The 119,200-nt window shown below is 59.8% G+C and overlaps 4 protein-coding genes across 10 annotated transcripts; all 4 read right to left on the bottom strand.

Annotated features, from left to right (window-relative positions):
• Nucleotides 1-611: 611 nt before the first annotated feature.
• PARVG (parvin gamma) lies at nucleotides 612-11,501 on the bottom strand. 2 transcript variants are annotated; one of them, XM_040987330.1, is made up of 13 exons: nucleotides 11,386-11,501; nucleotides 10,250-10,345; nucleotides 9,799-9,863; nucleotides 8,862-8,964; nucleotides 8,306-8,446; nucleotides 7,324-7,439; nucleotides 6,509-6,564; nucleotides 5,005-5,027; nucleotides 4,434-4,492; nucleotides 4,247-4,315; nucleotides 2,524-2,625; nucleotides 1,654-1,726; nucleotides 612-1,364 (listed from the first exon to the last, which is right to left on the bottom strand). In XM_040987330.1, exons 2-13 carry the CDS (start codon nucleotides 10,326-10,328, stop codon nucleotides 1,261-1,263), a joined length of 990 nt encoding a protein of 329 aa, XP_040843264.1. In that variant the 5' UTR covers nucleotides 10,329-10,345; nucleotides 11,386-11,501; the 3' UTR covers nucleotides 612-1,260. The 2 variants fall into 2 exon arrangements, with proteins under 2 accessions (XP_040843264.1, XP_040843253.1); XM_040987319.1 differs by lacking the exons at nucleotides 10,250-10,345; nucleotides 11,386-11,501 and adding an exon at nucleotides 10,027-10,203.
• A 4,576-nt stretch (nucleotides 11,502-16,077) lies between these two features.
• On the bottom strand, nucleotides 16,078-64,419 carry PARVB (parvin beta). Of its 4 annotated transcripts, none has more exons than XM_040987296.1 (13): nucleotides 64,289-64,419; nucleotides 41,836-41,922; nucleotides 39,278-39,348; nucleotides 34,176-34,278; nucleotides 32,590-32,730; nucleotides 31,617-31,732; nucleotides 29,523-29,581; nucleotides 28,109-28,128; nucleotides 24,009-24,070; nucleotides 22,458-22,526; nucleotides 20,557-20,658; nucleotides 17,129-17,201; nucleotides 16,078-16,479 (listed from the first exon to the last, which is right to left on the bottom strand). In XM_040987296.1, exons 2-13 carry the CDS (start codon nucleotides 41,876-41,878, stop codon nucleotides 16,403-16,405), a joined length of 936 nt encoding a protein of 311 aa, XP_040843230.1. In that variant the 5' UTR covers nucleotides 41,879-41,922; nucleotides 64,289-64,419; the 3' UTR covers nucleotides 16,078-16,402. The 4 variants fall into 4 exon arrangements, with proteins under 4 accessions (XP_040843230.1, XP_040843238.1, XP_040843221.1 ...); XM_040987304.1 differs by having other exon boundaries at nucleotides 64,279-64,391; XM_040987287.1 differs by lacking the exon at nucleotides 64,289-64,419 and adding an exon at nucleotides 56,958-57,020.
• Nucleotides 64,420-80,158: 15,739 nt separating this feature from the next.
• On the bottom strand, nucleotides 80,159-101,266 carry SAMM50 (SAMM50 sorting and assembly machinery component). 2 transcript variants are annotated; one of them, XM_040987255.1, is made up of 15 exons: nucleotides 101,148-101,266; nucleotides 98,265-98,375; nucleotides 97,399-97,500; nucleotides 95,555-95,642; nucleotides 93,618-93,724; nucleotides 93,126-93,256; nucleotides 92,950-93,037; nucleotides 91,074-91,202; nucleotides 90,628-90,699; nucleotides 89,976-90,062; nucleotides 89,005-89,075; nucleotides 85,587-85,693; nucleotides 83,896-84,042; nucleotides 83,038-83,179; nucleotides 80,159-80,338 (listed from the first exon to the last, which is right to left on the bottom strand). In XM_040987255.1, exons 1-15 carry the CDS (start codon nucleotides 101,166-101,168, stop codon nucleotides 80,293-80,295), a joined length of 1,449 nt encoding a protein of 482 aa, XP_040843189.1. In that variant the 5' UTR covers nucleotides 101,169-101,266; the 3' UTR covers nucleotides 80,159-80,292. The 2 variants fall into 2 exon arrangements, with proteins under 2 accessions (XP_040843189.1, XP_040843199.1); XM_040987265.1 differs by having other exon boundaries at nucleotides 85,626-85,693.
• A 3,760-nt stretch (nucleotides 101,267-105,026) lies between these two features.
• On the bottom strand, nucleotides 105,027-118,568 carry PNPLA3 (patatin like phospholipase domain containing 3). 2 transcript variants are annotated; one of them, XM_040991519.1, is made up of 9 exons: nucleotides 118,274-118,568; nucleotides 115,453-115,685; nucleotides 114,084-114,149; nucleotides 111,981-112,190; nucleotides 111,606-111,666; nucleotides 109,668-109,868; nucleotides 108,199-108,331; nucleotides 106,845-106,949; nucleotides 105,027-106,343 (listed from the first exon to the last, which is right to left on the bottom strand). In XM_040991519.1, the coding sequence occupies exons 1-9, from the start codon at nucleotides 118,458-118,460 to the stop codon at nucleotides 106,196-106,198; spliced, it is 1,344 nt and encodes a 447-aa protein (XP_040847453.1). In that variant the 5' UTR covers nucleotides 118,461-118,568; the 3' UTR covers nucleotides 105,027-106,195. The 2 variants fall into 2 exon arrangements, with proteins under 2 accessions (XP_040847453.1, XP_040847463.1); XM_040991529.1 differs by lacking the exon at nucleotides 105,027-106,343 and having other exon boundaries at nucleotides 106,841-106,949.
• Nucleotides 118,569-119,200: the final 632 nt, after the last annotated feature.

Genomic DNA, 119,200 nt, shown 5'->3' with positions numbered 1-119,200 from the left:
AGCTCTGGCCATTGCAGCCATTTGGGGAGTGAACCAGAGGATGGAAGATCTGTCTCTCTCTCTCTCTGTAGCTGCCTTTCAAATAATAATAAAGTAAATAAATCTTTTAAAAAATCAGTAAACCTGAAAATGCAGCAAGAAGCCATCAATGAAATGGAGAGAAGACACTGAAAATCGAGTGTGTGTCTGTGACAGGGACAACCTCGAAGCCACCTAACACATCGTACCTGGAGTCGGACGAGGATAGGAGATGAGGTGGGGGGAGAGTTGACCAATGAATAAGGAGACAGCCTCCACCTGCAGTGCTGTGCTCAGTATTATAGTGATCCCTGTGGTACTGTGCTCAGTGATACAGCGTCCACCTGCGGTGCTGTGCTCAGTATTATAGTGATCCCCTGTGGTGCTGTGCTCAGTGATACAGCGTCCACTCTTGCAGCTTGCTGATCAGCTCCCTGCAGTGTGATTATAGTGATCCCCTGAGGTGCTGTGCTCAGTGATACAGCGTCCACCTGCCTTGCTCTGCTTGGTGATACAAAGGGATGGTTTGGATGCAAGAAACCATGCATGCAAACAGTGTTGTGCTAAGTGAAAGAAACCAGACCAGAAGCTGCTTCCTGGGAAAAGGTTTATAGGAAATGCCCATGCAGGCACAAGGCAGACAGCAGGCAGCCTGGGGTGCCCGGGCAGGGCTGCAGCAGGGTGGCTGGGCAGCACAGGGCATGCAGGCCTTGGGGCTGGAGGACTGCTCTGTGGTGGTGACAAGGCTGTACCTGTGTCAGACCCCATAGTTGAATCACAGAAAGCCTTCTTTGTGGAAGATGCCAGGTGACCCCAGGAAGGGTGTGGCTGCTCCCTGGGAACAGATCACCTGAACCCCTCCTCCAGGCCCCAGAGACTGCTTCTTCCGAGTTTTGTCCAAATGCCCAATGACTGGGCTGCCTAGGCCCTGGGTCCTGGTCCCCACGAGGGACATCAGCCACCACAGGGTCCATGCCTTCCAGGATCCCTCATGTACACCAGTGTGGGCAAGGTACAGCATCAGGGCTCAGCTCCCCTCTGCACCCAGCTGGGACCCTCCCAGGACACTAACCCAAGCCCAGTGTCCTCCCACAATGCCTGTGCTAAGATAAACAGAGCAAGGCAGTGGCTGCCTGGAAGCAGACCCCTTGCCGAGTAGGCCCAAATCTGTGCGGACAGCGTGGGATGCCTGCGGCCCTGCAGCTGGGTCCTAGGGTTGGGGAGAGGGGCCAGCAGTGACAGTTAATTCGGGGTTCCATGGGGCACCTGGTCCACGTCCAGCTTGTGCTTGCGAAATAGGTAGTAGAGCAGGCGCAGTGTGCTCTTGGCGTCCTTGTTGACGATGGCTGTGGACCGGTGGGGCAGGTGAGCACCCATCCCCTTGTGGGAGAACCAGGGGTTCTCCGGGAGGCGGGACTCACAACCAGCCAGAGCACTGGGTCCCAGCGGGCCTGCAGCCACTGCCCATCACTTGATGCTGCCTCCCTGTACCCTCAGGAGTGCACCCAGCACAAAGGAGTCTGCAAGGTCTGGCTTCTCTGGATGGCCAGCCTCCTCCATTCCCCACGGTCTCCACCACTCACAGAACAGGCCACCTGGGGACCCATGGCACCCACCTGCCCACCGAGCTCTCACCTTCTGGGTTAATAGGGTGGTGGAGGAGGCCGTGGTCCTTCAGCAGCTCCAGGGCCAGTGTGACATTATGTAGCTGGAATGACAAGGCCACACACAGGCCAGTGAGCGGTGCCCAGTCCATGGCCCAGACCTCAATCCTTGCTCCACAGAAGTGGCTATCCAGGTCTCTTTACAGTCCCCAGAGATGGGGAGCTCACTCCCTGAGCAGGTGCCACACAGCAGGTAAATGGATGGATGTGTGGATGGACAGATGGATGGCTAGATGGCTGGCTGGATGGATGGATGAATGATGGGTGGGTGGATGGATGGATGGGTGGGTAGATGGATGGATGGGTGGGTGGATGGAAGGATGGGTGGGTGGATGGATGAGTGGATGGGTGAATGGAAGGATGGGTGGATAGAAGGATGATGGGTGGATGAATGGGAGGATGGATGGACGGATGGATGGATGGGTGGATGGATGGGTGGATGGATGGGTGGATGAATGGGAGGATGGATGGACGGATGGATGGATGGGTGGATGGGTGGATGGATGGGTGGATGGATGGATGGATGAATGATGGGTGGATGGATGAGTGGATGGGTGGATGGATGGATGGATGAATGATGGGTGGATGGGTGGAGGGATGGATGGGTGGATAGGTGTGTGGATAGGTGGCTGTGTGGAAGGAGAGATTGTGCATAGGTGAATAGGTTGATGAATAAATGGATGCATGTATGCACAGGCAAATAAGTAGACGGATGGATGGACAGGCATTTAGACCAGGAGACTTCCCCTCCCTGACACCCTTGACCTGGAAGTGACTGAACAAAGGCTGTGCCAACCACTCAGCTCTGTGAAGCCACCCAAGAAAGCTTCGAGAAACTGACCATTTCCGCAGGAGAGCTGGGGGTGAGGTAGAATTCCTTCAAGTGCAGGAAGAAGCCTTCCAGTTGTCCAATTAATAAGAGTAAGATGACTCCATCTGCAAACTGGGAGGGCAAGGAGCTGCAGGCTCTGGTTGGGGACGGGGACAAGCAGCTCAGTGACAAGCAGCTCCAGCTTTGCCCTCTGCTGGCTGTGGGGCCTGAGGAAGCCACCCGACCTCTGAGCTGGGGTCCTTCCTGGGCAGCGGAGACAGCATCCTTGCCCTTACAGGGCTGTTGCAAACAGCAAGTGCCCACCAGTTAGGGCTGTCTGGCTCATAGTGCTCAATATAGAGCTCCTCACAGCACTTTCTGAACGACGCAAGACCCAGCACAAGCAGCTCCATGTATGGTTGTTCCACCAGGGAAGGGCCGAGAACGGCGGTCTGGGCTGCTTCAGCTGCATTAATATTTCTGTCTGTTCTTTCTGCACTCATAGATAAAGGTGCCATCCCTGTCCGCCCGCCACCAGCATGTCCTATGCTAATATAATCCCTTAAAATCTCTTCAAAGATGCAAAACCCAAGACGGGATCCTGGAGGGGACCCACCCCTTAGTCCCCTAACGGAATTTCCTGCTAGTAAGTCCGTTTCAATGTGATTAATTTGGACTAATCCTTTCTGCTGAAACGTCCCGGTAAGAGGATGAGAATCCAGGGACGCTCGCTCCTCCTGAATGCCAGCGCTGTGTGCAACCAGCCCCTCCCCCAGGAGCCCCGCTGACCGGGGTGCAGGAAAAAAATGAGGCATTCAAAACCCCGCTTCAGCCACAGCACAGATATGAAAGCCACGTATCTGTCACCCCCCTGCGTCCCTCGGCGAGCTGGGTCATGTCCCGGCCACCCTGTATGCACCCTGCATCCCACGAGGCCGGGGTCCTTATACCATTTTTACAGGACAAGGAACCGGAAGCACAGGAGCCCAGGAACTGGCCCAGGTCACACAGCCAACACAAGTGCAGTGGCCTTGGAGCCCTGGGGAGGCAGCACAGACACCTAAGAGCCCAGCTGGCTTCCGGGGCCGCTGCTCCCCATCCCACCATGTAGCCAGAATATGCCACACACAAGCTTCCATGTGATCACTCCCCTGGGACATGGGGCTTTGAGCACAAATCCTGGCCCCAGCTGCCTGGGTTCAAACCCCAGGCACAGCATTTAACCACTGCACAACCTTGTGTACATTAATTAGTCTCTCTCAGGGCCTCAGTGTTGGCATTTGGAAAATGGGTGGTAGCAGGCCCCCAGCAGGCAGTCATGGTAAGGCAACTCGGGCATGGTGCTTTGTCTCAGCCACGGAGCGCAGAGGGTGTCAGGAGAGTGCAAGCCCTGGCTAATACCCTCATAAGCCATCAATCCCGGGCTTGGGGGAGACCTCCACCCATCCATCACACAGCAGAGTCCTGGTGGCCTGAGGACCACTGTCATTCACTCGGAGTGAGCTATGTCGGTGCCGACCACAGCACGCGGTGCAAACCTCAGGCAGCCCACGGCACAGGCCAACAAGCACGCCCACGCTGCCACATGGGCTCCAGTCACTAGCCCCTGGGACTCCCATTGGGTGAGGAGAGATGCCAAGTGTCCAAGAGTTGGCGCTCCTCCCACCACACAGGGCACCCTCCTTCCTTGCTGCCCCTGAGGTCCTTCCCTCCCTGGGACTCCCTGGGGAGACCCCCTCTGCTGGGTTCCTACCTGGGAGTCCAGGTTCTGCACAGACAGGCCCAGTTTCTCCAGCTTCTGGTTGACGAAGGTCAGGATGGCCTGCCCCCAAGGGAGAATAAGGACCCCGCATGTGGCACACAGCAAGCACAGGGCCAGCACCCAGGGACCCAGGGAGGGAACAGGTGGGCGGAGCCCAGGCTGGGAGCTTTGATCTCACCTCGCTCACAGCCTTCACTTTCTCAGGCGCCAGCTTGAATAATTCATGAAAGGCGTCCCCTGCAGACCCACAGCCGCCAGCAGCTCATTACTAGGCTATTACCCGGGTGCCAACCAGGGCATTTTTGCCCACAAAAAGTTCTCAGAACAACTGGCCCAGAGGGAGTTTCCTGCTCCCCTAGCTGTGTGGCCTGGGATGGCGGCACCTCCCGGGGGCCCAGGCTGGATCTGCTGAGATGCACCTGTTGGATAGCAGGCGACACAGCCGTGCACTGCAGCTGGCCACCCCGGAGGGCCTCGGGGTGGCCATCCCTTTACAGTGGACATCCTCTTCAGGTCTGCCCTATGCCCGCTCAGACCCCTGCTCCACCCAAGGGCTCGTGGGAGCTAGTGCAGGTGCGAGGGCCTGCCTTGAGAGGAAGTGTCCCACCCCGCAGCCAGAGACAGAGGATGGACAAGGGTGCAAAGGAGGCTGGGGCCGGGGGCCCACAGTGCAGTGCAACAGGGGACACCGCATGCGCCTCCGTTGCCACGCCAGAGCTGGGCCCAGTCCTCCGTGGGGCTGTACTCACCAGTGGGCTCATTCCCGTCTGCTCTGCAGGGAAAGCAGAGACGACATGGTTAAAGCAGCCTGTCCCCCTGCCGCCGCTGGACCTCGCGCTGCCACAAGACAGGACACTGGTGATGTCACCAGAAACCCGAGCAGCTCTGCTGACAGACACTGGCGGGGACCCCGAGGACACCAAGCCGAGGCCGGGGCCAGGTCCCCGAGATCTCCTGGCCTGGCATGTTGGTGAGGGGCTGGTGGGCAGGGGGAGGCATGCACCATGCTGGGACACAATGCCCCCTTCCCTGCAAGGGGGACACCCAGGGGTCTCTGTGTTGGTCCCAGACACTCAGCTGAGACACTGCCCACTGCTTCTCTCTCTCTCTCTCTCTCTCTCTCTCTCTCTCTCTCTCTGGTCTCGCTGCCTTCACTCAGTTTTCGCTTTGGGATGTTTTTCTCTTTGCTTTTGCGCCTACACTTTCAACCTGCCTAGCCCAAGAGAAGTGACATCTTGGAGTCCCAGAACAGGCCCTGTGCCCATGACCTTGGCCCTCCAGGGTGGAATGGCGGACAGCTAGGCTACCTGGGCACCGCTTCCAGGACCCCTGTGCACAATGGCTCTTGCTCTGCTTGCTCTGGGAAACACCAGGCCCCAGCCTTGGACGCCTGTACGAAACCCCAAAACCTTCCACAGGATGTAGTACTTGGCCTGTCAGCAGAGGCAGACATGGAGGCTTGAAGACGCGCACGCGCACGCGCGTGTGTGTGTGTGTGTGTGTGTGTGTGTGTGTGTACACGTGCATGACTGGTCCGCTGCAGGACACAGGATGGCCGGGACCTGGGGCCAAGGAGCAGAGATGCCGCCTGACTCTGCAGGCAGGGCCAGGGAGGGAACGTGAAGGAGCAGCCGGAGAGGGGCGCTGGGGCTGGCCAGTGCAGACCTGCTCGGAGGGGGCAGAAACAAGCTGGGACCTTGATGATGGTATGCAATGGGTGTGGTGGGAGCAAGGGGTGGCTCCTTCACAGTCTAAGGCCTGTGTCCCCTCCAGGTGACCCCTGCCTAGCTCCAGGTCAGGGCCCTGCTTGTGCCCACCCAGCTCTGTGGCCCTGGGCACGCTGCTGCCCTCTCTGTACCTGGATCAGGGCGGAAGCCTGCAGCCCACTGCCCTGTGGGTACTAGGCCTTCAGTAATGTCAGACTGCAAGAGAACCGCATGTCTCAAGCAAGTCACCTCCTCGACCTAGGACCAACCCGGGCAGCTATGGGCACAAGCAGGGGCAGCTGCTCTAGGCGAAAGCCGTGGCCGTCAGCAGGTGTGGCTGTGCCCGGCCAGGCAGGCCCCTGCAAGACCTCATAGACCAAGCACCATTCTGACTCACTGGGCAGACTCCGCTTCAGAAACTCGGGGTCTTACCCCAGGATGGGGGGGGGGCAGGCAAGAGGGAACAGTGAGTGAGCTGTGGCTGGACTGAGGGGTCAGAGCTGCCCCGTGGGTGACCCCAGGCATCCCGGCCCTGTTGCTGCCTTACCGGGGTTCCGTGAGCTGTTCCACCACCTTCTCCGACTTCAGGCCACTCTTGGTGCTCTGAGAGGGAAGCCAGGAGGAGGCTGAGCAACCCCTGTGGCCTCAGGGCCTGAACCCCACCCCTCCAGTTAACCCAGCCCAACCCCCTCTTGGGCAGCGTGCAGTTCCAGGGGTCAGGACTGTGGGTGGGTGGGTGGGTGGGACTTAAGGAAGATACATAAACAAAATCAGAAAGCCTCCCAGCCCAGAATGGTAAACCAGGGGGCTGGGAACCTGTGGGAGTGACTGTCAGGGCTGGGTTTATCATTACGGCAGGACAAAGGTTAACCTCTGCGCCACAGGGAGCTGGGGGTTGGTGTCCTGGGAATGGGCATATGAGGTCCCCTGTTTATGGTGTGCAGTCGGCCTGGGGACAGAGCCCTCAGACTACCACAGCATGCCCCATGGTGGGAGAAATTTGAGCAGGCTTCCTGGAGGAAGGGACCCAGGTGGTACCATGGCTGTGGACTAAGCTGATGAGGGACAATACCCCCGGACAGGGAAGGCTCCCAGCGGCCAGTGAGACCTCCCAGCCATCGCCTCAGAGTTCACCCGGCAGCTATCACTTGCTTAGCCGGATGGAAATGGCCAGCCAATGACCTTCTTGGGTCTCTGCTGGGCCAGTGCCCCATGCCATCTCGGGACAGGGGAGGAGGATGGGTGTATCTCTCAGGTCCCTGGAGCCCACCCCTCCTGGGTCAGCCTCTGCTGCAGGCAGCTCCCCCAGGGCAGGGTGTGGAAGTCTGGAGCCAACAGGAATTCCTCGGAGTGGACAGTCACCTCAATGATGATGACTTCCACCTGCACGTCGGCCGGGAGAGGCAGGTCAGGCTGGAAGCGCTTGGCCAGGGCCACGAGCAGGTGCAAGGTGGCCAGCAGGTCCTTGTTGAAGATGGCTGGGAGGGCAGAGGGGCACAGATCAGAGCCGAGAGCTCCCCCTCCTCATCAGCACGACCTCCCTTGAAAACCCAGGGGCTCCTCCAGGGGCCTGGAGACCCCAAGAATCCTGAACCCAAAGACAGTGGCACCTGGCCTGGGGCTCCCAGTCCCAGACACAGCAGGTGGGACTTTGGACAGCGGAGGTTCAGCGCCCCTCACACTCCCGGAAGCAGAGGCATGTCACAGAGCCATCACTAAGCTGCCCACAATTGAACACAGGGTCAACCCTACGCACCGTCAGCCACCGACCGACTGGCTGCATTGTAAAATGCAGTGGCAAGGGTCTGGAGTGCAACACACCTGGGTCACCCTGGGAAACCGTCCCTTCCCTCTGACTGGCTGGAAGGAAGCTCCTCTACGTCCCGCAACCTCGGCTCTCTCATCTTCAGTTTTGGGAGATACAGGAGCCAGGGATGGGAAACCTGCCTCCGCCTGTTAGCAAGTGGGCGGGGCACCCAGGAGCCCTGCAAACGCATCACTTCACAAGCAGGTGCTGCAGACACGATCCTGAGCCCGGTGGGCAGGGGATGCCGGACCTTGGTGTTGGGAACCCAGAGGGGGTCCTGCTCTCAGTGCCAGACCGTCAGGGAGGAGGCAGGGGCTGTGGGGGCCACAGCAGCCCCATCCCCCACAGAGCACAGAGGAGCACTGGGCTGGCTGCTCCCTGGCCATGCTCCTGGCTTCATGGCTGCTCTTGGCAGCACGGAAATCGGCTGACTCGAGAGGGAGTCGCTTGCATCAAGCCCCAGTGAGACGGAGCAAGTGGGCAGGTGGAGGAGGCAAGGTGCACGTACATATATGTGTGTGCGTGTGCGAGACGTACCCTCCACGCTCCACGGCACCTGCTGCTCCTCCACCTGCAGGCTGCGGTTCACGGCGTCCAGCACCACTGCCAGCTTGCGCCGCTGGCTCGTGGAGGTCAAAGCCATCTCCTCCACCTCCAGCCTGAGTGCTGCCAGCTTCTCTGTGGGCAGGAGGGGCAGCTGAGGGGGCCTGGAGAAGACAGCTGTGAGGGGATCCTGGCGGGGGAGTGCCCTAGCAGGGACTGTTGCTGGCCAGCTCCTCAGCCCTAGTGCCCCGAGCCCCCAACCCGCCACGATATGAGCAAGTGGCCACCCTCGGAGCTGCCTCCCAGCCCCTGTGCCCTTGACCTGCCCTGCCCCCTTGGATCCCCATACAGCCATGGTCACTTGGTGGGTAAGGCCTAGGACGCAAGTCCCCCGCCTCTGTGTTCTCAACTCAGAGCAGAGACAGGAGATTCTGTGCTCTCCAGTGCCTGTAAACAGCAGGCACTCGATAAATGCTCGCCAGCTGTGGGGGCTGGAGGGGCAGAGACCTACAGCCGTGTCTCCGCCCCCACCGGGAGCAATGTGGCTTACGGAAGAGGTGGTGTAAGATGAGGCCATCGAACAAGTCCTCCTCCAGGCTGCGGGCCACGACGTGCTCGTGCAGGAGCGTGCCGTTGATCCACTCCATCAGCACCTGTGAGCCCGAGACAGCCAGCAGAGGTCACCTGGCTCCATCCCGCTCCACTCTGTCCCACCTGTCCCCCGACCCATCCATAGAGGCCTGGTCAGATGCCACCACCTCCGGAAAGGCCTCCCTGATCCTCCAGGCTCCCTTAGGGGCCTTCTCTGACACCCTATGGGGCCATCATTGCTGTGCACAGGGTGTACCACCATGGACATCCAAGCAGGGACCCCAGGAATGAGGCAGGGCAGGCCCAATGCTGCCCACATCGGGCTCAGGACCTGCCCCGTCCCGGTTCGTGACACATTCCCGCAGGTTCAGGGCACCCAGCTGGCCATGTGGCTGTGATGGCCCCGGAGGCTGACACACAAGCTGCTGGGGTCCTGCCCCAGCCCCTCACTTGACCACCTGCAGCTCTGCTGGGGGCTACCCTGGAAGGTGATGGCACCCCCCTGTGTCCTGCCCCTAAAGGGGCAGCCTGACTTGGAGGGGACGTCCGAGCCCTTCTGAGGTCCCTGAGCTCCCATGGCCATAATGAACTCCAACACTCACTGCACGTTGCCCCTCCCCTCTGCTGCCTGAGACCCACCCAGCTCAGTTCCTGGCGCCCGAGTGCCCAGGGTCGACTTGCGGAAGGCAGTTCAGATTCCTGTCAGATGTGTCAAGAGGGACCCCAGACCTGGGGCACAGCAGTGCCAGGTGTGCTAGCTCCAATGGGAAAGGTGGGTGGAGGGAGTGAGAGAGCAGGGATGGGATGGGAAATAAGCCGCCAGACCTCTGGGGCTGGACAGCAGTGTCAGCCAGGAGGCCTCCCTGGAGGAGTCCTGGCTCCTGGCCCTGTCGTACCTTCTGCAGCTCTTCAAACCGGGGCTCCTTCCGTGCTGTGGGGGACAGGTATTTCTTCTTTTCCCCTGGAAGCAAAGTTTGCATGGAATCGTGGGGGACTCCCCCAGCAACCCCAGGAAGCCTCAGCCTCGACCCACGCTGTGCCCCACGTGTCTGTGCACCAGGCCCCTTGGGACACCAGTGCATACTTGAGCACACCTTGAAACTTGAAAATGACACCCCGTTTACCTAAACTTCAACTCCGTCTGGGCAGCCTGTGCTTAATCTGCCACCCCTGTCCACTGTTGTCACCGGGGAGGTGAAGGGCAAACGTTATGTCCAGGCTCTCAGGACCTGGGCTGGTTGGTTTCACCTGACCCTCGGGGCCGACAGCTCTGCACACAGGTGTACACACACACACACACACACACACACACACGCCTGCCCAGCCCCCGGCTGTCGAGGCACCCACCTTGTGGAAGCTTCCCCTCCACGAGGGGCCGCACCTCCTGGGGGAGCTGCTGCAGGCCCTGGCAGAACTCTGACTCCATCCTCTGGCTCACCCGCCCTGGAGGGTCCAAGGACAAAACATGTCACGTTGGAGAAGCCATTCCGTGCTCAGCAGGCCCAAGAGCGGCAGGAGGCATTGGGAGTGGGAGGGCCCAGGACACCCCCCAGGCTGGGCCCTGGGGCACCCCAGGCTGGCTCAGGGCAGCCTGAATGGGGCTGACCGAGAAGAGCCCTTTAGTGTGAGCTCATGGGACAGAACCCAGCCGGCCCCAAGCCTGATTCAGGCTGGCCCAAGGCCCGCATGGCTAAGCCCGCCCAGCCTCACCCCACCCCAACCCCGTGCAGGCATGGCACTGAGTGGGCTCTCTGCAAGGAACCTGGGGGGGGGCGGTCTCTGACCCATGGGCAGCACTTCAGAGGCCCCAGGACCCTCCATCGCCTTCATCATGCTCTCTAAGGAAGCAGATTCAGAAGGCGACCTCCTTCCTGTCCCCTGAGGCCACTTCCTCCCCAGGCAAGGGCCCTCTACCCTCCCCCTTCCTCCCTCTCCTGCCCTGGCCACACCCCTGCATTTCCAAATAGACAGACCCCTGGGTTGCAGGGCTCATACAGAGAAGCTGGGGTGGTCCAAGCAGGGGGCCTTCAGAGCCACTGCCATCAGACAAGCCTCCTGGAGGATTCTGGGAGCCCCCCCCCCGACACCCTGAAGCGCGCAGCCCCTGGTCACTCCTGCCAAGCCTCCCAGGGGACATGGAGAACCAGCTTGACAGCTGAGGCCAGGGCAGAGCGCAGAGCCACGCCTGGACCTCAGGACTTGGGTTCAGGCAGCAACTCCGCACGCTGGCCACGAGGCTTAGGCCAGTCCCGTCCCTTTGTGGATCTCCCCAAGGTCCCTAAAGATCCACAAGCCCCTCTGAGTGGTGGAGGGAGGGACCCCGGGGTCTCCAGGTCTTCCACCCCCTCCCTGTGCACCAGCAGCTAAGCTCTCACGGTGTCCTCTCCATGTGCCATCTGGGTCCTCGCTGTGGCCTTCGGCACCCAGCACACGGCCAGGCAGCAGGTTCCGGCAGCCCAGGGCCCCGGGCCCGGGGGACTCACCTGGCTGCTTCCCCACACAGGGAGATGGAGGTCTTGGTGGCTGACAGGCGGCCTGGGCTCCTGACACAGACAGGCAGGTTCCGGGTTCCCTGGTGGCGGGGCTGGGAGGCGGCGGCCGCTGCTCACTTCCTCCAGGTCGCCTCCGAGACTGCCACTTCCTCCTCCCTGCCTGCACCCATACGCCCGTGGGAGGCCAGGGGCCGGGCTCCTGCACAGGACTCGGGGCGGCTACATGTACTGCTTGTCTCTCCCTGCTGACCTCCCAGGCAGGCAGTCCGCGGCACCTTGGTCATTCCCCACAGCAGCAGCTCTTATGCCGGAGCGGTGCGGTCCACCCGGCCCAGGCCAGGGTCAGCTCACAGGGACGTTCTGCCCCTCCCGGCCTCTCTGCGTCACTCTTTCAAATAAATAATTAAAAAAATTTTTTTCAATTCAGGAAAGAAAACACATGTACATTTCAACAAATGTGTGTATTAAATTATTATCACTGCACATGTACTGAGCGAGACCAAGCGTAGGGAGAAATGCAAGCACAGTAAGGCAAGGTGAGCAGGAACTCTGTCCTTGCAAACCTTCTCTATTTGGAATTATGTCAAAGAAAATGCCAGAAGATAGCGCCGGGGCCTCATGCTTAACTTTTCAGCAGCAAAAATGCAGATTGTACCTTCAAGGGTCCTGCCCCACGCGTCCCTCTACCGCTCAAACTACCCAGACTGTGGACACCCTGCGTCTCAGACCCTCAGGTCCCCATCATCCTTCGAGCACCTGCTGGTCTGCATGATGTCTCACGCTCACCTCATGAACACATCTGCAGAACTCAACGCAGGACCATGTCCACAGCTACCTTCCCCACCAGCCTAAGCAGAGCCTCCGGTGGCGGCCTCATTGTCCAGGAGCTTGCTGACACATGCTTAGCCCAGGTGGCTCTGTCTCAGCTGCCAGACCCAGGCCCACAGCCCCCTGCTTGCCCCACCCACACTCCCTCCAGGTCCTCATGGCCTCTGGCATCTTCTGGGCACTGGGCACCCAGCAGGTGCTCAACCAGTCCTCACCACATGAGTGTGTGGCCTCCTCGTGTTGGGGTCATGCTCCGGGGAAAGCCATCTCTAGTGAGGCTGATAGTTTGTGGAGGCAACAGGGAATAGAGGTGCTGCTCCCCTGCCAATCCAGCTTCCGGTTAACCCCCAGGCGGCAACAGATGCCAGCCCAAGTATTTAGGTCCCTGTTACTCCCATGGAGAATCAACTAGAGCCCCCACCCCAGGGTTTGGTCCAGCCAGCCTTGGCTGATGTGAGCATGTGGGATGAATGGTCTCTCTCTGTGCCCTCTGCTGCCCCACCCTGACACCCTGCCTTTCAAACAAATGGACCTATGAACAACCTAGTGGCTGAGGCTGTATGTGAATAAGATGACATCTGGGCCAGGTCATGTCCTGGTTTCCCAGAAATTGGGATGGGACCTAGTCCCCCGAGAGGTGACAGATGCAGGCACACTCCCTGAGAGCACCTCGCTCACAGCAGCTGTCAACTGAATAGGACACAAGCCATCTCCTCAAGGGCCAGACGATCCAGAAGCCAGTCCTCACCAACCTGCAGCACCTGTATCCTGCACTTCTTCCCAGGGATTCCACCTCCTGGGGATGGGACAACCTCCTGGGGATGAGACTCCCATAGCATGACCTCCTAGGGGTGGGACTCTCGTGGCACCACCTCCTAGGGGTGGGACTCCCATGGCACCACCTCCTGGGGGTAGGACTCCCATGGCACAACCTCCTGGGCTATGTCTTCCTTGTTACCACCTCCTGAGGGTGGGACTTGCTCATCTGCATGTCTCAGTATCTCCTGTCCCATCCATGCACCACAGCCACTCTCTGCCCCACCCTGGACACTCTGGTCCCAGGAGTTCCTCCACCTCACTCCTAGCCACTTGCCCAAGGCCTGAACTAACCAGAGCCTGGGCAAGCACATGCTGAACAGGCCCCAAGAGGAGATGGGTCCCTGGACCCCCTCACTGCTTCGAGTAGGGGCATCTAAGGTAACATCCTCTCAACAAGCCCTGCTCATGAAGGCTCTGGCCGAGACAGGAGGCCCCAGGTCAGTCCCCTGAGCACAGCACACTGGAGGTTTGGGGATGCAGGGGTCTCTGCTGAGGTAGGGGAGCTGTGCTGGGCTCACCAGGATGCTGCCCAGCACCTGTCACGTGCCTGAGCTCACCTGTTCCCCAAGCTGTGACAACCCAGTCTCCAACCACCCACTGTCCAACAGCCAGCAAGGGCAGCACCACCCACAATGGAGGGCAGCTACCAGCAGGACCATCACAGGTCACCCAGGTCACCCCTGCCCCAGACGGGTCACTTTCTGACTCCATACCCTGAGTTGGAGACGCCCTCCAGCCTGAGTACCACTCCAACACAGCCCATGCCCCCAGCCGCCAGCAGCGTTCTGTTCTTGTTTGAAGTTACCCTGGTCTGTTCTTTATTAGTCGCCATCTGCAGCCGCACATCCCCGTAGTCTCCCCTCCCCCAGGCCCATTCCCATCTGGAAGCAACTGGGCACATCAGACCAACGGGGCTGTGTGGCACGCAGACGCAGCACCGACCACTAGGCCAGCTCAAGAACGACCGCTCCGTGCAAGAGACAAACAGCAGCCGAGAGACAGCTGCCCTGTGCTCGCAAGTACTTTGTTGGCATAAAGGATGCCAACAACGTGCTGGGTTTACACGTGCTCTCGGAACACGCCCGCTTCCCATTGTCAGCCAGGCGGCCTCATCAAAGCCCGGCCGGGGTTTCAGAGGCTTTTATTTAATATCCAGAAATCCAGAGTGAGCGGGGCTTTGGGCAATTAAAAAGACAATAAAACACTGGCGCACCAGGGGAAAAAAGGATTCGGTTGCTTAAAAATAAAACAGCTCTTTGTTGCATCCAATGAGGGCACAGAGCGCCCTGGGCATGGTGCTTGCATAACACGGGGCAGCAGGGCTGCAGGCAGACACACCAGCAGTGGGGCTTGGGACACACGGCCCGGGCCCTGGGCTCACACCACCCACAGGCCCGTGGCTTTCCCTCAGTTCCTAAGCACCAGGCCCCCTTCTGAAACAACAGCCTGGAAACGTGTCAGACCTGTGACACTGGTATTCCATACGGCCCTGGTTCAGGTCCCAGCTACTCCACTCCCACTTCCTGTGAATGGCCTAAGAAGGTAGTAGTTGATCAGGGCCTGTTTGAGCCCTGCCTCCACTAGGGAGACCCAGGTGGAGCTTCTGGCTCTGCCCTGGCTGTGACAGCCTTCTGGGGAATGAACCAGTACATGGAAGATTCTGCGTGTGTATCTCTGCTTTTCAGGTAGATGAAAAGAACTGAAAACATTAGCAAGAAGAGAATGAATGGAGACGCCTTTGCCTTCCCAAGGCTGCCGCCAGCAAGGGGCAATCCTGGCCTGAACTGCCCTCCGGCCACACTGGGGCCCAAGGAACGTTTAAAAGGGTGGCAAGCAACATATCAGTTCCAGCCACCAGGTCAGTCCTCGTCACCCCATGAAACGGGAAGGTGTGTGGGGTGAGCACAGGTGGCTGGGGCTTCCCAGAAGATGGATGCCTTGGCAGAGCAGTCGTCACCTCCCTTCCACATCTGCGAGAGGCTGTGCCCCACGCCCCCGTGCCCACCCACCCTGGGCAAGGGAGAGCCCCCGGGCTGGACTGGCTCCAGCTTGCCGCGTCTGTGTGCGCCATACAGGCTGTCAGAGCCCTGGACATTTTGTCACTGCTGCTCTTTAATGTCACAGCCTCCCACAGGAGCCGCTGTAATACCATTTTAATTATTTCTCGCCCCTGCTGGCAAAGCCACCTTCATCAAAAAGGCTATTCTGAACCCATCCCCGGCCTGGCAACGCAGGACCAAAGGAGCAAATTAAACTGTTTTCTGAAACTTCCAAGCGGGCAAGCAAGTTCATACCAACCAGTGCTCCGCATGGTGCTGGGCTGCAGCAGGACAGGGAAGGCCCCGGGGACCCAGCAGGAGCTGGAGCAGGGACTGTGACTGTACAAGACCCTGGAGACCAGCGGCCGCCCCGCAGCACGCAGCCCATCCGAGGGGCAAGCAGCAGGGACCGGCATCCCTCAGGAACCGAGCGCCCCATATCCTGCCGTGACACCCCCACTGTGGCCTGAACTGGGTAACCTCCCTGGTCAATCCCCTTGCCACAGTCATGACCCTCAGGACCCCAACCCAAGACTGCATAAGGTTAGAATGACGTCATTCAGGTGGAGGGCACTGAGCATGGCCATGTCTTAGGGGAAGGGAGCAGGACGCAGCCAGCCGGCAGATGTTGGAGGGGATCCGGCAAGAGGACCCAAGCCCACCCACTGGCTCCGGGACCTGCCGGCTTCCTCCACGGTGTCTATGGCCTGTGACCCCACATAACCACAGTGCCCTCACTTTCAGAGGGCAGCTGGGAGGGCTCTGGCTGGAACCTCCTGCAGCCGCATCTCTGGAGCCAAGTCTGGATCCAGCCCCGTGGCTGCACTGAGAAACGAAGCAAACCGTCCAAAGGGCGGGAGTTGGACACGGACCCAGGTGTGTGTGTGTGTGTGTGTGTGTGTGTGTGTGTGTGTACGTGTGCGCAGCAACACCACAGGCCCAGGAGGCAATAGGGCCGTGAAGGATAGGCATCACACGCAGAACTGCACAGTGCAAATTCTGAAACCATAAAACATTTATTACGGAAAAGCCTCGCTCACTCACGAAGGGGGCCCCGTCCAGGAGACTCCCAGGGAGCTGTGTGGGCCCAGGGTCCTGGGTCCACACTCCACTCCTGGAGCTCACCTCCAGGCCAAGTGGACGCACGGTGGCCAAGGTGGAGGTGGGCTTCGGTTCTTCTCTGATCTCAGCAGGGACAGGGGAAGCGGAGCATGGCAGGTCTGCAGCCTGCACGGGCAAAGGCTCCGCCCACCGCAGAGTCCCTGGAAGGGAGGGGAGGAGCCAACAGAAGGGGCGGGGCCGGGGCTGCCACCTGCCGCCCCTCACTGGGCGGTCTTGTACTTGCTGTAGAGGTTGTACAGCACCCTCAGGGTGGACTTGAGGTCCAAGTTGACCACATCTGCAGAGGAAACAGAAGTCAGCAGGACAAGAAGTGGGGTGGGAGCCCCCGACCCCAGGGAGCACCCGACTCCAGTCTCCAGCTACCACGCCCACAGTAGAGCTGGGGACTGCTGGCCACCACGTCCAGGCCACCCTGAGCAGCACCACGCTCAGACATACAATCTACAGCGAGAAGCCCCAGGCAGGGCAGAGCAGTCACACCGGCCCTTACGACTTGCTTCAGGATGGGTCTCGGGGCTCTACAGTGAGTGCTGGGAGAGGGGGAGGGGGAAGGGCAGGCGCCAGGGGCAACCGCAGGACAGGTGCCGGGCTTGCCCTTCCAGAGTCAGGCGCCTGTAGTGCAACCCCAGGGTCCAGGAGGCAGGTCAGCCCTCGAGAGCCCCAGCCTGGACCCACTCTGCTGACATTGCCCCGCAGTTTCTGCACCAGGCACCGCTCCTAATACCAGACATACGGGGGACAGAGCCCTGCTCCCCATCCAGTTTCTGGTCTGGGGTGGAGCATGGCAGTGGGGTGGACACATAAGCAGACAGCACTGGAGGACATGGACCTCACAGGAACCTTGGGAGGAAGGTGGCTGGGGTGGCCAGGGTCCAGCTAGGAGTGCAGCCGGGGGCTACCTAGGAGGTCAGGATCAGGGGATTTACCTTCGGGGCGAGCCTTGGGTTCCGCGAGCCCCCCTTCCAGCATCAGCTCAAAGGCAAATGACACATTGTGCACCTGCCAAGGGAGAGGAGTGCAGAGTCCGGCCCCGCCCCAGGCCCACCCGCCCGTCCCTTGGGAAAATCCGGGATAAGGACAGGTTTGGAAAGGATGGTGCCTTCCAGACCTGGACCTGCCCAGCAGGGTGTCAGGGCCCCAGAATTGAGCCCTGGAAATGTGGCAAAGGCAAGACAAGGATGGAAGATGAGCAGCCTCCCTGTGGCTGTTGGAGGCCCCGTGGGATAGTGCACTCAGCCCAAAGCCTCGTGTCCCCTCCCAGCCCTGCATGGCACAGGTACTGTGAGGAGCGACTTGAACGTCGGCCCCAAAACTCCCACCCCTTTGGACTCAGTACTGTTTTAGATCCCGGCTTCCTTAAGATCCATGCGCCCTTCAGGTTCAAATTTTGTTGTCTGCCAGTCCACTGTAACTTCACAACCCTGTTCCCATGGATCGCTATAACGTCATGGCACCGTACCCGACAGCCCCCTCCACCAACTCCTTGTTCTTTAACCTGAGAAGAGCTTAGTTGCATGAAAGGACTAACATGTTCCGTGCCCCACAGCAGGGCACTGGGCTGAGCAGGGCCAGGGCGCTAGTGTTGAGAAAGGCAGAAGTGGGGCGCCAGGCCTGGGGCACAGCGGGCCAAGATGCCACCCGAGATGGCCACATCCCATACTAGAGCACCCAGAACTGAGCTCCTCTCCCCTTCCACCCAGCTTCCTGCTGATGCCCCAGGACAGCAGCAGAGCGTGGCGCAGGGGTGTGGGTCCCTGCAGCCACATGGGGCCTCCGATGGAGCTCTGGGCTCCTGGCTTTGCCCTTGTCCAGCCCTCACTGTTTAAGGTCACTTGGGAAGCAAACCAGCAGGTGGAATCTCTCTCTCTGTCTCACTCCCTCTCTCTTTCTCTCTTCTTGTTCCTCCTCTCCCTGTTACTCTTTCAAAGAAATACATACTCTTTAAAAAAAAAAAAAAGAAAAAAGGACAAATACAAGGTCGGAGTAACAGGCTATTGCCTGCAGCATTAAGGACTAATGACAAGAACAGACACAATTTTCCCCCAGACATTTTTGATCCACAAAAACCAGAGAGATGGAAGACTGGCTAGTCTTTTCACACGCGGCAGACCCTCCACCAAGAGGGAGGCTGCCAGCATGGCCAGGAGGCGTGATAAGATGCTTTCCTGCCGTAAAGCTCAGGAGGGGCTGGCACCATGGTGCAGCACAGAGACCCATGCGTGCAACGCCAGCATGCCACAAGTCCTGGCTGCTTCATTTCCAGCCCAGCAACCTGCTAGTGCACCTGGGAAAGCAGCAGAGGATGGCCCAGCTGCCTGGGCCCTGCCCCTATGGGAGGAGACCCAGAAGCAGCTCTTGGCTTCTGACTTCAGCCTGGCCCAGCCTTAGCCATTGAGGGTTCTAGGGGAGAGAAGCAGCGGATAGAATATCTGCCTCTCCTGCTCCCTGTAAAATCTGCCTTTTTAATAAAAATAAGTAATCTTTAAAAACTGAAATCATTGATTGCTACGCTCAGAGGTGGAGGGGAGGGGGAACAGCTTATACTGCCCCCTGGGGCTTTGCTCCCCAGTTTGGGCCTCTTCTGCCTGCTGCCCACACCCCAGGGCCAGAGCGGAGTCCCCATGCTTTGTCGGCCACACATGCCTGTTGTCCCCTAGGCAAGCGGTATCCAGGATGCACAAAAGCTACAGGCAGCCTGCTGGGGCTCAGCCCCAGGCAGCAGGAGACCAGGTACCTGCCCGGGAGATGCGTTACCAAGTCCTTAGGCTTACAGAGAACATGCTAGTACCCAACACTGTGGCTGTCACCCCTTGGGGAGTAAAGAGGGGCATGCAGGGGCTGGGGGCAGAGGGGCCCAGCCAGGATCCCAAGGTGAGCACCCCAGCCAGCCCCCAGGGCCAAGCCACTCCTGGGTGGAATCCCCAGAAATGGGCTGGCTCGGTGAAGACAAGGACAGCCACCCTGTGTGGAAGAGATGCCAGCCAGCCATTGGCGGGCCCGTACGGGAGTCCCCCGCCAGCCTCAGGTCAGAGGGGGCTCCTGCAGACAGGCACACCGAGCCTGGGCACATGAGCCGTCTCCTCCCAGACCCTGCTCAGGCTCCCACACGGCCACAGGCTCCCGCTTGGCACACCCCCTGCCTTCTGCTTGCATCGCCTCTCCCTGTCTCAGTATGGGCTGCTGTGTGCTAAGACCTCTCTAATCTGTCCCGTTGCATCTTGGCAGGTGAGATGGGTGCACCATTTGGCTGCAACAGACTGCCTAGTGCCAGGAGCCAGCAGGCAGATTAAAGACTTGCAGGTGAGGGTGGCTGTTCCTGGCTCAGTGGCCGCCAGCCTGCATTGTCTGCCTGCCTGACTTGTGGGTCTGGGGCTTTGGGAAGACCAAGCACAGAAACCCGCGAGGCCCGAGCAGTGCAGGCCACAGGAGCTGAGCTTTTCCGCCCTCACAGGGGCAACGACAGTGACGTGGAGGCATGGACCACCCCAGACCTAAACGCCGGATCCATGAAATCCTATTTTCCTTATGAGTGAATGCACTCATGACGTGTGTATTATCTGGTGGTGTGACAGTGCGAGGGTGTGGGTGTGAGTGTGTGTGGGGAGGAGTGTATGCGTGTGGAGCGTGCACGTGGGCTTGTAGTATAGGTGCCGACGTGGGGCAAGTACGTGGGTGTGGATTCAAAGTCTCAAGGACAGGAAGCGTTTAGAAAAACAGCAGCATCTGCACTGCACGCGGGCGGACAACTGTGTCATTCCCTCGGGCCGGGCATAGCGCGTCGCCCCAGGCCAATGGGGGGCACACGGTATGACATGCGTGGCACACACACCCACAAACACCTAACACTGCTGCAGGTTGATTTAACACAAGACGGTGATAAAGATTCCTTCACGAAACAGTTAAAACAGATGGGAGGGGGGCACACTTCCTCCCTCCTCTGGCAGAAGGACTTGGGGACCTACACAGATCTCAAAATTAGCTCCCGGGACCTTGGCACAATCATATGCAGCCTCCGAGGACGCTGGGACAACTGTATACAATCACAAATGTACTCCGTTCCTCCTGTTAGAGAGGGGAACAGAGACCTCAGCACCAGGGCCATGGCAGGAAGCTGCCGACGCTGCAGGGACAGCAGAGGGGAGGGACACGGGGCCGGCAGGGCACACCTGACCATGCTCACGCAAAAGCACACGGGCCCCGAGGAGGGCGCAGCATCAACCCTGTGCTTCACATGCTTCACCTGCCACAGCCGCCAATGTCGCACTTCCTGGCGGCCATGCCAGGGTGTGAAGGCAGCTGGCAGGGGGCCCTTGCACGCTGCGGGGCCCCAGTGAGTCTGGGCTCCTGTACATACCTTCTGGTCAAAGCTGTCCGGCGTCAGGTAAAAGTTGTGCAGGGGAACGAAGTAGCCCTCCAGGAGGCCCATGAGCAGCACCAGGTACACGCCATCTGCAAACTGCACAGACACAGTACTGTTTCCAGGGGTCCCATCTGGGTGTCCAGCCAGCTCTGCCTGGGGCTCTCGGACTCAGGATAGAACTCAGCCCCCCTCCCGCACACAGAGCAGGGCCCAGCCCTTCCCGAGTAGGCCAGGACAGGGTGCAGGTGCTGGAGGCATGGACCCAGAGGAGCTGAAGGCAGGAGGGTGGCAAGTTTGGAACAGGAGAGCTGCCCCCTCCATGGGCCCAGACAGCCATCCGAGGCACACAGCCTCCCATCCAACTGCCCGGGGTGCAGAGGGGAGGCTGCCAACAGCAGAGCGACACACGAGCCTATGGGCACGAGGTGGCAGCCCTGCCAGGTAGCCTTCCCAGTGCTGTGACATAGGGCAGTGGGCATGGCTCACACAGTGTGACCACCAAAAAAGAAAATGAAGCTACTGGTCACAGACAGAGGAAGGTTCCAGCATGGACCCCTCTGAGTGGCTCTGGCCGGAAAGGCTGACACACGGGCCCTCTAGGAGGTGACCGGCGGCCGCCGGCAGGAGCAGGTGGCACCTGGGCAGTCCTGGAGGACACGGCCTTCATGCTCACAGGATTCACTTCCACACATTCACCCCCAGGAGACAGGCGTGGACAGGAGCCTCCTCGCCATGGAGAAGTGCGATTATAAATTTATAAATAATCCGAAGGTTCGTGTGTGCTGCTGGCTTATGGCAACAGAGAACAGGAGAGAGGCCTGGAACACCACGCCCCACGGGAGGTGGACAGTGCGGCCCGTGAGCACCAGCAGGGTCTGGGAGCCGTGGCTCCAGCTGCTGGCAGCACTCAGCTTCCTCTTTCAACCTGCCCCGAGCCGCCTCCTGCGTCTCTCACTTGCCAAACAGCAGAATCGGCATTCCGTCAATGGCTACGTACCATTCATGCCTGGCATGACACGGTGTGGATGGCTGCATTAGACACACGGCGTCCGGCCCCAAGACGGACCCCACCCACACCGCTGCCCACAACGGGCCCGCGCATCCCACCCCCACACCACATCCCACCCCCACACCGCCGCCTCCTGGGACAGGATTTCCGACTTGGTTTTATGGGCCTTGCTTATCTGCCTTTTCAGACGTGTCTATGATGAGCCTGAATTACTTTTTTAATTAGAAAAGCAAATGAGGGAGAGCTAAAGGAAAGAATGGAAGTCCCAGGCAATCACCCAGAGGTTTAGGATGAATCCACAGGGCATGAGGGCGGCTGAACATTCCAGCACCCAGCTAATCCCAGGAAAATTATCTTTTGTCCTTAAAGCTCACAGAGGACTTGAAAACATATTTCTGTGACACTCTCTGAGCTTTGGATGGGAGTATTTTACAGACTTCTAGCACATATTCCCTGGAGGGATGTCCGTTGAGTATTTTCTAGGATGCCAGCTAAGATAGAACATTCCGGAACAAAGGTCCGTGAGCCTTCACCCCCATGGGCATGATTTGTAAAAAGGCAGACAGCACTGGTGAGGCAGCAGACCAGTTTGTTCCTCCATGGCTGTGTTCACACAATGGGTGAAGGCCAAAGAAGAAGGTGGCAAAGACACAGGTGGGTGTCTGCACAGGGACGCTCAAGACGGCTGCTGGGCCCCAGGCCAGGCTGGCCTCCCAGCCCGAGGCGCCTAACTGGCCCAGCCAGGAGCTCCGCCTTGCGGCCTCCACGCCAACAGACACTCCACAATCGTGGTGCCCGGAGTCGGGTGTTCCTGTGGCAGGGACTGGGAAGCAGCTGAACCAGTGTGGGGCTGAGCCCGGCTACTCCCGCCCGCCACGCCGCCTACCTGGGTCTCCAGCTCCGTCACCTCCAAGTTGAGCTTGTTGAGGTGCTTGTTCACAAAGTCGATGAGAGACTGTTGGGGTACAGACGGGATGCATCAGTGGCCACGCCCATACCTCCTGTATCCACAGAAACAGAGGTGCAGGGCCCAACCCCAACACGCTGTGTTCACAGGACAGTGCTTGGTGCCCAGGCACACACCTGTGCTCCCCACCCCTGCCCGCAGCCCTTCCAGCAGAGAAAACAGCTCCTGGAAGGAGCCCAGATCCACCGAACAGCTCAGGCTGCACGAGACAGGAAGGCAGGAAGGCTGCCCCAGCCTGGACAGCCACACAACCTACATGTGCACATACCCAGGAAACCTGCACGTGGAGGTGTGTGCAAGCACAGAGGGCTCCGTGGAGGGGCCGCCAGCAAGCGCCAGATAGCCTGTGTGTGGGCTGGCCACGGCTTGCCGGGAGGCGGCAGCTGGCACCCAGCCACGGGTGCATTTATGAACCCTATAGGGTCTGCAGGGCTGGAGGTGAGTGGACTAGGAGAGCCTGGCCTTCCACAAGCACAGCATGGCAGCTCTACAGGGCTGACTGGGAGCAAGAAGCTGTCAGGCCACTGCCAGCGGCCCAGCTGCCCACAACGCAGACGCCAGCTCTGCTGCTAAACGGAAAGCAAAGTGCACAGCCCTGCCACACCCCGCCACGGCACCCCGGGGACAGGGAAGCAGAGGCTGGGGCAGGGTTATGATGAGTTGCAGGTTATTAAGTTGGGGGACCTGGACTGGACACATCTACTAGACTGATTCTGTCTCAGTTCTGAGGCCAGGTGTGGCCAAAGGGAGGGGAGAGGACGGGGCCCAGGGATGCCAAGAGGGCCTGGCTCCAGCAGCTTCCATGAGGGCCTCCCGGGAGCCAGTGCCAGCTGAGCCTGGACCAAGGGTGGGGTACCCAGGACCAGCAGCAAGGAAACCTCATCAGGAACAAACAGAACTGCCCCTCAGGTCAGCCCAGGAAAGCTCTGACAAGTCCTACACTGACCACCAATCTGGAGACACTGCCTGGACAGCAAGGGCGATGCCTCTGTGGATGTCACAAGGAGGAAGGAGGCACAGCTGTCCCACACTTGTCGCAGAAGCAGCCATCTAAGCAGATGCCAGCAGCTGACCCTTCCCTGGGCCCAGATGCATGGTGGAGTTTTACATCCAACTGACTGGCTGGCAGCCTGGTGATGCTTGCTGGCCCCTGGGACTCCAAATTCACCCAGCCCTTGGGCAGCCCGTTAACCGGGCAGGCCCTGAATGATGCTGGAGACGGGCAGTAGGTGGATGGACCACTAAGGAAAAGAGGCCCGGACACAGTGGCCCACCCGTGCAGCTGGCTCAGGAGAGCAGGCGGGTTGGAAGATAGCTGGAGTTTAGAAGTTGGGTTAAAGGTGCTCATTGCATGCACTGTAGTTACATCTGACTGTAATTAGATGTCAATCTGTGTGGCAAACATCTCCCCACCCTCCTCCCAACAGGCACTGGCATTGTAGTAAATGCTGGAAGCAGAGGGGACCTCACCTTTTTCACAAAGCTGAGCTTATCAGGGGCATGGTCGAAGAGTGTGTCAAAGGCGTCGCGTTCTGCCAGGACATGCAAGGACAGGGGTTGAAGCAGGCACCCAGCGTGGCCCTAATCCCCAGGCGAGTGCCCGATGCTGCCTGCCAGACCTGATCCCGGTGGGGATGTTCAGCCTCAGTACCCACGCCTGCCCAGGATCCTCCCAACTCCTGCCAGCGCTGAAGCTGTCACTACCTCCTGGCAAAGCCGGGCAGATGGATCCACAGCCAATAAAGTCTGCACAGCAAACCGCCTGCTCCAAAGCAAGCCAGGAGCCGCCCTTGGGCCCTGGGACTCAAAGGGGCCCCAGTTCTCCCTTCCTCCACATGCCACCCAGGGGAGCCAGGAGCCGCCCTTGGACCCTGGGGTTCGAAGAGGCCCCAGCTCTTCCTCCACACTTGTCTCTAGCAGGTGTCTCATCTGTGATCGACTACCGTGGCCTCCCCTGGCTGCAGCCCATGGCTTCTGCCCACCTCTGCCCCTCCACCCACTCTCCCCAGCAGTCCTTGAAAGTGCAAACTGGGTTGCTTCTCTTGATGCCATCCCCACAGCCCCAGGTCTCCTCTCCTGGGAGCCCGTGGAGGTGGCAGATTCACGGCACTCGCCCCCAGGACTCCATCCCACTCACTGGCCTCACAGCTGCTGCTCCATCACTCCCGGGGTGGGCCCTGCCCACCTCAGGGCTCTGCACCTGCTGTTCTCCATGGCTCCCCCTCTGCCCCTTCCTGCTCACTGTGCCCCTCCCCAGCCACACCTCCTCATGGCGCGTTAGCTCCCTGCCCCCGCCATCTCCAACTGCCAGGGCAGTGAGGACCGAGGGGCGCGGCAGCTGGAGCCCAGCAGGGACTGGGGACTCCACTCCAGAACTGCCCTCCAGTGTGCTATGGGACTTCACCAGCAACAGACAGCTGACGTCTCTCCACGTTTCTTCTCCCACGTGAGCCTATCCCATTCAGCCATCACTCAAGCCCAACCAGACCCTCCAAATTCACCGAGCTTTCTCCCTCTCCCCTCTGCAGCCACGGAGGGGCTGGCTAGGGACAGGTGCCTGGCAGGGGGGCCACCTGAAGGCTATGGCGCGAGATGGCTGCAGCCTGGCTGGACTCAACAGCAGCAGGCGAGGTTCCTGGGGAGGCGGGGGACATCCAGAAAGGACTCGGGCACCCTGACATCTGCCTCAAGATTTAAGGAGCCAGGAGGACAAGGCCTCAGGGGACAAGCCTGAGCTGCCAGAGGGAGCTGGGGGCCTGGGTGGAGATGAGGCTGGCACCTGCCTCTGGGACCTAGGTTGCCCAAGGGCAGGGATGGAGAAGAGCAGGTGTGGGGTGGTTGCAGAAGCCCCAACAGGGAAGCCAGCCAGCCAGGCCTCGGCGAGGAAGTATGCACCCCAGCACCCCCTAAGGCCCTCAAAGAATGGTGCATTGAAGGAGGTAGCCCACACCCTCAGCCCAGCCGGGGGTCTATGGGATGGAGGTGGGAGTGGGGGAGGCACAGCGGAAGGAGGCCCCAAGAGCATAGGCATGTGTGACTCCTCAATGCACACGCACGTGCAAGGGGGAGCGGAACTTCCTCGGGGTACCGCCTTCCAGCCACCGCCACCACCAGCGGCTTTTCTGTCCCAGCAGCTGCGCGGTATTTTTATAACTATCTCAGCCTGATCACAGTCAGGAAGATGGTTGGCTCCGGGGCCAGGAAGCCAAGCTCGATCTTGACAAAGCGAGATGCAAACTTTGAACGCACCCGAGGCAGGCCCCAGGAGCAGTGCGGGGCCTGACGTCAGTGGGGTATATTTAGCTGGGCCACCGCTGGGCTGGCAGAGTCAGCCACAGGGGAGGCGGCAGACACAACTCCCTCACCAGCCCCTGCTCACCTGTGCCCAGACCCTGGAGCTATGTCACACACCACGTGGCTGGGAGGGGTGCGGGCTAGCTTTGACGCACCCCTGGGGTGCACCAGGCCTCGGGAACAAATACACATCAGGGTTCAAATCTCGACTGCAAGACCGGAGGCTCTTTCTTTCCCCTCCTCATTGTTGGGCTGAGAAGTAAAACCCAGGCCAAGCTCACTGGTTGTACATCCTGGGCCCTGACTGCCCTGCCCCCACACCTCTCCCTCCTAGGCTCTGGGACAAGCAAGACACAGCCCTGCACTTGAGAGCAGGAATGCCTCAGAGGAGCCAAGCCCAGCCCAGTTAGGTCACGGGCCTGAGCTGGGTCCGTGCGCAGCCACCTTGGCTTCTGGCATTAGAAGCTTTTGTCCAAAAGTTCTGGGACTGTATCTCTTCTCCAGGGGGTGGTGACGGAGAGCTACCTGTACTCTCTCTGGGCTCAGCTGGCAGTGGAAATGGGACTGCTCACCCCCCTCGTGTTGTGCCCAGCCCACTTGAACTTGGTGCCCGGGGTGAGGATGGGGTGCCTGGAGACGTACACAGGGTAGTGACGGGGTTGCGGGGAGACTGGGAGACGTGTGGAGAGAGGGGGATCCATCCCCATCCTCACCACCTCATCCTAGGAAGGGGCTCCCGGAAGCCTGCCAGCAGGCGGAAACAAGATACAGCAGCCGCTGGTCCGTTGCCATGGAGACCAGACTGCTCCCGGCTCCCAGCCTGGTAACAGCAGTGCTCCCAGCTCCACCAGGCCAGCCAGGAGGGTCAGTGGAGCCCCCTCCTTGCAGGTTCAGAGCACTCAGGGGTTACAGTGGGCAGTGTAGGCCAGGCCCTGCCTGGCCAGCCTTCGGGAAGCCCCTGGAACGTTTGGGAGCTGCAGCTGTGGCTACAGCCCCCAGGACACCTCCAGTTCAGGGTAAGAGTGAGGGGTGTGAGGACAGGGTTACAGGGTTACACCACAGTCTGCCAGCACACAGGGCTCTGATGCCAGTGATGCCAGGCAGGGCCCAACAAGCACTGTGTGTGACAAATTAGAGATGAGCCAGTCAGGTGGGCGGCAAGGCCAGACCAAGCAGTGTCCCCAAGAAGGGCCGAGGGAGTGAGCCCTGGGCTACTCCAGGGGACAGCATCTCAGGCAGAGGGGACTGGGAGTGGGGGCACCCTGAGGAGCACACTGTCACCAGGGCTTTCACAATTCTATCCCAGCAGTAGAACCTTCTAGAATAGGTGGCTGCACCCTAGGGGGCTCTGCAGGGCAGAGGGGCTGTGGAGCACGCCGGAGCTGAGCACTGTGACAGGCAGCCAGGCTAGGTGTGTGGCTGCCCCCCAGGGGGAACCAGGAGCTGGCATCAGCAGAAGCTGCAGGGCTTCACAGCTAACAGCCGCCCGCAGGGAGGGCTCCAGGGTGCCGGCAGCAACACCGCCACAAGGGCACCTGGCTCTGACCCAGGGACTCCCACCCTGCGCACCTGGGTCTCTAATCGCTCAGCCTCCTCCAACAAGCCTGTCCACTGACGTGTGGCACGCGTGACAACACATGACCTTCATGGCAACATTACAGACACCTGCAGGTCCCTCTCCCACCACACCTGCTCAGGGTCCCCAGCTGCCACCTGGGAAACAACAGGCAGCCCTTTCCCCACCTGGGATGATAAGGGCTTCGGACAGAAACCCCGACAGGTGTGGAGACGCCCCCACCCCCGACAGGCGGGAGTGTGGCACTGGAGAGCCAAGGTTTGGAAGCAGCATGCTGATAAGGTGGGCTATAGGAACTGGGTTGGGGGGGTTGTCCTCAACAGCCCCCCAACTTTGGTGGTAGCCGCCAAATGCGAAGCGACGGCAGGCCGAGCACACCCCTGGGGATTCCCTGCACACACTGCCAGGGACAGCTGCGTCAGGGCAGAGCGATGGAGCAGTGAGGCAGCAGGGTCCCCCAGGGCCAGAGCCCCTCCTGCCTCCACCTGCATCCTGGCAGACAGGCCCCCCTGCCTTTCTCTGAGCCCCCATCTGGCCCCTCACGCAGGATGGGAAGGGAAGTGGTTCTGGGCATGTCCTCCAGGATTCCAGTGAGCCCCTCCTGGAGGCCCCTGCCCCCACATTGACCACCTGGAGCAGCCTGGGGATCCCGGGGCAGCCCAGGGTGCCACGACTCGGGACTCCCCTCCGCATTACTCACCAAAACGGCCCATCATCATCCTGCAAACAAGAACACAGGGCATCAGGTGGGCGGCTGAGACAGGGTGCCAGGGAAGGGGCACTGGTGGAGGACCACACCCCGCTGCTTCCCGACCCCGGACCACCAGCACGAGGGGCCTGAGGGCCGTGGCTTCCTCCACGCAGCTGCACTATGCCTGGGTGGGCCTGTGTTTGGGAGTGGGGTGTCTCTGGTCCTGTACCTGCAGTTGTCTGCCCCCTCGCTTGGATGCTGAGGGGGAAGGACTGACTCCAGAGCCTGGGGAACCCCTAGGGGAGCCCACACCTGGGGGAGGCCCCCACAGCCCTGGTACAGCCCTCACGTGCTTACAGTCACACGGCCACCAGAGGTAAGAACCACGTGGCTGAGCCCAGCCCAAAGCACTGACCCCAAACTGTGCAAACACAACGGCTCCAGCTGCCGCCTGACTGGGGTCCACTGGGCCAACGACATGCAGGCCCTCGCAAGCTGCACCCCATCCCCAGCTGGCAAACAGGCAGCAGCCACCCAATGTCACCCTGCTGGGCAGCCTCGCCTTCCTCATCCTCTGGTGCCATCCGGAACTAACTGGGGCCCGCTCTCCCTCTGCCCCAACTCCGTATTCTTCCCATTTTATCTTACGTTTATTGACTTTGAAAGACAGAAATACACGGGACAAGACAGAGAATATTCTATTCACTGGCCCACCCCTAAGGGACCCCCAACAGCTAGCATGGGGCCAGGTCACCCGCATGGATGGCAAGGGACCAGGCATTTTGGGCCGTCCTCCACTGCTTTCCCAGGCCACGAGCAGGGAGCTGGATCAGACATGGAGCAGCTGGGACTCCACCTAAATGGGATGCTGGCATCTCTGGCAGTGGCAGCACGGGGACACACACACACTCCTCATTGCTAAGGCTCACCCTCCAGGGTCAGTGTTGAGGTTTAGAAAGTTAAGACTCCACCTGCTGTTCCAACATCCCAGATGAGTGTCGGTTCCGGGACCAGATCCTCAGCTTCTGGCCCAGCTCCCCCTTAACGCTCCTGGAAAAGCAGCGGAAAATGGCCCAAGTGCTTGGACCCCTGCCACTTGGGTAGGAGACCCGGATGGAGCTCCAGGCTCCTGGCTTCAGCCTGGCCCAGCCCTGGCCACTGTAGCCATCTGAGGAGTAAACCAGTGGATGCAAGAGCGTCCTCCTTCCCTACCTTCTCTCTGATTTTCTTTCAAATAAATAAAAACATTTTAAAAAAAGCTAACCTTCCAAAATAAGAAACAAACACCCCAAAGGCTGGGAGAATGTGTTCGTTCTGATGTTAAAGACGCCACAGGGTGCGTGCAGAGGAGGGGAACAGCGTGCAGCTCCCACGCTGCTGAGGGGAGCTGCGGCGTGACCCGAGCCGGGCTCCACTTACTTACTCTGTGGTTGTGGTCAGCTCCTCTGTGACGTGGCTGGAATGCAGCAGTCCTTCGCGCTTCTGAAAACGCCAAAACAAACACATAGACACACAAGCAACCGACCGCGGGAAGGAACACAGCAAGGGGGCCCCAAAGCCGCGTGCTGACAGCTCCAGGCACATCCCAGCTGACCGCAGGTGACCCTCGCACAGCTGCAGCCTGTCCCAGCCCACACGCCGGCGCCTATGTGCATCTAGAGAAGACTCCGGCTCAGATTCCCAGATGGCAGCCGGGGCAGGGGGGAGGCAGCAAGCAGCACAACAGACCCTGGCAGGGTGGGCCGGGCAGGACAGGCCACCCCCAGCTCACGTCCACCGGAACCTCGGCACACTCCTAGCTCAGAAACGGCCTGGGCAGGTATCAAGAGCTCGTAGATCACAAGGAGCTTTGGTCCCGAGAGGACCAGTGTGCTCGTAAGAGTGGGGAAAGAGACACAGTGAGGCACCTGGGATGGCAGCAGCCAAGGCTGGCGGGCTGGAGACACAGCAGAGAGGAGAGACAGGGCCCTGGCTGGCAGAACACGGAAGGGTTAAGCCCTGGGGTTCACTGCACCTGCTAGGGCAGCCGTGGGACATACCTCCCCCAGGTGAGATGAGACCTCGGTGGTGGGGGGATGGTGGGGGTCACGTGAGGTCCAGGTCGAGCCCAGCTGCGGCTAAGCCACTGGTCGAATCCCTCGTGGGGCCCTCGCCTGCAGCCAGAGCTACTCTCCTCCCCGATCATGGCCTCCAGGGAAGTGTGGGGGGAAGTACACACTGAGCGTCCACTAGGGAACGTGGGGGCATGCAGGGCAGCTTTGAGCGGCAGCAGCCAGCTACAGCCCCCGGCTCCCCTGCTTCCCTTCCGCTTTCTGAGAATCCTGTGCCCTTGGCCAAGGCAGGCGGTGCCAGTAAGCACTTGCCCGGGTCAGCTGAGCTCGCCGCAGTCCCACAGTCTGCCTTGGACCCGAGTGCAAGCAGTGAAATGTGTGCGTCCCTGCGGCTGACGTGGGTGGGCTGCGAGCCACCTTCTCATGTGTCCCTGGCACGCCCCTCCTGGCCGCTGCTGGATTACAAACATCCAAGACAAGGGGGGCGATGCTGGCCCCTTGAGAAGGACACGGGGATGTGGCAGGCGACCTCCACAGACAGGGTCAGAACAGCTCTGGGAACCCCAGTTCAGCCAGCCGGTGTTCCCATTCCCAAATCCCAGGGGCTTTCAGGTTGACAGATTTAAAACCAAAGAGAGCAGAACAGGGGTCTCAAGTCAAACCGACACGGACACAGCTCCAGCTCTTGCAGAAAAAGCAGGAGCCCCTGTGAGTCCCGAGACGTGTTTTCCTGTCTGGGCATCCACAGGACCCGTGCCAGGGCTTGCTGCACAGTAGGTGCTAACGCCCATTTACCGGGTAGAACTGCAATGGGAAAACCGGGCCGTGGCAGTCACTGAGACATAAGGGATTGGCCAGGGAGGGGCAACTCTGGCTCCACCCGTGTTGCCAGGGCCCTGCGTTTCTATCCCTTCACTCCAGTGAATCAGGGGAAGTGAAGTTTCGGGAACGAGCTGATGGGGACTGCCGCCAGCCTGCCGAGCCAGGGCACACAAGCCTTGATTTGAACATCAGCTTCATCCGGTTGGCCCTGACCTCCCGCAGGGAGTAATGAGCATCGGGAGGGACCACATTTTGACTAGCCAGCTTCGGAGAGAGACAAATGGTCTTTTCGAAAATGCGGAAAATTAAACCTCCACGCCCTCCCGCCTCGGCGTCCGCCTCTTCCAATCAGCGCCATTGTGCCAGCACCAATCACCTCTCTGAAAGCCAGGGCACAACGTGCATCTTGTCAAGAGGCGAGGAAGGAAAGCAAGAAGGAAAGGGCAATGCAGCCGGTCTGTCCAGCGGCGGGCAGGTGGGCAGGCCAGTGGCTGGCAGTCCAGTGGCAGGCAGGCGGGCAGGCCAGTGGCTGGCAGTCCAGTGGCGGGCAGGCAGGCAGGCCAGTGGCTGGCAGGCGGGCAGTTGGTCTGTCCAGCTGTCTGGCCAGGCGGGCAGGCTAGCAGTGGCAGCAGGACTATACTCACCCGCACCACCACCACTTGCACAGAGACGTGCTCCGGAAGGCGGATCGGGGCCCGGAAGTGAATGGCCAGAGCCACGAGCAGGTGCAGGATGGCCACCAGGTTCTTCCCATGGATTGCTTGCGGGCAGAAGGAAGGGGAGAGACACCTCAGAATAGATCCTAGGGGGACTCAGAGCCCATGTCTAAAGGGTGGCATCTCAGGGAAACCACAGAGAGGACAGGACGGACAGGGCATGGGGGTGGGGTAGGGACCTGCTTCTGAGTGCCCTGGGCCACCAAGTTTAAAAGTGTTCTGGTTTTAAAAGCAGTAAATTGCCGAGCAATAAGGACAAGGACACAGCAGAATGACCACGTTAGCGAGACAGAGGTCACAGCCGGGGGAATGTCCACGATTGTCTTGGCACTGGGTAAGTTCTCCACCAATAGCAGGGGTAGCAGTTGAGGTTGAGGGCTGCTTCAGGCAAATGCCAATCCCTGCCCTGCCCATGTGAGTACCAGGCTGCACCCCCAGCAGGTGGACTGGGCGCCAGTCACAGGCACCACTTCTGGGTAGGGACCTGCAGCTCACCATCCCGGTGTTCAGTGAGGCAGCCTGGCTCTGTCCCCGGAAGCCAGCAGGTGGGTCCCAGCACCCAGGTCTCCTCTTCCCAGTTTTAGGCTGAGCTCGCCAAGCCCACAAGGGCTGACCCCACCTGCACCTGCCCCACTCCGGGAGGGAGGGGACGGTCAGGACAGCGGACACCTTTCCTGTAACTGAGCTGGGAATATTGCATGGTCCCAATGCCAGCCCACCCTGCTACATGGACACCAGTACTGCCTTGGTCATTGGCACAGTGGCCTTCGCGGGAAGCCCTGCTTAAAACCCAAGGGGACTCCCACCCTCTGCTAGTCACAGCCCTTCGGCCCCGGCCTGAACTGTGATGAGGGAGCCTGTCTTAGAGGAAGACCCCAAGGCCACCCCCATGGCCACTCACAGTCCACCGTCCAGCGCAGCGCCCAGCCGTGGGGCTGCAGCAGGCCCTGCACAGCTTCCAGAACTGTCTGCAGCTTCTGCTTCTGGCCCGTCTCGGACTGGGTCACCTCAGCCACGTTTAGCTTGTGGTCAGCCAGTTTCTCTGCAAGAGTGTCAGGAGAGTGAGCAGAGCACGGGACCCCCAAAAAAGAAACAAGGAGGGGGCCTTCCCACACACGGTTCTTGGAAGATGGTGAGAAGGGACAGGATAAATCTGTAGTGGCCGGCCATCCATGCACACGGGATGGGGTTGACCACTCGGGGGCTTCCCACGTGGCTTAGGGGCCGTCCAGGGGGATACCCAAGCACAGTGGTCTTGGGAGAGGTTCCAAAGGGTCCTGCAGCTGCCTCCCCCTGCCCACCGAGACCCCATGCTTGTCTCCAATATCTGGAGACCCCGAGAGGAGATGAATCTATAATTCTCCCCCATTCTGTGCAGGTCGAGCAGGAAGTGACGTAGGAAATGTTACATTCTCTCAGGACTCAACTGCAAACGCAGAGACCCAGCATGGCCGGTGTGCTGGCCAGTCTCCCCGGGGGCAGGACTATGGGGTAGGACAGGCTACTCCTGCCTCGTGGCCATCTCGCTTCCAACTGCCACGATGTGTTATGGGGGGGGGGGGAGTGGGTGAGAGGACCCTGCTCCCCCGTGCTCCCCCGTGCTCCCCCTGCACGCACTCCTGCACCTGGATCAGAGCAAGCATGCAATGAACGAATGAATGAAATGCTTCCCTCCAAATGCACTTTCTGAGGACCTATCAATGCGTAATGTGGCGATTGCTCAGGCCTGCAGACTGGGTCCCGTGACCCGGCCCCTAGATCCTGCCCAGGATGGGTGGGTGTGGTGAAGGCAGGTATAGGGAGGAAGGAGGGTGCTGGGGAGGGGCCACGGCCATGCAGCTGCAGAAGCTGCCCCCAGTGCTTCCTTGCAGGGACTCCAGCCAAGGCCCCTGGGACACCCCCTCCAGGCAGTGCACCCTGGCTCTGACTCCTGTGCAGCCTCCACTCAGCTCATCCGTGGCCTCTGCTGGGGAGATCCTTTCTCCGCCTCTTGCTTGGGGTGTGGGGGAATGGGGTGTCTTTGGTGAGAAAGGCAGCCCAGACACATCAGCTCAATCCCCTGCACTGGGGCAGAGGGCCAGGGTTGGGGGACGGTCCTCCTGCTGAGCTGTAAGAGGTGCGCTATCCCATGCACGGGGACTCCGTGTGGGATCAAGGACTCTGGAGCTCCTCAGGGTCGAGCCCCACCCTGTGCGGTCACAGAGGACCGGCAGCCAGCAGAATAGCAGGTGTGACATACAGCCCCACGTGGGACAAGGAATCAAGGACATGCGGCCGTGTGTCTGGACAGGGATGCAGCTCAAGGGCAGGACATGCCATGCAGGGACAGAGGAAGTGTGCTTCAGCCCAGGAAGGAAGGCAAGCATGTATGCGCTGACAGGACCGAGGCCCAGCTGGGGTGACCTGAGCCGGCACCTGCTGGTCCCCCCCACACACACTGCAGGGGTCTTGGGGCTGACTACACCTGGCCAGGGCTGGGGCACTCACCCAGGAGCTTCTGCAGCACCTGCCCGTCATACAGGTCCTCCTCCAGCTGCTTCACAATGATGCGTTCCTCCACCAGCACATCATTGACCCAGTCCAGGAGGACCTGTGGGGAGAGGGACATCAGGACCTCACAAGATCCCCGAGAGGGCCCTGGCAGGGGCAGTCACAGGGCACCAGCTCACCTTGGTAGGCGGTGACCATGAATGTGCACTGATGGCGCCCGCCCTCATGGCTCTGGGACAGCCAGGCGGGTGGCGGGGGATCCCCCACCCTGCCCCATTACAGCCTGGAGTCGGGGAGGGGGGTGCCATGGGGGTCACGGGCAAGCTGGGAGCTCCTACTCTCTGTAAAGATCAATTTATTAATTTGAGAGTTACCGAGAGAGCTTCCATTACTGGTTGACTTCCTAGCCGGCCACGAAAGCCAGGAGTCAGGCCCTTCTGGGCCTCCCACGTGTGTGCAGCGCCCACATGGGCCGTCGCCTTCTGCCTGCCCAGGCCATACACAGGCCTGCCCACACCACCAAAGCCTTTCCCAACAGACTTCTCACTCACTTCACAGAGGGTCCGCCTCGGGGGATGGCGGTGCTGGTGGCAAAAACAGGATCCTCAGGGGGCAAGATTTTCCACAAAGTAAAATGGACACCCGGCCAGATCCAGGCAGCAAGGTGACACCTATGGCTCTCCCATGCAGGCAGAGCCAGTGAGATGCCCTCCTGGGTCACCCCAGGAACAGCAGTGCAAGGCCCCTGGCCCAGAACTGTCTGCAGTTGGGACGAGGCCAAGGTTGGGCCAGAGCACTCCGCTCCTAGATGCTCGGCGGGACAGCTGCAGGCAGCTGGGAGCGGGTTTCCTGCAGGCAGATTTTGTTTCCCCACTAACTCAAAAACATGACACAAGAACTAGGCTGTGACAGCCAGAAGGGAATCCCGCCAAGGACAGCTGGGCAGGAGAGGGCAGCGTGTGCCCATGCTGTCTCCACACAGGGAGGATGGGGCCGGCCATCCAGCCCAGCTCTCCTCACCCTTCCTTGTAGAATGCCCTGGCGTGCCAGTCCTGAGGTTCCCGCCCACTGCGCTGACTACTGGGCACCGACCCCTGCCGGGCCCAAGCTCCCAGCTGAGCACCTGTCTGTTCCCCGATATATCACACTGCGGCTCGCCCTCCTCTGGCCACCCAAGTCCCCCAGCCTCAGCCTCTCGTCCTCACTCTCCTCCAGTTACCCCTCCAACCCAGAACCTCAGCAGACACCCTGTGCCCTGCACCCCTGCCACTGGCACAGTCCCCCATGGGCATCTCCAACCAAACCCTTCTCTTGCAGACCAGCTCCTGCTCTGGGAAGCCAGTAGGACCACTGCCAACCACCACCCTGACTCCCCTTCTCTGCCTACTCTGCTTCCTGACCTGGCCTACGGCACAACGCCTACCTCTTGTGCCCTGGGCCTGCCCTCCCCGCATAGCCAGGACACGCTCAGCCCACCCTGTGGCTCTCAACTTCCTTCTCGTCTTCACCCACCCCTCCCAGGCCAGGCCCCTCCCCCACCCAGCCCCACAGCTCACACTGCAGCCTGCTGACGAGAGCAGACCGGATGGTTGCAATGAGCCCCAAGTTCCCCCGAGGACAGGAACCTTGTGGCTCTGTCCCTGGCACTTGGGGCTTGGTGCATGGCACTGCCGAGCTTGGGGACCAAGCAGACGGATCGGGCCTATCCCAGGAGGACGGAAGTCGAATCAGACATCCCCCTCCCTGGGAATGTCATCACTTTATAAAGAAAACTCCAGCAGTAGACAAGGGTCCCCTGCCAGGGGACGGGGTCAACCACAAGGACCAAGGTGGCCTCTCGCCTCTGCCAGCTCCGCCCCCTCGAAGCCCAGGGCCGACGGCACCACAGGTGTCTGACAAGAGTCACAGATGGACGTGCCACAAAACCCCTGGCCGTACTCGTACTGCCCGGGTGGGTAAAGACAAGGGAAGCCTGAGACACGTGGGCTGGACATCACGCGGGGCCCAGGGACATCACGCAGGGCCCAGGGACATCAGCTAAAACCCAGGCAGCGGGGCCAGCAGGAGCCCCAGGGATGACCACGTGTCGGGTCAGTGTGACACTCTGTCCATGTGGATTTGTTGGGGCGGCAGGGTCCGGGACAAGATACAGGGTGGGGGGTGGGATAGCGGGAATTCTATGATCTCCCTGTACATCAAAAATTAGTCTTAGGGCCTGGCATGGTAGCCTAGTGGCTAAGGTCCTCTCCTTGCACACACTGGGATCCCATATGAGCACCAGTTCATGTCCCAGCGGCCCCACTTCCCATCCAGCTCTCTGCTTGTGGCCTGGGAAAGCAGTCAAGGACGGCCCAAAGACTTGGGACCCTGCACCTGCATGGGAGACCCGCAAGAGGCTCCTGGCCCCAGGCTTCTGATCAGCTCAGCTCCGGATCGTTGCAGCCACTTGGGGAGTGAATCAACAAACAGAAGATCTTCCTCTCTGTCTCTTCTCCTCTCTGTATATCTGAGTTTCTAATAAGATAAATAAAATAAATCTTTTAAAAATTAGTTTAAAAAAAATACTGACTTCCTTGAGGCTGGGTCTTTTAGAGGGAATTTGGGAGAAGGAGATGAGAGACGGGAAGGAGGGGAGAGCTGGACCAGGAGGTGCCTGCTGGCGAGGGGCACATGGGGAGTGACAAGGACAGCAGGGGGACGGACAAAGCTGAACTGAGCTCTCCCCCCACCAGGGAGGGGCGGCAGTCGGGAAACACAGTGACCTCGGGCACTGGCGGGAGCGGCGGCTGGACACCGAGACTCCAGGTGAGGCAACGACCCAGGAAGAGGGGAGCGCGGGGAGGACAGGAAGTGGAAGAGAGGGGCGGAGGAAGAGCAGCCTAAAGGTGAACCCAAGAAGATGCTGAGGAAGTGGTTCCCCATCTGGGCTGAGCAGAGCAGAGGGGGGTCGGGGAGATCTGGGAGAAGCAGGTAGAACTGGGAGGATGGTGAGCTTCTGCCTGTGGTGCCGGCATCCCATAAGGGCACAGGTTCAAGTCCCGGCTGCTCCACTTCTGGTCCAGCTCCCTGCTACTGAGCCCAGGAAAGCAGCAGATGATGGCCCAAGTGCTTGGGCCCGTGCACCCACGTGGGAGACCTGGGTGAAGCTCCTGGCTTCCAGCCCGGCTGCAAACAGCCGTTTGAGGAATTACCCAATGGATGAAAAATTCTCTCTCTGAAACTCTGCCTTTCAAATAGATAAATAAATCTTCAAAGAGGAATTTTAAGCTAACATTGGACAGGAGACTAGAATCTTGGCCACAGCCCAAGCCCAGCAGAGAGAGGTGGAGGTGCACTGCCACACAACTTCACCCCCACTGCCCCAGAGCACCATCAGCCCAGGGACCACCCCACCTGCTCCCTCCCAGGCGGCCCACCTTCCTCAGCCGCTACACAGGTTTCAAAGACAGCGCCGGGCGCTATTCCCAGCTCAGCCACAGGCCCAGCCCCGCGGGTGGGCAGCATCCAGGCCGGGATTAATGGTGCCCTCGCAGCCCATCCATTACGTCCTTTTATGAGCCGGCTGCAGTGGATGGAACCTGGCTCCTCTGCCAGCTCCCTCGGGTCACACCAGGACCCACAGCTCTAGCCTCATCACTCCCCAATGGGCAGGCCGGCGGGCCGGGGCAGCATGAGGCGGCTCCCACGGCACCAATGCCCACACGCCCACGGGAGCCTTCTCTCCTCGTGGGGAAGGAGGGAAGCGGAACTGGAAGACCAGAAGAATCTTGTCCAATAATTGGGGAGATGAGGCATGAAATGAGCTCCTGGAGAGGAAGGCACTGCCCACACTCCATGCCCCACGCTCTGTGCTCTGCTCAGCGTGCCCTGCGCTCCGTGCCCTGCTCCCCGTGCCCTACAGCCCGTGCTGGGCACAGCGTGTCCAGACCAGTGGCACCCCCAGGACAGGCCGCAGGGCCGGCCTGAGGCCCCAGCAGCTGCCAAGCCTCCCACACTCACCCCCTGCCCCCTCCACAAGCCACACCTGTCCATGGCCTTGACCTGGGGCAGTTAAGCACTCACTCTTCCCACTCCCACCCTGAAGCCAGACAAGTCACGTGCTGATTATCGGCTGAGGTCAGAGACTCAGGAACCCCACCATTACCACCACAGCCCCCAACATCAGGGGCCCCACCATTACCACCACAGCCCAACAGTGACAAGCCAGAAGGCCTCCTCCCCAGGTGTCTGGCCCACCTGGAGGACCCCTAACTGCTGCCCTGCAAGAGGGCATGCACAGTGACCAGGGACTGTGACACGAGCAGCTTCGGGGTGGGGATGTGGGCCCAGCGTACCCTGGTTCTCCAGCACCGGCAGGTACGCTGAGCCCCAATGCGTTTCTGGGGAGCTGTACCCCAGAGAAGCACCAAGAGCGAGGGCGGGGGCAGTACAGGACCACACTGGATACCACTGGGGACAAAAGCTCCATTATGGAGCTGGTGCTGTCACAGTGAGTAAAGCTGCTGCCGGCAACCCGGCATCCCACAAGGATGGTGGTTCAAGTCCCAGCTGCTGCACTTCCCATCCAGCTCCCTGCTTGTGCACCTGGGAAAGCAGTGGAACCGGCCCAAGTGCCTGGGCCCCTGCATCCATGTGGGAGACCTGGAAGGAGCTCCTCCTGGCACCAGCCTGGCCAGCTTGGGTCGATGCAACCATAAGGGCAGTGAACCAGCGATGGCAGACCTCTCTGCCTCTGTCACTCTGCCTTTTCAGATAAACAAATCTGTAAATTCAAAACACCAAAGTTTGCAGCCTGCAGGTGCACCTGACAGCTCGTGGCAGAGGTGGCAAGGGGTCGGGGTCGCACACTCCACTCTGCAAGTGCCCCCTCCAACGTTCCAGGAAGCAGCTGTGCAGTGCTGCGAGAGGTCACCCCAGGCCGGTCCAGAGGGGACGACAGGACTCAGTGCTGCCCCCAAGGACCTTCCCAGGGGTTCCACCCCACCTCCTTGGCCAACATCCCCACCACAACACTCACCCCTTCCCGCGCCCTGCTTCTGCCCTTTCTGCGCACTGTAGGCCCGAATCCCAAACTCAGGCCACACAGCAGCACAGCCTACCTTGACCAGCTCCTTGAACTTGGGGTCTTCCTTGGAGGTGGGGTCGATCATGGTGCGTTCCTCATTCTCCTCTGCCAGAGACAAGAGAAGCCTGGTCAGCGCTTGTGGGAAGTAAGGAGTGGGGAGCAGCAGGGAAGCTGGGGCGCCGACCCTCACACCAGCCCCAGGAATGCTGGGAATGGCAAAGCAGAGAGCCCAGCACGGGGTGCCCCGAGCCAGAGGGCAGGGGCTGAAAGAGAAAGGAAGACAGCAAGGGCAGGTGAGAGCGGGTGAGGACGGGATGAGGGCGGGTGAGGGCGGGTGAGGACGGGGTAAGGGCAGGTGAGGGCGGGTGAGGGCAGGTAAGGGCAGAGGAGAGCAGGTGAGGGCAGGTGAGGGCGGGTGAGGGCAGGTGAGGGCAGGTGAGGGCGGGTGAGGGCGGGTGAGGGCAGGTGAGGGCGGGTGAGGGCGGGTGAGGGCAGGTGAGGGCAGGTGAGGGCGGGTGAGGGCAGAGGAGAGCAGGTGAGGGCGGGTGAGGGCGGGTGAGGGCGGGTGAGGGCAGGTGAGGGCGGGTGAGGGCAGGTGAGGGCAGGTGAGGGCGGGTGAGGGCGGGTGAGGGCGGGTGAGGGCGGGTGAGGGCAGGTGAGGGCAGGTGAGGGCGGGTGAGGGCGGGTGAGGGCAGGTGAGGGCGGGTGAGGGCAGGGAGGCGGGTGAGGGCGGGTGAGGGCGGGTGAGGGCGGGTGAGGGCAGAGGAGAGCAGGTGAGGGCGGATGAGGGCAGGTGAGGGCGGGTGAGGGCAGGTGAGGGCGGGTGAGGGCAGGTGAGGGCGGGTGAGGGCGGGTGAGGGCGGGTGAGGGCGGGTGAGGGCGGGTGAGGGCAGGTGAGGGCGGGTGAGGGCAGAGGAGAGCAGGTGAGGGCAGCTCAGGGCCCCCTGGGAGAGGACCGCCCTCCCTCAGCGGTTTGGATAAACCCAACCTCTTAGGGTGTATAAATCAGGGCTCCAACTGGGAGCAATGGCACCAGCCCTCCAGGGGACACACAGCAATGGCTGTAGATGCTTTAGGCTGTCCCAGCTCATGTGGGGTTGCTACAGGCCCAAGTGCTCAGGGGCAGGTGGTCCACCAGGCAGTCCACGTCACAGGAACTGGGTGCACCCCTGGCTCCAGTCCCCCACTAACGAAAACATGAGAGGCAACGGGGCTGGCTAGGGGACCAGGCCCCTGCCACTTACACGGGAGACCTGGAAGGAATTCTTGGCTCCTGGCTTCAGCCTGGCCCAACCCAGTCATTGTAGACATTCTGTGTGTGTGTGTGTGTGTGTGTCTGTCTGTCTGTGTAAAATAACATTTAAAGGGGCCCAGCGCGGTGGTGCAGTGATTAAGGTCCTCGCCTTGCACGCCCGGGATCCCATATGGACGCCGGTTCTAATCCCGGCAGCCCTGCTTCCCATCCAGCTCCCTGCCTGTGGCCTGGGAAAGCAGTCGAGGACGGCCCAAAACTTTGGGACCCTGCACCTGCATGGGAGACCCGGAAGAGGCCCCAGGCTTCTGATCAGCTCAGCTCCAGCCGTTGCAGCCGCTTGGGGAGTGAACCATCAGACGGAAGATCTTCCTCTCTGTCTCTCCTCCTCTCTGTATATCTGGCTTTCCAATAAAAATAAATAATTTTTTTTAAATGGGGGGAGGGCAACATGAAACGATCAACCAGGAAAGGAGAATGGGCCACGCAGCCCAGCAGGACCCTGGGCGTTGCCCAACTTGTGGCCCTGGGTTGATTGGTAGCTGGACTTGAGGTGGTACCCCACGAGCTCAGAGCTTCGGCTGCCCCAGCCCCACCTTGCACATGAGCTCCAAGCTCCCACTGTCCCAGTCTCACCTTGGAGACCACAGGCAGCAATGGGCAATGGCCTCCCTTGGAGCCAGGGCCCTCAGCCCAGGAGTCTAACCCCATCCGGGTCAGCCGGGCCCCAGATGCCCCATCATGAAAACGTGTCCCTACACTACCTTGCTCCCGCCAGGCCCCAGGTGGCAAGCCCAGGTCTCAGGGCAGCTGTGTCCAGTACCAACACGGGCTGACTTTCGCGTTCTCATAGAGGCCTTGCTGTCCCTCCAGGGCTGGCTGGCTCTACCCCTGAAGGCACATGTGTCCTGCCGAGCCCACGTCCAGGCCCAGCCCCACCTCCTCCCACCCCTGCTGACCCGCTCCTCGGCCCCTGCGACAATGCAAACCAGTCAGACCTTCTGCACCTGCTGACCCGCCCTGCCCGTCCTCATCCAAACCACACAGAAGGCCTTGTCCACTGGCCTCTGCCCCCTGCTGGCCCTGGGGCTTCCCGGGTAGCCCCTCTGGGGACTGCGAGGCCCCCCACGGCATTGGCTGCTCGCTCGCTGCCTTCCCCACACCTGCAGGCCAGGCAGACCACAAGGCAAGTGCTATGCATTTTTCTAAGTATGAATTTGAGCTAGGAACCAGGACCCTCAAAGCCCCCCACCGTGACATCAGACCCAGAGGCCAAGCTGGGACCCCCGGAGCCCAACCGTCTCGTGACAGCTAGCTGGGGGGATGGGGTGCCACAGTACCCAGCTGGGTGTCTTCAGGGTGAACGTCCACTGCGGGGGCCATGGGCGAGCTGATGACATTCTTGCCTTCTTCCTGCAGGTCGTTCACTGTTGGGTGAGAGCAGAAAAGCAGAGAAGGTTAGAAGGGGCGGCCTCAGCTACCGGTCAGAGCAGAGCGCTTAACAAACGCTCCTGAGCGGCCACCTTGCATTCACCTCGCCCTTCCTCCCCTGCCTCTCTCTTTCTCTCTCTCCCAGAGCTGTCCCCTTATCTGAGTGTCAGAGCCGCAGTTGAGCGCCCTGAGAAGGGCAGGGGCACCCGCCTGGTTGCCAAGATCAGGGGGACAGGGGTAGAGGGGGGCAGGGACGAGCCTTTCCAAAGCCTGGAAACTGGGTCACATAAAAACAGAAATTTCCACACCACCTTAAACATCAAAAATAACACTAAACAGGCCAGGTCTTTTTTGGCCTTAATAAGTGACACACGTACTCGCAGACTCGCCAGGCCGCATGGATCGGCCACACCTGCCAGAGACCCATCACACAAAGGGTCTCCAGGCCCTGGAGAGGGCGAGGGGCAGCTGCCCACCGGGTCTCAGCCAGCAGGACCAGCAGAGGCTGCGGTCCAGGGCCCTGTTCTGTCCTTGTTCTCAGGATGTCAGCTGCCTGCACCTCCCACCACAGCAAAACGGGAGATCACCCGGCGGGGGGCCTGCCTGAAGCAGGGTCAGAGGAACCCCAAAAAAGACACAGCCAGGAGGGGCGCCAGGAAGGGGCGGGAGGCTTCCCGTCGGGACCCCAACCCAGTCCTCCCCCTTTCAGAGTGAGAGAACTTAGTCGGGGATCCTGGGTCTCCGTGGCCCTGGACGGCTCATGGCTAGGCAGAGTGTAATTAAATTCCCCCGCTACAAAGGTCTGCACAAGGCTAAAAATAAACCCGATTGTACTTCAAGAAAGAGCTCCAGCTCAGAGGAGTTCAAATAGGACCCAGATAAAACCTAAAGCAGACCACGGCCGCCGTCAGACCCACAGCTGCTGCAAGAGGCACTGGTGGGCAGGAGCATTCACACTGCACGCTGGGCGCCCGCACACTGGGCACCCGCACGCTGGGCGCCCGCACGCTGGGTCCCAAGCCCTCCCTCAGTCTCCCCTTTTCCAGGGCTGCCAAGGTGGATGGAGGAGCACGCCCACTGGGACGAGATGCAGCTCCCACCAGACCTGGGCGGATGCAGGGACCTATGAACCCTGCAAGAGGCAGCCTGGGGTCGCCTCACGCAAGTGCAAGCTGACCTCGCCACGCAGGACGCCCACCGGGGAAAAGCCTTGTCAGCCTTTAGAGTCATTGAATTCTGCATGCAATTTCGCACGGGGCGCTCTCTGCTTGGACCAGACCAGAAGTTCCTGCTCAGCCTCATCAACTGATACAGAGTTCCATCCCATGGCCCCAGGCCAAGTTCAGATGCCCAAATCAACATGACAGCACCCCAAGTCCACGTGACAGCACAGGTGTGTCCCTGGCCAGCTGCTGACCTAGCAACTGGCCTGCTCCCCCTCCTCACCCCTCCGCCGTCACTCACCCCTGCAATTAGAACCAGTCCCGCCCACAGCCACTTGTACGCCCACAGTTCCCATTGTGGCTGGAGCAGGCACCCAGGCCAAAGCCAGCCAGCACACTGCCCAGTTAGAGGCAGTGGGTGGCACCCAGTCCACATGCTCCCCACTGCCCTTGACTCTGCAGGTGCCCACCAGGTGGACAGAGCTGCGTGGAGGCCTCTGTGTGCTGGATCGAACCTTCCCTGAGGCAGGCCATTTCCAGACCTCGCTGACCTCTGACCTCTGCTCTGTCCCTAAGCCTCTTGTTGTGGGACTTTTTGCCCCCTGAAACAGAGGCTCCCAGCAACACACGGGGGTGGGGTCAAGCAGCCCGAGGCTCCTGTCCTTCAGGGCATCACACCAAGACTGCAGGAGCGGCCCTCCGACTGAGTGACCGACAGAGCCTGGGGGGTGGGGAGGGTTCATATCCCAGTCCAGCCTGGCCCTGACATCTGCCAGGAAAGTGTCCTCCACAGACCCACGCAGGCCCTTGTCCCGGGCTGGGAGAGCTGCAGACACGCCAGCCCTGACACCATTACATGAACCTGGGATTTGGCAACGGGAGGCGACGCTGGGGACCCTGACCATGGCTTCGCGTCCTGCCTGGGACCCCGCCCGGACCAGCACTGTGGAATGCGAAATGAACCAACCAGCAAATACAGCGGCATGCGCATCAGAGAAACGGGACTGGGAAGAAGATTCTGGAGAGAAACGGACGACCCAGACAGACTTTGCCAAACCTCCCACCTGCGGCTGTTTAATTGGGAGGAAACGGACAGTTCCCACCTGCCCACCTGCCCGCCGCAGGTCTCCAAGAACCCAATTACAGTGAGGTGGCTCTTGGACGCCAGGCAGCCTGGTGCACACGGCTCCTGAGCCGCCAGCCCAGCCCCGCACTCCCGGTGCGCACCGAGACCCGCCAGCTGCCACCACCGCCTCCACCGCTGGGCCCAACACCAAAGCTGCCCGAATACAAAGGCGCGTGCGGGCACAAAGCAGAAGCCAGCATGACATGACTGTTCCCTCAGCCCTTCTCTCTCCATCCCCCCCACCCCACCGAGTGCCCAGGGTGATCAGAAAAACCTTAGAACCAGGGAGAAACACTGCCCGAAAGAACAGGAGGCGCGGCTGCCGGGAGCGAGGCCGGGGTCAGATTGGCCACCTGTACAAAGCTGCTGCAGGCAGCAGCCCTGCCACCACACAAAGGACCACACCGTCTGTGGGCACGGTGGGCAGTGCCTGGTGGGCACGCCGCCTGCAGGCATGGTGGGCAGACAAAAGCCTTGAGCTCTGCTTCATCTGACCCCTGCAGCCACTCCAGGCAGGCGGCATCCTCAGGCCCCCACGCTCTGGCGTGCTGGCGACAAGGACATCACACCGCCCTCTGCTGGGTTCTACCCAACCCTCCCCACAGTGTCAGAAAACCTGCCCTCAGAACAGGCCTCCACCTACAGCCCACAGCAGACCCACCCTCCGCCCCACCTCCTTCAGAACCAATGTCCCCTCCCCAAGCACCCGTGCCATCCCCTCCCAGCCCCCACTGCCTTCCTCCCCTCCCCCACGAAGAAGCCAGGGTCACGGGCCCTTGCGCCTCCCACCTACCAGGAGCCACCACTGCCCAGCTGGGGATAGTGCCAGCCAGGGAAGAGTGGCTGTTCTTGAGGTGCCTCAGAGAACAGCCGTGTGACCTCAGCCCTCGCGTCGCCCCAAGAACAGGCTCCACATTCACTGCAGAAGAACCACAGAGCCCATGAGAAGGCCGTCATGACCGCTGCCGCGCCCCATGGCCGCGCCCCGCGAAGCCTGCAGCACCAGCAGCCGTCACCGGCTCCTCTTCCCTGTGGTTGTCACCATCAGCACCCGCTCAGGGACCAGGGAGCAGCTCAGCATCATGCCCCACCAGGCACGGCGGCCACACAGTGACAGCCTCAGCTATCTGCAGGTGCCAGCTCGCAACGGACAGTTCCACTGGGCACCTGTCCAGAACCCCCAGCCAACTCCCATCCCCGTGCAAAGACACCAACCCAGAGGAATCCCTGCACAGGCGGGAAAGCCCAGCCCATGTGGGATACCCTGAGTCTGCTGCCTGGGACCCCGTGGGCCTGAGCAACACAGCCAGGCATTCATCAGTCCCGAATTAGAACCCAAAACACCAGCTGTCAGAGAAAGCACCGGATGGCAGCTCGAGGTGCCTCCCAGGGTCCCTGGTGACAAGCTGAGGTCCGACACTGTCCACAGGGACACCATGTCCAACAGGAGTGTGTTACGGGACTAGGTCCACCCCCCCCCCCACCGGGACCGCAAAGCTGGCCCTTGGGGACATCTTAGCGCTTGCCCACTCCCCTCCATCGTCTTCCCTCCATACACCCAGCTTCCTCTGGCTCCAAGGGCCCGCCTCGGCTCAAGTTCACCAATCCCCACGGCACCTGCCTCCCAACTTGCCAGCAGATGCTGTGTGAGCCCTCAGCTTTCCTGGTTTCGGAGGGTGCACCTGTCACATGTCCATCACTCAGCAGTCCTGGATTCTACTGAATCATCATGAAAAGCTCTTGTCAATAACGACAGAGGAACAGCATCTAGGAGCAGCAGAAGAGGGGGGTAGCACGGAGCCCCGCAACAAGCCCACAATTAACAAAGCAGCACCTCCCCTCGGGCAGTGCCGGAGCACCAGCAAGCCGGAGCCAAACCACTTGCCGACAAGCTGCATGCTTCCCACGGAGGCGGGGAGGCCCACGACGGCTCCCGGCAGCAGGAAGAGCCTGCGGAGGTTTACGCGGTATTAGAGGAATGTGCTTAATGGAGACCGCCACGGAAAGTCTGCCGAAGTGCATGCAGCTGGCTTTCCAAGCTGTGAAACTCGTATTAATTAATCTGATCAGTAATGTCCCAACGTATCCAGGGAAGTCCAAAGCACACTCTGCTGAGAAAATAAGAAGATTAAATTATTAAGTCATTAAAGGGAAAAAAATGGACTCCACTGTGCACCTGCCATGGTGGGAGGAGGGCCGGGAAAGGCCGGGAGGATGGCGCCCTCTAGTGGACCCTGAACAAGTGGAAGGAGCTGCCAGCTTCTGGGGCCCCTCCTAATCGTGGGTGGTTTTGGTGGGGTGGGGGGGAGGCCAGACCCTCTTAACAACCATCCCAGTTCCCACCTGAGATGCATGAGTCCCTCCCCAAGCCCACGTGTCCACGGCACCCGCGCCTTTCAAAGCCTCATGCAGCCGGGAGCCCTAGATCTGACACCAGTCTCCGGCTCCAGGAGTGGATCTCCAACTTGGCCTTCTACGGCCTCTGGCCAGGGCAGGCTGCACAGGAACGGCCATCCTTCACCCTGGGAACGGGAGCCCGGATGTGGCCACAGGGACCGTGCAGACGCAGGTCAGTGACTGGACACAGGGGGCAGCCAGGGTCACACAGTGTAGATGGACAGGTCCCAAAGGTCCTTGCAGCAGGCCAGCAAGAAGTGGGGAGAGGGGAGGTGACAATGAGGCAGGGGACAGCAATAGACACCACAACCAGGGCTGTGCGGGCACAAGGTGTTACTGCCCAGGGACAGGGACAGACTGGGACCCTTGGGGCAGTGCTGGGGCACAGCGGGCAGTCACACAGCACTTCCAACATCCGTATGGGCACTGGTTTGAGTCTCAGCTGCTTCACTTCTGGTCCAGCTCCCTGACACACGATGGCCTCTTGAGGACAGAGCAGCCGGCATGTCCAGATCCATGCGTGACCCACTGCTCAATGCCAGCCAGGCGTCCGTCCCCCGTCCAAACCCTCCTCCACCCCACTGGCAACACCAGGCCCCCGCGCGGGCAGAGGGGACATGTGCCCAGATAAGACAGCACCGGGATTCAGGAGCTCTAGAGCCTGGAAGAGGTGCAGCCCTCGGGTTGGGGGGAGGAAACTCCCGGCCTTCTAGAACCTTCTGGAACCTTTAGGAAAGGGCAGAAGCACAGAGGCAGTGGGAAGACCAGAGGTTGCCAGGGACAGGGGCTGAGGCACGAGACACGGCAGTGGTGGGCAGCCTAACGGGAGCCATGGACACAGGTCAGGCCCGTCGGCCCTCACAGACGTGGTGCTGTGGGCACAGGGGCTGTGCAGCAGGGGGACTTCCACCATCCTCACACTTTCGTGAAGCCCTGAAACCACTCCCCACGCATGTACACGTGTGTGCACACATGTGTGCTCCAGGCTGGTCGCAGACGGCCACGTCTCTGGCCCCCCCGCAGCCCTCCCCTCACCTCCTTCCAGCCCCCAAAGGGGACGTATGGTCTTGGCCGAGACAGTTTGGACTGCCACAGCTGCCAGACAGCCACCACGTCCGAGCAGGCACACGAGCAGCCAGGGCCAAGGAACCCCTCAGCGTGCACCGGCGTCCCAGATGCTGGCCAGGACAACGGCTGTGCAGTGTCCACCGTCGGTTCAACACCTTCTCTTGGGATGGGTCCATGGGGGGCACACTCCCTGCCCCCCGGGGGAGCCCCGGCCCTGCTGCCCTGGGTGCTGACTGAGCAGCACGGGTTCCTCCAGCCTTCAGGGCGAAGGCCTGAGCAAACACCGCTGACCCCAGCCCTGGCCCAAGAACAGTGAGGGGCAGCGGGCAAGGCGGGCGAGGCGGGCAAGGAGACAGCCACAGGCGGGGCTGCTTGACACATGTCAGACCGGGTCATGGCAGAGGGCAGGCCTAGCCCAGCATCCACCCGCACAACCACACTATCCCCGAGCCACAGCCAAATCCCACCCAACTCACACACACACCCTTCAGCCCCAGTGGGCAGCTGGGAGGCCAGAGGGAGGCGGCCATGGAAGCCGATGCCCCCAGCCCACCTTCCCTCCAGCAAGGCAGTATGCAAGGACATCAGGAAGAGAGGGAATGGGGGTTCAGAGGAGAGGGAAAGCCCTCCACCGCCTCCATCCACAGCCCAGTCAGCGCCCGGGCCTGACTCCCAGGGCTGCCTAAAGCTTGGCAGCTTGCCCCAGGCCTTAGCCGCCCACCTCTGGTTACCAGGGCAACCGGGAACAGGCCTCTCCCCGGCAGGAGGCTCAGCAAGGTGCTCGCCCAGGATGCTGACGGCGGGACGTGTGCAGCCTGGGCAGCTGATGTCCAAGGCTGAGGGGCGTGGGAGGAGGGACACAGCACAGCGTGGAGCCTCCTAAGGCCTCACACCTGGGCTTGGGCTTGGCAGGTGAGGTGGGCCACGGGCTCAGGACACACCACCCCCAATTCCCACTAGAGCCATGCTATTCCAGGTGACCGGCTGTCTCAGCTTTTCTTCCATGCGTCCCTGGTGGCCTCCCCAGCACCCATCATGTCCCTGTCCCCACTCTATCCCCCTGTCACAACAGCCTGTCTGCCTGCAGCCAAGCAGAAGCCCCAGGGGAGTGGGGTCCTTGTCCCCAGGGAGCCCTGGCACACCACGGGCCCCCGAGAGCCAGCCTCTGGGCACTGCACACATCACAGGCACAGCGGGACTGGGCTTAAACTGAGGGCGTGGCAGCAGTGCTCAGCAGGTGCAGGCCAGTCCCCCCGCAACGGACCCACCAGGAGCAGTGACCTTGGCCAGTGGGGGAATAAGATGAGCTCAGGGAGTCCGAGGAAGTACAGCTGAGTCTCCTCCAGCCTGGGATGCCAGCATGGGCATCGCCCTCCTTGGACGCAGCCAGCAGAGACCATTGGGTCCTGACAGGCTGCTGGGTGCTCCTCCCAGCCACTGCTTCCCCCAAAGCCTGAGCCAGCAGTGGCACAGGCAGAGGGCTTGTAATACTGGCATGGCCTGGGAAGACACGTGTGCCCAGGAACAGAGTGGCATGGGTGTGTGTCGTGGCCTTGGCAGTGTCCTTCCTTGGTAGCTCTGTATGTGAGAGTGTGTGGGCACATGTGTGTGCATGTGTGTAACATGTACAGGTGGTTTGTGTGCAAACATGTGTGACTGCGTGTGCAGCTGCTTGTGCGTGTGTACATAAGCACACGTGTCAGGGGTTCCACTGCGCCTGACCCAGGAAGGGTGCACGGCCAGAGTCCCATGGGCAGACCCTCCTGTAGGCCGAGCCACAGAGTCTGCGCACAGGCAGAAGGAAGCCCGAGGCAGAGCTGGAGATGCAGCGGTCAGCCTGAGCCTCAACGCCATGACCTGCAGGGGCAGCACAGGTACCAGCACTGGGCCCAGCACCGTCCCTCGCTCTGCCTCGCCATTGCCAGGAGCAGCCAGCGCAGGACAGGCTGGCACTGAGGCTGACAGAGAGGAGCTCAGCGCATCAGATGCCACCGTGCAGTTGCCCTGGCAATGCCCCAGGGACCACTCTTTGGGGCCTCACGTCTCCCTGACCCCGAGAGCCCCCACTCCATAAAGTACCTGTCACCTTCCTGGGAAAAGCCAAGCGGCCACTCAGGATCCACTCTTGGCAAAAACAGGGCTTGGGGCCGGTGCTGTGGTATAGCAAAGTCACCACCTGTAACGCTGGCAGCCCCTGAGGGTGCTGGTTCAAGTCGCACCTGCATCACTTCCAGTCCGGCCCCCTGCCAAGGCACCTGGCAAAGCAGCAGAAGGCGACCCACGTGCTCGAGCCCCCGCATTCACGGGAGAGACCCCAGTCGAGTTTGGGCTCCTGATTTCAACACGGCCCAGCCCCAGCTCTTAGCAGGAAGTCAAGGCTGGCCAGGGTTGCTAGGGAGGACAAGACAGGACACAGAGCGACTTACTGGCGAGCAGGTGTGGCGCAGGCAGCAGCAGCTCGGCAGATGGGCAGGGGCTGCTGAGCACGCGCAGGTTCCTATATGGACCAGCAGGGAGGCCACCATGACTTGCGATTTCAGGGACAGGCCCCATGAGGCAGAGTCTGCGGAAGCCAGCAGTGCTGTTTCCAAATGATAGTGGCTTGGTAACCTCCACACTAACCGCCATGCACCACAGGCCTCGGGCACAAAGCAGGGAGGCAGGGAGGGAGCAGCCCGCCTTTGAAGTCACTTCCGACAGATTGGCCTCAGTTCAAAGTCCAGAGCACTTAGGGTTCAAGTCCTGACTGCTCCGTTTCTGATGCATCTTCCTGCTAGCACACCCTGGGAGGCAGCAGGTGCAGGCCCAGGACTGGAGACTGCCACCCACCCCACGTCAGAGCTCCAGGCTCCTGGCTTCAGCCCGGCCCCTAAAGTAAGGGTGCCCTGAGCAGTCTGGGCACCCCAGGAGGGGTCACGGCAGCGGGGATTCTCGCCAGAGAAACCCGGACCACACCCACGGCATGCCCAGCATCCGGTGGGGCTGAACCCTCACCCTGGCAGGCAGTGCCAGGGCCACAAGCATTGCAGGAAGCCCAGAAGGCCTGGTCACCCTCAGCCGGGCTCAATGTCCAGCACAGCAGGACTTGCCAGTGACACTTCCCCGGGGGACCCTGCCGCACACTCCGAGCTCTGCCTCTCCCCAGTTTCGGCGCAGCCCCTCTCCCTGTGCCTTCTGGATTAGGCCAAGGCATTGTGACTGAGGCAGCCCCCAAGGACAATAAGCCAGAGAACAAAGCCGCCAAAGCCACCTGCCTTCCTGCCTGTCTTCCCCGCACCTAGGACATGAGCAAGGCGGCTTCTCGCAGTGACAAGCAGGGGAAGCCCGACAGCAGACAGAAGCGAGACCCAGCGTCCCAGCCCCCACCGCCTCCACGTGGGGAACAACCAGCGCTATTTAAATCCGCCCCACACTTCGCCTGTTTCACAACACGGCTGTCGTGCCTGTCAAACAAGCCACGCGACACTTCCGCAAGGCGAGACGCGCGACGGCATGTTTTTTTGCAGCCAGGGCTGTCGGCAGCTCTGACTGCACACAGGAGCAAGCTCCTCAGCCGCTCCAGGCCCGAGGCTGGGTTGTGGCAGTGGTGCCAGCTCACCAGCCTTCCCAAGGCCGGCAGTGAGCAAGGAGCCTGCACGTTGGGAAGATGGCCAGTGATGGTACAGCTGATGGAGCAGAATGACACCCACCAGCAGAGAGAGCCCGTGGCGCCCTGCAAGCACCCACACCGCCCCCTGCAGAGCTGCAGAGAGCACCACGGGTGGGCCAGTCAAGAAGCATGGTGACACCGTCTCCACCTCTGAGCCCCACTGCTTCCCCATCTTCAACAGAGACCACCAGGTCTGACACCAGCCAAGCACCAGCACTCACAGGACCTACGTGGGAAGGGTCAGCTCTGAGGTTTGCCCACCCTCTCGCCCACAGCCCACCCCTCCGACCCCAGATCCCAGGTGTCTGGTGTTGGATCAACCCCTCCCCTCGATCCCTGGGCAGTGCAAGCTCCAGACCTCAAAGTGGGCAACGGCCCAAGTGAGCCCCGGCTCGCTCAAGCTAACAAGGCCAGCCTGGGCACCCAAGGTCCCTGCTGGCCCCCTGGCCGGCTCTTAGGGCACAGGTCACCAGCGCCTCTCGGGCCTTGGCCTTGGCTGGCCTAGCAGGAACATCTTCCCGTGACCTGGGATATTTTTAACCTACACAGCTATTTTCAGCAGCAGCTTGGTGAGTCTCAGAGTCGGATAACTCCAGGACACCTGCCCAGTCACCTTGTCCAAGCACAGCCGGCTGACAGTTACCGATGAGGCATACCACAGGCTGTGCCGCACTTTCTAAAAATTAATTCATTTAGCTAATGATCACAAATCTTCCAATTTAATTTACTCCTAAATGTGTTTAATTTTGACCAAGAAAGGAGGCTGCCAGTCTGCATGCAGGTCGAGGCCTCCAGCCAGGACTCTCACCTCCACCAACTGGTGAGGCACACCCACTGCGGCCTTCTGCCACCCTCCCTGCCGGCTAGGAAAACCGGGGCACGGAGGGCCACAGTCCTGGCCGATGGCGGTCAGCAGGCAGCAGACGGGGCAGGAACAGCCAGAGCCTCAGGCCGCCTAAGGTCAGCGATTATGGCAATGTGAAAGCCACAGAAAAATGTCACATGGCCCCGGCCGGGGAAGCCTGACGCGAACAGGGCGTGCAGCTGCACCACACAGTATGTGACAGCAAACCTGGGGCTCCGTGGTAGGAACCACTCGCTTGGGCCTGGGACCACTCCCCCTCCAGGTTTGAGGAAACAGTTTTTTGAGTGTGTCCAAGAAGATGTTTTTAGCAACAGGGGAACCTGCAGGCTAAATCAGGCAGAAGCCTCCCCAGCAGGGGCGGGGCCCGACCAATCCCGCCAAGGCCTGGACGGAAGGAAAGCAGAATGAGGAAGAAGCGCGGAGCTGCCTGGCAGCGCTGACTCCTGTCCCGCCCTGCATGTGGGGAACCGCTCAGCCTCCCCAACCCAGCAGCCGCTGTGTGATAAACTGCACACGGGCAGGAAGCAGGCAGATGTAACAACACATCACGGATAGGCGGAGAGACAGATGACAATGGGGACACGGTTAGGCAGGCAGGTGAAGACGGACAGGTGATGGACAGACACGTGAGGGGATGACTGACAGGTGCTGGGGTGATGGATAAATGGGGGATGACCAATACGAGGGCAGCAGGTGAGGTGACACACGCAGGAACACACAGGTTAGATGACAGAGAATCTACTGGCTCTGTGGATGACAGATCAGTCAGCAATCACCTCATTTATCTACAGGTTCCGTTTCTGCAAGCGCAAAGGATGCAGTGCTGACCACGTCCGTCGGGACAGCCTCAGCCACCTCGGGACCCTCAGCCACCTCGGGACAGCGTCGGCCACCTTGGGACAGCATCGGCCACCACGAGACCCTCAGCCACCTCGGGACAGCGTCAGCCACCTCGGGACAGCATCAGCCACCTCGGGACAGCGTCAGCCACCTCGGGACAGCGTCAGCCACCTCGGGACAGCCTCGGCCACCTCGGGACAGCGTCGGCCACCTTGAGCCCCTCAGCCACATCAGGACAGCACCTAGGGACGGCATTGGCCACCTCGGGACAGCGTCGGCCACCACGAGACCCTCAGCCACCTCAGGACAGCACCTAGGGACGGCATTGGCTACCTCGGGACAGCGTCAGCCTCCTCTACCGGGCAGAAGTAAGGGGACCAGAAGCTGGGGGAACGGGCAGGACTTTATAACATGGCCTTGGTACTCTACACAGACCCACTCGTGTGTGTGTGTGTGTGTGTGTGTGTCTGCCACTGCAGCTGCAGCTTAGCACACAGCCCAGACACATCACTGCAGCCACGCAGCTGTGCCACCATCACCGTCACCACCCACTTGAAGCTTCCACCTTCACAAACCTGAACCTCTGTGCGTGCCCATTAAACACAGACCTGCTCTCTACCGGCCTCCCTGAGTCGCCAGCCCCAGCAACACCAGCACCCCGTAAGAGCACAGGTTCGAGTCCTGGCTGCCGCACTGTGGTCCCGCTCCCTGCTATCACACCTTAAAGACAGCAGACGGTGACTGCTTAAGTAATCTCAGTGAACCTTGCTATCTCTGACTGCTCAGCCCGGGTCCAGGAACTGGCACGGTCTCCAGGGCTCACCGTGGCTCCATCACACAGTCCCACCTTAGCTGCCTTTCCAAATGGACGGCCAGCTCCCTGCCAGTGCACTGGAGAGCAGCGGAAGATGGCCCAAATGTCTGGGTCCTTGCACCCACGTGGGAGACCCCAGAAGAAGCTCCTGGCTTCAGCCTGGCCCAGCCCTGGCTATTGTGGCCATTTGGGGAATGAATCAGCAGATGGAAGATTCTCCCTCGATCTCTCTCTATCCCTGACTCCCTGCCTTTCAAATAAATAAATCTAGGAGAAAAAAAAAGAACCGGTGTTCCTAGCGGTGTCACTGTCTTGCCCCCCACAGGCCCATGTGAGGGCCCAGTGCCTGATCTCCCCAGCCAGGTCTTGGGGTGTCCAGGCCTCCACCCCCCGGGTCTGGGAAGCACCCAAACACGGGCCCTGTGCCTCGCTGGCCGTCCTGCTCCACCTGCTGTCACACCAGGGCGTCTACCCTGCTCACTGAGCTGAAGGGGTGCTCACGGCTCCCGGAGGATGGGGACGGGGTGCTTACCAGACACATGTCCCGCAGAGTCCAGTCCTGCCCAATGGCCCAGTTGTCATTATATCATTTGACTTAATGACTCAATATCCAAAAACAGCCTTGGGAATTAATTATGCCGACGCCCAGGGCAAAGAAGCATCTTTGCCAAGCTCAAGGTGCCAGAGCCCAGAAGGACCAGTTCATAGGGCACCGTGGTGTGGCAGCACTGTCAACACGGTTCAAGGCCCAGCTGTGCAACTTCTGATTCAACTCCCTGCCAATGCACCTGGGAAAGCAGCAGAGGATGGCTCACATGCTTGGGCCCCTGTGCCCATGGAGGAGACCCAGCAGAGGCTCCTGGCTTCAGACCAGCTCAGGTGCGGCCGTTGTGGCCATTTGGGGAGTGACCCGGTGGATGGAAGCTCTCTGTGTGTCTATAACCTCTGTAGCTCTCACACCAGTAACAGCGCTGGCAGCTGGCATGGTGAGCAGCAGGAGGGAGCCAGGCTCGGCAGTGCCCCCTGCTGGCCGCAGAGTGAACACCCCTCAGCGGGGGCCCAGAACAGGCCTGGAACCTGGGAACAAGGTGCTGTCAGCCAGGCCTGAGTCGGGGGTGGTCTCACGGGTCACTGGCTGGGCAGCTCCATCAAATCAAGGTTAACTACCGATTCACACGTTGAAACCCAGGAAGACCTGGTCATGGTATAGCACTTTGGGCACTAAGAGGGTTCATAAGACATGCCCACATACACTGCCATCCGTGGCAGGGCTGACTGCCTGACTCCTCCATGGCGCACAGCTAGCATCTCTGGCCACTGCCAGGGCCCACCGGAAGACCCTGCTCCCTGGGTAAACAGCGGCACAGGTGTTCCCAGGCCCAGACAGCCAGGAGTCAGCCCCAGCCTCTGCAGCTACGGGCCCCGCCCTCGGCCCCCCGACCCACGTCCTGGTGGGTGTGTACGCCACAGTGGCTGTGGTGCTGCGGGGCCCAGAAGGACTTCGCTTCACTGTGTCAAGTGAAGTGCCTTCCTTCATTCTTAAGGATGATCCTCACTTCCAGGATGATATTTTTTTCTTGGTTTGAGAAACAGAGAGACAGAGAAAGATCTTTCATCTGCTGATTCACCCCCCAAAATGCCCACAGCACCCTGAGGCGGACCAGGCCGAAGCCAGGACCCAGAAGCTCCCTCCAGGTCTCCCACGCGGGCACAGGGGCCGCAGGACTGGTGCTCTTCTCTGCGCCTCCCAGGCCCATCGGCAGGCAGCTGGGGTCAGCAGGCGGACTTCAACACAGGCAGCCCAAGGGGTGCCACGGGTGTCACCTGAAACTCCCAAGGAGCAGCTGACCGTGACCGACAACACCATGGCTCTGCTCCGACCGACAGCTGCTCCCAGGCCACACAAGTCAGTCCCAGGGGGCAAGGGAGCGCCACGGCCTCTTTAACCTTTAAATGGCTGAAAAGTGGAGCCTAGCATCTTTGCAGCTATGGGTTTTCAAATGACAGTAAGCAGGGAAATACAAAACTTTGTAAAAGAACAGGCATGGTGCCCTGGCATAGTACGCTAAGCCTCCACCTGCAGCACCAGCACCCCATATGGGCGCCAGTTTGAGTCCTGGCTGCTTCCACCCAACATCCTGCTAAGGTGCCTTGGAAAGCAGTGGAGGTGGCCCAAGCGTATGGGACCCTGTACCCACATGGAAGACCCGACTGAAGCTCCTGGCTCCTGACTTCGGATCCGCCCAGCTGTAGCCATCGTGACCATTTGGGGAGTAAACCAGTGGGTGGTGGAAGATCTCTGTCTTTCCTTCTCTCTCTGTAACAATACCTTTTAAAAAGAACAGGTGTAAACTACTAAGATGGACTCACTTGGAAAAACCAACATCTGGATCAAGTCTCGTTGATGGACAGGTAAGAATTCAAGGCCCAAAACAAAGCAAGCTCATTGTCTCTTCTTAAACTTACTGTATATACTCGAAAGACAGACAGCAGGGGTTCTATCTACCGGGTCACTCCCGAGGCGTCCCCTAAGAGCTCAGGCCGCAAAGGCAGGAGTCGGGGACTCCATCCTGGTCTCCCACGTCGGTGACAGGGAGTTCAGCGGTTTAGCCCCTCCCGCCTCCCAGGGTGTGCGTTACCAGAAGTCGAGCCCAGGCTCGCTGCCTGACAACATCCCTCTGCCATGCCAGATGCCTGTGCCGAAGCTCACCACTCCCAAACGTCTAAGCATTAAGAAGCATCACGGTCAAACAAACAGCTTGGTCCTGCTTTCTTAGGCAGGTGAGAAAGTGCCTACAAAGAGCCTGAGGCAGGTGAGCTGGGCCCTGACGCCCCACCTCACTACCCTCAGCTAACCCCAGCACAGAAACACCTGCTGCCTGACAGACAGGAGGGGGTGTGGCCTGGAGGTGGGGCAGGGTGGAGTTAGGGCACTGGATGCTGGCAAGGATTTCATGTAACTTTGTAACCACTGCTGCCTGGAACCCACAGCGCCAGAAGCAGCCAGGCCGCTGAAATGGAAACAAGAGCCAGTGTGGCCCTGGCCAGCCACCCCCTCTGCCAGTGGCCCTGGCCAATCACCCCCATGCCAGTAGCCCTGGCCAGTCACCTCTCGTGCCAGCTGTTGGCCTTCTGGCCCCTGCTCCTGAGCCTGGACGCGGCCGCAGGGTCCCTCGCAGCACAGGGTTGGGGGTCATGCCCAGGCAAGCTAGGTTTGTTCTCCTCTCAGCTGATTACGGCAGCAGCTCTGGAGTCCGACATTCACCAGTAACAAACACTAGCTGGACGCTTACTCATCGCTGATAAGGCTCCGTCCCCGTCATGTGCTTTCCTGACACTAGCGAAAGCTACAGCAGTCCTCTGGGGTGTGGCAGAGACAGAGGCCAAGCGAGATGGGGTGCCAGGCGAGCATAGCCAGGGCTCCCTGCTCGTTCGCCTCCCTGCGCCAGCCAGCCCTTGCGAGAGCTCATCGCCTCAGAGATAGAGCACTGCCTCTAGCCCACATTACAAACGTACCAGGTCCTGTGGCTTGAAAACACGGCCGGGACCAGCACCGTGGTGTATAGCACACCACCCCAGCATCCCACACATGTACCAGTTTCAAGTCCCGGCTGCTCCACTTCCAATCCAGCTCCTTGCTAATGGCCTGGGAAGGCAGCCAAAGATGGCCTAGGTGCTTGGACGCCTGTGGCCAAGGAGGAATGCCAGAAGCTCCTGGCCCCAGCGTTGAATCGGTCCAGCACTGGCCCTTGCAGACATTTGGGGAGTAACCCAGCAGATGGAAGACTTCTATCTGAAATTCCATCTTACAAATAAATAAATTTCACAAAGATCGTGGCAGGCATCGGGTGCAGTGGCAAAGCCCTCAGAACACATGTGGCAGGGCCTGGCATCGAGGTCCTGGCTCCGGCTCCAATTCCACCCTCCTCCCATTGGGCGCCCTGGGTGGCAGTGGCAAGAGCTGCTGTGGCTGGGTCCTGCCCACCCCCATGGGAGAACGGAACTGAGTCCCAGGCTTCCAGCTCTCCAGCAACAAGGGGTGCACCCCATCTCTCTGACTCTCAGGTCAGCCAAACCTCCCCTGGGGCATGGGGAAAGGCAGAAATGAACAAACCGCCTGGTTTCCCGGGCCTGGGTCGCTGGGAGCCCCTCCCACCCCAAGCTCCTGCTCATCGCACGCCATCTCGTGACCAGGGAGAAGCTCTCACATGGCTATGTGCCACGAAGGGTCTTCACTGGTACAGAAGCCACCAAACGCTTGGAGATCTGCTTGGCTCATGTCGACACCCCAGCAGCAACGGGCACGGAACAGCCAATGACCCCTACGGGGCGGGCGTGTTTTGCAGGCTCTTCTCTGCCGACTGACAGGTCTTCTAGCCCTTTGCCAGCTTCAGCAGGAAGGGGACACTTTCCACCTGCCCCTGACATCCCAGCAGCCTCCCTGCATCTCTCTGACCCCTGGGCAGGGAGCTCGGGCAGTCAATACACATGCAGGGGCGATCACAGCAGAGCGACCTCTGAGGGCAGCGTGGGCACAGCCAAGGTGGCTAGGGGAGTCCCGAGAGCAGGGCACCAGTCCCCCCCCCCGCCAGGAGAGCGCCCAGCACAGGGTGGCAAGGGGACACGCAGGCGGGGTGGCCCAGGAGGGCCTGGAGCAGCCCAGCGTGCCTGCCGGCTGCCTGAGCTCCAGGGAACAGCCCGTGCAGGGAAGACAGCCTTGCAGCTCATGGTGGGGAACGCGGGACGTGCAGGTGGGGAACGCGGGACGTGCAGGTGGGGAACACGAGGTGGGGAACGCGGGATGTGCAGGTGGGGAACGCGGGACGTGCAGGTGGGGAACGCGGGACGTGCAGGTGGGGAACGCGGGACGTGCAGGTGGGGAACGCGGGACGTGCAGGTGGGGAACGCGGGGCGTGCAGCACCGAGCACTCGTCTTACTAAGACACCCCGAAATCACCCACTTCCTCTGGGTGCGAAGATTTCCAGGAGCAGACAGAGGCCCCTGGGACCCACCTTGCTCCTTTTAGCAGCAAGCGCCCTCCCCAACGCAGGAGGCCTCCGCTCGGGCGAGCTCTAGGCTCACAGAAGGAGAGTCCCTCTGGTATTCCAGCAGCACCTCCCACTGGCTCCTCTTTCCCACAGAACATTCTAGAAACCCTGGCAAGGGTAGCCTGGTCCTTCCCCGACTACGTCCCTGCACCGCTCTCCAGCCCCAACAGCACCACCCCATTTAAGTCACCATCTGTGTCTGCTTCCCCAGTAGGCCCGGAACATTCTAGAGCATGACATGAGAAGGGTCCCTGTTTAATTCCTCCAGCTACAGCTGACCGCAGCCCACAGATCACAGCACAGCCCAGCCACTTCCCGCGGCAACCCTGCCCCCACCCTGGCTAACTTCCAGTAACCTGTTCCCTGCACAGGGACCACCTCGTGCAGCCACAAGCCCCTGACCTAGCTCCCACACCTGCCAGGCTCCGCTCCCAGACAGGAGGACCCCAGCACAGCGGGGAGCCACAGCCCAGGGGCAGCTGTGCAGGGGCAGGGGTGGCACAAAGCTGCCGGCAGGGCCACACTTCCCTTTCCCGTTTCCGTGCGTCCTGGCGCCCTGTCCCCCTCCCCTCCCTGTCCAGGACCAGAAGGAGAATCTGAGTGTATTTCCATCCAGAATCCCACAAGTTTGCCACGGCCCCTCCCACAGCAGCCCCCACCTCCTCCACGCCCTTCCCCCAGGGAGGTCCACGCCAGCAGGGGAAGGGCAGATCCATAAGCAATCTCCCTCTCCAGGAAGGGGGACTTGACCCCCACCAGCACACAGGGCAGCACAGCCTTGGGGCAGCCCAGACTCCAACACTAGCTTCCATGTCACCTGCCTCCCCCCACTTCCTGGAATCCTTGGAACACCCAGATGGGGGACACCAGGGTCTCTCTACAGTAGTGTGGCCCAGTGCTGCATGCCCTGCAGGGGACACCTCCAGCCTTACCCCTCCGACACCAGGAGCGTGCCCACCGTAAGCTAGTGGGAGGATGGGTCCCCGGCAGACAGGGTGAGAACCAACCCCACACACACCTAGGGCATCTTGTGACAAAGTAGCCTGCTGGTGTCTTGGGGCCATCAAACGTGAACACAGCGTCAGGCGCTATGGACACAGATACGCCTCCTCCTCCTCATGTCACCAGCCACCGGGGACAGACTGACCAGGGGAGAGGGCACTCAGGGCCCGAGGCCCATGCAGAAGGCATCATCAGCAGGTGAGACTCGGGACAGAATCAAGGAGACGCACAGCGGAGCACAGGGAGCGGGCAGGGAAGGGGTTCAGAAGCTCCCCTGGGGGACGCCACTCAGGTGGCTGAGCCAGGATCCCACAGCCTCACACAGCGCCCACCGACCCCAGAGCCGACCTTGGACCCTAAGTGTCTACCACGCTCCACCTTGGCTTACAACAGTGGCTCATGGCACCTGTCACAGGGTGGAGTCGAGTACCCAGGCTCCACTCTCCACCCCAACCTCCTGTGGGACCCTAGGGGTTCCCAATATCCTCTCTACACTCCCAGCACCCACAGTTCCCTTTCCCACCACCTAGCACCCCAACCTGCATCACTTCCTGCTTGGGCGCCTCTTACTGGCACCCCGCCCGTTGTGGGCCAGCTCCCTCCCCTTGCTACCTCAAACCCACTCTCCAATTTTACCCCAAACCCTGTCCGCCCTTCCTGCAGCACCAGGCCCAGGCACCCCCAAACTCCACCCTGGACAAAGCAGACAGCAGCCTACACAAAGGCAGATAGCCACCCCACTGCCAGGTGCCCTGTCCGGCTTACTCCTAAGGCACTGGCAGGGCTCCAGGCCAGGACCGGGAGGCACCCAGGTGGTGAGTTGCAGAGTTCCCTGCATTGCCTTAGCCAGCCTTGGAGCCCCAGCCCGACCCCACACCTGACTCTTGTATCTGCCAGGAGACCACACAGAAGACACCAGGTCCTTCCCAGCCCAGACCCTGCTGGACTCCAAAGAGAGCCGTTGGTATCTGTGTGCAGCACCCAACAGGAGCCAGGCACCCTCCCCCGAGGGACTACAGCCAGTGCCCCCCCCCCCCCCCCGCAGACTCACTCCAGGGAGCAACAGCGCCTCCCACTGCCGCAGGCCTGGTGTGCTCCTGACAGGCACTGGGGACACAAAGGGCTTCTCCTGCATGTGAGCTAACCCAGCCTGGCCCTTGGGCTTCTTACTCTTTCTTTTCTTGTATTCATTTGTATTTTATTTGAAAGAGACAGAGATCTTTCACCTTCTGGCTCACTCCCCAAATGCTGCAAACAGCCCAGGCTGGGCCACTGGAGCCAGGAGCACCGAGCCCCATCCTGGGCTCCCACATGGGTGGCAGGGGTCCAAGCACTTGAGCGCCCCCTGCTGCCTCCCAGGGTGAGCATCGGGGGACAACAGAATAAGGACCAGGCATTCTGATACAGGCTGTGGCGGCCCAAGCAGCAAGTGCACTGTCTCGCCAGGCTCATGCACCATGGCCAGCGTGCATCTGTTCACACAAGCACAGATGAGAAGGGCCTGACTATGGGAGCTGGGCCGCTGTTTCCCCAGGCACGCGTTCTTACTATTTACTTCTTAGTTATTTTTTTCTTTTTTTTAAAAAAATTCATTCATTGGGCCCGGCGCGGTGGCGCAAGTGGTTAAAGGTCCTCGCCTTGCACGCCCGGGATCCCATATGGGCGCCAGTTCTAATCCCGGCAGCCCCGCTTCCCTTCCAGCTCCCTGCCTGTGGCCCGGGAAAGCAGTGGAGGACGGCCCAAAGCTTTGGGAACCTGCACCCATGTGGGAGACCCGGAAGAGGCTCCTGGCTTCGGATCGGCATAGTATCGGCCCGTTGCGCTCACTTGGGGAGTGAATCATCGGACGGAAGATCTTCCTCTCTGTCTCTCCTCTCTGTATATCTGCCTTTCCAATGAAAAAAAAATAATAAAAATAAATCTAAAAAAAAAAAAAATTCATTCATTTATATTGGAAAAGCAGATTATGAAGAAGAGAGACAGAGAGAAAAATCTTCCATCCACTTATTTCCCCAAGTGGCCACAATGGCCAGAGCTGAGCAGATCCGGAGCCAGGAGCCTCCTCTGGGCTCCCACACGGATGCAGGTTCCCAAGACTTTGAGCCGTCTTCGACTGCTTTCCCAGGTCACAAGCAGGGAGCTGGATGGGAAGTGGAGCAGCTGGGACACAAACCAGCGCCCCTATGGGATCCTGGCACTTGCAAGGCAGAAGATTGGTCAACTGAGCAATCATACCTGGCCCAATGTTCTGTTTCAAGATAAAACATCACCCAGGCAGAGCTGGCACCATGCAGGGCGTCTCAACTCCTGGCGGCTCTGCAACAGCCTGCATACACCTTCCATGCCATTTCACCTTCTGATTCACATGATCCACCTGCCAATCCACCTGCCGACGCACCTGCCAATCCACCTGCCGATCCACCTGCCGATCCACCTGCCGACCCACCTGCTGATCCACCTGCTGATCCACCTGCCGATCTACCTGCTGGTCTTGTGACTACTCAGAGCTTCGGTCCACCACAACAGGTAAACTATGCCTGCTTGAAAAGTCCAGAACCAGCCTGAAATACCAACTGAAGTTGCCTAGCAACTCGGCATGACCAGAGGACTGGACTCAGGTGTGTAGGAGGCAAGGGACCACAGCAAGGCCAGCCGCCCCTTCTCTGATGGCCAGAGGCCAGCAGCTGGCTCCATCCTTGCTGCGCCTGCCTCCCCTCCATACACACCCCGCCCCCACCCAGTGTCCTCACCAGTCCTCCTGTGGGCATGCACACTGGGAGAAGCACTTCTGGGCCAAGCTGTCTGCCTTACCCCATGATCACCAGCCCTGGACTAACCCCGCCTTCTGGTCTCTGTGCGTAGAGTCTGTCGGGCAGCAAGAGCCCAGGCACTAAATTCTAATGGCATCAGAACTTCTTCCCCTGGACGTGGGCAGTGCTGTGGCCAGGGAGTCAAGATGCCGCTTGGAACAGCAGCATCCCACATGGGCGCCACTTGGAGTCCGTGCTGCTCCACTTCCCATCCTGCTCCCTGTCCATACACCTGGGAAAGCTCGGATGTCACACGTGCTTGGGCCCTGCATCCTCGTGGGAGATCCGAACAGAGGTCCTCTCTTCGCCTTTCCATCACCAAGCCCTTCAAATAGAGAAATCTTATTTTGTTTTGCTTGTTGTGTTTTGTTTTTACTATTAAACGCTTCTTCCCCTGCAGGCTTCCCTTTGGTCACTACCCCAGCGTCGCCCAGTGGTCCAGCCCACCACCATTCTCTTTGCCCAAGGGTGGGTCCAACTCACTGCTGCCCTGCCACCTGACTCCAGGAATGCTAGCGCCTGTCCAGGTCTCCTCTGTGGCACCTGACCCTGCCCAGCAAGAACAGACTCAGCAGAAGCAGCCGAGAGGAGGTGCTGCAGGGCCAGTGTGCACCTCACACAGGAATGGCTGCAGGGCTGGTGTGTACCTTCACAGGCCATAGGGAGGAAACACAGTGATTTCTGGTAACAGCCACAAGGACTGCATGTGAGAAGGACACAGCCCAAGGGTGCAGAGGCCCGTCATCAGTCACCCGCCAGGAGGGTGTGGCCGGCGTGGTGGGATACCTGAAGGTGACGCGGTCCTGCCCTCGGGCAGAGGACAGCGGCATTTGGAACAAGTTCCTGACCCAGGAGTCAGGGGAGTAAATGCAGGGTGGGGTGCAGCCCTGTGGGGTGGCAGAGGACGCTAAAGGAATTACAAGATGAGTAGGGGGAAAAGGCTCAGACTCGGTCGCACACTTTGCATGACAGTAGTGACTGGGAGGAGGCACAGGAAGCGGCCACCTTAGCCCCCAATCGAGGGGTGAATTCCAACTGCCCCGCCCCCACCCCGCCCAAACCCGGAGGAATTCAGAGGGCAGGAGGGGAGGACAAAGCCAAGGCCAGCCACCCCCCACCCCAGGGCTGCCCTCCCTCCCCGCTCGCACTCGCTGTCCCACTGCTCGCGTGGTACTGCAGGCGGGGCGGGAGATGGGGTGGGGGCAGACACACTGCGCCCCTGGCCACGTCCCGCCGCGCTCCAGGCATCCACAAAGTTAACAGCTCCGGCCTGGCTGGCCAATAGCCGCCCGGCGGCCGCACCGCGTGACAAAGCACATGGGCCGCAGGGCGACTCTGGCATCGGTGGGCGCGGGACCCCGACGCTCACGCCGCGCCACGCCACGCGCCCACCCCAAGTCCGCAGCCTGGCCCAGCCTCGGCAGGCAGAGCACACCCGGCTGCTCGGTGCTGGGTTTCGGGGTCCCCGGGCCGAAAGGAGTCAGGGTGTGCGCCCAAGGTCGCGGCCCCGGGGCCGAAGGAACGGGGCGCCTGGAGTGCTGAGGGCAGTCCCGCACGTGGCACACTCACCCGTCCTGACCTTCTTCTTCCTGCCCAGCGTGCCCAGCCGGCTTAAGAACGAGTCGTCCGTCTTCATCTTGCGGGCCCGCGCTGTGGGCGAGCGCGGCGACGCAGCGGACATGGGCCCCCGTGGAGCCGCCCGGGTCGCCGGTCTCCGGTCGCCGCCTGCGGGGAGTGGCCGGAGGGCGCCGCCCCGTCTGCTCTGCGCCCGCCCCCTGCGCCGGAGCCGCCCTAAGACACAGACCTGGGAGATCCCGCAGGGCCGGGGCTGCGTGCCTTCCCTACCCCAACACATTGCCCCGTTGGGGCGCACAGGACCCCGCCATGGGCAGCCGGGAACCGCGCAGATGCGTGATTCCTTGCAAGCCTCCCGATGGGCCTGGGGTACCCCTCGGGATCCCCATGTCCAGAACAGAGCGGGGCAGGGAGCCACGCTACCCCAGCCTTATCCGAAACAGAAACAGATATAAACTGTGCCCGCATGCGCATGGATTTGGGGGTTCCCCAGCTGACTCTGGCTGGGCTGTGTGCAATGGAGCGGGGCAAAGCCAAGTCAGAGAAGGAAGCTGGCATTGGGCCTGCTTGGCACCCTTCACCCAGACATAGAGGCTATCAACGGCAGGCACATGGGCACATGCCCGCCTCACCTAACCCACACCCAGGGCGTGGCCTGAGGCTTTGTGCCAGGGCAGAGCCTCCACCACTCCTGTGGTGGCACTCCAGCTGGGCACAGTAACAGACAGTGGGCAGGGCCCTCCTGTCCCCTGCTGTCCTGCCCTGGCCCTGGCTGGGGGTGGCAGACTGTGGGGACCCAGGCTTCCTCCAGAAGCCCACATTGGAGGGGGACAAATGTTGCCTGCAGCCGCAGGGGGTACAGAGCAGCTCAAAGACCTGAGGAGGAGGGCAGGGGTGCAGGCTTGGAGGCAGGAGGTTGACTTCTGCCCTCTCCTGCCAGTCAAGGAAGCCAAGCCCGCAGGCAGGAGGCTGGGGAGAGGTTGCAGGCTGTGCCAAGGTCCTGGGGCACCCCGCGCCAGGCACTCTCCCTCTGGGTATTGGCCAGACAGGGCCCCCCAAGGTGCGAAGTCTCCTGCAAGTCTCAGTGTTTTTATTTTTAATTTTCTTTTTAATATTGTTTATATAGTTGAGAGGGATACCACACCCATGTGGGCCTCTGATTAGGTTGTGGAGGGTCCAGTATGGAAAAGGGTGGGTGCGACACACATTTGGCAGGTGTGTGTGTGTGTCCAAAGGGGAAGTGGGGGAGGGGGCCTCTCCTTGCTGTCAAACTGCATCAGCTCCCAGGGCTGGGGGACAGTCCTTTGATGACCCCTTAGAGACCCCAATGTGGGCAAGAGTCCCAAGGGTATTACCTGGGAAGTTGTCGGTTTTGTTGCTCCAGGGTTGAGAAATTCTTTCCAAGGTCTACTGGCTGACCAGGTCCACCTCAGGGCATCCACAGGCCCAGGGACATGCTGCAAAACTTGAGCAGCAGAATGTCCAATCTGCTCTGCTTTCCGTCCTCGGACCAGGCACTCAGGGTCTCCTGCTGGCATGATGAGCTGGCTGTCATGTCCCCCGTGTGCATCTGGGCATGCTGTCCACTGCGCAGGCATCAGCACGTGAGGAGGCCCAGCCCTGGTACATGCACCCCAAGATTGGACCACATATCTTGTGGTTCTCCCTGCAGCCTGGTTTGAGCCAGCGGTTTGGTTGGGGAGTGCCCAAGAAACTTCTGGAACGAGCTCACACTTGACACATGCACCAGCCAGTGCAGGATCGGTTGCAGTGTGTCAGCTGCGCCAGCCCATGCCCATACCACTGAATGTGACTGGTCAGCTCCACCTCAGCCCCATCTCACGTGAACCAGCAGGTGCTGCAGCCCAGCCCAATCGGCCCCACAGACCTGCTCTTCACTGCTAGCAGGTCCTGGGGGGGCACTGGCATCTGGCTGCTTCTGCAGTGGGTCTGGCTCCCCGCCTCGATCACTACTGACTGGAACACCACATGCCACCAGTCGAATCCGGCTCCAACTGAATTTAAAAGCCACAGGAGAAGGCGCATGGTCCTTCCAGGCACCATTTGCTTTGCCACTGTTGTGCCGTTTTTTTGAAATCCCCAGATAATCATCAAGTCTGAAGTCGGTGCTAAGGCAAAAAGGTGGTTTATTCAGGTTAGCCTAGGTAACCCAGCCCCCTCCCCCAGCCCAGCCGCAGGGAAGGCTGCTAGGATCCACAAGCAGGACAAAAGAAGCGCTAGCCAGAAGAGCCCAGGGAGCCCAAGCCCCCCAGTTCTTATACATTTCGGGCTATTAATTATACAGTCATGACTTAGCAGGCTTCTATTGGTGGGTTTGAAACAAGCAATTTTCAAAAAGTACAAATCGATGAGCTATTGGGCTGTGAATCTTATCAAACACCAGGTACCTCCTTCCTGAGGAGTGGTCTGCCTACGTGACCTGCCAGGTGTCCTGCAGGGTGTCACGTAGACTATCAGGCCTGAGGTTCACACAGCCCCCAGCCAAGCCATTAACGCAGAATCACAAAAGGCAGAAAACGCCTAGGTTCTTCACCACAACAGCCGCCCCAACTCCTGCTGGTGACATAGTCACCAACGGGGAGGCCCCAGCAGCCCTGTCACTCACTCTCCTGGCTCCACTTCTGATCCCAGCTCTTGTTGTGTGCCCTGTGGCTTCAGTACCTCCATCCCTGCACCCGCGTGGGAGAGCAGATGAAATTCCAGGCTCCTGGCTTCAGCCTGGCCTGGCCTAGCCCTGGCAGCTATGGGCATTTGGGGGAGTGAACCAGCATACAGAAGCGCTCTGTGTGTGTGTGTGTGTGTGTGTGTGTGTGTGTGTGTGTGTGTGTGTGCTTGCCTTCCAAATAAAATGAAAACTGACAGCTCCCAGTGCTGCTGCACAGGCAGGTGTTCGGCCTGGCAGGGTTAGACCCAGCTTGAAATGTCTGCTTCACTTCCCAGCTCCGGCTCCTGACTCCAGCTAACGATGACTGTGGGAGGCGGCCACGATGGCCCAAGTCGGGGATCCCTGCCACCTACCCAGGAGACCTGATGGCGTCCATGGCTCCTAACTGCAGGCTGGCCCAGCTCTGGCCTTTGCAGCCATTTGTGGAGTACAACACCTTGGGCTGCTTTCAGTTTCCCAACCGCATGAGCAGGGATCTGGGTCAGGAGCAGCTCCCATTGGGTGCTGGCGTTCCCAGCAGTGGCTGCCCCCACCCAGTGCTTCCTGGGTACTACAGGACAGCAGGAAGTTTGTAAGCCTGATCTGCACTTAAAAGTGGAATCAGCTTGAAATGCACACCCAGCACATAGTACTGGGAAACCCCAGGTAACGTGGCAACTGCCAGGTCAAGTATATCCTGGTTCCTTGGCTTCAGCGAGGGACAGCCCTGGGCTGACCCCACTGTTTGCTCAGGGCAACTACTGGCTCCGTGGGGTCTGGAAGGTTGGATAGCTGCTAATCCTGGAGCTCTCAACTCTGTCTCGTCTGCGCTTACACTCAGTGGCGGTGGGCTAATCTGCATCTGACAGTAGAAAAACAAGGACCTAATCCCCTCAGATCTTCCCTCCTTGCTCACCTGCCTGGAGGAAATTGCCACAGCTGGCACTCTCTCTAGGGCAGCCCAACTTAAACACACACTTGTCAAATTGCTCAACAGGGTAGCAAATGCCAGTTCTCGCGTGGGTATAAAAAGTGGGGTTTTTGTCTCTTGTTTTTATTTTTTAGATTTATTTTTGTTTAGTTGAGTTTCAGAAGAAGGAAAGAAAGGAAGAGAGAGAGAGAGAGGGGGAGGGAGGAAGGAAAGACAGACAGAAAGGAAGAAAGAGGAAGTTTCAGAGAGAGGAGACTGCGCTAGGCCAAAACCAGACACCAGAAGTTTCTGCAGGACTCCCTCGTGGGTGCAGGGGCCCAGGAACCTGGGCCATCCTCCCCTGCGGGGAGCTGGCTCAGAAATGGAGCAGCCAGGACTCAAACCACCAAACATGCGGGATGTGAGCGCTGCAGCTGAGGCTTAGGCTGCTGTGCCACAGTGCAGGCTCCTGGGGTCATTTTTAATAAAAAGTGAGAACTTGGTGATATGAGAAATGGGAACCTGGAGCCTATCCCACCAACCAGCTTCCGCTTCCGGTCCACTGCCCATGCCATGCACAGTGCATGCCCCCGTGCCCATTCCACTCAGGGAGGTTTAGATGACAAGCAGGCTATGCGCAGCCGTGCCCACTGCGGGAGCCGTGCCCACCGCGGGAGCCGTGCCCACCGCGGGAGCCATGCGGCGGGTTCCAGAAGGGCCTTTACCGCATGTCCTGGCCACCTCAGTCACCCACGAACAGGCAGCCACTGGGCAAGGCCAGCTGGAGGCCTGGCATCTGGCATGTTTGAACAGAAACATTTCCTCCACCCAGGGCAGTGCTGCTAACAAGCCCTGTGTGATGACATTAAAACACGGGCACATCTCACTGGCTCTTCTTGTTTACCATCGATTCTTTCATTTGAAAGACAGCAACAGGAAAAGAGAGAGAAAGAGACTGCTGGGTCACTCCCCACATGGCTACAACAGCCAGGGCTGGGTCAGGCCGGAGCCAGGAGCCCGGGACTCCGTCCACGTCGCCCGCATGGATGGCAAGGACCCAAGGATTCAGACTGCTGCTTTCCCAGGCACGTGTGCAGGATCACAGTGGAGCACGTGGCTGTCCGAAATGGGACGCTGACACTGCAGCACTGTGTGCCAGGCTGTGCCCTCAGCTGGCTCCTGTGTGGCACTGGCTGGTCATAGCGGCAGCTGAGACACATCAGACAGGCTTCCAAGCCGAGACGTAGGAACACGGGCAGGGCAGTTGGTATGCACTCCTGGGCAACGCAAAGACCGAAAGATGTGTACGTGCTTCTCACAACAATAAAAGAATCCTTTCCTGTGAAGGAAGGATGCTCTCAGCGAGACACGCGCACGGGCTGGCAGGAGTCACTGCCCGGAACTTTGAGAGCAAATGACTTGCACTGTGCAGTGAGTGGTCACCCTGAGTTGGCAGAGGGCTTCGCCTGCCCTTGCTGCCCCCACACAGGTGTGCCCAGCCACCAAAAGCCATCACGCCACACACTAAAGACTTGGCACGTTTCACTTTCACTTTCAGATCAGAAATGGACAAGGGCTTGGACGGAAGCACGCCCTGAGGTGCAGCCCTGCGCGCCATCACTGGGGCTCCCTGCCTCGGGTTCTTCCCTTCTCAGCAGACATGGGGTCTCTCACTTCCCTATACTGTCACTGTCAATGAGCTGCTGGTCTTCAGTCTTGGGGTATGGCCAGGAGCCCCCTGACTGAGGAGTGCGTTCTGGTGTGGCTCATTTTGAAAGCTCTGAGTAGTTTGAGGAGAAGCAGCTGTGTGGCCGAGCGGCTGGAAGAGCTGCAGGTGGCCGGTGGGCTCTGCAAGCAGGCACCTGACCCCAACGGGCTGCGCCTGCCTGCACACTGCTGTGGGCTTTCTGGGCGTGCTGGACTCGCCGTATCTCAGCTGCATCCACATGCTGTCCTTTCATCAGTTTGCTCATTTGGTGATCTAGCGAGACGGGTTTTTTCACTGCAAATGCTGAGTGTGAAATGAGGGCTCAGCACCATGGCCTAGCAGCTAAAGTCCTCGCCTTGAATGCGGCAGGATCCCATATGGGTGCCAGTTCTAATCCCGGCAGCTCCACGTCCCATCCAGCTCCCTGCCTGAGGCCTGGGAAAGCAGTTGAGGATGGCCCAAAGCCTTGGGACCCTGCACCCATGTGGGAGACCTGGAGGAAGTTCCTGACTCCTGGCTTCGGATCGGCACAGCACCGGCAATTGCGGTCACTTGGGGAGTGAATCATCGGATGGAAGATATCTCTGTCTCTCTTCCTCTCTGTATATCTGACTTTGCTACTAAAATAAACAAATAAATAAATCATTTAAAAATGTGAAATGATAAGCAAACTCGCCCGGGATATCAGCAATGAGGTGAGCCCGGTCCTGGCAGCCTGTGTGAACGTAGACACTGCTTGGATGGTTCACAGTGTGTAAAGTCCGAGACACAGGAAGCCAGAACCAAGCCCTCGTTCTCGGGCGGCTCCTCCGGGCTTCCTGTCTGCCAGGGAGTCATATGCCACAGCATGGCACTCTGCTGCTTGTTTCAGAGAGGAGGGACGAATGCACAGCTGGACACCAGGACCAGTCTTCTGTGGGGAACAGGGGAGCACGGTGTACAGACAGGAGTGTGCAGAGGGGCCCCAGCAACACCCGAGCCTGCATCCTGAATGACACACATTGTAGCTGGAGCTGGGCCAGAAGGTGCCCTCCACAGGAAGCTGCGACTCGAAAGGGCCAGCTGTGCTTTCTACTCTCCACAGCGCTGTGCCCACTCACACTCTGAAGGTTTGCTGAGAGCCAGCTGGCGCTTCAGGCGTGACCCACGCCCACGTGGGCGCCTGGCAGCTAAGCACACGGGTGTGCACTGAGGGCTCAGGTGCTCCCGGCCAGGGAAGTGACGCTGCAGCTCGAAACGCCCACACGCATACATGTGTGCATATAACACAGTGTAGGCACCAGGACACATCTTACATGGTCCCTTAAGGAAGCTGGGCTCCTGTGACATGCTGTACCAAGAGGAAATACATGATTTGAACTCTGCTGTTTCATTTGTCAGAACAACTCCCCCCAGAAAATCAATCCTTCCGAGGAGCTGATTCCAGAATAAATTAGAATCCACGTCGAGGGGCAGGGTGACTGCTAGACAGGCTCGAACACAGTGAAGCGCCTGTGGGGGTGGGGGACGCCTCCTCCCTTCCAGTCCTGCACCTCAGAGCATCACACCACTCCACACGGGACCGCCTCCCCGCCGTTCCTGGGCAGAGCAGATGGCTGAGCAGCTCTCTGCAAATTGTGTTCTTCAATCAGACCAGGATTAGGGCCCAGGAAATCATCGGAGCCAAGGGGTCAGTGCCAGGCAGGGCTTTAAAAAAAACCACCAGTACTCCTGAAATATTTATGGTCAGAAGCTATAAAATGTGACCTTTATAAAAAATCATTTTTTCCCTAAGAATCTCCACAGCGCTGGCCAGGCCCTTGCACACTGGCCAGCTGGGGGCCATGAGACAACAGCACCTGTGGTCCAGCGTGTGGGTATCAGACACTCACAAAGGCCACAGCCAGGGGCGCTTCCCCTCAAGGCAGCATCACAGCTTTCTTACCAGCCAGAGGAGGTGTGCCAGCTGTGTGCCCTTTTTCCTAGCAGCCTCACACCTGTGCCCAGGAGGGATTTGGGGATCCCAGCCCCTGAAGCAGAAAGCACCCAACAGGTTGAGCGTTCGGTGCAGCTGCCATCCCAGCCCCACTTCCAGCCCCAGCCCCCGCTCATGTGTGTCCCCATGGGTAGCTCACTGCGTCCCTGGGCACCTGGACGAGTGGCTCCTGGCTTGGGTGTGATTCAGCTCTGGATGCTGCCGGTACTGGGAGATCTTTGTTCATCTCTGCTCCTTATCCAGGAGCAGACACGGGGACAGCCTGGCTCTCCGGGAGGTGAGAAAACTGCCACTGTAGAGCCTGCCCGGCCACTTGCCCGGTGGGGAGCAGCCTGATCTTTGGGGCAGAGCAGGCTGCCATCTGCCATCTGCCTTCAGGGAGTGGCACAGAGCTGCAGGACCCACTGCCCTCCCCCTCCTCCCCCAGGCCCCCCAGGGCGTCCTCCCCCTCTCTCCCCAGCCCCACAACCTTTCTCCTGGCTGGTTTGTCTGTGTTCCCCACTAGATGGGCAGCACCGTCCCCACCTTCATGCCCTGAACAGTCTGGCCCACACCAAGGGTGCAGTGAGTGCTTGCTGGAGAAATGAGTGGATGGATGGACGGTGAGTAGTGCCAGCAGGCTGCGGGGTCCTGCGTGAGGCTGCAGGTTCCCTGGGGATGATAGGGTTGCTGGAAGCCACCAGGAAAGCTTTCTGGGGTGCAGATTGTCTGCGCTCAGTCAGTGCTGACGGTGGGCTGTTATATTTTCTTAAATAATAGAGTGGCAGACAGACAAGGAGGGAGGTAAGCAAAGAGAGAGAGAGAGAGAGACCTGTCCTCTCCCCAAATGGCCGCAACAGCCAGGGCTGGGCCAGGGTAAAGCCAGGAGCCGGAATTCCATCCGGGTCTCCCACAGGTGCTGGGGCCCTTGCTCCATGCTCCACTGCTTCCCCAGGCGGATGAGCAGGGAGCTGGGTCGGGGTGGAACAGCTGGACTTCCACCCCAAACACTCTGCTGTGGGGTGTGGGTATCCCAAGCACTGCTTCACCCACTGCACCCCAACACCCACCTCCTCGGGGAGACACCCTGAAAAGTGCTGAGGGCTTCTGGCAAGTGACTGCCCACCAAGGGTGCCACCTGTTTTCTGAGGAGCATTCCAGGTGTATCATTCTAGAAGACAGTGCCCCGTGCAGGGAGGCTTCGCACAGCCTCAGCCACAAGCAGCACAGGAGAGGCCCACTTCCGCTCTGAGGTCCAGACTGTGCCTGGTGCTCCCTGGAGCTTGAACTGGAGCATGCCCACAGCTCACATCTTAGCTGTTTGGTTTACTGTGGCCATGACATGGTGACCATCTACCACGCACAGCAGCTCTTCCGGACACCTGACCTGAGCAGGATGTGCAGCTCAACCCCCACCTCCACCCAGCCACTCCCTGCGCTGAGAACAAAGTCCTGGCCGCCCGTGCTCAGGAACGGTGCCTTCCTGGGACCTGCAGTGCAGCAGGGTGGCCCGAGAGCCCTGGGCCTTCCCTCCTGTTGAACACTGTAGCCTCCTGCCAACCCAAGCCACAGAAGGCACCAAGGATGAGCCCCTGCAACCCCCACGAGCACTCCGATGGAGCTCCAGCACTCGCTCCAGTCTAGCCCAGTTCTGGTCACTGCGGCCATTTGGGGGAGTGAGCAGCAAAGCAGAGCATGTGTTCTCTCATTGTCTGTCTTCCCAAGGGAACAAAATAAATCAGGATACACACCACGGCACAGCTAGCTATGCTTCCACATGGAGTGCCGGCATTCCACATGGCCACTGGTTTGATTCCCGGCTGCTTCACTTCCAAACCAGCTCCCTAGCACACCTGGGAAGGCAGTGGAGGACGGCCCAAGACTTTGGGCCCCTGCACCCTCGTGGGAGACCTGGAAGCAGCTCATGGCTTCTGGCTTTGGACCACGAGTGAACCAGCAGGCAGAAGCTCTCCCTCTGTGTCTTTCCTACTTGCTAACTTTGCCTCTCAAATAAAAATAAATTAATCCTTCAAAAAAAGCAGCAACAGAGGAGTAACAGGCAGCATGACGCTCATTCAGCAACTAGCTGCATGCAGGGTTTGACAGACAGCAGCCATTTTCCAGGGGCCAGCAATGTTTTCTACAGGCCTGATGTTGAAATTCCGCAGCCAGGGACTTGGAGGGCCAGGTCACCAACAGGGGGCTGCACTGCAGAAGATGCCGCCGGGAGACTGCTGGGGTGGCCAGGGCACACTTACCACTGGAACTCAGGGACCCGGGTGTCCCTGAGCAGGGCTAGAGGACCCAGGTGTCCATTACCAGGCTTTCTCCCTATATGTCCAGTTGGACCTTACTCAGACATGCTAGGAACCAGCAGCCCCATCTCCACGACCTACCAGAACCTTCCAGGCCCCGGCAGACACCGCGGTGCTGCTGGCAACAGTCCAACCTGCAGGCCGAGCTGAGGGAGGGGCCACTTTCACTGCTAGCATGTCCCGCCTGCACTTCCAACGGATGCCACCTGTTTCCCAGCCTCCCTAGCCTGGCATTTCCACATCTCTCAGGGGCAATGCAGGAGCAGGTGTCTGGTGCAGCATCCAAGCAGCTGCTGGCTGACTCCCTCAGCCCGTCCCAGGTGCCCAGGTTCAAGCCCTGGCCCTGCCTCCAACCTCGGCTGCTCATGCTCAGCCGGGGAGATAGCAGGTGTCGGCTCAAGAATGTGGGTCCCGCTGCCCCCAGGGGAGTCATGAGCTGAATCCTTAGCTTCCTCCTGGCAGGGTCCCAGCTTTTGTGGGACTTTGGGGAAGTGAACCAGAAGACGGGAGCTCTTCCCCAGGCTGTCTCTCTGCCTTCCAAGCAAAAACCTTACAAGGAAAACAAACCATTGGTGCTGACACACATCTTAGGGTGGGGTCAGGGCAACCCATGAAGGAACACGCAGCTTTCCCGCAAAATCAGCTTTCACACACATACACACGCACAATTTCAGGTGCCTAGCAAGCACACCTCAACCAGGAGACAGACTCAACCCCAAAGCCAAAGTGACAAGTGCCCCAGCAGGTGTCATGATGACTGGGCCATTTGTGGTCTTCCCCCAAAACACCTGTTAGCCACAGTCTGAGCGAGGAAACGCCCAGGCCAGTCAAGGGCCACGGCTCAGAAGCCCTGACTGCTGAACACAAACAAGGAACGCCAGGGAACCTGTCACAGCCCACGGGGGCCAAAGGCAACATCTGTCACCACTCAATGTCACCTGCGGCTGTGGGCAAAGACCATGAGGTTAAAAACAAGGGGAATGGAGCCAGTACTGTGCTATAACAGACTAACCCATTGTCTGCAACGCTAGGCAGTTAGCTCAAGTCCCAGCTGCTCCACTTCTGATCCAGCTCCCTGCTCCTACACCTGGGAAACCAAGGGAAGACGGCCCAGGTGCTTGGGCCCTGCGCCCACATGGGAGACCAGGAGGAAGCCATTGGCTCCTGGCTTCAGCCTGGCCCAGCTCCACTCTCTCTGTGCAACTCTCATCTTCAAATAAATATTTTAAAAAGGAACGAAAGCGAAATAAACCCAAATAGAGTGTGTACTTCTATGATGGAGAATGGGTTTTTATCAGAAAAACCTGTCACTGATTTTTAAAGAGCTGGACTATTTTTTACCCCTTGATTGGAAAGAAACGATTTGGTCTGCTGGGCTCATCAGATGGTCGCCAAACAGACTCCACCTGTCAGTGAGCAGTCTCAGAGGGCAGTGCCCCGCTTGGCCCGGGACAAGCCATGTCCACTGGCCAACGGCAAGTCCAGGGGAGCTATGCCCCCTGTCCCAGGGGGAAGGGTAAGTCCCACTGCCGGCCCTGCATCTCGGCACCTCCGGCCAGCAGGGGACACTGGAGGCCCCTCTGCATGCTTGGTGTTGGGAGCCTTGGAGCCAGCCTTGCGTCAGCCAAATCCTGGGGCAGGGCAGCGAGGGCGCCCCCTGCAGGTGCAAAGCCTGGTAGCCGCTCAGGGTCACTAGGGGTCACTGAGTGGGAGGGCAGCAGGGGCCACACTGGGATTGGGGGAGGCAGCTGCGGGCACCCGCACGACACCCAGCGCCGGAGGCCACAGGTTGAACCAGCAGGGGAGGGATGTGAGAACCAAAAGCCAGCTCTGCCTCCTGGGTCCCGGTTCTGCCCACCCCGCCCACCTGCCAGAACAGCCAGGATGGGCAGTTTCCACGCAGAGAGGAAGCAGCTGGGCCTGGCTGTGTTCACTGCATGTGAGGGTCAGGCTCCCGCCCGGGCGGCTGGGCACCCCGGCAGTTCCTCTGGACAACCGTGTGCTTAACCTTGGTCAGGCGCTGTGGCACACTGGGGAACTGGGCTCCCCTCCCGCTCCACTCCTTCGGGTGAGGCTGGCATGTCCACCCCAAGGGCATGGCCATGGCGACGCCGCGGTCACCGTTGTGGTCCTGCTGCAGGACCACGAGGCTGAACTGAGATGATGAGGCGGCAGTGATCGTCTGGGGGTCCCTTCCCCTTCCTGGAGACGGCCATTATCTCCACCCGCTGCATGCATTTGGAAGATCTTAAGTGACTGGCACATGTGCCCAGTGATAAATGCCGGCCACACTGCATCATGGCAGCACTGACTCACAGATACAGAGCAGGGAGGGGGTGGTGACGTGCCCAGCAGGCCGAAACACAAAGCAAACTTCCCTTCCAGAGGATTCCCATTTGCGTTACCAGTGTGACAACGTGGAAACTCCTCTCGGGTGCATGTTCTCTGTTCTGGAAGTTTCTCTCAGGAGTCCGCCCAGGAATCCAAGCCATCTGCTTGTCAAGTCTGGCTCTGGCCCGCTGACAGCCACGGGTGCCGGGTGGCACATCAGCAGGGAGCCGATGGGAAGGGCTGGCACTCAGGACAGGACAGAGTTCTGGGCAGCAGCAGAACTCAGCGGGCCACGGCACCTGCCCTTCACCCTCTGCCGACACCCACCCGTCTCCTGTGTGCCTGGGGCCCTGCGCCTCCCCTGCTGGACAGGATCGCTGTGCCCCGCTGCTGGAGCAGGTGCTTGAGGCCAGGGAGGGGGCAGTGGGAGGCACCCCTCCCAGCACAGACACCCTCACACCCCCTCTGTAGAGACAGAGCTCTCCGTACACAGGCAGTACTGTCCAAGGACTGCGCTCCCCACCGGGGTTCCTGAGCCTCTTATGGGGTCCATGAAGTCGACCCCGTTTGAAGACATCAACCACTCCACTCCCGGACTGACCCCTGTGCCAATGTGCAAGCCGTGCAGGTGCCCCAGCTGAGGGTGGGGTTCCCCAGCTAAGGGTAGGGGTGCCCCAGCTGAGGGTGGTGGTGCCCAGATGAGGGTGGTGTGCCCAGCTGAGGGTGGTGGTGCCCAGATGAGGGTGGTGTGCCCAGCTGAGGGTGAGGGCACAAGCTCAGGTCACGGGGAGCTTGCTCCCACCACCACACACAGGCCATGGCAGCACCCGTGTCTCCTCAGAGCGAGGTGGTGTCACCAGCCCCTCCACCCCGGGCCTTCACCAGAGCCACTGGGGCATCCCCTCCGGGGGGACTCTGCGTCTCCCCAAAGAACAACCCGAAGTTCTGCCTTGGGAACGTGCAGTAAAATCGGCTGACAGGAGCTGAAATTTCCCAGAAACTCAAGACTTGCCTGATGGATGCAGTTGGTAACTGACCTGACTGGATAATCATGGAGGGCCCACTCGACGCAAGGAGACAGGAAGTGAGAGAAGTCGGGGACAGGCGGGACAGGTGGCCAAGCTCCTCTGTCCTGGCAGCTACAGTTATGGCAGACCAGCCTGTCCCAGGGCCAGTTCCCACAGCAGCAGTCCAGGTGGCGGCTCACAGCACTGCTGGCGAGCACACGGCAAGCAAGCTGACTGCAGAGGTCACAGTGTGTCCGGAGGACACTGCAGACTGGCTCTGATGGTGACAGACAGGAGCCATATGGCTGCTGCTCTGTCGGCCACCAGAAGCCAGTCTCACTGGCCACAGCCCCTGGCAGGCTGCCCAGCAAGGCAAAGATGGGGTTCTCCGTCGGAATGGAGCAGCAGGCATTCCCGGTGGCCCCTGGTAGCATGTCAACCAAGTTCGTGGACCAACTAGCCTGGCTCTGTTCCCACTCACAGCAGCCGTGTGGGAAATCCTGGCAGCTTCCCACGTTCGGTCTCAACCTAAGCACCCAACAACGGCAGCTACAAGGAACTCCGTCCCGGGACGCCAGGCTTGCCTCCTTCCTGGGCGTTGACGGGAAGCCCTTGATCTAAGTGCACCCGGCTCGGGGCTCTCGGCTACCCGCTGACCGACCTGCACACACTGTACTCCCATCGCTTCCCGCTGCCTCCGCACTTCGCCTGCCTGCAAATAAATTAAACATGTTGCCGTGTCCAAGGAGACGGCCCCAGTGTGCTTTAATAAGGAGCTAGCCCCAGCCTCCCTGGGGACGCAGGGGAACCCCGCTGTACTTGAACACCACCCTTTTCCAAACCCCCTTCGCCGGGCTCTCGGCTGAGGTCCATGGTGTGTGACGGTCTGTAACATTTGCATTTTGCTGCTGCAGTTGGTCGGAACCTCATCGTACTATCCCAGGAGCCCTATACTGCCACAAGCGCAGGTGCAACAAACACTTGAGGCGGGGAAATGTATCTTTCTGCATTCCTGCTAAATTAAAACCAGGGTAGGCATCTGACTGGCAGTTAAGACGCCTCCACGTCACACCAGAGGCCTGCTGGTGGACCAGGTCCAGGGAGGACTGGGAAGCGGCCCAGTGGGGAGGAGTTTGTGCTGCTGCCTCCCGGGCAAACTTGCAATCCTGCACACTTCTCTTTTTAAGGGTTTTCCACAAACTTTTGTCTTTATTGGAAAGTCAGAAATCCAGACAAGGAGAGACTCAGAGGAAGATCTTCCCTCCACTGGTTCACGCCCCAAGTAGCCACAATGGCCAGAGCTGCGTCAATCCAAAACCAGCAGCTGGAAGCCTCTACCGGGTCTCTCGCCCAGGTGCAGGTCCCAAGGCTTTGGGCCGTCCTCGATTGCTTTCCCAGGCCACAAGCAGGGAGCTGGTTGGGAACCAGTGCTCATATGGGATCCCGGTGCATGCAAGGAGAGGACCTTAGCCACTAGGCTACCATGCCAGGTCCTAAGACTAATTTTTGATGTACAGGGAGATCATAGAATTCCCGCTATCCCACCCCCCACCCTGTGTCTTGTCCCGGACCCTGCCGCCCCAACAAATCCACATGGACAGAGTGTCACACTGACCTGACACGTGGTCATCCCTGGGGCTCCTGCTGGCCCTGCTGCCTGGGTTTTAGCTGATGTCCCTAGGCCCCGCGTGATGTCCAGCCCACGTGTGTCTCAGGCTTCCCTTGTCTTTACCCACCCGGGCGGTACGAGTACGGCCAGGGGTTTTGTGGCACGTCCATCTGTGACTCTTGTCAGACGCCTGTGGTGCCGTCGGCCCTGGGCTTCGAGGGGGCGGAGCTGGCAGAGGCGAGAGGCCACCTTGGTCCTTGTGGTTGACCCCGTCCCCTGGCAGGGGACCCTTGTCTACTGCCGGAGTTTTCTTTATAAAGTGATGACACCCCCAGGGAGGGGGATGTCTGATTCGACTTCCGTCCTCCTGGGATAGGCCCAATCCGTCTGCCTGGTCCCCGAGCTCGGCGCACAGCAGGTCCCACCCCCACCCGAGCCCTGGAACCCACAGGACAGGGGAGCGACCTGCTGACTTTGAAGCAGAGATGAGCTCGGGCTGGTCCCCAACCTCCCCAAGGTTCTCGGGGAAACCTCGCTGAGTCACTTCGTTTCCCTTGGGAGGAAGTGACATGAACAGGCTCAGAGCGCTGTCCACAAGCTCACAGCTCACACGCCCACGACAGCAGCGCCTGAGACACCATGGAAGCCGCAAGCCGGGAACTCCGGCCAGGTAGTCCCGTGCGTGGCCAGGACCTGAGGACTTGAGGCAGCACTGCTGCCAGCTAGGAAGCGGGCATGGGGCTGCCGGGGACTTGGAGCTGGGCACCCTGACGCAGGACGCAGGCATCTCAGGAAGCATCCCAACTGCTGCGCCGGACACACTTCCCACAGGCCCTGAGAGCCGCAGGGAGGCGGAGGGAGAGCAGGCCAGACCGCCGGCTGGCAGACAGGCCAGGAAGGGGCTTCCCCTGGAGCCGTCGGGGGCTCGGCCCTGCCCACACCTCCCCGACTAGCACACCCCATCCAGGCTTCAGGACAACTGTATGTGCTGATCCGCAGCCTAGGTCCGAGGCGACCTGTTAGACTGCCACGGGAGATGAACACGCTGGCCTCATGACTCCCGCTGCCTGTCTGCAGGACACACCCACTTCCCCAGAGTCCCCTGCCACATGCAGCATAGCACCCCAGGGAACCCCCTGGCACAGGCCAACCTTCCCCAAGGAATGAAGCTTGCCCCCTGCTCTTTGGCTCCACTGAATATTCTAGAATACAGGAACCAGACCCTGAGAGACAAAGAATCTGGGATGGAAAGAGCTGGAGATTGCCATGTGTATGGGCCGGTGAGGGGGAGCAGGGCAGGCTGTCCTCGAGGGCGGCCGGCGGGTGTGGAGACGGGACTGGGCGTGCGCAGATCAGAGCCAGGCACCACTGGACATGTGTCCTTCAGGTTTATTGATGTCGTCTCCATGACGACGGCCATCCAAGGATGGCCCCACGGTCACTCGGGGAGCACCTGAGGCCCAGGGCCTCAGCTGCTGCAGGCCAGCACTGCTTCTGCAGGGAGAGCTGCTACAGGAACCTTATCCCAGCTCCAAACTGGACGCCATCACAGATCCTGCAACACAGGGGAGAGGCAGAGTCTTGCAGTGCACTGCAGCAGGTGGAGGAGACGGCGGCCGGCAGTGCACTGCACTGGGAGGCAAGGGAGAGGGCAGCCTGCACTGCATGGCACTGGGCAGCAGACGCTGCTCCCAGCAGAGCCCTGGCCTGCCACTCTGCATGTCCCCCAGCTGCCTGAGGGGTCGGCCCTGGAGACTGAGGAAATGGAGACACAGTCTTGCCCGCCCCTCACACAGGTGGACAGGGTGCTGGCCCAGACCCCAAAGGGCCCCAGGCTGAGCCCGGCCACCTCTCAGATCCCTGCTGTTGCCCAGGGAAGAAGCAGAGAGAGGTTCCGCAGGCTGTGAGAGCTATGAGGGACACAGCGGGACACCACGCTGGAGAGGCGCTGCTGATAGGTAGCCACAGTCCCCCCGACGCCTGGGGTGGACGCAGCAGTGCTGTCAGTGGCCTTCAAAGGGATTGGGGGTCAGGGTGGGGATGTAGGACCACCAGCTGCAGCCGTGCCGTGAGCCATAGCCAAGGACTTTGGGGCAAGACCCCTAATGCAACCAGAGGGCTTCCGTGGCCCTCAGCTGCATGCAGGCGTGAGCTCTGGGTGTCACACTGCCCGGCAGGCGAGGCTGAATCTCACTGCTCAGGGAACTACTGCCCTGAGTCCTGCGTGGCTACTGGCTTCCACACTCAGGAGCCGGTGGGCACCCCAGGAGCATGCCACTAGCACATGGCACAGGGGCAGGTCTGCAGGCCGCAGGGACACCCCATAGGAGAGGCCAGGACCAAGACGTGGAGATGCACAAAGCCACCTCACTGGCCTGGGCCTCTGGGCATGCATCCCACACACGCCCCACCCAGCACCCCATCTGTTGACCAGCACCGCTTCCCTCCCCTGCAGCACCTCCTGCCCAACTTCCCCACCCAGGCCTCTTCAATGGGTCTCATCCGTACAGGAAGTTGAGTGGTGCCAGGAGTAGTCGAGGTCCTGAACTCCAAGACCTCAGCATGCAGCCCAGGCAATGAGTGGTCAGTGTGGCTGGAAGGCAGAAGAGGGCGAGCAGGCCTGGCCACTGTCCTGAGCACCACCCTGTGCCCAGACGCTGCTGGGCACCACCTGGCCAGCAGTCAGTGTCCCCAGTGGGGAGGGTCCTGCCTGTCCCCACCCGACTCATCCCTGGGTCACCAGATGACAAGCTCACACAGCACTGAGCCACACAGTGATGGGGCTCTCACGTCCCGAGGCAGCTGCCCTTTCTGGAAGATTCTGGTGGCTGACATCATTGTGGGAGGGGCTGACAGCTGGCTGCCCTGCATGTGACCCAGCTCAGTGAACTCTCATCTTGTCACTCAGAAGTCCCACTCTAATGGCAGAACGTCACACCAAGCCATGCCCTGGGCAAGGGCACTTGCTCCTGCACAGGCGCCCGGCACGCCCGGCATTGCAGTGCCCATGGGCTGTTGCCACCTCGTGATGAGAAAACAGAGCTGGCCCCAACCTGGGGCCAGGAGTGTCTTGGCACAAGCTGCTGCCTTCTACAGGAAACCACACCTGGCGCCTCATCTCCCAGACACACTTCTGGTGGACCCCAAAGCTGAGCCGGCCCCTCCCCCTTGCTCCCCAAGCTCTCCCAGCAGCGACGCCCTGGGGCACGCTGCCACCTGGTGGCCGCAGACAGCACTGCATCTAGGCACCACACATTGGAGGTGGCAAGCCCGGCACAGGTCAAAGTCCCCTCCAACAGGGGCAGTAACTGCAGATCAGTGCATCCCCCAGACCCACACACTCATGTCCCTCCTTGCTACGCACCGGGGTTTGGGGGCACACTTTCAGCAGGGGGTCAGGCTTAGCTGAGGGTGTGGGGCTTCACGCTGGGGTGTGACCCCACCTCACCCTGTCACAGGAGGCCCACGCAGAAGGCGCCACCTGCAGGCCAGGAAGAGGCCTACCAGGGACCTCAACCACTGGCTCGGGGAACTTCCCCACCCGAGCCACCTCCGCCTGGGGTTCCTGATTAAGGTCACAGAGGTGCCTAACAGACACTGCACCGACACAAGTCACCCGAGGCATACCATGTATGACATGAAATGGAATTTTCCTAAGCAGCCTCTGACCGTGGTCATCGTGTAACACGGCCACTCTACAGCCACAGTTCTGCACTCACCTATTTAACCAATATCAGATTAAGAAAGACATTCCAGAAAGTTCCCAAACCTGCTGCACACGGAGTTCAAGGCAGAATCCATGAGGAAGTGACATGTGGGCTTTGCACAGAGCACCCCAAGTACCGCCCCCAAGTGCCCCTGTGAGACACGCAGCAAGGTGTGCACGGGGTCTATAGGCGCAGCTGGACTGGGCTAAGGACTCGAGCATCTGTGCCCTCTGGCACCCAGGGTCCAGACTCCATCTGAGACCAAGGGACAACGGTCTTTAGCACCTCTTTGTTCAACAAAACAAGTGGTGGGCAAGGGCCAGGCTGCGAACTCACCTGCTGCTGGGAGAAAGCCCTTGGCGGAGCTCTCTGCGGGCACGGCCCAGCCTGGAAGCTCCAAGGCCACAGCGTGCCCAGGAAGGCACCTGCAGCAAGCTCGGGTCTGCCAGGTGTGCAGCTCAACCCTTCCAGAGGCACCCACCATCTCACACAGATACCGCACCCGGCCCTGCCCTCCCCAGGAGTGAGGAGGAGGGCTCCCACGCACCTGTCCCCTCGCTGCACGCCCATGGGGATGCAGTAGTTCAGCTCCAGCCGTGCGATGTTGCCGAGCCGCAGCACAATTCCCGCCCCATAGGACCAGCGGATACACTCAGCCAGCTTCCGGATGTGGGCACGGGGGCCCTCACCTGGCAAGAGAAGAACAGGTGACACCGTGGGGCCCACCCTTCTCCGCTGTAGGGTCCCCGGCAGGGCCTGGGGAGGGTAGCAGGCAGTCATGAGGCCGGGACCAGGCCTGCTCACTGTGCCCCAGTAGGCCACGCTCTCTCAGCTCTGGGCCTGGCACACCCTGATCCCCGCACCCAGAGTGGCTTTTCTCACCACCAGGAAGCTGTCCTGGCATCTCCAATGGCATCGGCAGGATCTGCCACCTGATCTGAGCCCCTGCAGCCAGTGACAGGCTCACACAGTGCGTGTGGGGAGGTGGCCACTTCCCTGATGACCTTGTTGAGAGGTGGGCCCCCAGAGGGGGCTAGGGCAGGCCATAATCCATCAGCCCTGGTATGCAGAACTGACCCTGGGGTCCCCACAAAGAACAAGGGACCACAGGACACACACACACAGGTGCCCATGAGGCCTGCCAGTCGGCAGCTGGTGCCAACCTGACTTCAGGTCCCTTCCTCACTTTGTGGCCAGTGGGATGTGGCTGTAATCGATCACAGAAAGGGGTCAGACTATACCGTGGACCCCGCGTGCAGCGCCTGGTCACCCCTGGGCCCCGCGTGCAGCGCCTGGTCACCCCTGGGCCCCGTGTGCAGCGCTTGGTCTCCCTGGCCCCTCCCCCGCCGGTCCCCTGGTCCCCCTTGGACTTCCCTGGTCTTCCCTGGTCCCCCGGGCTCCTTACCATAGTTGAGGTTGCAGAGGTTCCCCGCGTTGAGGAAGAAGTGGGTTCGGAAGAGTTCCCCGAAGCCGCCCTGGCCAGGCCGGAAGGGCAGTGGCGTGTACAGGTGCAGGCCGCCAGCCCAGTACGCCTCTCCGCCCAGGTAGTCACCTGCATGGGGAGCAGAGCCAGGCCCAGGGAGTGTGGCCTCACACTCACTCCCCAGGCCCTGGAGGCACGACACATGTCGTTCACGGCCACAAGATGCAAGGACGCATTCTGTCCCAGGGCGGCCGCACCCCGGGCATGGCTGACCCTATTCTAAGAATCTTCTTGTGGTTTTTATTTATTTTGTGCCACTTTACATGACAGGCATGTTCCCTCCCTACCAACAGCACAGGATGTCCCACCGCACAGCCCAGTGTCCACACAGCAGGTCGTCCACATGTAGTCACCACCTGGGTTTTTTGCCTTCTGCGCAGAAAGGCCGCTGTCCAAACTGGAGGCCAGCCGCCGTGGGCACAGGTGCCTCGCTGCCAGTAATGCCCTCCTACCCGCTCCACGCAGACTGCAAACGGCTGTGACACTGAAGCCACAGGAATATTCTCATGCCCGACCCCAAGGCTGGTGCCATTCAGTGTCAGTCCCCGCCTCTCCAACTGCCCTCCAGGCGCCAGCCTGCAAGAGCCCACAGACAGGCAGTGACAGGAGACCTGCCAGGTTCCAGGACCCCGCTGCGCCTCTCCTGACCGAGCCACTTCACTCTGCTCAGGAACGTGTGCAAAAGCAGACACAAACCCTCCCCTCCTCCCCTCCCGAGGCAACCAGGAGGACACCTGGTAACTTCCTCCTGTGGATTCACACTCAGGGGCCTCCCACTGGAGTGCCAGGGGCTAACTTGCATTCTACAAGCATAGAGAGTGTTACAGGCATCCCATGATGCCAGCTCAATGCCCACCTGTTTCACTTCCAATCCAGCTCCCTGCTAACGACCTAGGAAAGTGCTGGAAGACGCCCCAGGACTTCGGCCCCTGTACCCACGGGGTGGAGGCTCCTGGCTCCTAGCTATTACAGACATCCGGGGAGTGAACCGGTAGATGGAATACGTTTCTCTCTCTCTCTCTCTCTCCCTTTAATTCTGATTTCAAATAAACGAATACATCTCTTTCAGAAAGTCTCTTAATTAAAATGCAATTATGTCCCTGTGATGAAATATGCAGCCATTGGAAATGGTTGCAGAGGAGCTGGTCGCAGTGTCCGGTCCACACCTGCCCTCTGCGGGTGCCGGCATGTGGCCCCTCCACAGGCTTCCTGGCTCATCTGCATTTTCTGTTCCTCCAGTCTCTCACTAAATATTCTGTGTCCGCCAGGTGCTGGTTTATCTTCCATCACTATCAATACTCAATTTAAACCGGCAAATACACAGTCAACATTAGCTGCTGCCTGAAGTATCCACATCCCAGACAGGCACTGGTTCAAGTCCCGGCTGCTCCACTTCTGGTCCAGCTCCCTGTTGATGCACCAGGATGAGGGCTTGGGCCGCTGCACTCATGTGGGAGACCTGGAGGCAGCTCCTGGCTCCTGGCTTAAGGGATCCAGCCCTGGCCAGGGAGGCCCTTAGGGGAGTGAAGCAGCACATGGAAGGTCTCTCTCACTGCCTTTCCTTCTCTGCAGCTCTGCCTTTTAAATAAATAAGTCTCTTAAACAAGTCATACGTGAGTAGGAGACGCCAATGTGACCCCGGGTGGACAGACCTTCGCTCTGCGGACCAATGCTGTGCATGCTGAAGCCACGGACACTCGTTGGGCCCCCGAGATAAAACCTAAGACAGAACGACAGGTGTCGGAGACAGGTCGTGTCCGGGCAGGACCGCAGCAGCATCAGTGAGCTGCACAGACTGAATCGCGGCACCCAGCAAGCTGCTCGAGGCCCTGGTGAGGCAGATGGCAGACGCCTGGAAGACAGGGCCAGGTGCAGTGCCCGGCACAGTGCACGAGCTGCTTCCGGTCCCACTGCTCCTGCTCAGGCCAAGCTTCCCACATGCACGTGCTGCAACACTAAGCCTGGGGCACCAGCACCCCACGCAGGCGCCGGCTTGCGTCCCAGACCCTCCAGTCTGACCCAGCAGTGGAGAACGGCCAAGTCCTTAGGAGCCTCTAGCCACGTGGGAAACACGGGAGGAGCTCCTGGCTCTGGATTGGCTCAGCTTCGGCCTCTGTGGCCTTTTGGGGAGTGAACCAGCAGACGGAAGACCTGTCTTCCTTTTTTCTCTCCATAACTCTGCCTTTCCAATAAAAATAAATAGAATTTTTATTTAAAGTTTTAAAAAGGCAGACTACACATGATGTAACAGCTCAGTCCCAATGTCATAGGCGGAGGGAAATAACACCAGAAGTAAATGGATCAAAATGGAACTAGGATTATTTTTCAGTCGGTTTTTATGTCAGGTTCTAACTTTCAGGTTATGATTTTTTCTAAAGATATATTCATTTTTGTTGGAAATTCAGACTTATAGAGGAGAGACAGGAAGATCTTCTATCTGCTAGCTCATTCCCCAAGTGGCTGCAACGGCCAGAGCTGAGCCAATCCGAAGCTGACAGCCAGGAGCCTCCTCTGGGTCTCCCAATCGGGTGCAGGGTCCCAAGGCTTTGGGCCGTCCTCGACTGCTTTCCCAGGCCACAAGCAGGGAGCTGGATGGGAAGTGGAGCAGCTGGGATACGAACCAGCACCCATATGGGATCCCGACACATGCAAACGACTTTAGCCACCAGGCTACTGCGCCCTAGGTTATGGTTTTTAAAAACTGAACTTCCCTGTGCGTTGTAACAGACTGGGATGACCACATTCTCACTGTATTCTAATAAACTGAAAAACATAAATTAAAAATAGCTTGGAAATCCCATTCCCTTTTTAGAAAATGTGGCAGTATTACAGATTATGAAAATTACTACAAACAGATTAAAAATGAGCAGAGACGGGCCCAGCTTTGGTCCTAGAGGCTAAAATCCTCACCTTGCATGTGCCAGGATCCCATATGGGCACCAGTTCTAATCCTGGCAGCCCCACTTCCCATCCAGTTCCCTGCTTGTGGCTTGGGAAAGCAGTTGAGGACGGCCCAAAGCCTTGGGACCCTGCACCCGTGTGGGAGAGCTGGAGGAAGTTCCTGGCTCCTGTCTTTGTATCGGCTCATCTCCAGCCGTTGCGGTCACTTGGGGAGTGAATCAACGGATGGAAGATCTTCCTCTCTGTCTCTCCTCCTCTCCCTATATCTTTCTAATAAAAATAAATAAATCTTAAAAAAAAAAAATGAGCAGAGAAGCTGTGTGCAAGCCCCCAGCAGGTGGCAGCTGGTGGAAGCTTGAGGCTCCTGGCGGGCAGGGGAGGGTTTCTGGTTTTCCTCTTGGCCACATGCCTTTGTGAAATCCTTACTGGGCACTTGAACTTAGAAGTGTGTCATGGGTTTTTACTATTTTGAGGTTTCTAAACAGGCTTTTTCTGAGCTGTGCATTAATATTAATTGCCAAAGCCAACAGTAAGCTCCTTGCCTTTTCAAAACGAAAAACACCTCACATTCAAACGGCCCAGGCAGCACTACCTACCAGGAGACAGGCTCCCCTCAACCTTGGGTGACGTCTCTCCCCAGGCCCTCGGGGCTCCCCGGGGTGCAGGGAAGGGGCCACAGGGGCACCAGGCAGGCAGATGGAATCGGCTAAGTTATTTACACAAGCTCAGCTTGCCATACGCATCTCCGTGTTTTTAAGTTACAGTCTTCCTTTGCAATGGCTCATCTAGACTGTAAGCCTCTGCCCGCTGGCGGGACTACAAACCACACTTCACATCTTCAGTATGAATGAAGTGTCCCATTGGACACCCTCCTACAGAAACTGAGGTGAAACCACTAGGGCCCAGAGCCTAACTTAAAATGTTCACACTTTCAAAATTAAAGTAAAATGACAACAAAATGTTTATATTTCCAACTGCTATCCAAAACAGGTTGAGCCGGTTCAAGCTAAGTGGGACTGTCACTAAGGCAGGCTGGGAGGAGGACTGGGGCAGGCCGGGGGGCCGACTGCAGCCTTCGGGGGCCGTGACTGATGCTTCAAGGCAGCAAGAGCCCCCCGAGCAGCAGGGCGGACCACGAGCAGGCCCCTGCAGTGCCGCGGGTGGGACCTTCTGGAAAAGTCTCACCAAACTTTAATAGGCTTTTCTTGCTTTGCTTTGAGACCTCAAACAATAACAGAAATCTTCCCAACAAATCACAAAGTTCTTCTTCACTGTTACTTGTAGAAGTAGCTGGAAACACACGCCAACATGCCCTGACAGGCTGAGGCCTGGTGTCCGCGGGCCCCGAGACACGGCAGAGTGCCACTGCAAAGGACACGCGCCTGCAGGTCGGCAGAGCCGAGGCTAGTGCTTCCCACCTGCCCGTGTGCGCACACCCCAACCGGCCCGGCAGGGGCCGACTCCCCACGGCTGACCCCTCGGCACCGGGCAGGACTGAGCTTACTTCCCAAGGGTTTGGTTTCTATTTCATGGGTATGAGATGGATTCTTTCATAATCAAACAGGAATAATCAAAGCTTTGTTTTAATGTAATAACTAGTGTTGGTTTCTATTTCATGGGTATGAGATGGATTCTTTCATAATCCAATAAGAATAATCAAAGCTTTGTTTTAGTGTAATAACTAGTGCCTCTAACAGAACACAAAACAAGCACTAAACTGAGTGTTCAGGTATTCTGAAATTAAACATAAAAATGAAAGTAAAATCTGGAAACACAACCCTCCTCAGTAAACCAAGTTTAAAGTGGTTTCTAAGAGGGAATGGCATTGTGGCACAGTGGGTTGAGCTGCTGGCATCCCATAAGAACACGGGTTCAAGTCCGGGCTGCTTCACAACCATCCGGCTCCCTGCTACATGCCAGGGAGGCAGCAGAAGACAACCTTTAAGTGCGAGACCGAGATGGAGCTGTGGGTTCCTGGCTCGGGTCCTAAACCAGCCTGGCCGTTGCTGCCACTTGCTGAGCAAACCAGCAGGTGGAACAGCTGCTTCCCTTTCTGTAACTCTGCCTTTGCTACCCACCCAAAGGTGAAGAGGAAACCCCCACAGCTCCCCACCGCTCACTTGCACTCACCTGTCGGCGATGCTGGACGGCTTATCGCCAATGGGCACCAACATTCCACCCCACAGAGACGCTGAGATGACCTGGACAGAGGGAGGAAACAGCTGTGTCCACTGCCCTCGCTGTGGGGAGCCGCCCGCTGCTGGCCGTGGCCTGCACAGCTCTGCCCACTGCCCTCGCTGCGGGGAGCCGCCCGCTGCTGGTCGTGGCCTGCACAGCTGCTGAAGTAGTCCCATGCTGCCTGGATACATGAGGGCAGGCTGGTGTGGCTGCTACTCCCGCCAGCAGCTCCCTGGCCTGCAGGGAGAAGGAAGCCCAGCAGCCCGAGCTGGACACTGGAAGAGAGCCCTGCACCTGCTCAGGCCTGGCAGCCCGGGAGGATGAAGGCATGTGTCCTAGGCTGAGGGGGCACTGCTGTGCTCCCAGGTGCCAATGCGGGAGACAGACACCCCTGCCGTGTGTGAGCAGCTGTGCTCTCTGCCGTCCCGTCCGGGCACCCCTGCCTGCGTGCCCTCAGCTGGGGCCTCCTCCACGTTCTCTCGAAGCTGCTGGTTCTTCTTTAGAGGCCTCAGGAGGAAGGGGCACAGGAGGACACTGTGGCACAGGGAGCACAGGGAGCACAGGGAGCACAGGGAGCCAGGAGAGGCAGGAGAAACAAGCCAGCGGGCTTCAGGAAGGTGCTATCTGTGGGAGTACCTGAAGTCGCGGGACCCCGCAGGGCAGGGTGAGGGTCACTTCCTGGTCCTCGGGGACCCAGGACAGTACCCGGAAGAGCGAGCCTACATCAAGCGACTGGCAGGAGACTGGCAGAAAGTGCTCGCGCCTCCTGCCCAGCATCCCCCAGCCTGCTGGGACCCCAGTGCTCGTGTCTACCTGCCTTGGGCACCACCAAGTCGAGGCCTCTCCTTGGCACTTCAGGGACCTGAGGCCTAAAGCGACCCAAGGGGCACGAGGAAGTGACCGCGTCCCAGCTGAGTACTCACCGAGTCAAGCACAAGCTGTTTGTTCAACTGCAGCTCAAAGTCTTCCTTCAAAAAGCTCACATCCCCGCCCGTGTAGCCGGCCAGCTCCTGTGGAAGAGGGGTCCTTGGGTCACAGGGGACTGCTGGCGCCATCTGGGACACAGGGACCTGGAGGTCCTCGCAGCCCCTTGGCCGAAGCCAGCTGCTCCCTGTGCCTGTGACAGAGGGCTAAGGCTCGCCCCCACCTCCAACAAAGCAGGGAAACAGACAGAGGTAAAGAAGTCAAGGGGAGGCTTGCTGTGGGCACCAGGCAACCACGAGCTTCTCTCACTGTTTTCCCGGCCCACACCCTGCAGGTGTTGGCAACAAGGCCTGCCAGCACCTTCACAGTGACCAAGGGCATCAGTCACTCCAAGTCACAGCCCTCCTCCTGGCCCGCAGCCCTGCCAGACCCCTCGTGTGCCCAGCGTGGGCTCTGGGAAGTAGACTGCCTGGGCTGTGGGAGCAGGAGGCGATCGCAGGGCAGGAGCCCTGAGTGGAGCCAGCTCTACCCTCCTTCCAGAAGGACTGCCACAATCGAGAGCAATGGTAACACACACGTGTGCCTGGGCCATGTGACTCTCACCTCCCAGGGCCCCCCACGGGAAGCCGGCCCCCTGAGGTCAGAGGTTACCTGGTTCACCTTCAGCAGGGCCCCGTGCCTTGGTAAGATGGACGAGCTCCGAGAGTCTATGACCATTGCGTGCTGAAAGACACGGCCATGGGTGCATTCCCTTCACACAGCCTGGCAAGATGACACCCACCACTGCCTGGGCACCAACCCAGCGCCAGCCTGGGCTGGGCACTTCACGACAGGAATTCAGGGCCTTACATGGCAGAGGGGTGGGTGGCACTGGCAGGTGCTGCATCCCATGAGGCGGGACTGAGCCTCCAAGAAACCAACAGCACCCGCTCCCTTGGTGGGTGCTCACAAGGCCCCAGGTCCTTGCCCCAAGAAGCCCAATGCCCTGGCCAGCCATGCTCCCCAAGCTTTACAGCCTCCCATGGATAGGGAGTGTCCCCCGAGGCCAGCTTTGTGCCCCAACACTGACTCACTTTACAGAACTGCAGCATCCTTACCGACAGGGACGACTTGAGCGAGTGCCCACTCTCCTTCCGGACCGCGAACGACGCTGTCCTAGAGAGGCAGCCCAGCTCGCGCCACACGCCCTCCCACTTGACGGTGTGGCTGGTCCTCCACACGGGGAACTAGAAAGGCAAGCAGGGGGACACAGGTTGGCACGGGCAGCTCACGCTGGGCTCATGCAGGAAGCCGTCACCTCAGACAAGGCTCAACCCACACCACGTGCTCAGGAACAAGGCCTCCCTGACTAACTAGAGGTCTAAATGACAATGAGGAACAGGAAGTGGCAAAGGGTGACATAATGGAGGCAGGAGATTCTGCTATACTCTGGGCACTCAGACCCGCAGGTGCAGGCTCGTCCCAGCATCTCTGTAGCAGCTACGACCCCCACAATGACACTGCGTACCCGATCCAGCCCCTGCCTGAGGCCACAGCTGGCAGCCCAGGCGACATGATGAGCCTGTTGAGAGGCACAGGGGACCACGTCAGAAGAGGGATCATCTTGCTGCAGCCAGGCCCAAACTGAGCAAAGCCGGAGCTGGCATAGCAGATGGGTTCCTGGAGCCCACCCAGCTGGGAGCCTCGTCTCTCTGAGCAGGCAGCAGCGGGGTCTGCGGGCCCTGCAGAGCATGCCACGGTGGGACTCACCAGGAGGCCTGCCGGCTGCCCACACCCCACAAAGCAGCTGGCCCTGGGCACTCCCTGCAGCCCTCAGGCGGCTAAGGACCTGGGCACGTATGCCCGTGAACCTGTGGGAGCAGTGCTCAGAGCCCACCAGCTCACACCTCACAGGACACACCTCAGGCCTCTGTGCTTCGCTGCCGGGCGGCCCCACAGCTCCAGCTCAGCCAGGCAGCCCTCCGGCCTGTGGTTCGGGACACTGAGGAGGCAGGATGCACACCCCCTGCCCCAGCACTGGCCTCTGCCCTCCCTTTGCGCACGCCCCTCCTCCTGTACCTGCCCCACAGCTGTTCCATTCACCTTGGCAACTCTAAGTGGGGGAACACGTGTTTCCTCCCTTCTAGAAATCTGCTCTCTTACATAAGCTTAGGCAAATGACACAAAGGAGACACCAGGGAGAGAGGACACTCCCAGGTGCCTAGGTACTGCTGGCTTCGTTCCAGCCACAGGGGCAGCTGGGAGGATCAGGACAGGGCAGGGTAGGGAGCTGGTCCCGTCAGGGCCAAGGAGGTCTGTGCCAGAGCAGGTGGCAAGGAAAGCTGCCACCTGGGGGGAAAGAAGTGCAAGTGCAGGGCATCTGGTCTACCTGGGCATGCCCTGGGTTTTCAGCTCAGAAACCCTGCCTACTGGTGTACCTCCAGTGTTTGCAACATGCCAGGCTCAGTAGCAGGAGCCTGTCCTGCTGCTCTCGATCTACCCACAAGCCCCGTTCTCATTTCCTCCAATTCATAGCCCAGTGCATCTTGTCAAAGGCTTGGGGAGTCTGGTGGGGGACAGCCTGTCTCCAGGGCATCCGGGAGGCTCGTGGGGGGGCCTGTGAAGGCGCCTTTCTAGGAGCCCACAGGGAGGCCGATGGACAGGCCTGGGGGCCCACACTCGAGGAGCACTCCGGTGCGTTCCTCCTCTACAGACCCAGCGTGGGAGGGAGGGAGGGCACGCAGCCCAAAACTTCCCTGCAGCACGAAGCCAAGCGACCCCATGGCAACCGGAAGTACCTGGGCTGCCTGCACCCACGTGTGGACGGACAGACCTCAGCCACGCTCTGGGAGCTGGCACTGGGCCAGAGAAGGGGCGCTCAGCAGGGCGCAGTGGCCAGGCTGGGCACAGGGCCTGGGCTCTGACTTTGGGAGCTGCAGGACAGGGTGTTCTGTCTGCCCACGAGCACCAAGGCAGGACCAGAACGCCACTCACACTGTACTCGGCAGACACGCCCCTGTCCGTCTCTCGGAGCGAGCTCCACGGGAACTGTCCGGTCACCTTGTACAAGTTCACAGAGAAACTAGGAGACAACGGAGAGAGTGTCAACAGCCGGGCGGTGACCACAACCAGTCACCGCGCATGCCCACACGGCCTGCTCAGTGTCATACTTCCGTTCGAAGTTTCCAGGCTGCGGTTTGAAGAGGGACAGGCCATACGAAGTTTCCTTAGTTCCGTAGGAGAACTGGAAAGTCATCTTTTCCGCACGTCCCAGCAGGTTAGGGAGCTTCAGGCCAAGGACCTAGGAGCGAAAAAAGCCCAGCAGTGGCCCAACTGCAAGGAGGGCGACGTCTCATAGAGCAGGCCTGCTAGGAGACTCCCCAAAACACTACACAAAGCCCCCCGAGACGCCTGGCACGGGCGACACAGTGAGGCCTCCTAGAACACGCCTGCGCCAGCACCCAGCTGCCACTCACACCCTGCCAACCACGACGCGCGAGGGACAGAACCCCAGAGAGCCGGAGCCGCTCACAGTGACAGACCCGGCTCCTGCCAGGCTCTGCCAGGGCCGTGCTACCAGGCTGCCCAACCTGTCATCAACTGGGGAGGCTGGACAGAGGCGGCACCTGGATGGAGTGCCAGAGCGAGCGGTAGGGCCGTACCATGCTGCCTTCGTTGTTGCCCACCATGGTGTTGTAACTGCCTGTCAGTCTCCTGAGCTCCGTCACTTCGAAGGTGACATCCAGCCCGTTGGGAAGGGCGTCGTCGCCTGGGAAGAGAAGACGTGAGGCAGTGAGATGGCAGAGGCTCCCGATCCGCTCCAGGGCCCCCCAGCAACGCCGTCCGAGAGCCAACGAAGGCCCTTCTGGTTTACACACCTGCCTCCCCAGTCAGAGCAGACACCTTCCCGAAGGGCCCTGCCTCCCAGGGTCCCCGGCAGCAGGTGCACACAGAGCCTGCGGTCCAGAGAAGCCTTTCACGTGAACACAGATGCATGTCCAACACATGCCTACATGCTTCTGTAAGCCAATCTTGTCTGTAGTCACACATAGCATTGCTGACTCAAACAGTATTTTTTAAAGATTTATTTATTTGAAAGGCAGAGTGCCAGGGAGGGGTGGGTGTACAAAGGTAATGACATTTTCTATCGACTAGCTCACTACCCAATGGGTACAATAACCAGGGCTATGCCAGACCAACCCAGAAGCCTGGAACTCCATCCAGTTTCCTCACACGCAGGGCCATCTTCCACTGCTTCCCAGGCACATGAGCAGGAAGCTGGACTGCAGGTGCTGTGGCCTGGACTGGCACTGGCACTCCGATATGGCACACTGGTGCCACATGCAGCAACGTAATCTGCTCCACCACAAACACTGGCCTCTTGGTTGGCATGATAACTGCACGGTGAATGAAGACCCTGCCTGGACGCACCGTCCCCCGTGCGCATACGGCTACAGCCTGGCTCTAGTCACACTGTCGGGGCCATCTGGAGGCGGACCAGCACACAGGAAGACCGCTGTCTCTGTCTCCCTCTCTAGCTGATTTTTAAATAAGTCAGTCTTTGAAAATAAAAAATAAAACGTGGCATCCACACAGTGAACAGGATATCACCAACAGTTCAACAGTGGAGGTTCTGGTCTTTGTCAAGCCAGCTGGGAGCCTGGTCCGATTCTGCGCAGCCTCCAGCTACCCATGCTAAGGGCCGGCAGGTCTGGGGCAGGGCCACCCAGGGCAGGCCGCTGGGGGCAGGCCACTTGGGGCAGGCCGCTCGGGGCCAGCAGGTCTGGGGACGGCCACTTAGGGCCAGCAGGTCTGGGGCAGGCCGCTCGGGGCAGGCAGGTCTGGGGCAGGGCCACCCAGGGCCGGCTGCTCAGGGCAGGCAGGTCTGGTGGGGCAGAGCCGTGACTTGTTTTTTCATGAGCAGACTTACTGCTCAGGACAGTGTGAGGTGCTGAGAACAGACTCCGCCCCCTCAGGTTCATCGTCTCTCACTAGCCCCCTCAGATCTTTCTGTATCTCTTCTGTATATCTGCCTTTCCAATAAAAACAAATACATCTTTAAAACAATTCGTTAACCGTGACACCTCACCAGGTTTGCGTGTGCGCACATGTGGCGGGAGGGTCCTCTCTGGGAGCGTAGCCCAGGGGTGCCAACTCCTCTGTCTGCCATGCTCACACTCCTCCCTGGCCTGACGTGGAAGCCCAGCTCTGGAGCAGGCCTCTGGCACATCAGCTGTGCCCCGGCTTGGGGTGCGCACACCCCACATTGGAGGGCCGGGACCGGAGCCCCACCTCTGCTGCTGCTCGCAGCTTCCTGCAAACACAGACGAGTGCTGGGGTCCCTGACACCCACACAGGAGACAAAGACCAGGTCTCCAGCTCCAGTGTTCAGCCAGCTCAGTCCTGGATGTCATATTAGGCAGCAAGCCAACCAATGGGGGAGCAACTAACTAAGCAAAGTTTTAAAAACAAGCACTCTATTCTTTCCCCAGGACCCCCGCGTCCAATGCCCCTTCAAGTGTTCTGTGCCTGACCACGCAAGCCCCTCTGTGAGCCTGAGGGGCAGATGGAGGACTCGCAGACTACAGCACCCACGTACCTTGACACGTGTCAATCAAAACATCCACTTGTCTAAAAATCCCAAGCCGAAGAAGCTTCTCCCGGGCTTCGTGAGATTTCCGCATCACCTGTGAGAGAAACCAGAGAATATGTCTTCCCACGGCCCAGGACACTAAGAGGGGCTGAGCGACCAGGCTGGCTGGTGGTCACCACAGGCACCTGGCTGCCACTCAGAACACGGAGCAGCAGCAGGACCGGGTGCGGGACAGCGGGAGAGCCACGGGAGGGCAAGTGGGAGTAAGCGGGAGAGCCCTATGGGCACAACCACAGCCTCCACTAAGAAGCGCGGACTGCAATCGGGCACAAGCACCACACAGGCACACAGGGCACACCCGACAGTGCTCAGGGTGGCGAGAACGTAGCAGGCACACGTGGGCTCGCCTAGGTCGTCACCCAGGTCTTCACTGTTTCCAACCGCCATGCACCTGCTCCTCTCGCTGGTGTCACTCAGGACGCAGAGCAGGGAAGGCCTGTGTGACAGGCTGGCTCAGGTCTCCCGTCACAAGGGAGGGAGCAGTGTCAGCCACAGAGGGGGGCACGCAAGACCAGACGCCCCGGGTAGATGCACACGCTGACCTCGGATGGCCAGGGCATGGACACAGGGATGCACACGGGGCTCCTGCAGGAGGCTGGCGAGCTGGGGCGAGGCTGCTCCACCCAGGCTGGGAGGCAGGAGAGCACAAATGCTGAGCCATACCACAGCCAGAGGACCTACTCCAGAGGAGACAGCTGTGGGAGCTCCCAGCTCCAGCTGTGGCACCTGGCCAGAGGTCAGTGCCACCCGAGATGTCAGAGAATGACTTCAGGCCACAGCCTGGGACCGGGAGGAGGTGGCAGCGGCACAACGCAGCCAAGTGGAGCAGCTGCTGCCCACAGGAGCTGAGGGCGGAGACTCAGCACACGGAGCACACCCCGAGCCTGAGGCCTGTGGGAAGGCAGCACCCAGGCACAGTCGCCACACACAGCAAAGTGACCAGCGGCCATGGAACTGGGGAGAAAACGCCCATGAAGAGGAAGGCCAGCACACTTCGACAAAGAGCAGGGTGGGCACAGAGCCACATGCGAGTGCCCGGGCTCACCAGCTTCAAATATATGTGCAAATGAAAAAGCAAAAAAAACTCAACCCAAGTGTTCCCTTCTTAAAGTTGCGAAGAGGTCTCAGAGATGAACTGGACATAGAGGTGGTGTGTTAGTGATGACCAAGAAGCAGACTAACCGGCATGGTCTCAGGGGACTTAGACCCAAACACCACACTGGGCCTTACGCCTGAGGGCCGGCCAGAGTTTGAACTCCGTGGCACTCCACCACCATGATCACACCTCACGCTGGCTCTAGGCGTGGAATGCTGCGATCCTTGGTGAGTGACGTGGCACTGGTGGCACAAATCTTTGACCCAAGAATGCCACCAGGAGGAACATATCCCCGGCACCACCGTCACACACACACACGGACACCGGGGGTCGGGAGAGCAAACGCCCACGCTGGAATTCAGCAGAAGGGAGCGGCCGTCAACAGCGGACCATCCACGGGGGCATCACACACCCCTGAGCAGCTGGGCAGTGCCACTCGGGACAGAGTTCCACAGTCTAACTCGGACTTTCAACTACACAAACAAATCAAACAGTAACAAGGACAACAGGACCACTGCCTCCTTCGGGGTGGAGAGCTGGGCACGGGGCATGCACAGTGTCACCTTGTGGGAGGACACTGCCCGCCCTCCGGACAGGACACGGGGAGCCCGGGGTGGGGTGCTCCATGGCCACCGAGGAAACAGGGAGCGGATTCAGCAGGGACAGGCGAAGAACGTCTGGAAATCACACTTACCTCAATAAGGTTTTTAGCCTTAAAGACATCTCCGATTTCATAAATGATGATGTCATCTTTAGTCCTTCCAAGCCCATCGAAATGGACATGCTGAACCACCACCTACACGTGACAAGCGCACAGGGATTCTAACCTAAGACACAAGCCAAGAGATGAAGCTTGGGAAAAATGCAAGATGAGCATCTGAAACTGAGCCGGGGCTTCTCTCAAGCACTGTAACCCGCACGTCCCAATTCTGAGCGTCATTCCTATTTTCCATTCCTTTTCAAAAAGCGGGTCCCTAGCACTTACTCCTTCCTTGGCTCACAGACTCGAGTATAGCCGGGCAATCCAGAGGCCCAGTGAGAGGTGGCGGGCTGCCCCTGACTCCAGAGTTACCAGCTGTGTGCACCTGCCCAAACTTATGCATGGATCTGACTCTGCATGCTAAACAGTGACTCTAACACAGCCCTCTGCTCTGGAAAAGCAAACACTTCAAGAGGCAAAGCTGTGTCTTACTCGTGGTCTAAAGACAGAAAGTTCATGAAAAGCCTCATTTGAGACCCAAGGTCTTCCTCGGATCACAACAGAAACACAGACGCACTCTAACTTCAGCTTGTCCTTAAGCTGACGTCAGGTTTTTAAAACACCACAAATACAAACGTGTATCTGCCAAAGCCCCAAACACACACAATCACTGGGGAAAAACTTCTCCAGAGCTAGAAGCAACTTCTCTAAGTGGCACCAGGCCTTGGAGTCCCAGTGACAGTCCCTCCGCCGCAACAGCGAGGGCCTTCACTCCGAGCTCAGCAGGTGGCTGAAGGAGTGAGGCAGCCACGAGGCACCCAGGAATCACAGTGACCGAGAGCACCCCCCACTAAACTTACATCTTTGTTTTCAAGGATTTCCTGTTTGGCTTCAGGTTCAACCTCGACAAACTCGGCCTCTTCTCCCAGTGCTCCGAAATCAGGCCCGCTGGCCGGCAGGGGCTCCAGGCTCTGCAAGGGCGGGGGGGGGGGGGAAGCACAGAGAAAGGGACATGGAACCAACCAGGCAGCCAACCAGCACATCCCTGGAGCCGGAGCCTGAGGCAGCTTCTCCCTCTAGTGACGGCTGTAGCAGGGCCGGACACAGCAGGCGGCCATGTTACCAACGACTTTCTGGACACAAGTGGTTAGCTCACTGGTAATCAACCTACTGTTCATAAAAATAACAAAGGGCGCTGGTGTAATGGTTCAACTGGCTAATCCTCCACCTCCAAGCACCGGATCCCATATGGGCATGGGTCTGTGTCCTGGCTGCTCCACTTCCCGTCCAGTTCTCTGATTAAGGCCTGGGAAAGCAGTAGAAGATGGCCCAAAGCCTTGGGACCTTGAACCCAAATGGGAGATCAGGAAGAAACTCCTGGCTTCAGATCAGCTCAGCTCCAGCTGTTGTAGCCACTTGGGGAATGAACCAGTGGACAGAAGATCTTTCTGTCTCTCCTCTAAATTTTCCTTCCAAATAAAAATATTTTAGAAAATACAAATTAAGAACATGTACACATATTCACTCTTAATCCAAATGCTTAGCAAACATGCTTTGTGAGGCACAGTTTTTTGCCATTATGCTTTAAAAAAAAAGTTTCATTATGATGGCAAACAAGACAGGGTTCACCCAACACCTGTTCAAGAGAAGCTCTCACTGCAGCTCCAGGCCCCAAACCAAGCACTCTCACCAATCATTATTAGGACCCGCCTGGATGACAAGCATGTTAGAATCTTAAGGAGTTTACCAAATACTATCGCATGCCTGTTACTTGGTAAGATTAACTATAGTCAATCTGGCATCTTTCCTTTTGAGATTTTTTTATTTACTTGAAAAGCAGAGCTGCGGAGAGGGGGTGGAGAGACAGATTTTCCATCGCTGCTTTTATCCCCCCATGGGCACGATGCCTCGGGCAAGGCAGACCAAAGCCGGGCGCCAGAAACATTACCCCGTCACCTGTGCAGGTGCAGCGGCTCAAGCACTCAGGCCATCCTCAGCTGCTTTCCCAGGCGCACAGTGGGGAGCTGGATCAGAAGTGGGGCAGCGGGGCTCACACCGGTGCCCACATGGAATGCTGGCATCACAGGCAATGGCTTCACCTGCCATGCCACACCACCAGCCCCCGAGATCTCACCTTCAAGCAGCTGGGTCTACCACTCAGGCTGCCAGGTTTTATTGGGTATGCGTGCCAGTCAGTGGGGATGGGACAGGAAATGAGCAAAAGAGCTTAAAAGCGATAGGCTAGAATCTAGTGGGAGATTTAACAACACATAACCAGTCAAAAGAGTGGTTTCACAAAGCTCTTCCTCCAGGGAAACATGAGAAATTTCGCTGTCCAACGCCTTCCGACACTGTCCTGAGCAGGAGGTTCAAGACGCTGGCAGCAGATGTGAACGTCAAATTCAGGAATTGATGTTTTCTTATCAACACGATAATCAAATAAAGGACAATTTCAGTACCAGGGAGCCCTTCATAAAAGCAGTTTTGGGGCACGACGCCATGGCCTAGCAGCTAAAAGTCGTTGCCTTGAACATCAGGATCCCATATGGGCGCCAGTTCTAATCTTGGCAGCCCCGCTTCCCACCCAGCTCCCTGCTTGTGGCCTGGGAAAGCAGTAGAGGACGACCCAAAGCCTTGGGACCTGCACCTGCGCGGGAGACCTGGAAGACACTCCTGACTCCTGGCTTCAGATTGGCGCAGCACTGGCTGTTGTGGTCACTCGGGGAGTGAATCATTGGACGGAAGATCTTCCTCTCTGTCTCTCCTTCTCTCTGTATATATATATATATGACTTTGCAATTTAAAAAAAAAAGGCAGTTTTGGGGGCCAGCACCACGGCATAGTGCATCTCACGGTGCTCCACATCCCATCCGGCTCCCTGCAAGAGAAGCAGAGGACAGCTCAAGGGCTTGGACCCCTGCCACCCACGTGGGAGACCCGGAAGCTCCTGCCTTTGGCCTGGACAAAAATAAACACACGCCTCCAAAAAAGCAGTTTTTGGACTTAGAATTTACTGGGCTTTGCTCATCCCTAGCCCCTGTACACGGCAGGCCATCAACTGAGTACAAGAACGCTTGCTTCAAGCTGTCACCTGGAATGCAGACAACAGTTCCTAGCCACGCAGACTCCTTGCACACAGGGCTGAGGCAAGGGGAGACGTGGAAGGTAGCAGGGGGCAAGTGTCAAGCAAGGTGCACCTGCAGTGGCCACCTAACCAGAGCAGGCCGAGGGAAGCGGGCATTGGCGGGACGAAGACACTCCGAGCCTCTGACCGTGACCTTCCATGGCCCTCGGGCGCACGTTGACAAGCGGTGAGCCCGCGGCAAGCTCGGGTCAAGGAAGCCCTAAAGAGAAGGCCGGACCAGAGAGGGGCTTATTCCTGCTGAGCCTTTCATCCGAGCGTCCAGGAAACAGCGAGGGAGAGCGGATAGCCGCGGCCCCCACACCTACACACACACCCCAAACACCCACAGCACCCCAAGCCAGCGGCGAGGCGCAGCGACCGCGGCAACTGGGCACAACGAGCTGGGCCTGGCCTGGGCCACTCCTCGTGTCCCCTCCGGCTCCGGGACCCGGGCCGGCCCTGCGCGGGGGCGCCGCTCCAAGTCACCGGTGACCTTCAGCCGGCCACGTCCCTCCGCCCAGGCCCGCTCCTCCTGAGAGGGCCCGGCGCCCTGTCAGCCGCCACGGAGGGAGCGGTCCGCCCGGGGGTCCCGCAGTCCGCGGCCGGCCGGGCCACTCACCCGGGCGTGCACAGCCCCCATGGCTCCCTCTCCTGCAGCCCGGACGCGGCCCACGCTCGGCCTGCGAGGGCGGAAGGCAACTCCGCGGCAGCCGACTCCGAGTCGGGACACTTCCCACAAGTCCCCTGAGGGCCGCCATGTTGTCCCGCCTCTTCCCCGCCCCCTGGGTCACGCTGCCTGCGCTCATTGGCCCTTGTGCGCCGGTGACCCGGATGTTCACCGGATGCCGGGATGCCCCGAGGCGGGTTCCTTCCCGCCGGCGGGTGGGCTTTGCTGGTGTGTGGGTTTTCCGGGGTGTCACCCAGGCCCCTCTACTCTGTCGTGGCAGGGAGCCGGCAGGCGCCGTGTCCGGGGTCCCCGGCTGCAGGGATCGCTGGGATATCCCTGATGTTCCCCTGAAGAATCCCCACATCGAGGTCTCTAAGGCCCCCACCGGATCCTTAAGATTTGTTTATTATTAACTTTATTTGAAAGGCAGAGCCACAGCGAGAAAGAGGAACAGACCTTCTCTTCGCTGGTTCACTTCCCAAATGGCCACAATAGCTAGAACTGAGCCAAACCGAAGCTAAGAGCCAGGAGCCTCTTCCAGGTCTCCCATGTCAGTTACTAAGAAGTCCATTGCTTTGTCGGGGAGACTTGCGTTTCCTGTGCTTGAGGCTGCCTGTGGTTCAGCAATGCTGTGCTTCTTGTGCTCCCCTTTTGGGGGAGAATTGCATCCCTCGGCTGCCATCCTCGCAACTTTAATGGCCAATGACTCAAGAGCAGAAGAGATGGAAGGGAACCTGGATAAAAACCTTTAGGACTTGGTTCCTGCTCCCCCACTGTGGGAGATCGCCCCCCAGATCTCTGCATGCTTAGCCCATGTGGGAGGTCATAGGCAGTGGCACACCGAGTCCCCAGGGGAACCCCCCAAGCATGGTTTCACCTGAGACCTCAACCTGGGCTGTGAGAGCAATGGGCTGCACCCCAGTCTCTCGTCTGTCCTAGATGAGCTGAGCTGGGATTCCTTGATAAGCAGCTCTGAGAAGTCAAGTGCAACCCCCAACCTACCTATGGCATACCTGCCAGTATGTGACCTGTGACTTGATTGGAGGGTTCAGAGAGATAGACATGCCTTCTAGCCAATCACAGCATCATCGTTGGGTGGGAGGACTGTCAGGAGACACCCTTCTGCCTTCCCCTTTCTTAGCCTATGTAAGTTTGCGCTTGCATTACAATAAACGGACAAGCTCACTCAGACTGTCCCCAGTAGTTTGTGCCAAGGAACGCCACCACCACCTCATTCCCTCGATGGTCACGGGGGCCCACTGGTCAGGAAACCCCCAAGACTCCACCAAGCACTGGGGAGCCTGAGGATGGTGAGGTGGGTGCAGGCCAGGCGGCCACGTCTGATGTGTGTGTAGCACAGGACAGGAGCGACCCTTGTGGAGAGTTTATGAGCACAGTAACCCAGCTGGTCCCAGCTGACCCTGCCTCCCGGCCACACCTGCACAGAAACTTGGGAGACACAGATGGTGAAGGAAAAAGGCAGCTGGAAATGCAGCCAGATGTGGAAATGCAGCTGTGACTGCTGGCTCCTGCACCACAAGCTAACTCCACTGGGACTGCCCACCTGTCAGTAGGACACCTCACTCCCGCGTGTCCCCTTTGACCTTGGCCTCCAACAAGCAGGGGAGGGTGTGGGGATAGCAGCCCATGCGGCGGCAGATGCAGGCGACCCACGGGAGAGGCTGCACTGCAGTGGGGTACAGGGAGATCGAGGAGAGGTGGAGGCCGTGGAGGAGTGACAGCATTGGGCGTGCCTGGGCCTCTGACAGCCCTGGTCTGCATCGGCAGGAGGCTGGAGCCGGACGCCAGCTATTCCGATGCAGCTTAACCACTGAACCTCACACCTGCCCCATGCCACTGGGAGGTCAGGGGTGGGATGCAAGGTTCATCAGTGGGGAGATGGGCAGGCGGCCAGATGCCCACCTGAGCCCGATGCTGGCAGGGGCTGAGAGTGAGAGGCCTCCTGGGAGGCAGGGCAGCCACCAAGCCAGTCTCCCGCAGGTGTGTGTGTATGGAGCATCAGGGCCCCAGCGCTCAGGCAGAACCAAGTGGGCAGCCACCGGGCCCAGCCCCTGGCAGGGGTGTGAGGAGCTGAGTGGTCAGTGGACAAGGGAGCTATCTGCAAGCCAGGAACACCTGGGTTTGTGACTAACCTTGAACTCCAAGCAGCAGTCTGAATCCCCTGTGCTCCCTCTCCTTTGCACCTCCCTCTGGTTACAGACAGCAGAGGAGAGCGTCCCTGACCTTGAGTTGTAAATAACAGACCAAAGCAGACCAGAGCCTGTGTTAAATGTCTTCTCCATTCCTTTCTGAAAACGTGGATGGTGGTCACAGCGTAGATCAGTGAAATCATTTCTGTTAAGCACCTTCTCACCGGTTCAATTAATCCTGACAGTTTAGTGTGCGTGTGTGTGTGTGTGCACACGTGTGCAGGGAGCATCAGGGGCCCCAGCGTGCAGGCAAAGCCACGGCGGCGAGGAGCAGCCGGCCAGGCATGACCAAGTTGGCAGGCTCCTTGGAAGGACAATGGGACAAGAAGCATTTTTTTTTTAATTATTTATTTTTAGAATTTTTTTTTTAATTGGAAAGCCAGATATACAGAGAGGAGGAGAGACAGAGAGGAAGATTCTCTGGTGATTCACTCTCCAATGGCCACAACAGCCCCAAGTGGCTGCACTGATCTGAAGCCAGGAGTCAGGAGCCTCTTCCAGGTCTCCCACACGGGTGCAGGGTCCCAAGGCTTTGGGTCGTCCTCTACTGCTTTCCCAGGCCACAAGCAGGGGACTGGATGGGAACTGGAGCTGCCAAGAGTAGAACCAGCGCCCATATGGGATCCTGGCACGTGCAAAGTCAGGACTAGCTGCTAGGCTACTGCACCAGGCCCAAATCACATTTATTATAAGCTGGTGTTTTTTTTCTTTCTTTCTTTCTTTTTGACACTGTGACGAATACATGTTGCTTGCCACAAAAATCCAAAAAATGGGTCAGTCCAAAAAACGAAACTTGTGGCAATGACAGCGGCCAGCAGCGGCTGGGCCACTCTGAGCACACTGGCCTTGCCCGTCCGTGTGGATACACTCCTTTTTTTTTTTTTTTAAATAAACTGGGCAAGTGCTCTGCAGCAAGTTTTTAAAAATAGGGCTGTCTGCCTCTGAAGACACCACACGCTGATTGTTCCCGAGAGCAGAGACCCCCACGCCTGACTGGACCCTCAGAGCAAGAGGGGGACTCATCTACTGGGGTAGGGGAGGGGCTCAGGAATGTTGGTTTCACAGGTGGGGGAGTGGCCCCCCCAGGTTCTCTGTTACAGGTTCTTAATTCCTTAGCCTAGTACACAATTGATACAAAAGTATTCCTTCATATGAAAGAGAAGGCTTCTGCAACAGCCCCGCAATGCTGCAATGCGCAATGCCGGCTAAAGCTGGGAGCCAGCCAGAGCCCCAGCAAGGTCTCCCACGTGGCTGACAGCGACCAGCCACCCGAGCCATCACTCCTGTCTATACTGTCGGGAAGCCTGAGCCGGGGATTGAACCCCTGACGCTGCTGTAGCTTAACCACAGGGCCAAAGACCTGTTCCCTAAGATGCTTTTTCAATGTTAAAACACATAAGATCGAATACTTGTTCACAAACCACAAAACCTCACAGAAGCTAAGTGCCATGTACACCTAGGTAGCACAGTCCTGTTGACATCTACCTGGCAATATCCTGGCAATTACACGACACTGTTACTGCCTAGCTGCTCACGGCCTAGGACGCGGTGCTCAGGTGCTCAGGTGCTCGCGGGAACGGCGGGAAGACAGGCGGCTGCGCACAAAGCACCCAGCTGGCTGTCAGGTGAAGCCTGAGCCACGATAGCATCCCTGGCCTGAGGCAGGTCAGAACTAGTTTAAACCCACAATTCCAGCCCTACTCTCTCCTTGTGGGGCTTCTGGAGCGAGGGGTGGAGGTACCACTCCTTATCACAAAGCAGCCTTTGTCCCTGGAGCAGTCCCTGTCTCATCCAGAGAACGAACCATCTCGGGCTCCACTGGCTTCCCAAGGGACCTGCCTGCACCTGCTGGTCCACCCACTCTGCATGGCACAGCACCTGGTGAGGGTTGCAGGAGTCGTGGCCGGCACCCTGGGGTTTGAGCGTGCCTTTCTTTGTGCTGCTATTCTCGTGCAAGTAAGACAATGTATGCGCGCACACACACACACCGATAACAGATTACCCCGTGTGGGGAAAAGGCAGGCTCCCTGGTGCAGGAGAGACAGCAGTATGGGAAGACACAAAAAGAACCAGGGCCAGAGCCTGTGAACCACACACCAAGTTCAAGTCTGGGGCTGCTGAGAACAAGAAAGGGCGGCCCGCTCAGCTCCGCCTGGGGCTCAGCGCCGCCCTGCACCATTCAGAATTTTTAAAGGTACATATACGATCTTGATTGACAGAACACACAACGCGACACTTAGGATCCTACAGCTTTTACAAAAACGTTTCAGCTAAGCCAAGACATTCTAAGAATATCCGTGACGTAACGTCTTATAACAGCACGCGGCAGGTGGGGCTCCGGGGACCGGCTATGCTTCTCCTTGTACAGGCGGCTCCCTGCGGACGGAGGGGAAGGTCACGCTGCTGCCATCTTCCTTCCACCCCTCAGGATGGCACGGGGGCCAGGTCACAAACACCAGTCACTCTGACCACCGACACTGGGAGTGTCCACCCCTTACAGGGGCTCGAAGGCCATCCTGGGAGGCCACCCAGGCAGCAGAGCTAAGAACTGCCCACACACTGGGCTTCCTGAAGTGCTGGACTCCCCACCTACACCAAGAGCGGCTACCTTGCACTGCACCAGACCAGATCCACTGCCTCTGGATTTTATCCACTTGCAGGCTCAGCCCACAGGGCTCTCCACGGGCAGAGGTGGCCGCGCACAGACCCGCACGGCCAGGTGCTCAGGCGACATGTCCTAAGCCTGCCTTCCCTGGTGACTTGGAGGAGACTGGCCCCGCAGAAACGGAGTTAGGCACGAGAACAGGGGCGCTGGGCGGCCCCCGCTGGGCGACCAGGTCCACAGGGAAACAGGGGCCTGGCAGGCTGCAGCTCCGCAGAACCATGCTCCGGCGAGTGTTGGGAGGGGCGTGGGCCGTTCACCTGCCTTTGGTTTGATCTGAAACAAAGCAAGCAAGGGAGCTCTGCAGCTGGCCCCCAGCCGATACTGCTGGCAGCTGAGCCCACTGCCCTGTGTGCCCAAGCACTGCAGGGGGCCCAGCCGCGGCCAAGGACCGCTCATGGCTGGCTCCACCTGAGGAACAGCTACACGCTGCCACCATGGCTATAGTGGCAGGCTAGGGCAGCTGCACTCAAGGCCCTGCCCATCCTGCAACACCGAGAAGCCCTGGCCGGCCACTCCTGCATCGCAGCCCCTCACCCTTGCCTGTGCCAAGGATCCCCAGGCAGCCCAGCTCCCACCCTCCCTCCAGCCCCTCCCCCAGCTCTGTCCCTAGCTCTCTCTCCGCCTCTGCAGAAGCACTGGACATGCCCAATGGGAAGGCTCCCCGGCCACTGGGCAGCATTTCAGCAGGTGCACTGGGCCCTCCGGGGGACTCAGCCACCTGTCCCCAGGTCAGGGCCATGCTGCGGAACACACACTCGCAGCCCGGCTCCTCACCTGCAGGCAGGAAACAGACAGGTGCTCCAGCGGGCAAGCATCTGGGACGACAGCCACTGCAGCCACTGGACGTCAGCGGGAAGGTCGGGGAGCCACCTCACCAGTCTGTGGAACACACCAGGAGCCCCGACAGGGCACACACATGCAGGGGCACACACACGCTCAGCGGGAAGGTCGGGGAGCCACCTCACCAGTCTGTGGAACACACCAGGAGCCCCCATGGGGCACACACATGCAGGGGCACACACACGCTCAGTGGGAAGGTCGGGGAGCCACCTCACCAGTCTGTGGAACACACCAGGACCCCCGACAGGGCACACACATGCAGGGGCACACGCACCCTCGGTGGGCCAAACACAAAGCAAATCAAATGCAGGTATCTCTCAGGCGAACCCTCCTTGCAGGTGACCTGCCAGCGTCACCCCGGGACACCCCAAATCCCAGTCCGATGGGCTCCTGCAAGGAGGCCCCCAAAACAGTGGCAGAGCTGGCAGCACCAGACTGTGGGTTGTACCCAGGGAACACCCCCCAGATGGGGCTGGGGACAGAAACACCAGGAGCAATCCCAGGACAAGGTCACGGCCAGGACTTCCAGAGGACCCTAAGGCCCAGCAGCGGATGGATGAGTCAGCGTGTCCCCCTCTCAGGGACTCACCCCACCACCTGGATTCAACCCCCGCCCTGACAAACACGGGGTCCAGCATCAAAGCTCCACGTCCGCAGGGGCTCTGTGGCCACTTGTGGCAGACCCCTGGCACCTGTGCCTGCTCCCACTTGTGCTTCGGTCCCACCATCTCTGGACCACCTGTAGACCATGTCTCCACTCCCGGCATCTCTTAGCTCTGGTCTTTTTCTCTTTCCTTTTGGTTAGATCAGGATGATTTCGCTGTGTACCAAGTGCCTTCTGTTCCTCAGGAACCCCCCACGGTAACTTAACGGGCTAGCATAGAGAACCCTTTTCTCCCCTGCATGTTGACACTGTCAAGCTAAGGCCAGAACAGCAGACGGGGCTCTCCATTGTCCCCCACTTCCCTGGGATCTGAAAGGGAGCAACAAGGACCCTGCTGCCCAGCTTGGAGACCTGAGAGCCAGGACCCCAGCCTTGCGGGGCCTCAGTTTCCCCAGACAGTCAAGCAAGGCTGTACCAGCAGCCACGTGAGGCCAGCACCAGCTGCAGGAGTCCCTGGTGGGGTTCCAGAACTCGCACCAAGCAACAGATGCAGGAAGTGCTAAGCATGGGAGAGCAGCTCTCCAGGGCAGCAGTGCCTAGGGGCTCACAGCTGTGTCCTGCCGTAGAGGCGCCCGGGAGAGGCCCTGCGTCACCCACAGCAAGCCTGGGCGGTGCGAGGCTCACCTCTTTACGGCGGCGAAGGTGGACTCCACAGGCAGGGTGCAGGGCAGGGCCACGTAGGACAGGATCCGGACCGGCAGGAAATTGAAGATCTTGTTCACGTACCCACCTCGGTCCTTCATTGTTTCACTCAGAACTGCAAGAGATGATGCAGAAATGCTATCTCCCAAACGCACCAAGAACCAATGTGCTGGCCACGCCCGGGACGCCCACAAAACACGCAAACCCTGGAGCCCAGTGTGGCAGAGATCACCAAGAGGCGTGGGCAGGGAGCAGCCCAGAGCAGCCCCGGCAGGGCTCACAGGACACTGGCAGCCCAGAGCAGTCCAGAGCAGCCCAGAGCAGCCCAGAGCAGCCCAGAGCAGCCCCAGCAGGGCTCACAGGGGACCAGTAGCCCAGAGCAGCCCCGGCAGGGCTCACAGGACACTGGCAGCCCAGAGCAGCCCAGAGCAGCCCAGAGCAGCCCAGAGCAGTCCTGGCAGGACACCAGTAGCCCAGAGCAGCCCAGAGCAGCCCTGGCAGGGCTCATAGGACACCAACCAACAAGCACGCTGGACGGATTCAGTCACCACTGCCCCTTGCCCATTGTGCCCCTCAGCCAGACCTCGCCCCTCTTCCTGGACCTCCTGACCCCTCAGGTCACATTAGCCTGGGCAGCCGCTGTCTCCCACTCCTAGTCCAAGGACGTGTGTCTCGTCCACCTTGGACTTTCTGCCGAATGCAGACTCTGCTTGCGGATTCAGCAATCTGACTCCGTTCCCTGACAGCTGCACAGCTTGCAAACACCCATTTTTCAGTTCTTGGGACAGTTGGGAAGATCAGGGTCTGGGTGCCAGCCAACGTCTGGGTGCCTGGCAAGAACGCTTGCTCACGGCCGCGCCTCCTGTGTCCTCTGTCGGTGGGGATGGGAACCTCAGGTGTCGCTAAGGACACTGACCCATCGATGCAGCTGGAGGCACCCTGACTTCCCTCCTCCTGACATCATCCCCACAGCGGGCCTGTCACTGGGGAACTTGGAGGGGTGCCACCAGTGTGAGTGTGGTGGATTCCACGGGCACTGGATGGCAAGGTAGGCTAGAGCACCTTGTTGGGAAAGCTATGAGGTTGGGGAGGGGGCCGCTTGAGGAAGGAGGCCTGATGACAGGCGGGCAGGTACCTGAAAAGTGTGCTAAGGAAACGGGCTGAGTCCCAAAGGCAGCAGAACCTCGGCCCCTGGGGGCCACACAAAGCCACAGCCTTGAGTCATACAAGGAGGCTGGGCAGGGATGGCGTGAGGTGTAGCCCGTGACCTTGGCCCCAGTGGCCTCCATCGCAGTCTGTCCCTCCTCCTCCTCCTAGCCCATCCCCTCTCCCGCCCGAGTCCCAGTGGGAAGGGAGCTCGGCAAGCGCAAGAGGTGGGTGGGAAGTGGTGGCGCAGAGGTCCCGGGGCTGGCAGCTGGTGTCCCCAAGGCCCTGCCCACCCGTACCAGCACCTGCAGTGAGCCTGGGCGACAGGGCCTGTAGGATGCTGTCGTCCCATGGCAGGATGCTGAGGCGCAGGTGGTCCAGTAGTTCCTTCCCGTCAGGCCCCAGGGCCCAGGCTGCAGGCCCTGAGGACGACTCCTCGCTGTGGACCTCTGGGCCGGGCTCCTCCGAGGGCAGAGCCAGGCATGGCTGGGGCCTGCTGTAGATGCCTGCAAGCACACAGGAGACAAGCCCATCGTCATCTCACAGAAGCAGGGGTCACGGCAGCTCCCTCCCCCCGTTGTAGCAAGACAAGGCAGTCAGCACTGGCTGGGGGTGGGGCCGGCTGGGGAAGTATACTGGTGGCAGAGAGGAAGCGGTAAGGTGGGGGATTGGAAGCCTAAGAGCTGTAAGCCGAGCTGGCTCTACTCCTCGCCAGCTGTCTGGGTGTAACCTCCACATCTGGATTCTGAGGTTGAAGGGCAAGGGTCAGAGTTTGCTGACAAGAGCTAACCCCGAGTCCTCACTGGCAGGCTTGACGGCTGCCCACCATCACTACCTACCACTATGTCCAAGTCTCAATTGGAAACTCAGACACGGAGAAGGGAGGGGGCTCTGCCGCAAGCCACACAGCTGGGACTTGGCAGGGCCAGGATCTGGAGCCAGGTTGAGGTCAAACAGGACAGTGTTGGGGCACAGCGGGTTAAGCCGCAGCCTGTGACATCAGTACCCCGTGTGAGTGCCAGTTCACATCCTGCCTGCTCCACGTCCAGTCCTGCTCCTGCAAAGAACAGCAGCAGATGACCCAAGTCCCTGGCTCTCTGCACCCGTGTGGGAGACCCAGAGGAAGCTCCTGGCTCTTGGTTTCAGACTGGCCTAGCCCTAGCTGCTGCAGTCATTATTTGGGGAGTGAACTAGCGGATGATGGAAGATCTCTCTGTAACACTGCCTTCCATGTAAAATAAGTAAATTTTTTTTAAAAAAATAAATAAATGAATGAAACCCTCAGTATGTCCCAAGGCCTGGCCACTCATTCCTGGCTGCCCTACTCCGTCCGGCTCTGCATCCACTGCCCCACCACACCAGCTCCACAGGGCTTCCCTCTGTCCTCTGTGGCCAGAAGAGGCCCCGTGCCTGGTGCTCACCCACCCATCACCACCACTGCCTCCCTGGGCCTTGGTGAGCTGCCTATGCCTTCCTCTTGGCACGCCTCCTTCCACTTACTGATGCCCCCCCAAACTGGCAGGGGCCAAAGCCCCGGTTCACACGGAGACCCAGGCACGTGGCACCCAGAAGGGCACTGGGCATGTACTGAGCAGATACACACACACCTGACCTTGTCAGCACACCACGTCTGTGGCTCTGGCCAGGGCCAATTCAGAGGACCCTCACATGGGTTCAGGGGCTCCCAACACATCCACCGAGGGACCCCAAGGCTGCCAGCCCTGAGCCAGGATGCTGTGAAGCCAGGACCCTGCCTGGCAAGAACAAAGCAGCTGGCAGGCAGGTGTGACCCATACCCGGTGACAGATGGCCAGTGCGATGGCTCCATTTGAGCCCCATATCCAAGAGCCTGCTTACCTCAGCCCTCGCTAAGCAAGGGGCTCAGGAATATCCACGCAGGAAGCAAAAATGAGTTAGTCCTGCAGACAGCTTGGGGAGCAAGAGGGTGCACCCAGCTGCTTCAGCACCTGGCTCCACCCCTTGCAAAGGCTCTCCCTTCCCCTCTGCACAATGGGACAAAGATCTGCACGGAGGTGTTGGGGAGCGGGCTGAACAAGCCAGGCTGGCACCCGAAGGCTCGGAGCAGAGCTGGACACATGTGGCCAGCTCACAAAGCTAGCCACAGGCTGGTAACACACATCTCCAGCCCAGCAGAACACTAACCACAGGCAGGGTTACAAGTGGCCAGCTCACCAGCCACTGGCCACTAGAGGGCACCTCTGACCCCACTGGACGAGGCATACCTTTCTCTTCCAGGAACCTGAGCGCATCCAAGTACCCACGAAGGCAAATTTCTCCCAGCACCTAGGAGCAAACCGAGCAGCAGCTGTCACCAGCCATACACACACACGGGACACTCCTCCAAGCGCTAAGACCCTTGCGAGAGCCGACAAAGCACCATGCTGCCAGGAGCCTCCTCAGGGCCTCAGAGCCCATGTCACCTCAGAGCACGCTTCTCTCGGCTCCCTCGGTCCTGGCCAGAGCCTGCACCCCAACAGCTGACACCAGGTTACCCGGACACGGGTCGGGCTGGCAGCTTCTCCTAGAGTTAACGGCCCAGCCCGCTTCTGTTTGCGTGGGCAGAGTGGCTGCCCCCTGCCCCGCTCCTGGCCTCTCACCTTGACATCTGGGGGGAACAGCGCGCGGGTCAGGAGGTACACGTTCCCCAAGCACAGGCGTAGACTCAGGTTGGTGACGTTCACGTGCAGAAAGTTGGTGGATTTGATTTTGGGGCAGATGTCATGCTCCCCGTAGAACGGGGACACGGTGATGGTCGTCCTGGCGTCCAGGCAGGGGACATTGTCACTCGCCCCTCCATCCATATACCGCTTGAGGAAGGGGAGAGCAAAGGGACAGATTGCTGTGACGGGACGCATGCTCTGAGACCACAGGCCTTCACAGGGGCGTGTCTGCGGCCCCGGCTCTGCGTCTGCACCCACCTGCGGCCCAGGCCAGGCTCTGCGTCTGCACCCACCTGCGGCCCAGGCCAGGCTCTGCGTCTGCACCCACCTGCGGCCCAGGCCAGGCTCTGCGTCTGCACCCACCTGTGGCCCAGGCCAGGCTCTGCGTCTGCACCCAGCTACAGCCCAGGCCAGACTCTGCGTCTGCACCCACCTGCGGCCCAGGGTGTGCACTGCACCACCAGAGGCAAACGGAGACTGAGATCCAGCCAGGGAGATGCCCAGAGGTGTGAACAACCCACAGCACGGCAGGGCTGTGACCGCCCACGGACCTAGCAGGCTTTGCTATAGCCAGGGCTGCGCTTGGGAGTGGCCCCAGTCCCAGCCAGCGTGGCCCATCTGTGGGGGGCCCAGGGGGAGCCTTCTAAAGCCACAAGACGTGCCGCCCCTCCCCCACAGCGGACCCCAGCACACACAAACACCTGGGAGCAGAGTCTAGAACGAGTCCAGGAGCACACGGTGCGTCGAGCCGCCCCGCAGCCATGCAGACTGTGCAAGTCCATGACAGCTCCAAAATCATACACAGCAGACACAGGAGGCATGGGGGCTCACCAGCAGAGGAACCCACAAGTTCTCAGGAACCAGGCCGGCCACTTTCCACCCACAGGGTGCTTAGGTCCCCGCTGCCCCCCAAGTCTGCAGACTCCCTGGGCGTTGGTGGAGCTGGCTCTGCTGAGGCACGCCCGGGGCAGGGGTAGTGAAAGGGGATAAACGTGATCAATGCAGGCAAAAGCCTGCCTCTGTGCTGACCTGAGCCACTGCCACCACAGCCATCAGGCTACGGCATCAGGGCCACGGCAGGGCTAGACAACTCTCGACGCCCACTAGAGGGCTGAGAGATGGATCCAGGCTCAGTGTACAGATGGATCCAGACGGATCCAGGCTCAGTGTACAGAGCTGCTGCCGGGAACACAGCACTCCATACCTGCACTAGCTCAAATCCTGGCTGTTCCATTTCCAAGCCAGCTCCCTGCTAACTGGCCTGGGAAAGCAGAAGATGGCCCAAGGACTCGGAGCTCATGGCATCAGCCTGGCCCAGCACTGGCCATTGGTGTGGGGGGCGGAGGGCGGTGAAATAGCAGACAGAAGATTTCTCTAACTCTGCCTTTCAAATAATTAATCTTGAAGCAGCCCAGTTACTATGCAGTACAGCAGGGGTTCAGTTCTACCTGTGTCTGCCATACAAAGCCCGGGTGACTCACTGGTGTCAGGGCAGCTGTGGGCATGAGCGAGGCTCCTCGTAACTGGCTGTTACACCTGGCCAGCGCTGCTACTGTTACACAGATCACAACGACCTCAATGCCACCCCCGGCCTGAGGCAGGCTAGGGCACCCACCTAGGCACCCCCGAGGCTGGGCTGGGAGGGGTCTTTGCTGAGGGTGCCAGCCCGCACGTGTGGGCTAGGAGCAGAATGCCCAGGCTCAGCTGTGCTGACCTCCACTGCCTCCAGCCATGGAGATGGCGCCTGGGCGGAGGGTGGGCAGGGCTACGGAGCAGCCCTGTGGAGACCTAGCACCTCGATCCAAGCCTGCCCACTAAACACCTCCACTCGAGTCTCACACCCTTACCCATCGCCCCTAGAGCGACACAGCAGCCAGCAGGTGCACACATCATCTGCATGGAGTCACATTCCAGTGCTCTCTGCGGCTTCTGGCTCTCTATGCCAAAGGCTGAAGAGTGCCCAAGTCGGGGCAGGGTCCTGTATCTCCCCAGCAGTGAGTACAAGGCACGCCCCCAGGCTGGCATAGCCCCCAGACTCACCTCGCCTCTGAAGCAAGGGGGGATGAGGCCGGAGTAGAAAGGGATGAAACAGGAGCACAGCAGGGCCTGCAGAGGCAGGGAGCAGTGAGATCCGCGTGTAGGCAGCCGCCACCACCCACCAGGGAGCAGTGAGACCCCCTGTTCACGCAGTACCCCCGCCACCCACCAGGGAGCAGTGAGACCCCTGTTCACGCAGCAGCCCCGCCACCCACCAGGAAGCAGTGGCCTGGAAAAACGAGCTGCATCCCATATGCTCAGGCCTCCAGATCCTGCCTGCTGGGGGCTCTCAACAAGCTCCGAGAAAGTGCGAGAAGAAAAAGTCATGCCTGTGGCTCTCCCTGACCCTGGACTTCCTGTCCTTGTTCCCGTGAGACCCCGCTGGGGCATCCCACACCAGGGCATCCCACACCAGGGCCGAAGGCCCAGGCCGAGGCTTCTCCCATGCCCAGACATGCCCAGGAGAAGCATGAGCTGTGTGATGTGGCATTTTGACACCACGAAGTATCAGAGGTGAATGCCATGTGGGCAGTACTGTTGAGGACTGCCCAGGACACGCAGAGGGGTGCAGGGTACACAAAGCACAGGCTCCCGGCTGGAGTGGACCAGAGCCGACACTGGGAGGGGGAGGATTTATTTGCAATAGAAACTGTACTTCTGGGCCTGGCACGGTAGCCTAGTGGCTGAAGTCCTTCCCATAGGGGTGCCAGTTCTAATCCTGACAGCTCCACTTTTTCCTGGCCTGGAAAAGCAGTTGAGGACGACCCAAAGCCTTGGGACCCTGCACCCGAGTGGGAGACCCAGAAGAGCTCCTGGCTCCTGGCTTCAGACTGGCTCAGCTCCGGCCATTGTGGCAGCTTGGGGAGTGAACCATCAGATGGAAGATCTTTCTCTCTTTCTCTCCTCCTCTCTGAATATCCACCTTTCCAATAAAATAAATCCGTAAAAAATTTTAAAAAATAAATCTTAAAAAAAGAAAGAAACTGTACATTTAGGGGTATTAGCTTAAACCTCGACCTGAGGCACAAGTATCCTACGGGCGCTGGTTCGCTGCTTCACTTTCAACCCGACTCCCTGCTTATGGCATGGAAAAGCACTGGAGGACGGCCCAAATCCTTGGGCTCCTGCACCCATGTGGGAGACGTGGAAGAAGCTCCTGGCTCCTGGCTTCAGATCAGCTCAGCTCTGGCCACTGTGGCCAACCGGAAAGGGAACCAGCAGCTGAAAAATGTCTCCCTCTCTCCCTCTCCCTGTAAATCTGACTTTCACTCAAAGAGAAACTTCTTTCTGGCCCGTTCCAGGTGTACAGACGCTGGGATGAAAACATTCCAGGGCTTTCTCGCAAACTCCCCGAGAGAAACACGCCACTCACATCCACCACCTCCTGCTTGGACTGGAAGTCGGACACCAGCACGTTCTCCCCGTCGGACACCCTGGTGAGCGAGATACACAGCTTGCCGGACACAAGCTGGTGCGCATTTGGCGGCAGGTGCTGCTGCAGGTCATCGCGGAGGCACCTGTCCATGTTGAAGGACGGATGCAGGGCGCCGATGTTCCGGCTCCTGGCCTGCCGGACCAGGTCCATGAGTATCTGCAGGGTCTTGTCTGCGGGCAGAGCGGGACAGGAGGGCAGGTGACCCGCTGGGGCCAGCCAGATGCTGTCAGCCCGTGGCTAGACCTGTGCTAACTCGGTCTCCCTCAGTGAACACTGAGCCAGACGGATAACTAGACTGTACAAAGATGTGTGAAACGGAGGGGCTGGAGCTGTGGCGCAGGTCAAACCACTGGGCATCCCACCTAAGTGAGGGTTCAAGTCCCAGCTGCTCTACTTCCCATCCAGCTTTTTGTAAATGCACCTGGGGGAACACCTGAAAACGGCCCCAATGCTTGCACCCCCGCCACCCACAAGGTGACTGGAAAGGAGTTTAAGACTCGTTGATTCTGGCCTGAACCAGCCCCATCTCTTGGGGCCTTTTGGGGAGTGAACCAGCAGATGGAAGAACTCTCTCTGTATCACTCTGCTTTGCAAACAAATATATCTTTAAAAAAAATAATAATTATCTCGGGCCCAAAGCAGTAGCCTAGCAGCTAAAGTCCTCGTCTTGCATGCACCAGGATCCCATATGGTTGCTGGTTCTAATCCTGGCGGTCCCACTTCCCATCCAGCTCGCTGCTTGTGGCCTGGGAAAGCAGTCAAGGACGGCCTTTGGGATCTGGAATGTTAAATAATGAGGAGTCCCAGGGTCTGCCCTGAGTTTTTTATTTTTTTAAGATTTATTTATTTTCATTGGAAATTCAAATTTATAGAGAGGAAGAGAGACAGAAAGGTCTTCCGTCTGTTGGTTCACTCCCCAAGTGGCTGCAACAGTCAGAGCTGAGCCAGGAGTCAGGAGTTTTTTGGGGGTCCCCCACGTGGGTGCAGGGTCCCATAGCATTAGGCCGTCCTCTACTGCTTTCCCAGGACTCAAGCAGGGAGCTGGATCGGAGGTGGAACAGCCAGGACGCGAACCAGCACCTATGTGGGTTGCTGGGACTGACACACGGAGGATCAGCCAGTCGGGCTATTACGCTGACCCCTTGTGATATATTTCTACTGTCGACCCAGCTTTGGGTCTCTGCCACAGGACTGAGCCTCCCACCTGGTTCAGGGGAAGCCCCCACCTCTGCAGCTCGCCCCCGCCAAGGCCTGACACACAGCACCATCAGAGTTCTGGCAACCGAGAAAAGATCTGGGACCCAAGTTTGAGTCCCCCTTTTCCCGTTTACCAACAGAGAGCTCAGTGGGCCACCTGACCACTGGCCCAAGTCTCAGAGCACACTTGCCTAATGGACAATCAGAGGCTGCTGAGAAACAGCTCCTTCCAGCACCGAGAGTCTCGCAGCAGAACCGGGTGGTGGACACGGCGCTCTCTCGGACCCCCTTCCCCGGACTGCTGCCCTCTGCATGGCCCTGGCACACAACACGGCCCCTGCAGGCACAAGACTTGACCAGCTGCAAATCCTGGGCAGCATGCAGTCAGATCCGGCCCTGACTCCTCCCCCACTCCCTCCTCTGCTCTCCGCTAAGCAGGGCCAGGAAGGACAGACTGGATCCCGGTTGGAGGCTTCTCCGGACGCAGCAGCCCAGGCCAGCACACACGGTCACCTGCTGCATGGTAGCCCCAAGCACATGGTCCCCTGTGAGACAGGAGGCTCTCTATACCCTGGACTCAGCATCCCTCAGACCCCCTTCCCCCATGGGCGCTCCCATAGGACCACGGGGACACAAGTGTGCTAACGCCACAGTGTGCAGATGGTCAGGAGGCCAGGCTGACCCTCCCAGGGTGCCGCCCTTCCTGCCCTTTGCCCCTTTCCCAGGCCAGGAAGGAAGGGCAGGCAGATGGGCAGGCAGCCAGGAAGGCCTTGCCTCCTAATCCCCAAATCCGTCAGCCCAGCCTCTGCTCACTGGTCCTAGCCAATGGCAGTGCTTCCCTGCTAGCTCCCCGCTGGCGCTGGCCAGCACACTGAAGATTAAAACTGTGTGGCCACCCAACCTCTCCGGGGCTGATAAGAGGGCATGGTCTTCTCATGGGGCTCACAGCTCCACGATGCCACCTGCTCCAGGAGCTGTCCGGGCACTGGAGCCCACCACCCACAACACAAGCACCTCTGGGAATGAGGCTGCACCCCAGGAGCTGGTTCACAGCATGCCCCTCTCTGGCCGGCATCCCGAGGCACAAGCGGCTAATCAGCAGCCAGATTCATGTCCCCTGCAGCATCTCACAGCCAGTGGTGCTGCACCAGAGGGGGCGGCTAGCTGGCCCAGCAGTGAGGGGCAGAGCGAGAGAGGGAGAGAGGGAGAGAAGGAGAGAGGAGGGAGAGAGGGAGAGGTGATGAGACCTACCTGAGCCAGGAGGGAAGAGACACCTGCCCCACTCCTGTCTCCGGTTGCTACACAGGCTCTACAGGGGCAGCGGCGCAGTGCCCGAGTCGCCAGAGGCTGGGCGCCCACGGGGCGGGACATCAGCTAAGGCCTCCAGGTGCGCAATCTCCAGCCCACCCCGCCAATGCGCAAAGACCGGCGCTCCTCCCAGGCCCGATCCCTACTGCGGGCCGCTCGGGACACCCCAAGCCCCGTTCCCGGGCAGAGCTCCCTCTGTGCCCCCGGCCAGGGGCGGCCCCCGCAGGACGCACCCCGGGCTCCCCTTACGCACCCAGTGGCATCCCGCAGAGAAAGGAGGCACAGTGCAGCGCGCCGGCGGAGCAGCCCAAGAACATGCGCGCGTCTCGGAGGAGGTGCGGGGCGTGCTCGCTCAGGCAGCGCGTCGCCCCGACGTGGTAGAAGCCCATGAAGCCGCAGCCCGCGAAGGACAGGCTCCAGCCGCGCTCCAGGTCGTACATGGCGGCGCCGGGTGCCGGGCCGGAGGACAGGAGGCCCCGCTGCGCTCGGACAGGACGCTCCGCTGCTCCCGGCCGGAGGACCGGACGCTCGGCTGCGCTCGGACCGGACGCTCCGCTGCTCCCGGCCGGAGGACCGGACACCCCGCTGTGCTTGGACAGGACACCCCGCTGTGCTTGGACAGGACGCCCCGCTGCGCTCGGACCGGACGCTCCACTGCTCCCGGCCGGAGGACCGGACACCCCGCTGTGCTTGGACAGGACACCCCGCTGCGCTCGGTCGGAGGACGCTCCGCTGCTCCCGGACGGAGGACCGGACGCTCGGCTGCGCTCGGACAGGACGCCCCGCTGCGCTCGGCCGGGACCGCGCGCTCGGAGAACCGGACGCTCGCACTCGCCGCTCGCAGCCCCGCGGCCGCCCAGGTAATCCCTGCGTGACGTCACCAGGCCGGCCCCCGCCACGCAAATGAACCGGCTGGAGGCCCAATGGGAGGGCGGGACGCCCCTCTCCTCAGGCTGCAGGGGGCGGGGCGGGGGCGGGGCAGGGGCGGGGCGGGGAGGCGGGAGCGCGCCAGGGGGTCCGGGAGCGCGCCAGGGGGTCCGGGAGCGCGCCAGGGGGTCCGGGAGCGCGCCAGGGGGTCCGGGAGCGCGCCAGGGTTGGGACCTTGACCCTCACCTTGCTGGCGTTGGTCCGGACTTAAGGTCATGAATGGAGGGAGAGGGAATGGAGGGAGAGTCTGCCC

Source organism: Ochotona curzoniae, unplaced genomic scaffold (genome assembly GCF_017591425.1).
Source record: "Ochotona curzoniae isolate NIBS_2020 unplaced genomic scaffold, NIBS_Ocur_1.0 contig_1014, whole genome shotgun sequence".
Lineage (NCBI taxonomy): Eukaryota > Metazoa > Chordata > Mammalia > Lagomorpha > Ochotonidae > Ochotona > Ochotona curzoniae.
This window is presented reverse-complemented; position numbering and strand designations above follow the sequence as displayed.

Coding starts and splice junctions, on each gene's coding strand:
- PARVG (XM_040987330.1), bottom strand. CDS start 10,328: ATGGAGTCAGAGTTCTGCCAGGGCCTGCAGCAGCTCCCCCAGGAGGTG. Junction 8,447..8,861: donor CATCTTACACCACCTCTTCC/GTAAGCCACATT, acceptor TCCTGCCCACAG/AGAAGCTGGCAGCACTCAGG. Junction 1,727..2,523: donor CCAGCTCTCCTGCGGAAATG/GTCAGTTTCTCG, acceptor TTGTCATTCCAG/CTACATAATGTCACACTGGC.
- PARVB (XM_040987304.1), bottom strand. CDS start 64,390: ATGTCCGCTGCGTCGCCGCGCTCGCCCACAGCGCGGGCCCGCAAGATG. Junction 41,923..64,278: donor GAAGAAGAAGGTCAGGACGG/GTGAGTGTGCCA, acceptor CTCACCCAACAG/TGAACGACCTGCAGGAAGAA. Junction 28,129..29,522: donor GAGCTGACCACAACCACAGA/GTAAGTAAGTGG, acceptor TCTTGTTTGCAG/GATGATGATGGGCCGTTTTG.
- SAMM50 (XM_040987255.1), bottom strand. CDS start 101,168: ATGGGGGCTGTGCACGCCCGG. Junction 84,043..85,586: donor CATTGGCGTCTCCTACTCAC/GTATGACTTGTT, acceptor CTCCCCATGCAG/GTGACTACCTGGGCGGAGAG. Junction 83,180..83,895: donor CCTCTGCAACCTCAACTATG/GTAAGGAGCCCG, acceptor TTCTCTTGCCAG/GTGAGGGCCCCCGTGCCCAC.
- PNPLA3 (XM_040991519.1), bottom strand. CDS start 118,460: ATGTACGACCTGGAGCGCGGCTGGAGCCTGTCCTTCGCGGGCTGCGGC. Junction 111,667..111,980: donor TGTTCCCCCCAGATGTCAAG/GTGAGAGGCCAG, acceptor GTTTGCTCCTAG/GTGCTGGGAGAAATTTGCCT. Junction 106,950..108,198: donor ACCTTCGCCGCCGTAAAGAG/GTGAGCCTCGCA, acceptor TGTGTTCCACAG/ACTGGTGAGGTGGCTCCCCG.